General features: G+C 43.3%; 9 protein-coding genes, 3 long non-coding RNA genes and 2 pseudogenes across 14 annotated transcripts in view; 7 read left to right on the top strand and 7 right to left on the bottom strand.

Annotated features, from left to right (window-relative positions):
- LOC127775430 (uncharacterized) overlaps window positions 1-1,588 on the bottom strand; it is a 3,311-nt gene extending 1,723 nt beyond the window's left edge. The window contains exons 1-6 of the mRNA XM_052301672.1: window positions 1,400-1,588; window positions 1,215-1,276; window positions 616-735; window positions 433-532; window positions 233-313; window positions 24-73 (exon numbers count right to left, since the gene is read on the bottom strand). Coding sequence (XP_052157632.1) covers window positions 24-73; window positions 233-313; window positions 433-532; window positions 616-735; window positions 1,215-1,276; window positions 1,400-1,414 — 428 coding nt within the window. The 5' untranslated portion in view covers window positions 1,415-1,588. The remainder of the gene's footprint in view (window positions 1-23; window positions 74-232; window positions 314-432; window positions 533-615; window positions 736-1,214; window positions 1,277-1,399) is intronic.
- A 32,521-nt stretch (window positions 1,589-34,109) lies between these two features.
- Window positions 34,110-38,612, top strand: LOC127778098 (LRR receptor-like serine/threonine-protein kinase RGI5). Its single transcript, XM_052304754.1, has 2 exons — window positions 34,110-37,525; window positions 37,950-38,612. Exons 1-2 carry the CDS (start codon window positions 34,693-34,695, stop codon window positions 38,333-38,335), a joined length of 3,219 nt encoding a protein of 1,072 aa, XP_052160714.1. The 5' UTR covers window positions 34,110-34,692; the 3' UTR covers window positions 38,336-38,612.
- Window positions 38,613-45,041: 6,429 nt separating this feature from the next.
- LOC127776816 (uncharacterized) lies at window positions 45,042-49,844 on the top strand. 2 transcript variants are annotated; one of them, XM_052303366.1, is made up of 7 exons: window positions 45,042-45,512; window positions 46,311-47,086; window positions 47,192-47,269; window positions 47,365-47,454; window positions 47,685-47,936; window positions 48,416-48,634; window positions 49,334-49,844. In XM_052303366.1, exons 1-7 carry the CDS (start codon window positions 45,173-45,175, stop codon window positions 49,577-49,579), a joined length of 2,001 nt encoding a protein of 666 aa, XP_052159326.1. In that variant the 5' UTR covers window positions 45,042-45,172; the 3' UTR covers window positions 49,580-49,844. The 2 variants fall into 2 exon arrangements, with proteins under 2 accessions (XP_052159326.1, XP_052159327.1); XM_052303367.1 differs by lacking the exon at window positions 47,365-47,454.
- A 129-nt stretch (window positions 49,845-49,973) lies between these two features.
- LOC127776815 (probable LRR receptor-like serine/threonine-protein kinase At1g14390) lies at window positions 49,974-54,669 on the bottom strand. The gene is made up of 7 exons (XM_052303365.1): window positions 53,164-54,669; window positions 52,489-52,622; window positions 51,360-51,603; window positions 51,061-51,269; window positions 50,930-50,979; window positions 50,618-50,738; window positions 49,974-50,533 (listed from the first exon to the last, which is right to left on the bottom strand). Exons 1-7 carry the CDS (start codon window positions 54,440-54,442, stop codon window positions 50,288-50,290), a joined length of 2,283 nt encoding a protein of 760 aa, XP_052159325.1. The 5' UTR covers window positions 54,443-54,669; the 3' UTR covers window positions 49,974-50,287.
- A 9,941-nt stretch (window positions 54,670-64,610) lies between these two features.
- LOC127775414 (uncharacterized) lies at window positions 64,611-67,706 on the bottom strand. Of its 2 annotated transcripts, none has more exons than XM_052301658.1 (6): window positions 67,555-67,706; window positions 67,350-67,452; window positions 65,684-66,056; window positions 65,162-65,603; window positions 65,006-65,049; window positions 64,611-64,902 (listed from the first exon to the last, which is right to left on the bottom strand). In XM_052301658.1, the coding sequence occupies exons 1-6, from the start codon at window positions 67,583-67,585 to the stop codon at window positions 64,855-64,857; spliced, it is 1,041 nt and encodes a 346-aa protein (XP_052157618.1). In that variant the 5' UTR covers window positions 67,586-67,706; the 3' UTR covers window positions 64,611-64,854. The 2 variants fall into 2 exon arrangements, with proteins under 2 accessions (XP_052157618.1, XP_052157619.1); XM_052301659.1 differs by having other exon boundaries at window positions 65,684-66,041.
- Window positions 67,707-72,375: 4,669 nt separating this feature from the next.
- Window positions 72,376-80,207, top strand: LOC127775830 (ABC transporter A family member 8-like). Its single transcript, XM_052302135.1, has 18 exons — window positions 72,376-72,549; window positions 73,173-73,551; window positions 73,800-73,876; window positions 73,974-74,118; window positions 74,383-74,502; window positions 74,599-74,726; window positions 75,340-75,498; window positions 75,715-75,877; window positions 75,960-76,085; window positions 76,181-76,264; window positions 76,482-76,843; window positions 77,257-77,457; window positions 77,779-77,888; window positions 77,995-78,079; window positions 78,576-78,704; window positions 78,799-78,904; window positions 79,029-79,117; window positions 79,591-80,207. Exons 1-18 carry the CDS (start codon window positions 72,463-72,465, stop codon window positions 79,888-79,890), a joined length of 2,850 nt encoding a protein of 949 aa, XP_052158095.1. The 5' UTR covers window positions 72,376-72,462; the 3' UTR covers window positions 79,891-80,207.
- A 3,215-nt stretch (window positions 80,208-83,422) lies between these two features.
- LOC127777815 (protein RMD5 homolog) lies at window positions 83,423-86,734 on the top strand. Its single transcript, XM_052304435.1, has 2 exons — window positions 83,423-83,642; window positions 85,129-86,734. Exon 2 carries the CDS (start codon window positions 85,184-85,186, stop codon window positions 86,342-86,344), a length of 1,161 nt encoding a protein of 386 aa, XP_052160395.1. The 5' UTR covers window positions 83,423-83,642; window positions 85,129-85,183; the 3' UTR covers window positions 86,345-86,734.
- Window positions 86,735-87,619: 885 nt separating this feature from the next.
- LOC127777010 (putative receptor-like protein kinase At3g47110) lies at window positions 87,620-91,540 on the bottom strand. The gene is made up of 2 exons (XM_052303531.1): window positions 88,480-91,540; window positions 87,620-88,386 (listed from the first exon to the last, which is right to left on the bottom strand). Exons 1-2 carry the CDS (start codon window positions 91,538-91,540, stop codon window positions 88,034-88,036), a joined length of 3,414 nt encoding a protein of 1,137 aa, XP_052159491.1. The 3' UTR covers window positions 87,620-88,033.
- A 4,887-nt stretch (window positions 91,541-96,427) lies between these two features.
- LOC127777620 (uncharacterized) lies at window positions 96,428-98,751 on the top strand. The gene is made up of 2 exons (XM_052304218.1): window positions 96,428-96,731; window positions 98,297-98,751. Exons 1-2 carry the CDS (start codon window positions 96,473-96,475, stop codon window positions 98,548-98,550), a joined length of 513 nt encoding a protein of 170 aa, XP_052160178.1. The 5' UTR covers window positions 96,428-96,472; the 3' UTR covers window positions 98,551-98,751.
- A 3,498-nt stretch (window positions 98,752-102,249) lies between these two features.
- LOC127777903 (uncharacterized) lies at window positions 102,250-105,299 on the top strand. Its single transcript, XR_008018385.1, has 5 exons — window positions 102,250-102,356; window positions 102,494-102,580; window positions 104,078-104,382; window positions 104,485-104,646; window positions 104,757-105,299. It is a non-coding gene; the product is annotated as an uncharacterized LOC127777903 (long non-coding RNA).
- Window positions 105,300-107,850: 2,551 nt separating this feature from the next.
- Window positions 107,851-111,505, bottom strand: LOC127777009 (receptor kinase-like protein Xa21; annotated as a pseudogene).
- A 14,550-nt stretch (window positions 111,506-126,055) lies between these two features.
- Window positions 126,056-126,825, top strand: LOC127777609 (uncharacterized). Its single transcript, XR_008018357.1, has 2 exons — window positions 126,056-126,325; window positions 126,501-126,825. It is a non-coding gene; the product is annotated as an uncharacterized LOC127777609 (long non-coding RNA).
- Window positions 126,826-130,684: 3,859 nt separating this feature from the next.
- LOC127777008 (bidirectional sugar transporter SWEET15-like) lies at window positions 130,685-131,452 on the bottom strand (annotated as a pseudogene).
- A 4,319-nt stretch (window positions 131,453-135,771) lies between these two features.
- LOC127777610 (uncharacterized) lies at window positions 135,772-136,528 on the bottom strand. Its single transcript, XR_008018358.1, has 3 exons — window positions 136,192-136,528; window positions 136,061-136,114; window positions 135,772-135,971 (listed from the first exon to the last, which is right to left on the bottom strand). It is a non-coding gene; the product is annotated as an uncharacterized LOC127777610 (long non-coding RNA).
- Between the last annotated feature and the right edge of the window lie 6,047 nt (window positions 136,529-142,575).

The following is a 142,575-nucleotide window of genomic DNA, read 5'->3' as shown; positions in this document are numbered from 1 at the left end:
ATAAACAACAGAGTATCACGCACCCTTCTGGCGTAGTCACACGCTTGTGCTCTAGTAAACCAGCATTGTTAACCTAGAACAACAACCCATATGTTATAGCTGGTTATTCAAAACCATGATTAATGTAATTTACAAAAAAACTTTACTGAATTATATGGTTATAACATAAAAGAAGCAACAACCAGAGACAAGAAACACATATACGACATAATTTTGAAGAGGCAAAGCTCACCAGGACATGAAGTGGTTTATCTGTTGAAGAGAATTTTGTTGCAAATGATTTGACTTCACTGATAGATGAAAGGTCACAAATCTGCAACACAATACTATTGTTGTGTTAGAGACTTAGTTCAGGTATAGTTACTGTACAACATCACCAAGGTTTATTGCAAATTAGCATGCAGTAAAATTCGGTTCTGAAGCATCATGTACCTCCAGATGAACATTCATGTTGCCAGTTTTAGATCGTATTTGACTGAGAGCAGTCTCTCCTCTTTCCTTGTTACGGCAAAGCATATAAACAGTGGCACCACTGGAAGAATACAAAACATGTGATCACAAGAATTTTACATGTTCAGAACAAATCATCATAGTAGGAAAGGTATAGATCCATACCGTGATGCCAAGCCCTCGGCTGTAGCAAAACCTATGCCGGAATTAGCCCCAGTTACTAGGCAATTTTTCCCATCCAGCCGGATCTGCATATCCTCCTCTCTGAATTTCTTGGCATGTTCCCTGAATAAAAGAATCCTCGTTAGCATGGAACACAAAAATAATGCAGCCATGGTGTCAACAATTGCATCCTTTGACAGCTTTTCATTCAGTACCAAATTGTGTGAAAGTTGTTAACCTACTACACGCAAATAGATTCCTCAGAAAATCCTTCGATACTATTTGCTCCAGTGATAACTAAATAATTCCTGTACTTATTGATGGACAGGGGTTCCCTATCTTTGCACTACTTGGCATAATGGCATCGAACTACACATAATTCGCACAATGCAGCTATAATCACAGTTATTACATCACATCTCCAAAACGGGCCAGAGCAGTTGTATCCTAAAATTCGGGATTTTCCCTTCAAAAAAAAAATCAGGATTCCTACAGGGGATACAGACTATCGTTTCACAGCTAGAACACAACATCAATAAATTGGCAAAGCTATAGAAAACAAGGGGGAAATCAGCCAGGTGACTCGGTGAGATCACGCTTACACGAAGCCGGATTTGGTGAACTGCGTGAAGCCGTAGACCCCAAACGCCGCCGTCCTCCATGCCTGCGCGCCCTCACACACACACACACACACGCCCACACAACCAAATCCACCAAAATTAACCACGCATACAGGAGGACATCAGATTAATGGTGCGAGAGACTAGAGCTGGAGACATCTCCTCACCTTCTGGATGAACATCTTAATTCCTCGCTTCGCTCGCTCGCTCGTTCGTTCGTTCGACCGCAGCCGGCAGGGGGGAGGGGGGAATTTGTCGCGTCGTCGCGCGCTGCTTGATCTTCCTTGCGCGTTCTGGAAGGTTCAAAGGAGAAAAGCGCAAAGAGGAGCTCGGAAGTCAGGCAGTCAAGAGGCGGCCTCGCTGGCCGATTCTGCGCCGCGAGCCGTCGAGCCCAAGCGGAGATGGCCACGCCGCCTCCCGTCTCCGACACGGTGGCGCAAGGCGCCCCCGTTGGGCCGAACTGGACCGGGCCGTGACAGTCTGTCGAGCTTTTTCCAGGATTTTGGTTGGGCTTGGGCCAAACTTTTGGGGCAGCTAATTGGCGCGCGCCCCAGTAACAGCTGGCGCCCCCACGCGGCGCTTTCTGTCTTCTTTTTTTTCGCGTTTTATCTTTTTCGTTTTTCCTTTTTCCGCTTTCCCTCCCCTCGCGGTTTTTATTTTTGTTTCGTGTTTTTTCCTTTTTTTTAATAGTTAGCATACACGTTTTTAAAAATATTTGAGTCGAAAGTTTTTAAATCTTAATTTGAAAGTTTTTTAATTTGAAGAAAGTTTAAAATCTAGAGTTAAAAGTTTTCAAATCTGAGTTAAAAATTTTCAAATCTCGAGTTGAAAGTTTTTTAAAATTAAGATGAAAAGTTGAAAGTGACTGCAAAAAATTCATATTTCATGTATAGATTTATTTTTAATCTGCTATTTAAAAAAATATCCCTAAAAAGAAAAATCTTATCTTAATTATCGTCATTATCTAAAACTAATGTATTAGTTATGTTAGATGCACTCGTCTTGGCAAAAAAAGTTACGAAAAAAAGGAAATCCACCGTACTGCGTGCGCGTTGCCAGCGCGTACGCTCTAGTTAGCTTTTCAGCAAACTTTTGGGATAGGGCAAAGTGGATGGGAATATGTCTAGTTTATCTCCCTCATCCTCATTTTTTCTGTTGATAGAGTCCTTTCTCCCTCGACCGTAAAACCGGGTATAACCCTATAACACATCCTCCATTCTTAGAACCGGTGCAAATTTACTTCTTCTCTCACCACTTCACCAGAAAAGCACATAAAACTCACTGCGTACTCCTAGTATGCATTGCTACTGTACAGGATATTTTCAACACCTTTTCCTATGGCTATTAATTATTCATATATGCTTGAGCAATGATCCTACAAAAAATTGCATATGCTGCTCCTATATAGGGTTGGGAGACATCAGGATTGAAGCTTTCATTCTAATATTTAACCGGACAACTCCGGGGCTTCCTTGGGCAGGAATTGGAGATACAAAGCCAACATCATATTTCACCTTTGCAAGGGCAATCCCAACCAGAGTTGTGTGAAAGAGATGGTCGGCGCAACGCACCTAGTGAACAAGTTGGAAATCAACCAAGCTGCTCTCATTCTGCAACTTGAGACCAGGTTTCTTGTTTCCTTGGATTCACCACTCCATATTAGTACCCACAAGGCCACAACAACATAAACAACTCCAGTGTCAGTACATTTGCATCACTATACGGCCTGACCCTGCCGATTACACAAGCCAATGCAAAGCATATGCTTCTTGGAAGAGTTCTCATGCAAATTGTGACCGGTACAGTGTTAGTAGCACTTTCAGTCCAAACTTAATTAGTTTATAAGCATAAATCATTTAGAAGAAGGTGGGGCATATATGATTATATTTCTTAAAAATGTTGCATCTCATATATAGTAGACTTCCAATTGATGGGTATTTACCTACTATCTACTAGAAATCATGCATTCGGACCATATGGTAAGCCTTAATCAAGTTTGAGTTGGAGCTCTTGACTATATTTTTCTTCTCGAGTGTCGCGTGTTGAGTTAGATGAAATTTGAGGTAACGTAATATATACTCCCTCCGTCCCTAAAAAACTCAACTTCTGCTGTTTGAATTTTGTCCCACTAAAAGCCAACTTTTACCATCGTATCTACTCTCAGCACATAAATCGAGAAGTTTTATCCTTTCAATACCCTTTATCTACCTATCACCATTACTACTTTTTTCAATAATGAGGCATTTGTCATTTTCATTCTTTACTAATTTTACCTTGGAATGATAGGAATGGTTTTTTTTTTTACGGAGGGAGTATATCATTGTACACATTCCATTGAATGTTTGTGATTCACCATCGAATGATTTTTTTGTGACAATTGATAACATGATTTTCCGTTGTCGGTAACTCATTCAATAGTCATGTTAGCTTTCTGTATACTGCTAAACCCTTACTCTGTAGTTTGTACACCCCCTATCCCATAATATAAGGGATTGAAGAGATGTGACACATCATAATACTATGAATCTGGATAGACTCTTTATCCAGATTCGTAATATTGGGATGTGTCACATCCCTCCAAAACCCTTTATATTATGAGACGGAGAGGGTACTATTTAATAGTGAATGAAATACAACATGAAGCGACAGTTGAATTGAAGGATGCAAGTATAGTATAAGTACAAGAGAAATAAGGTTGGAAGTCAAAAGTGGGTGTGTCAATTGGAGAGTCACAACTCACAAGAGGTGGCTAGTATCAGCCACATGGAGAACATGTATCCATGTCCATATATTCTCAACACCAACGTGTGAGGATTCCACTTACAAGACATCTCAACTTATTTTCAACACCTTTCTGTGGTGATCATGTATGCTCTTGCATACACACCTTAGCAAACCAGCTTATGGTAAGGTTGAGAGGCATCAGAAGAGATGATCCCATCCCAATTATGGGATGGGAATCTCTCTTGTAAAGGTCTGCCACTTTTCTTAAGCAGAGCACGATGAGATTCACATAAAGTTGAGTTCATGTTGGTTCAACTTTGCAAATTGTACCGGCCCTAAACACTGTAGCCAATGAACTAAGCCCATTTTAATTATTTTCCTTCTCTTAATAAAATCTTGACTGCCAATCTATCACCAGCCTACCAAAAAAAAGAAAAAAGGATTATAAAAATACATATATATTATGTTTGTGGTGAGATGGCATAATCGCATACGGTCATAAGAAGTTAACATGTTTAGAACAAATTGCTATAGTAGAAAGGGCATAAATTCACATCATGGTGCCAAGCCCTTGGCTGTTGCAAAACCTATACCGGAATTTACCACGGTCACTATTTACTTTCTCTGTCCCAAAATATAACAATTTTTAATGGGAATAGCTATGCTTTGAACATTTGATCAAATGTAAAAATTATTGGACATCTACTTTCTTCTCCATAGCACGTGCGCATAACACTCCCATAGTGTTAGGAACGGGAACATGAGTCCCTGGTCCTCCGGGGTCTTTGGGGCATCCGAGGTTGTATGTTACGATAAGAGACGTACAAGATCTACATCTTCAAGAAATGCGCAGTGTCTACATCCCCAAGGTGCCAAGGAGAGGGTACATACCTACAAGATTTATGTTTCCAATATGCTAAGGAGGCAGACAGCTGCTTGGTGCTACTCCGTCGAAGGTGATCACTATGAACTCCTTCATCAGTAACATCTTCGAGAAGCTCATCCAAAATAACAAGAAAACCTATAAAGTAGGGAGAGATCCTCGGTGCCCCGGGCACGCAAGAAGCCCTAGGTTTGCGGCTGCCCCGAGGAGCAGAAGCTGCCCTAGAGCACAATACAAGTGACTAGGGGGCCCAGGTGGAGGCCCAAGTGCACCCCCACTGCCCCTAGCTCATTTTGGGGTTTTTCTCCGCCTCTCTAGGTGGGTCCGAAGGTTTAATTCCAAACTAACATCATGATTTATGTTGCAGGAGGGAGCCATTTGGAGAACTCATCCAGGTATATTTTAGAGATGTGGTGCCACATGTAGCCTCCTACACCCCCACGTCTACCGAAGGAATAGGAGGGGCGCGATGTATCACGCCCGCATCACTCCAGCGGAATTCTACCTTGTCACTTCTCAAGGGTTGACTGGTGGGCCCCACGGTGACCGGGGTGGAGATCACCTCGTCGCCAGCGCCACTTGTCAACCGGAGAGCGAAGCTGTCACATCTGGGCGCTGATTGCCATGGGGACATCGAAAAGACTAAGCATACCCAACTCTTTGGAGCGGGGTCCTCTCCTGTATTCATGCATTGGCATTGTGGACTCTTGTTTGCGTATAAAAGGAGGATCCATGCCAACAGATAGAGGGTTCGATTCTTTAGCAATTAGAGCTCACACAAGTCACGGATCTAATTGTAACTTTCCACATTGATAGTCCACATACACAGAGGAGTGGGTATTATTCATCTGTGTGGCCCGAACTTGTATACTCCTTTGCATCCATCTGTTCCCTGAGGGTGACTTATGCTTGACTTGTCCCTTAGCCGAATCTTCAAAGAGGGATCCTCATTTCCCCATTGTATTCAAGCTCTTGCACTAGATTTATATGCAAATTTTAAGCAACTTGACAAATCACTGTATAAATCCCATGGTCTGTTTGTGATTCACCATCCAATGGTATTTTATGACACATAACATGATTTTTCACTTGTCAGCAACTCACTCACTAGCACACTAGCTTTCTGCATCCTCCGAACTTAACTCTGTACTAGTGAATGAAATGCAACATACTGTAAAAGGCAACAATCGAACTGAAGCTTACCGGCCCGTATAGTACTATCGCAATAAGGTAGGATATTAAAAGTGGGTGCCAATTCAAGCTGTGACAACTCACACGATAAATGGCTAGTTATGAGTGACATGAAAGAATATCTTTTTCCTTTTAGAAAATAAGATAAACCCGGCCTCTACATTCAACCGAATGTGCACAGCCAAACATGAAGATTATGTATATCAATACTTTCTCCATGTCAACAAGTGTGAGAGGGTTCCACTCACACGTCGTCTTAACTTATTTTTTTCAACATCTTTTCTATAGCGATCATGTATGCTCTTGCATTAGCGGCTTAGCAAACCAGTTTATGCTAGGGTTGAGAGGCACCAGGAGAGAAGCTCCCTTCCCAATAGTGGGATGAGGATCTTCCTTGTGGACTTTAACTCCTGGTCCGATTGCATGGTTCAACTCTCCAAATTGCACCAGTACTGGCTAGCATAAAAGTTACTGGTTACTGGCCAATTAACTTTGACCGCCCAGTAGCTATTGCACTTAAGACATTGCCTACTGAAATTAGTGTGTCAAATTACGCAGTGTCATGCTGCAGCTACGAGCTCTCATGTAATATTTTTTTTCCTCATGCAACTTGTTGGTCCTAATAATCACCATGATCACCCAGTAACGTGCTATATTTTTTTCCCTCATGCAACTTTTTTTTGTCTACCGTAAAATTTATAATGGTATTTTTCATAGAAAAAGGAGTCAGCCATATTCGTTCGTAAGGTATAAGAATTTTTACACTAGTAAGAGAAACAAAATAAAATCTAGACCATTAATTTGGGTCTATGTAGAAATAAAATTTTAAATATAAAAAATTAAGACTACAAATAAATAATATTGAAAGTAGAGTCCATGTAAAAATATAATATAGAAAATATACGAAATTCAAATTAAAATAGTTCATGTAGAAATATAACATATTAATATTTGAAATTCGGATTTAAAATAACTAATGTTGAGAAAATAGTCCATCCAAAAATACAATACAATTTAGATATATTTGAAATTCGCATTAGTAATAAATAATATCCAGGTCGAGAAGAAGCCAAGTAAAGTACAGTTAAAGAGATCAATTCTAATTAGGAACAAAAGATAAAATAAAATCCAAATTTTGACACTACGCCAGATCCTCACACCTTTGACGGCATATTTGTGATGGGCATAAGTGTTGGTCAGTGATGAAAGTCACCTTTGACGAGTCCTACCAGATGCCGTCTTTAGTGAGCCATCCAGCTTTGACCCGTCACAGGTGACGGGCCAGAAGTGAAAACCGTCAAAGGTGAGGCTTACCTCACCTCTGACAGGTTCCATTTTCAACCCGTCATAGGTGACTAACTACCTGTGACGGGTCGCAACCGGATGGCTCGTCAGATTGCCAAATTTTAATTGCCAAATTTCAGATTGGGTTATACTCTCGGTTGCTTGTGTGGATTTGTAGTTTATTACTCAAAGTTGTGTGGATTTGTGATGTATATTACTTGTCTGGATGTGCTTCATGTGTCAACATGTCTGTCAATAAAATGCAAAGTTATTGTGTCATGAGGGATCTTGAGATGTTCTTCATGTCATGAGATATGGCTTGTGGGCGGCTGAGGCCTGAGAGCTGAGAGCTAAAGGCTGAGGGCTTTTAAATTTTTTTTTGGTTGATTTTCCACACTTGTGACGGGTGGTAAGTTGAAACCTATCAGAGGTGTTTATCACCTTTGACGGGCTGAAAAGATCCACTCGTCACAGGTGAGACTCACCTGTGACGGGTTATTTTGTTCGGTCCGTCAGAGGTGTCAATCATCATTGACGGGCTTTCACCCGTTTGAGATGAGGTGTAGTCATCAGTGACCACTAATGTAACCTAGACTAAATCCGTCAAAGGTGAGGGTTAGAGCCCGTCACAGATGACTAGGTCCGGTGTAGTGTGATTTCAATACAATATCCAAATCAATAAATATGTAAAAGAGCCCTTCCTAAATAGGAGTATGGCTAGGAAAATAATCCATAGAAAAGTAAATTTTATAAAAGTAAGAAATATTAGCCACTAAAATATTATTAAAAATCCATGTGAAATAAATTCTAAGAGTATTTTAATCAAAGCTATATAAAAGAAATCAAGAATATTTATGCTCAATTCAAATTCCACCATAAAATTCCTCGATCTAAAGTCTGAAATAATCATTAGAGTTCTCATCAAATATACCATCTCTAAAGTCTATAAAAACAAAACATGAACAGTAAAAAATAGGCAAATTTTGCTACAGGACATCGCATCGCAATTGTGTGTATTTAGCTCACGGACACCGTGAAACTGAACATTTGGGGGAAGACATCCCATAATCGTGGATATTTACCCACGGATACCGCGCCGTCTCCTCTCCACTTGACGTGCTGACGTGGCAGACGGGAGGTTGTTTTTTGGCCCGGTCGGACGCAAATACCCCTCGGCCTTATCTCCGATGGCGGCAGCGGCGGCGGCTCGGGTGCGGCGTGCGAACCCTCCTCCTCGCTGAAGCGATCGCGCGCAGGGGAAGACTCAGTGTAGGATGAATCTAGCGAGGCGCATAAGACCAGTGGTGGGGGAGTGGGCAGTGGCGGCGCCGGCCAGTCATCCTCCGCGGTTTCGTACGAGGAAGAAGGGGATGACGCCGCCGACCTGGGGTAGAACTCGACCGACGGCTCGGCGGGAGGATGGGGCGAAGGGGAGCTGGGCTGCCTCGTCGCTGCGGGTGCAGATGGTGCCGCCGAGCTACCCAGCTCTAGAAGCGAGGGGAAGAACGAAGGCTGCGTCGGCGGGCCCGCCGCACCGGGAGTCCCATCGATCGGAGGTTGCGGTTCTTCCACCCTGGGTCGCTCCTTGGTGGCCTGACCTGGAGACGGTGGCAAGATCGGGGTGGCGTGGTGGGGCTGCGGGGATGGCTTAGGTGGAGCGCCGGTTGGTAGGGAGTGGTCTCCTTGGAGAGGAGGAGGAGGAGAAGGGGAATGGGATGGTGGAGGTGAACCCATGTGTGTGCTTTCTGGTGGTACGGTTGTCTCTAGCGAGCTCGCCATGGGTGAGGGGGTGGCGCCGCGCGACGGCGGCGGTATACGCGAGTGGATATGAGGAGATAAGGCCGAGGGGTATTTGCGTCCGACCGGGCCAAAAAACAGCCTCCCGTCTGCCATGTCAGCACGTCAAGTGGAGAGGAGACGGTGCGGTGTCCGTGGGCAAATATCTACGATTATGGGATGTCTTCCCCCAAATGTTCACTTTCACGGTGTCCGTGAGCTAAATACACACAATTGCGATGTTCTGTAGCAAAATTTGCCTAAAAAATATCATTAATCAAATTTACCATCTACGAGCGAGTAAGTAATTCTTTTGAATCTCCGTTACCAAATATCGTGCCTCAGTGTCGTTATTAATGTTGGATCTGCTATAGCGTTTTTTCGCATTTAGCTAGTGATGCTGATTCTGAGGCTGGTTTTATAACATTAACTGCTCCATTTCAAACTGGCCGCAAAATTACAGGCAAGAATGTACATTTGGGTTTGGGGCTTCATGCTGTCCATGGCTAGATGTGTACCAATGATGGAGCTCTCGGGAAGTTTAGTGCCCGAGTTTAGTTATGCCTATTTCATTTGGATTAGGCTACCAATGGATCAGATATTCAACTCCAAGAAGGTTCAGAATGTGAGTCTGCAATCAAGTAGTAAATCAGCTAAAATATACTCTTTTTTTCAAGTTTATTATGTACTTTGTTAATTTTGTTGAACCAGAACTTATCAATCGTTACTTATATATCCACTCATGTCTATCCCTAGCGTTGAAGATTCAATTACACCTTTATTTTTCGATCCCACGTTCGTCGTGTTTTATGCATCTACCCACCATTGTACTTAGAATCCTTATACAATCTGAAAAAAACCATGCACGTACATCGATAATTTCCTGATTCTACCCATTTAAATCTAGTTAGCAATCGACACTCTGCCGTCAGTCCATCACACATGCAAACCAGAAGAGAACATCAAATTCAATATATATATTATCCTAGTTTTTCATTAATTTCCACCATGCGACATACCTCACATATTTTCAACACATTTCTGTGGCGATGCTTGAGCAGTGATCCCGATGTAAAACATTGCATGGTTCATAGGATTGGGAGGCATCAGGATGGAAGCTTCCACTGTGATGTTTGACCATGCAGACAGCTCAGGGACATGTTTCTTCAGGAATTGGAGATACAAAGCCAACTTCATGGTTCATCTTTGCAAGGACATAACGAACCATGCGTGTGTGAGAGAGCTCAGTCAGTGTAAAGCACCTGAGGAACAAGTGGGGAAACAAACCAAATTGTTTTGAATCAGCAACTTGTACCTTGGGTTCTTTTTTCCATGATCATTATGCTCAAACATGCTACCCACAACAGAAGAAAGTTCAGGGTCAGTAAATTTTGCACCTGTACCTGACCCAATTGCTTGTACTACACAAGTCAAAATGCTCAAGAGTGATAATGTGTTATTAGCATTTTTAGTCCAAACGTACTTGGTTTCTTAGATGTTACAATTGTATGGGATTTAAATTGATGTGCCTGGCCCCGTTATCTGCTAAAATAATGCATTCAGATCAGACGGTAAAGCATTTATCAAGTTGAGTTAGAGCTCCTTTAGTACATTTCATCGAGTGTGTCATATTATATTAGATGGAAATTTTAAGCAACTTGACAAATCGTTGTTTATACATTCCATGAAGTATCTGTGATTCACTACCCAATGGCATTTTGCGACAATACATAATATGATTTTCCTATGTCAGTTACTCATTCACCAGGCACATAAGCAGCATCAGTTTTCTCTATCCTGCCAAGCCCTTAACTCTGTACCAGAATGAAACACAACATGAAGCAATAACTGAGATTTGAAAATGTACCAGTATAGTACTAGAGTAATAAGGTAGGAAATCAAAAGTGGGTGCCAATTGAAATATCACAACTCACATGAGAAAGGCCTAGTATCAGCCACTAAGAAGAACAACCATGTCCATATATACCCAACATGTGAGATGATTCCACACTCACAATGTCATGGTCGGCATCACGTATGAGCGCAGACGGCGCGCGGCGAAGACGGACGAGCAGCGTGTCGGATGAGAAACAGTACCGCGTGAATTGCTAGCGATTAGTTTCAGTTTGTTTTGCTGTTTTGTTATCCCTTTCTTTTAGCAAGATTAGTTAAATGTAAGGCTATTTAGAGCCACGAATTTATGGTTAATCTAAGCAAGATTCAATCTACACTTCTCATCCCATTTTCTCTGTTCCCTTCCTCTGTTCCTCCCACTCACCGTCATGGGAAGGGTAAAGAGGCTGCCGAAGCCTCGCCCTCCAGTGACCCATTCATATCCAATCCGTTCCCTCGCCGGTGCTCGTAACAACTTGGTATCAGAGACCATGGCACCAGATCAATCCTTCTCCTCCACGCAGCCATCCACTGATGCCGATGCACTGGCAAAGCTTCAGGAATCCATGGCGACGGTGTTGAGCGGCATTTCGCTTTTGGCCTCCAAAAGTGACCTCGCCGATCTCAGCCGTTCTGTCGCTGTCGCGACCTCCCGCATCACCGCCTTGGAGCAGTCTTCCTCCACTTCCTCTGGTCCACGTCTGACCGGTGGTGGCCTCCTTAAATCACCACCACCACCACCCCCACCACCTCCCCCACCACCCCCACCACCACCTCTGCCGCCACATGCTAGACACGGCGCACATCACGACGCCAACTCCGGCAACGCAGTTCCTCGCTTTTACAAGCTCGAATTTCCCAAGTTCGATGGCTCCGACGATCCTCTCAATTGGCTTAATCACTGTGAACAGTTCTTTCGTGCACAGCGTTCGCCGGATGGGGATCGCGTTTGGTTGGCCATATACCATCTCACTGGTGCCGCTCAGGAGTGGTATTTCCACTACGAGTAACACAAAGGGCCGCCTGATTGGGACACGTTCAAGGAGCTATGCTACGCCCAATATGGTCCACCAATCTGCAACAACCCGCTGGGTGAACTCAAGCGCCTCTCACAGTCAACCACGGTGGCCACCTACCAGCAGCGCTTCCTCGCCTTGTCCAGCCGTGTGACGGATCTCCTCACCGAACGGCAGCAAGTCCAACTGTTCACGGCGGGCCTCCGCGATGACATCTGCATCGACGTGGAGCTCCATCAGCCTGAAGATCTTCAGGAAGCCATGGGGTTGGCACGTGCGTATGAACGCAAAGCCAACTTCAGCCCATCGCGCACCGTCAGCAAGCAGTTCGCGCGCACGGCTGCGTCGACTCCGGCCGCTAGCGCCTCCCCGGCTCCGACGGCAGTGGCCGCCGTGCCCGACGTGAACTCTCGCCAGTTTCATCGTCTGACACCAGCGGAACTTGCGGAGCGCCGCAAACAAGGGCTCTGCTACAACTGCGACGAGAAATTCGTCCGCGACCACCGGTGCGCACGGCTCTTCTACATCGAGTACGACGACACGGCGGATGATCCCGACGACGACTCGGCCGACAAAGATGAGGACACCCAGCCACACATATCGCTGAACGCAATCTCGGGTGTTGATGGCGCCAACACAATGCGCTTGGCAACCCGCCTCGCCGACGAACAGGTGGTGGCCCTCGACGACTCCGGCTCCACCCACAACTTCATCCACGCTGACCTTGCGTTCCGCCTCGGGATTCCGCTGTCGCTGGTCCGCGATGGTGTCCGTGTGGTGGTGGCAAACGGAGATCGCCTCACCAGCCCCGGCATTGCGCGTGGCCTGAACCTGCGTGTTGCCGACGAGGTATTCGACGTTGACTGCTACGCGCTCCACCTTGGATGCGTCGACATCATCCTGGGGACACAGTGGCTACGCACTCTCGGACCGATACTGTGGGACTTCGTCAACATGCGGATGGCAATTTGGTGCGGCTGCCGGGAGGTCACGCTATATGGCGTCCTTGACGAACGCCCCTCGTCCACATGCGCTGCGATCCACGCTGACGATCTCCTTCTGTCCCTATTGGCGGAATTCGACGACCTCTTCACGCTTCCAACCGGTTTGCCGCCGGCCCGGGCCGTTGACCACTGTATTCACCTCAAGACTGGTGTGTCCCCTGTCGCGGTTCGGTCGTACCGCTATCCCCAGCTACAGAAGGACGAGCTAGAGAAGCAATGTGCTGAGATGCTGGCCCAGGGCATCATTCGTCCCAGCACATCCCCGTTCTCGTCGCCAGTCCTACTCCTCCGCAAGCATGACGGTTCTTGGCGCTTCTGCGTGGACTACCGCGCGCTCAACACGGTCACCGCCAAGGACAAATTTCCCATTCCAGTCGTCGACGAGTTACTCGACGAGCTCCACGGCGCGCACTTCTTCTCCAAGTTGGACCTTCGTTCGGGGTACCATCAAGTCCGCATGCACGCCGATGACGTCCACAAGACGGCGTTCCGCACTCACCGGGGCCACTTCAAGTTCTTGGTCATGCCATTCGGCCTGATGAACACACCCGCGACGTTCCAGGCACTGATGAACACTGTCCTCGCGCCGTTCTTACGAAGGTTCGTCCTTGTGTTTTTCGTCGACATTCTAATTTACAGAAGGACATGGGCCGAACACCTTCAGCACATCCAAGCAGTGCTCACCGTCGTCCGCGCCAACAACCTCGTCCTCAAGCGCTCGAAGTGCCACTTCGGTGAACGCCAGATCAGCTACTTGGGTCACGTCGTCTCTACCGACGGAGTGGCCATGGACGCGCAGAAGGTTTGCACGGTGGCCGACTGGCCGCGTCCGCGTTCTGTTCGCGCCGTACGCGGGTTTCTCGGCCTCGCCGGGTACTACCGCAAATTCATCCGCAACTACGGCACGATCGCGGCTCCTCTGACAGCCCTCCTCAAGCGCGACGCATTCCAGTGGACGCCGGATGCAGCCCGCGCCTTCACCGAGCTCAAGCAGGCCCTATCGACGGCGCCCGTACTGCAACTGCCGGACTTCGCCTTGCCGTTCATTGTCGAATGCGACGCGTCGGGGTCTGGCATCGGCGCCGTTCTGCACCAGGGGAGGGTCCACTCACTTTCTTCAGCCGGGCACTTGCGCCACGCCACGCCGGACTCGCCGCCTACGAGCGGGAACTGATCGGCCTCGTCCAAGCGATCCGCCATTGGCGCGCGTACCTGTGGGGGAGGGCGTTCCTCGTTCGCACCGACCACTACAGCTTGAAATTTCTCCTGGATCAGCGCCTCTCGACAATTCCACAACATCGATGGGTAAGCAAGTTGATTGGCTTTGATTTCACTGTGGAATATCGCCCAGGGCGCACGAATGTTGTGGCCAACGCCCTGTCGCGTCGCACAGAAGACGCCGAAATCGCTGCCCTGGCGCTCTCCGGCCCAACATTCTCGGCATTCGACGACCTTCGGAATGAGGTGGCTACCGACGGCGACCTCATCAAGATCGCCGCCGACATCACCAGCGGCAAGCTGAGCGCGCCTTGGGCACTCCGCGATGGCCTCATCCTCCGGGACAACCGCGTCTACGTCTCGGCGTCTTCCCCGACACTGCCGGCATTGCTCGCTCATGCCCACACCGGCCACGAAGGAGTCGAACGCACACTCCACCGATTCCGGGCGGACTTCTTCACACCCCACGCCAAGCAAGCTGTCCAGGAGTTCGTACGCACATGCGCCACTTGCCAGCGGAACAAGACCGAACACCTGCACCCGGTGGGCCTACTCCAGTCGCTTCCGGTGCTGACGCAGGTCTGGGAAGACATCGCCATGGATTTTATCGAAGGTCTTCCTCGCGTGCACGGCAAGACAGTGATCTTCACCGTCGTCGACCGCCTCTCCAAGTATGCTCATTTCATTCCGCTCGGGCACCCCTACATAGCGACGACTATGGCGCGTGCCTTCATCGACGAGGTGGTCCGTCTCCACGGCATCCCAAGCTCAATCGTCAGCGATCGCGACCCGGGCTTCACCAGCTCATTCTGCACGGAGCTCTTCCACCTGGCGAATGTCAAGCTCAACTTGAGCTCAGCCTTCCACCCCCAGAGCGACGGCCAGTCTGAGGCAGCCAACCACGTCATCGGCATGTATCTATGGTGCTTGACTGGTGATCGTCCCCGGCATTGGCTACGTTGGCTGCCCTGGGCGGAATATTGCTTCAACACGGCATTCCAGAGTTCCCTGCGTTCGACGCCGTTCCAGGTTGTCTATGGCAGGCCGCCTCCAGTGCTGCGGGAATATGACCGAGGCTCGGCACGCGTCCGCGCAGTCGACCAAGCCCTCATCGAGCGGGATGAATTTTTGGGGGAAATCAGGGAGCGTCTACTCCAAGCACAAGACTACTCCAAGCTGTACTACGACGACAAGCATCGGGAACTTGCGTTCCAGGTTGGCGACTGGGCGTGGGTGCGCCTTCTTCACCGTCAGGCTGCGTCCCTGCCCGGGTTCCGTCGTGGCAAGCTGGCGCCAAAATATTACGGGTCGTACCAGGTCAGCGACCGCATAGGCGATGTGGCTTATCGTCTCAAGCTACCGGCCGGCGCACGGATCCACGACGTCTTCCACGTTGGCCTGCTCAAGGAATTCAAGGGTACACCGCCGGACCAACCGCCTACTCTGCCTGCATTGTCCAATGGCCGTGTTTTGCCAATGCTGGCGAAAGGTGTTCGTGCTCGTTTGGCACGCGGTGTGCGCCAGGTTCTCATCCAGCGGGAAGGCAAGCCGGCTGCAGACGCGACATGGGAAGACGAGACAGAATTCAGGCACATGTATCCTGCGTTCTATCTCGAGGACGAGCTGTTTGCGAAGGAGGGGAGAGATGTCATGGTCGGCATCACGTGTGAGCGCAGACGGCGCGCGGCGAAGACGGACGAGCAGCGTGTCGGATGAGAAACAGTACCACGCGGATTGCTAGCGATTAGTTTCAGTTTGTTTTGCTGTTTTGTTATCCCTTTCTTTTAGCAAGATTAGTTCAATGTAAGGCTATTTAGAGCCACGAATTTATGGTTAATCTAAGCAAGATTCAATCTACATTTCTCATCCCATTTTCTCTGTTCCCTTCCTCTGTTCCTCCCACTCGCCGTCATGGGCAGGGTAAAGAGGCTGCCGAAGCCTCGCCCTCTAGTGACCCATTCATATCCAATCCGTTCCCTCGCCGGTGCTCGTAACACACAAACCATCACAACACTTGTTTTTCAACACCTTTCTACAGCGACAATGTATTCTCATGCATCGGTTTTGCTTAGCGAACAAATTTATGCTAGGGTTGAGAGGAATCAGGAGAGAATTATAAGGATGTCTTCTGTACTGAAGGTCTGCACCTCATCCAGAACTTGTTCAGTTGATTGGTATATCACACGATATGCCAGTTGATTGGTATATCACATCTTCTGGTAAATGAATCTGATTGCCCTGTAGTTTTTTTACTTACTGTGTAGTGGAATTGCTCTCATATTATTTCTTCCACTCATGCGACTTGGATGTCCTACTCCTAACAATATTGTACAGTTTTAGTAGAAAAACCAAAGCTTCTTTCAAAAAGAAATGAAAGGCTTAACTTTAATGTGATGACTTAGCTTTGTCAACAAAATATTTCAAGCTATGTACTCATTAAAATTAACTCATCAGTTCTTTCTATATATTCCATTTAAAAAGTAAATCTTCTATTACAATCATTTTTGCTTGAAAGACAGGTGCCCAAAAGGCGTACTTTCTATGAGTTTTGGCGTTCCTTTGGTTCGAAACCTAAAATTTTGTTCTACACCATTATGTTGTCTAACATCAACAGCCAACATAACCAAACTTTTTTAATGCCGAAATCTGCCATTGTTAGCTAGAGCAAATTTAGTCACCAACTCTACTGGCCCATATTTCGTCTTGGCAGAAGGTACAAAACCGGGCCGAATTAGGAACCTATATGGGCCCAGCACATATATGGGCCTAATTCCCTGATACCCTCGTTGCATCAATCGACCTAGTACACCAAATTGCCTAAATTCTTGTCCTTAATCAGTTAATCTGATGATTTTTAGACTATACAATCCACTGAAGTGGAGTATATCTTTTTTGTGAAAGATCAATATTTGTGATCAATACTTCTCCATTTATTAGTGTGAAAGATCAATATTTGTGATCAATACTTCTCCATTAATTAGTGCGTGTACCCGGTTGCTGCTCCGGCCAGCGTGATTGTTTGTGAAATCGATGCATAAACTTCAGGAAAAGCAACCAAAATCTTGCCGGGGGATATGATGCTGCTCCGTTTCAAACTGGCTGCATAATTACAGGCAAGAACGTACATTTGGGTTTGGGGCTCCATGCTGTGTCCATGGCTAGATGTGTAACCAATGATGGAGCACTAGCTATCTATATTCTTGGCCATTTCTTAATCCACACAACCAAAGCTTAGCTTAATTAGCTAGCAAACTAGCTACACATGAAGCCAAGTGGATACTGGTAACTGATACTTTGCTAGCTTAGCTTAGAGAGCCCAATTAAGCAGCTCACTATATCTGCTTAGCATAATTAACCTAGCTTAACTATTACCACCAATTTACTAATGCTACTGTCCTGTATATTAATAGGGTTGGATTCTTGGTTTGCTCTCGCTGATGCCTCACGTACTCCCACTAATCATTTTTTTATGCTGCTGCTTTAGATAAGCAAAAAATCAATCAAACAATTAATTAATTGGCCATCGTTGGTTTCCTCCCAATCTGTATAGAAAAAACAGGCGCTGCCACGTCGGCACAGCACTGCGCCGGTATCGGGACACGAGGAGAAAGTGGAGTTAATTATTGTGCCAGCTTGCTAAACTCGCCGGATAATTACTGTTAGCACCGCTCGTTGGTGTTAACCCCTTGTATTTATGCACTAAGAGCAATTACAATAGCATACTATTAACCAGCTATAAACATATTTTAATAAGATAAAAAAATAAGAGAGAACGGAGGGTTGCAGATCTGTAGCTAGCTGCAGCACGGACTCTAAGACAAAATTTATATATATGATAGGTGGTACCATATGTTAATAGTATAGTAAGCAACTATTGTATAAATTAACTATTAGATTGGCTATAGATAAATTAGAGCTAGTAGTGGGCTATACTATTAAACTCGCTCTAATTAATCCTAATCCAGCGGTAATTAATTAGGAGTGATTCAGGTTTGGTAGGACTCCAACTCCTAATTTAAACTTTAGGAGTTAAGTTATAGAGTCGTCTAAACCCAGTTTCACATCTCTAGTTTATTTTATAAGAGCACTCAACCAGTTTCACTCTTATTTTTAGTGAAGCTAAGATCATCATTTGGTTAAACTCTAAGGAAAAATAAAACCGGGGCTGAAACTTAAGCTGTGTCAAAAAGACCCGCGAAGCTACCAACTTGTGCGTTTTGTAGGTGTGGACTTGGATTGATTCCTACCGTAGAAGAGGAGCGATGTGTTGCATTGGCTTACACCTGGCTGCGTCGTGGACTAACTGCACGGTGAACATATATATATATATATTGATTGCAATATTGCATTGTCCGGCACACAAACACAAGGGATCGAGGCAAATGCAGTTGCATTTGCATCGATCGACGAACGACTTAAGCTTGATTAATTAGCCGCGCCGAGATTTGTGCAGGGTAACAGGCTAGCCAGCTGCGGCATCCATGCTCCGTGTCCTGTTCATAGGTGCCACTCATTTCGCCGTGTTAACACGCCATGACATGGTACTGGTACAAATTGAAACAGCCTCTTATGTTCATACTTCTTCATGGATGACTATCTCAAATCCACAGTTCAGCATCATCTCTTGATGCTACTCCCTCCATTCTAAATTAATCTATATATAATATTTTTTAAGATTATTTCTAAATGATCTACATATTTATATTCATTCATTAAGTCTATTCGTTATTTTTATATTAGAGTAAATGGACATTGATACATGTATCCATGCACACGACTATTTATAACCCACATGCAATATTCTGATTTGTTATTGGCTAGAAAATAGTAGGGATGTTGCATACATTGAGTTTGTTGCTAGGTAAATATAGTACTCCCTCCGGGCTGGGTTTATTAGTCGTTTCGGACACGATTTTAAAAACCAAGAAGTCATATCCCTATTAAATATGGTTAGATGTAGCATGCAAGCAAGCAACAACTACTCTCTCAGTTGGTTTAGTGATTTCATGTTGGTGTCTTGGGACCTGAGTTCGCTTCCTGGTCTAGATACATACCTTTTTTTTCTGTCTTGGCGATTTTGCATGGCACCATGCATGCATGCATGCAGCCCATGCAGCTTGAGTACAGATAGCGCTCGAGGGCATGCGAAAATTAAATGAGATGGAAAAGAAGCGTTAAAAGGAGTAACAAGGAGATAATCTGGGAGCAATAACGCCATCAATGCACAAGGGCAATCTCGTCTCATGCGTGGCAAAAATGCTCCAATGACAAATTTTCTCATCCACAGCTAACCGAGCCAAAACGACTAATTTTATTAGCTTTTCTTGGTTTTGGTGTACCTATGAAATATGTAGATCAATTTAGAATGGTGGGAGTAATTGATTAATTACTGTGACAGCAGCTTGACCGAACCGTACCAGAAGTAGCATTAGAGGGTAATTAAGTACAAGTACGGGAAGGTTAATTAACCACGGAGGTCACGGTAAAAACTGCGTGAAATCTCGTGCTGGGAGGATGGGGGCGAGGCGCAGCTGTTCCTCTTTCGCTGGGCAAGAGCGCAGTAAGTAACAGTAACTAGCAGCTGCCGACGAGCAGGAGCACACGCGGGCCTCACGTGCGCCTCCGGATTTCCCAAGGCTTTCGCCGTACGACCATGGCCAAATGTTTAAAGCTCGTCGTCAGGATGCATGGCCGGCCGGGGATAGATTTGGGCTTCCATCGGCTGGGGTCACCGACAGCGTCTCTGCCTCGTCCAAGTATTGCCCAAATGAAAATTTCTCTGGGGTTCGTGGAGTTGTTGCCAATGCACCGTAGACTTTGAAGTCTGATGGGGCTTTTGATTGCCTGAGATTTATCAACGTGGTTGGGAAAATTGAAAAGGTTGCTGCTCTTGGAAACAAAAAAGTTTTGTGCTACTTCCTCCGTTTTATTTTAGCATTTTCCACATTTATATTGTTGTTAATGAATCTAGATAGATATATATATGTCTAGATTTATTAACATCAATATGAATGTGGGAAATTCATATTGTTGTTAATGAATCTAGATAGATATATATGTCTAGATTCAGATAGATATATATGTCTAGATTCATTAACATCAATATGAATATGAGAAATGCTAGAATGACTTACATTGTGAAACGGAGGGAGTATTTATCATTATCTGGTTCTTTTTTCTAATTGTTACTCCCTCCGTTTCATAATGTAAGACTTTCTAGCATTTTCCACATATATATAGATGTTAATGAATCTAAACACATACATATGTCTAGATTCATTAACATCTAAATAAATGTGAACAATGCTAGAAAGTCTTACATTGTGAAACGTAGGAAGTAAAAAAAAAACCTAATGATAGGAGCTCTACTGAATGAAAATATTAAGAAGAGTTAGTCCGATTTATAAGGGAGATTGGGTCGAAAAACCTTATTGCATGGTTAGAATACGGAATACCTAGCAAACCACCCGGAGAGCGAAAAAGAAAAAGCATGTGGCAACATAACATCTGAGGCATGGCAAAAGTCATCGTTACTAAGCTCATCACAGGCGAGCAGCTCCAAGGTTCGGCTTCCAGTTTGAACAACTCTCAAGACCACCTAGTGCAATCCCACCAAAGAGCAAGACTTTCTGGGCAAAGCCTTCAAGAAGGAAACAACATCCATAATGCTGCCAACGCATGTCCGAAACACCGGACATGTTTTTCATATGAAGAAAGAGAGAGCTACTTTAACAATGCCCCCAAGAGGGAAGACATTGCCCACAAGCGTCGACGTCACCAAGGCCAGTCGGAGATTGGATTTGGCTTTAGCCTTGGACACTCTCAATCGCCGATCATCTTTGTGAATTGGACGAAACATGTTGTGAGTTATCATTGCCAAGCTCCATAAGGCACCACCCCAGCTCTCAACTCGTCACCCGGCAGCAACTCTGTCGAAACAAGATTTCGGCAATAATAAAAGGGGGTGACTATTAAGCTGGAAAAGTGGATAGGTTTAGAGACAAGGAATTTTATACAGGTTCAGGCCTTCTTAATAAGAAGTAATACCCTACTCATGTCCGGGGATTAATCCGCCGAGTGTATTATTGATCGTATGATCTGGGAGAAAAAGTTGTGCCCCAAGAGGCACCCGGACCCCTCCTTATATAGGGGAAGGGGTCTGTATTACAAAGTACAGCCCATATCCCTAACGGAATAGGTAGTTATAGATAAGATACAATCGTAACTGACTAAAATCCTGGGTGCTTCCTTGATATACAAGTTTAGGAATTTAACCCGAAACCCTTTAAAGATATTCTATCTATACATGGTACCCCCCATACCTAGTCGGATATACATGCCGTGTGGGTATAGGGTATCCATAATCTTCACAGTAGCCCCTGAGACCTTTACAGTCGACAAAATAGTCTTTTCTCGTAATTCAAAACGATAATCCGAGTACTTTAACTTCTTCTGCATTGGTCTCCCGAGTACTGAAATCAAAGACTGTGAAGAGCTGAAAATAAAAAAAATCAGGTGCATCGACTAGATGCACCTAATTAGGTGTAGCCCCTGACTATGTGATTAGTTGAATAAAAACTAAACATATAGTCAAGGCACATTAAACATCTATCCGAGTGGTTCAAGGTACATTACAACCGAATCACTTTGGAAATTATATACTTAAGCTCAAGCAGCACTTGATAAAATACCCAGCTGACTGCTTTAGCCATAATACGCCAAAAAAGGCATAAAGAGACCCGAGTGAAAAGCACTCTGAAGATCTATAAATCAACATATATGACAAGAATCCGAGTAAAAAACCCTTTAAAGGATTCATCAACTGTTGTATAAAGAATGACAAATGACAAGTCAAAATAGCCTAAGCTGTGACTTATGTCAATATCAAAATAAGCATATAACATGCTGAGAGGATAGCCATCTGAAATTAGCCATCTCAACAAAACCCAAGCAGCTTTGCAACCTAAAAAGGTCAACAAAATTAGTATTACACTTTTCTGCCGGGCACCTTTTTATTTCGCATTGTAGCAATTCCGAAGAATTATCTAACTGCATCAAAAAGGATTTTAACGGCATTGGGCTATTCTGTTGTGAGCAATTTTTACCAAGGCAAAAATATATGCTTAAATCCCTAAGGAACACAACCAGCCACACCAATAGTGAAGTTGGGCTAAAAGCACTGTGCAGGCCTAGGCCCATTAGTACCTCCCGATACCCTAACAAAAAACGCTAACCAAGCGCCGCTTCGTCTTCCCCGCCGAGACCTCCGCCACTTTCCCTATTCTCTGCTACAGTACAAGACTGCACTAGCGAAAACTAGGGTTTGCCAATCCGCACCAATCCACCTTCTCAAGGCTTCGTGCTTTTGCAAAGATCTCCCGCGCAACCACCTCATCAGTTCCCTTTCCAATCACCACCACCCTCACGCTAGATTTCATCATCCATTTTGCATCCATGGCGGAGGAGAGAGAAAGCTTTGAGAGTCAATGGGCTCCTTCCGATGTCACGGAAGAAAACTTGAAGGAAATGGTGGCGCACGTCTCCACCACTCCATAGGCAAACAACACTACTCCATCCACTCCAAACCACGGTACCTGAACGTAAGCAGATAAAGGTTATCATTGCTGAGCTTGCCACCTGGCCAAGCAACTTCGACTCTACCCTAGCTCACAAATGCTTGCTAGCGTGGTGGATACTTCCAAACACCGCCACCTCCCTGCATGGAACCTAGCACAAGCCCTTTGTGCTGCAAACTTCAAGAGAGCATTGTCGATGCTGAAGGTCACTTATCCTCCACCAAGCAGGCACCAACTTGACCAAACCACCACCTTCCTTCGTGCCATGGGGCTCCCCACGGCCGAAGTCTAGAAGCAGACCATCCGGGAGAGGTGGATGAGATCCGAGGTGAGGGGAATCACCCAGCTACCCTAGGGGTTCTACTTGCTATCCTTCAAGCCACCACCAGCATATATTCCCACGCCAACCGTGATCTCACCACCAAGCCACCCAACAGCCTTGCGGTGAGCAGCATCTATAGTTTCAGGCCACCCCGTGCAGCCATCCCCCACACCAACTCCTGCAGTCTCCCTACACCAACACCGCCTAGCAACAGTGCCAGATGACTTGAGTGACAGCTTTTCAACTCAAACTCCGACTTGTGCACCATTAGAGACAGCTCCAACTTTACTTCTTGCACTAGCACACACAACCACTAGCCATCAAAGACAGCGCTGCTCATTACTATCCCCAAGCTGCTCCAGACGACACCACAACCTCACCCCAAGCTACTGTCACCAACAACCGCCAACCCCCTAGATTCCAACCACTCCAGGAGGGTGGCCAGATCCACTCGTCGCTACCAGGAAATTATTGTCTTCAATGTTTGCCTGACAAGCCGCAAGCCACAAACCACCACCATTGCTCACACACCTCCTGGGTCTCCCACACCTAAAACTCCTCGCTGCTGCCATCGTGGATCACTAGCTCACTTCGGTGGCAACGGGTTGGACAAAGCAAGGGAGGGGCAACGATATCTAGGGCCTAAAAGATCGGATCTTGCCTGGATCCAACCTAAAAGATCGGATCTTTCCTGGATCCAACCTTTCTTGCCACATCGAGCTGTCACCTCCACGTCCCTGGTTGCCCTTAGGATGCCTCCATGCCTTGGCCCAATCAGCAACCTCCAGCAGATCCGTCGTGCTTCTTGGATCCACGAAAAGGAGGGAATCACTATAGTCCCCATCCTTGCTGCCGCACGATTTTTGGTGGTCGGCTCCACTAATGGCAAGAGGGAGGGAGGGAGGAAGGAGGGGAGGGCCGGCGGAGGGCGTGGACATGATTCTGAGAAGCAGCTTGTAGGAATTCAACTAGTGAGAATATGTAGAAATTGGTCTCTAATTCATTTTCTGGATTTTATAACAGTAGCTTATTGTAATCTTTTAAAAAACCTTACTGTTTGGGAAGATTTTGATCCTAGAAGAATTTGTAGCTGCTAGAAGCTACTCCAAACACACTCATAATCAGTAAACTTAAATATGATTTTTGTCGAACAAAAGAGGAAGGGTTTTGCCAAATACGAAGGAGAAATTTTGAGTACAAATTAAGGACTACTCTACTCAATCACACCGACAATAGAAAGCTACTCCCCCTGTTCCAAAATATAAGAACCAAGAACTGGATGAGACATTTCTTAGTGTCTATTCAGATTCATAGTACTAGGAAACATTTCATCCAATTCTAGGTTCTTATATTTTGGGACGGATGGACCAATTCTAGGTTTTTATATTTTGGGACGAATGGAGTAGCTAAATATAATAAGTGAAGAGGTTAGATACTTATAAAACGGGATTGTGCTTTTTTTTGCTCTATATTGTGTCTATAATGGTTGAAGTAACACTAGTGTTTTTCTCTAATTGTATTATACTACTGCACAGAACAATTATATATATGTTTTCGTGATTAAGATTAAATGCTACCAATTATGGAATAACACAGCTTCCTACTTCTGTTGTGTACACTGCTCCTTCCGTTTCAGACACTACTACATATCATTTATTAATCGATTTTTGCATGCGGATGAGTGGCCCGCATGCACCCAGGGTATGTAAAAATAGGATTTTTGCATGCGGGTAGAGCAATCGCACGCGAAAATCTAAAATCCGATTTCGCAGGCGGGCGCTTAAGCTGCCCGCATGCAAAAATGAAAAATCGCCAAAAAATATAAAAATTCCGAAAATCAAAGCTCTAGCCCTCAATTCATCCCCAAAACCTAGCTCCCGAAGCCATCGTCGTCGCAGCCATCACTACAGTCGTCATCCTTGCAATGGCCATCGCCACCATCATCGTCGTCGTCGCCACCGCAAATCTGTCGCTTCCATGGGTGTCGCCGCTGTCCCAAGGCCACCGCCACCGCTCCTAAGAGCAAATCTGTCGCTTTCGTCAACTTCGGTGGTTGATCTACCCAGTCCGAGGCTGCCGCCGCCGCACCCAAGGGCGGGGATGTCGTATCCGCCCCAAGCTGGCGGCGGATCCGCCCCAAGGTCGTTGGATCCACGCGCCCCCCGAGCCAGCGGCCGTATCCACGCGCTAGCATTGCCTGCCCCAAGGACGCCGTCTCCATGCGCCCCCCGAGTCGAGACGGTCGTCTCCGCGCATCTGCGCCACCCACTCCCGAGCCACCGTCCCCGCCATGTGTAGGCCGGGAAATGGAGGAAGGAGGACGAGACCGGGGAAAATGTAGGAGAAGGAGAAGGAAAGTGGAGGAAGGAAGAGGTGGCCGGGGAAAGTGGAGGAGGAGGAGAAGGAAAGTTACCAAGAGAAAGAGGGAAGAGGAGGAAAAGGGGATGCGGACAAGCTTTAAGAGGATGGAATTTAGACATCTAAGCGGGCCTTAAGAGGTTTAGACATCTAAGCTTGCGAAAATATATTTTCACGTGCGGCCGCTTAAGAGGTTCGTTTGTGAAAATAACTAGATGAATCTCTTAAGGGGTTACATGCGAAAATGCATTATCTCGCATGCGACTCCTGAACTATTTCTTGGTGGAGCGATTCTTCATGCGCAAATAGTAGTGATATATAAGCGTCCAGATGGTCCGCATGGAACCTAAAAGGGTTCTCATACGGAAAAAAACGTTTGTGTGGCAGTGATATTTATCATCATATAAGTTTTTTTTACCAAGACCAAAAAAAACTTAACTTTCCTACATTTCATTTAATGTGTGTATGTGGTAGGGAAAAATCAAGAAACATGCACACTTTAACTCTCCCCATACACAAGAAACAAGAATTTTACTACCCAAAATACATACTCCCTTCTTCCTGTAAAAAACCAACCTAGAATGGGATATGACATTTTTATGGGACGAAGAGAGTACATATGCATGCAAACTCAATTTACATGCATAAATGCAATAATATTACACGTTAAACGAAGAGACCAGAATTATATGATGATCAATTTAGAATTTCTGGGTTTTGTTTATATGATACTCCCTCCGTCCCAAAATGTAAACATTTTTTGCTATGAATCTGGATAACCGTGTGTCCAGATTCATAGCTAAAAGTTGTTATATTTTGGGATGGAGGTAGTAATCAATATGGACGGAAGGAGTACTTCATCCGTCCCAGGATATAGCAACCTATGATTGGATGAGACGTATCCTAATATGATAAATCTGGATATAGACCTATCTAGATTTGTAGTATTACAATATGTCTTATTCTATTATAGTTTGTTATATTATGGGGCGTACTCACTCCACCAAAAAACGAATCTAGAACGGAATGTGACACATTTTACTACAATGAATCTGGATGGTCAATTGTACTGGAATTTGTAACATCTAGTTTTATGTTCGTCTTTTATAAGATCTAGTTTTATATTCGTCTTTTATAAGACGGAGAGAATGAGGGGAGTAAAAAAAAAAAAGCATTAACGGGTCGGGTCTTGTTCCATTAGAAACAACAATTCAGCCCAATAATCGGATGGACCGGAACTCATCCCGTGCCCCGGGATTTTGTCCCGTGCGGGTACAGTCAGAAAAAGTATAAAAACAACCTTAAAAAATGTCACTTCCAACTAAAATATTTCTCTCAGATGCCAGACACGCCGGGCTACGAGCTAGGTCCCGTCCAGAAATTAGTTTCTTTCAACGTCCATTCGATCTAAATTATTTTACCCTTCCCTATTTTCCCCCCATCATGTTCTTTTCTGGGAGTACATGTCCTCCATCTTATGGACATTATTGTGTTTGCTGAAACTACCGCTATTAGTAGTACCACCATTTGATTTGATTAAGGCCCACATGTCATATTCAATATATACTTATCGGCCCATCGATTCGTTTATTCGGGGAATAAGCGAAACGCTATATTTACAAACGAAAAATAGTTTATGATTAAAATTTTTATATACGTGTTATTAGCGATCTGAAAACAAAAACTGAAAAATAAACTTCGATGAAAAACCCTAAAATCAGCTCTAAATTTAAAGTTGAAAATTTAAATTTTAGCTAATAAGTATAAGCATAAGCGAAAAGATGATACCATACGTTTGACACGAAGTTTGGTAATAAAATTGCATACTCCCTCCGTCCCAAAAAAAAGGCAAACCCTGAGTTTCCGTGTCCAACTTTGACTATCCGTCTTATATGAAATTTTTTTATAATTCGTATTTTCATTGTTGTTAGATGATAAAACATGATTAATATTTTATGCGTGACTTGTCTTTTTAATTTTTTTTCATAATTTTTTCAAATAAGACGAACGGTCAAATGTTGGACACAGAAATTAGGGTTTGTCTTTTTTTGGACAGAGGGAGTAGTTTGTAACAAAATAATTCATTATGTGGTTCTTACCATGTTAAATATTGTTCCACTAGTCAATAACACTCTTGATATTCATCCAAGTTTTTCAAATTTTGCAGTTTTATGTTTTGGTGACTAAATATTCGTAAATTAAGTTGAACTATTAGTTTAGTCAATTAATCAGATAAGTATTTTGCAGATCATTTTTTTTCATAAATTAGCACCAACTTCACACACAGGCAACATGATGCAAGTACAAATTGCTGCATTTTTTTCTTTTCTTTAACCCAATTCCCCAAACCCACCCACCTCCACCCTCTTGGAAAGCTCACCCAGTTTTTTTTACCCCCATAGTCTCCTGCGCACAATTATCACTCTTCTCCTTTCACCCCTCTTCACACACACCACGGTAAAAAAAAAAGAAAAGAGAAAGAACAGAGTAAAAAAAAGGAAAGCACAGTAAATAAAAACAAAGGCATCCACCACAGCCCCATGTGTGACACTTTATACCAAATTAAACCAGTGGTGCTGTGCCTGATAACCCATGAGAGAGGGAGGGGTGTATTAGGAAAATTTTAATCACCGTTTAAGAATCCCAAAACTTAGAAATGGGCGCTTTGCTTGCCTCCCATCTCTCTCTCATTAACCTCTTTTACTTTAAACACACTCCCCCATGAGTTGAGCAGGCAGCAGCCAGCAGCCTGCTTGCTTGCCTAGCTCCCAATATCATCAAATTTTTGCCCTTCCCAAGGAATCTTACCCAAGATGCTCTGGATTGGCTACAATGCCCCAGGGCTTGGGTGGAGAGGTTGTGAACATGACCTAGGGTTTGGAGGGTAAATATGGTAACTAGTGGGTATTTAGGGATTTGCAAGGTTGGGATTAGCAATAAGCGGTTTCAGGTTATTGGTTGGGGGGTATGGGCTGTTTGCTGTCAATCCCAACGGGTACCCATGGGCTTTTGCTTGGTCCTTGGGTCCATTAACCCGAAAGCCCAATGCTGCTTCGTTTTTTCTCTTTCATCCTTTAAAAAGAAACTGGCGGGTTTTTTCATGTTCAGGATTGGATTTTATATACAATCGACATATTTTTCTTTTTCATAAATATGATTGTATTTTCTATCCAATAGATTTTAAAAGTATGATTAGATTTGATATATTTCTCTTAGCTTATGTTCCATACCTACAACTGTGTTTTATATATAATAGATTTTTTAAGTGGTGTTAGATTTGATACCTCTGTTTTAAATTACACGTCGTTTTAGGTTTATCCTAAATCAAATATTTTAGTCTTCGACCATCGATTTGTATAAACTCATATAGTTTAACATAATACAATTTATATTTTAGATTTATTATAATAAATAATTTTATAATATATACTTGTTGTTAAACTATAGGGAGTTTTAAAAATTAATTATCAAAGATAGATGTGTTTGACATAGGAACAAATAAAACGATAAGTAATTTCAAATGGACAGAGTACAATACTTGCCTTCTGTTTTAAATATACAATTATATTATATACAACTACATCGATTAATCTATATCATTAAAACATGGAGTTACCATGTGTAACGATCAAAATATTTCTCTTTTTCTTATAATCCAAGAATTTATATCCCATACATATATGTGAAGTTGGTCCCTCCTTTTCGAGCTATCGTTATAATATATAATAGATAGATTATCAAGAAATTCAATTGGTGTTTAAGTATATTGTTCAATCATGTGCATTGCGTCAGAATGATCATTGTTTCTTGCTGACAATAACGGCATCTTTTAAGATCATTTCTCCATGTTATATTAAATAATAACATAATTATATTTTAAACTCGAGAGCTGTAATCCTTACTTCCTACATTTAATTCTATGGGGGGTATTTTAATGCAATGTGGTCTTCAAAATTACTCCCACTATCTAAAATAAGTTATTTTCTAGATACAAATCTAAACAAGTGCGTCAAGATTGGAAATAAGAAATTAACTTATTTTAGGACGCGATACGTAGAACATACTCCCTCCGTTACAAAATTAGTTCGTTTTCCAGTTTTCCCTATTCCACACATACCAAACATACCAATAAAGAAAACTAACATACCCCTAATTTATCAAATCAGAATACAATTATTCCTCACTTTATATACTTCTTTCATACTTTCACAAACTTCCATGTAATAATTACTTAAAAATAAATTTGTTTTGGAATAAATTAAGGGAGCGAAAAATAAACTTATTACAAGAAGTTTAATAGTATAGCCAACTACCAACTCCAAATCATATATAGTCAATCCAATAGCTAATTCATACAATAGTTATTTATAAATATATATTACACCATTAATATTTGGTATACCTCTAAGATATACAAAACATCTTAGAATCAGTGTTGTAGCTGGTTACAAATATATAGCGTGCTTCTCTTCTCTCTCCTTTCTTATCTTCTTGATATGTGTTTATAGTCGGCTTGTAGTGCACTATTGTACTTGCTCTTATTAAATGGAGTAGCTAATTTCTCTTGCAAATCTTTGTCGAATATGCCTGGACAACTAACAAAGAGTGAACCATCCTTCCAAATATACTTATACTCTCTCCGTCCCAAAAAAAAGCTTACTCTAAGAGTGGATGTGACCAATGTGACCCATTTCTAGTACAATGAATCTAAACACATTCTCTTCTAAGGCCGAGTTTAGTTCCAAACTTTTTCTTCAAACTTCTAACTTTTTCATCACATCAAAACTTTCCTACACACATAAACTTTCAACTTTTCCATCACATCATTCCAATTTCAACCAAACTTTTAATTTTGTCGTGAACTAAACACACCATAAGTTAAGTTTTTTAGGACGGAGGGAATATATTGTCTAGCTAGTGTGCCTAGGTTCGTACTAGTGGTATGTCGTTTATAGCCATTGGAGGACACATTTATTACTTTGGAGGATATATCGACCGTCCTGATTTACAATTTCGTAGGATACCACTATGCTACTCCATACTCTCTCTGTTCCATTAAGAATCTAATTTTAAAGATAAATTTGGACTACTCCCTCCGTCCTATCAAAAACAACCTAGTACTGGATGTGTCATATCCTAGTACTACGAATTTAGACATATCGGTGTCCAAATTTATTGTAATATGATATTGTCATATCCAGTCCTAGATTTGTTTTTTTTGGACGGAGGGAGTATTCTTTAGGATTATGTTTTCTTTTGGACGGAGAGAATACTCCATACTTTTGCTAGTTGATCGAATTTTGCAAACTTTGATCTTTTTATATATGATCACACCTTACAAAATTTGGCTAACCGAATATCTTTTTAGCCTACAAACAATTGCAGTTTGTAATGATAATTATTAAAAGCAATCTAGAGAAAGCGTGCTGCTTAATTAGCAGATGCAACCCCTATTTTCCGGGGCTTTCTCGGCTACAATACTACCCGTAAAAGGTGAACGTTTTTTTATAAGATGAATAGAGTTTAGAAGACAGTATTAGTAGGACCCCATGTTTTCTACTTTTCTTTCATCAAACAATCGCCAATAATCACTCATTCACTCGTGATATCTAAGCAACGTACCCCAGTTTGACCTATGCTCGCTAGTGATTGGCCGGCCATGAATAGAATGGGGAGGAGTCTAGTATGACCAAACAAGAAGCTTTTCTCTTCTTTTTATTATGCGAAACTGAAACTTTCCTCAATGCCTAAACAGAACAGGAAAGACATTTTTTTTCGATTAGGGAGATTATCGTAGAGACGCTGACTTGTGGGCCCTACTGTTGGAGAATGGACAACGGAGTGCGGCTAACCCCCAGTCACATGGCACGGCTGACGGCTCTCCTAGGTTTGCTCGAGTAAGATTTTATCCCGGATACAATCCCCCAATGCCTTTTGTCACTGGTGCGGTTTTCACATGCTTATCGTTAGGGGTGAAAACGGTACGGAAATGGACGGAAACAACCTTTATCGTTTTTATTTTCATATTTTTTTAGAATCGGAATCGGAATTGGAAACCCTGGAAACGAAAACAGAAACGAATATTATCGAAACCGAAAACGGAGTGAAAACGAACCGGCGCGGATACGGTAACGAAAATTTATCAGAATACAAAAACCCCTCAAACTGAGCTTCAAACTTTTGTCAAGTCCAATTCTCAAGTCTCAACAGTCAACAATTCATCATAAAACACAATTATATGAAATCGTCTCAACAGTAAAATATATTCTTCTATAACTTCATATAATTTGCATAACAAATATTTAAAAAAAATTACAGCAAAACACCCTTGTATAAGATATATAGTATACACTATTATTCAGTGCTATACTGCTAATCTGCTATGAGCTACTGCTAATCTGCTATGAGCTATCACTCCATCATCAGTACATAGTTTATCAATTGTTTCGGTCATCACACAACAGCAGCACACATCAATCCATCAGTACAGTACTTGGATCAATCACAAAACAGCTACTTGCATTTGATGATTCCATCATAAATCTACAGCACAAAATAAATCAAATCAATGGTTTAGGCTCGTCGGCTCGTCGCTGGGCTGCTGGCTGCTGCCGCTGGCTGTTGGCTACTGTCGCTGGGCTGCTGGCTGCTGCGACTGCGAGGCGAGGCGTCGTCGGCTCTTTGGTGTGGCTGTGGCGTCGTCGTCAGTGGTGGTAGCGGCGGCGAAACGGCGGGACGGCGCTGCGGCTGCGAAACGGCGCTGCGAAACCGCGGGACAGCGTCGCGAGATGGCGGCGGTACGAGACGGCGAAGACGGTGGGGGCGAGGTCGCGAGGAACCGAGGACGGCGGACCAGCGGTGGCGCGGGCGTCGGGCGGTGGGCGCTAGCGGTGGGCGGAGCGCGATGCTCCGCCGCCGGCTCGTGGTCTCGCAAAGTTGCGATGCCGTGTGGCTGTCTCTCTTCTCTAGGGTTATCCACTATTTGGGTAGATGCCGCGATTTGGGTTGGGCTTAAAATTTGGGGACGAGTTATAGACTATTGATTCTATGGGCCTTTTTAACTTCGGAAATTCCGATAATTTTTCCGGAATTTTTCCGACCGATTCCGAGTTCCGACGGAAACTGCTATTATCATATTCGATTCCGTTTCCGAGAAAATAACTCCATTTTCGATTCCGTTTCCGAGAAATTCTGAAAAAATTCCGACCGGCTGATTCCGTTTCCGAAAACAGGCCCGGAATCCAGAAAGTTTCCGTACCGTTTTCACCCCTACTTGTCGTGATGATCTCACTATTCTTTTGTGTAAACTACAATTACAAGGTCTATATCATATTTACGGGATAATTCTCTCCGATATATGTAATTCATTATTGCTAGTTTTAGGAAAGGTTTAGTAAGAAAAAAGGAAAAAAAATGAGAACGAACTAGAGGTATCTTTGATACCTCTTGAAGCCTAAGTGTTTATATTGAAACAAGATGAACATTTCAAACATGCGGGGAACGATACGTAGGCCTATCGGCTTGTCTAGGTCAACAGGGCCATCCATGAGACCTATTGAGTTTCTGTAAGACAAGAAGTTCCGTCATAAGCACCTATCGACCTTGCCATATGTTAACAAGGCTTTCAATAGGCACCGCGGATGCAAAGGGGCCAACCCGCGGGGTAACCCGTAGATTGACTCACGGGTTACCTACTGATTCAATCTGTAAATGAGTTTATGGGTCGACCCGCTTGCATCTCTAGGTGCGGTAAATAGGGCCATGACGCGAAAACCCATGGTTTACCACTTATTTGACATATAAGAAGCTAGGTTTGTAAGTCGGTCCGCTTGCATCCCCGCAGTGATCATCCCGTCGTAGATTGGCACGGCTCGTCACATCATTACTAGCTAGATGCTCTGAAATCATGCATCGTTATGATGGTTTATCGTTATTGTTACCATGCATTGTTATGAAGAAAAAATATAAGAAAATTTTGGGAGAATTTTTAAACAAGAAGTCTCCATAATCCATCTCATAAATCTTCTCGATGGTATATTCTCCCTACATACACCAACATCAGTCGTACTCCTACTAGGTCTAAATTGCTTATATACATAGGCTACCCATTGTGTATCGAGCTACGTCTTTTTATCCGTAGGCAATAACTTGCACCTTTATGGACTTTTGTCTTTACAAAACATATTCGATGACCTAAAACTTTTGTCTTCACAAAACCTAAGGATACTTTAAGCATTACGAAAACCTGAAATTCTCTGTAATCCTCATTCCAAGATGTATCTTGTGCTATATTTTCTCATAACATGAATACCACATTCTCCCAAAAATACCAACCGTAGTCATATTGCTCGAGGGAAACTCCGTGATCACCACATTTTATTCTAGCGAGCATGTGACTTCTAAATGATAAAATCACTCTTCGTTATGAACATGAAAAAACCCTCTCAACTGCATGCATATCCTTTTTCCTGAATTTTTATTACCTTTTAAACTCTTTTTATTCAAATTTAAAAAAAAATCGCAACTGCTAAAGAAAAACACTGGCAGTAAAAAAAAAAAACCACAACCTTCATCTGAAGTTTTTCATCCTCATTTTGCTGACGCCTTTATAAATCCATCCAAACCACACTCACGAGGGTGGCTTGGCTTACTTGTTCTCGCAAGAAAAGAAAAGAAAACTCACACAGTGGCAGTAAAAGTCCAAGCAGCAAGTGACCAAGACCCCAACTATTAAACAACAAGTGAACACTAAACACACTCATCCCATCAGCAGCAGTAGCAAATTAGCAATAGCCCCCCGACCTAGCTTGAGACGACCTCTCATATCATAAGTTCATAGGCTCCATTAAATATACTCCTCCTCCAACCCCCGAGACGCGCAGATAAGACCAAATCGACCGAGGTTTTAACCCTAATCAACCGGGGTTTTAGCCAAAAACACATTAATACCACTACTACCGGAGAGTGAGCGAGTGTGTAGCAGCGGCGACAGTGGCAGCAGCAACGCCTCCGCTCGCTCGATCGATCGATCGATCCATCTCCTCGTCTAGCTCCATATGCGAGCTGGGGTGCGGCTTAAGCAACTCCAGCTCAAAGTAATCTTCTCACTAGCAAGCAAGCTCTCTCTCATGTCGTGAGGTGTAGATTAGGGGGGAGATTTGTTCTTCTTTTTTGGTCTGGTTTTTTTTGTGGTTTCTTGATCGTTTTGGGGGGTAATGGCGCACCGGGGCGACCGGTTCTTGGTGGTGGTGGTGGTGGTGGTGGTGTTGGGGGTGGTGGTGCGGCCGGCGGCGGCGCTGTCCGCGGACGGGAAGGCGCTGCTGTCGCTGCTGCCGGCGGCGGCGCCGTCGCCGGTGCTGCCGTCGTGGGACCCCACCGCCGCGACGCCGTGCTCGTGGCAGGGGGTGACGTGCTCGCCGCAGAGCCGGGTGGTGTCGCTGTCGCTGCCGAACACCTTCCTCAACCTGTCGTCGCTGCCGCCGCAGCTCGCGTCGCTGTCGTCGCTCCAGCTGCTCAACCTCTCCACCTGCAACATCTCCGGCGCCATCCCGCCGGCGTACGCGTCGCTCGCCGCGCTCCGCGTGCTGGACCTCTCGTCGAACGCGCTCTACGGCGACATCCCGGCGTCGCTCGGCGCGCTGTCGGGGCTCCAGTACCTGCTCCTCAACTCCAACCGCCTCACCGGCGCCATCCCGCGCTCCCTCGCCAGCCTCGCCGCGCTCCAGGTGCTCTGCGTCCAGGACAACCTCCTCAACGGCACCATCCCGGCGTCGCTCGGCGCGCTCACCGCGCTCCAGCAGTTCCGCGTCGGCGGCAACCCGGGGCTGTCGGGTCCCATCCCGGCCTCCCTCGGCGCGCTCTCCAACCTCACCGTCTTCGGCGCCGCCGCCACCGCGCTGTCCGGCGCCATCCCGGAGGAGCTCGGCAACCTCGCCAACCTCCAGACGCTGGCATTGTACGACACCGGCGTGTCCGGCCCGATCCCCGCCGCGCTCGGCGGCTGCGCCGAGCTGCGCAACCTGTACCTCCACATGAACAAGCTCACCGGCCCGATACCGCCGGAGCTCGGGCGGCTGCAGAAGCTCACCAGCCTGCTGCTCTGGGGCAACGCCCTGTCCGGGAGGATCCCGCCGGAGCTCTCCAACTGCTCGGCGCTCGTCGTGCTCGACCTCTCCGGCAACCGGCTCGCCGGCGAGGTGCCCGGGGCGCTCGGCCGCCTCGCCGCGCTCGAGCAGCTGCATCTGTCGGACAACCAGCTCGCGGGGCGCATCCCGGCGGAGCTGAGCAACTGCAGCAGCCTCACGGCGCTCCAGCTCGACAAGAACGGCCTCACCGGCGCCATCCCGCCGCAGCTCGGCGAGCTCAGGGCGCTGCAGGTGCTGTTCCTCTGGGGCAACGCGCTCTCCGGCGCGATACCGCCGTCGCTCGGCAACTGCACCGAGCTGTACGCGCTCGACCTGTCCAGGAATCGCCTCGCCGGCGGCATCCCCGACGAGGTGTTCGCGCTGCAGAAGCTCAGCAAGCTGCTCCTCCTCGGGAACGCGCTCTCCGGGAGGCTCCCGCCGAGCGTCGCCGACTGCTCGTCGCTGGTGCGCCTCCGGCTCGGCGAGAACCAGCTCGCCGGCGAGATACCCAGGGAGATCGGCAAGCTGCCGAACCTGGTGTTCCTGGACCTCTACTCCAACAAGTTCACCGGCGCGCTCCCCGGCGAGCTCGCCAACATCACGGTGCTCGAGCTGCTCGACGTCCACAACAACAGCTTCACGGGTGCCATCCCGCCGCAGTTCGGCGAGCTCATGAACCTGGAGCAGCTTGACCTGAGCATGAACAAGCTCACCGGCGAGATACCGGCGAGCTTCGGCAACTTCAGCTACCTCAACAAGCTCATCCTCAGCGGCAACATGCTCTCCGGGACATTGCCCAAGTCGATTCGCAACCTGCAGAAGCTGACCATGCTGGAGCTGAGCAACAACAGCTTCTCCGGTCCGATACCGCCGGAGATTGGCGCGCTGTCGAGCCTGAGCATTAGCCTTGACCTCAGCTCGAACAGGTTCACCGGCGAGCTGCCGGATGAGATGTCCAGCTTGACGCAGCTGCAGTCGCTGGACCTCTCCAGCAATGGCTTGTATGGCAGCATCTCGGTGTTGAGTGGGCTCACCAGCTTGACATCTCTCAACATTTCGTACAACAATTTCTCCGGCGCGATCCCGGTGACGCCGTTCTTCAAGACATTGTCATCGAGCTCCTACATCAACAATCCCAACCTCTGCGAGTCCTACGACGGGCACACTTGTGCATCAGACATGGTTCGCAGGACGGCACTGAAGACCGTCAAGACCGTGATCCTTGTCTGTGCTGTTCTGGGCTCAATCACTCTGTTGCTTGTTGTGGTCTGGATCCTGATCAACAGAAGCAGAACACTCGCGGGCAAGAAGGCGATGAGCATGTCGGTTGCGGGTGGCGATGACTTCTCGCACCCGTGGACGTTCACGCCGTTCCAGAAGCTGAACTTCTGCGTCGATAACATCTTGGAGTGCCTGAGAGATGAGAATGTGATCGGCAAAGGTTGCTCAGGTGTTGTGTACAGAGCTGAGATGCCGAATGGGGAGATCATCGCCGTGAAGAAGCTGTGGAAGACATCGAAGGAGGAGCCGATCGACGCGTTCGCTGCTGAGATTCAGATATTGGGGCACATCAGGCACCGGAACATCGTCAAGCTGCTTGGTTACTGCTCAAACAAGTCTGTTAAGCTCTTGCTCTACAACTACATCCCCAATGGCAATCTGCAACAGCTCCTGAAGGATAACAGGAGCCTGGACTGGGATACCCGGTACAAGATCGCCGTCGGCGCAGCACAAGGGCTGGCCTATCTGCACCATGACTGCGTGCCGGCGATACTCCACCGCGATGTCAAGTGCAATAATATACTGCTTGATACGAAGTATGAGGCATACTTGGCTGACTTTGGGCTGGCCAAGCTGATGAACTCCCCCAACTATCATCATGCTATGTCACGCATCGCCGGTTCTTATGGATACATTGCTCCAGGCAAGTGATTCCTACTTCAAGTATTTATCTGCATGCTATTTTTTCTTCAAAATCTAGAAATATAGTAGTAGAATGTAGTGTACAAGACCAGCAACAGTTAATGCCATAGGTTAATGACTCTTTGGGTAATGCTGTTATCTAAGAAAGAATCTTTGACCTGCAGTTGCTTCTAGTAATCTTAACCTTGCTCTGATTCCATGACCATGACCATGACTAGTTGATTGCTTTTAGCTTAAGCAGGTGAAACCGATCAGTCTGGCTATCTATTAACTGCCATTGCACAAGTTTCTGAAATCACAAGCATCAATGTCCATTGAAGCTTGTTGACTTATATACTGTTTGTTGAAATGCCTGGCCCAAGATTATGTTGATATGCTTAAAACATCCAAGAAATTTATCCTGACATACATTTCCTCATTTTCAGAGTACGGCTACACCACGAAGATCACCGAGAAGAGCGACGTGTACAGCTACGGGGTGGTGCTCCTGGAGATCCTGAGCGGGCGGAGCGCGGTGGAGGCAGTGGTGGGCGACTCCCTCCACATCGTGGAGTGGGCGAAGAAGAAGATGGGGAGCTACGAGCCGGCGGTGAACATCTTGGACCCGAAGCTGCGCGGCATGCCGGACCAGCTGGTCCAGGAGATGCTCCAGACGCTGGGGATCGCCATCTTCTGCGTGAACCCGGCGCCCGCGGAGCGGCCCACCATGAAGGAGGTGGTGGCCTTCCTCAAGGAGGTGAAGTGCTCTCCCGAGGAGTGGGGGAAGATCTCCCAGCAGCCGCTCATCAAGCCCGGGAGCCAGCAAGGTTGACATGAACATCATGAACATGGAACATGGAAAACATTTGCTGCTGGTGTAGCAGTGGATTCAGTGGCTCAGCAAGGAGTAGGATTTTGATAAGATGCAGCCTAGCTTAGCTTGGGTTAGGGGGGGTGGAAAAAAAATTTCTTGTACAGCTCCAAATGGCGTTGCGTTGCAGCTCATTTTGGTGAACTTTGAATGGGGAAAAATTTCGCGGTTATTTTGTCTGCTCCTGCAATACATCAGAAAATCTCAAATCTATCTTGGGTATGATGAATATGATGCAAAGAATTAACATCAGAATCTGATCACTTCAGCCTACAGAGTACAATACAGATTGCTGTGAGCCTGTGACTGTGAGAAGAACAGTTGCAACAGTAGCTGGAAGGCGGATAGAGGTGGAAAGTAGAGAGAGTACAGACAAGGCCCATCGCCCATGCATGACCCGGTGCTCCCTCGACGCCGGCATCTACGGATCGAGCCGGAAGCGGGGACGCGCCAAACTCTCGCCGTTGGCTGGGCTGGGCCCCTCTCGTCGAGCGCGGTTGGTGGCTTGGCATGCCCATACTGCTGTCATTCGACCTGTCACTCGCTGAATTGCTCGGTACTGTAGCGGCCGAATAGGCGCGTGTTGCATCTGCGGGTGGCGGCGGCCATGGTGAGTTGGTGACAACTACCTCCATCATAAAAACCTAATATGGCATGAGATATTTCCTACTATAAATCTGAAGATATTGTTTGATCAGATTTGTAGTATTAGAAAGTGTCTAATTTAGTTTTAGATTCTTATATTTTGGGACGGAGGAAGTAGCTGTCTGGAGTTGCGTGGGTTGGTTACTTGGTCGGTTGTTGACTTAATGGGCTGGATGGGCCTAAGGCCTACTGTGTTATGGGCTGTACCAAGGGACTTGAATTTACAGCACCCGTGACGGCCCTGTAGATATTGACAGCGGCCACGGCCCACGGGCCGTGAAGAAAGGGGGCTACAAATTTACATTCAAGCAACAGTGGAGCAACTTTTTTTTTTCATGCAACAGTGGAGCGGTTTTGACTTGAGTTTACACACGTGGCGCCTATGTGGCAATCCAGTCAGCAAATAAAAATAAAAATGCCTCCATTGGGCCCACCTGTCATGCCCCTTTCTTTCCCCGGTCGCTCTCTCTCTCTCTCTCCCGTGTGCACGTGCAAGCAGGCAACGGAGGCAATGGCGGCCAACGATGGAAGCAGAGGCTGACTAGGCGCCGGCACGGTCCCGTGCGCGCGACTGCCTCCTTGCGGACCACTCGCGCATCGGCTCGCTGCCGCGGCTCCCGATGGTGGGGAGGTGGTTGCAGGAGTCGTAGAAGGTGTCGCGTCGGCGCCACGGCACGCGCGGTGAGGAGAGAACAAAGGAGAGGAGAGAGAGGAGAGCAGAGGAGAGGAGAGAGCACCGGCGCGCCTCCGTCTCCATGGAGCTCGTCATGAGATCGAGGCCGCCCCGGCAGCCCCATCTTCTCCGACCGGACGAGGTCCGCCTCCGCCGCCTGCTGCCGGTCCGCCTCCGCCGCCGGCCGCCTGGACGAGGTCCGCCTTCGCCGCCGGCCGCCCGGATGAGGTCCGCCTCCGTCGTTTGCTGCCGGTCCGCCTCCGCCGCTAGCCACCCGGACGAGGTCCGCCTCCGCCGCCTGCTGCCGATCGGGCGAGGTCCGCCACCGGCCGCCTGGACGAATTCCGCCCCCGCTGCCGGCCGCCAGGATGAGGTCCGCCTCCACCGCCTGCTGCTGCCGGTCCGTCTCTGCCGCCTACTGCCGGTCCGCCTCCACCGCTGGCTGCCCGGACGAGGTCGGCCCGCCGCTGGCTGCCAGTCCGAGAGCATGCGCAAGAGAGGGGGGATTGAGGGATAACTCTGACAAGTGGGCCCAGGGAGTTATTTTATTTTGTTTTGCTGACTGGATTGCCACGTTGGCGTCACGTGTGTGATTTCTAGTCAAAACCGCTCAAAACAGTGTTTAGGGGAGTTATTTGTCCGGTTTCAATAATTGAGGGTGTAAAATGTCCGGTTTTCGAGTTTAGGGGTGTAATTCGGTCGACCGCAATTGTTTAGGAGGGTAATTCATACTTTTTTAAAAAAAACTCAGATTTTCTAGAAAAATATATATCCATCTCTATCTCTACTATTATAAAAATTGAAGATGTTTTTACCGGTTCTTCGATACGTCATCCGTGTATGAGTCGGTTTTTTAAAAAAAAACTCACATGCTAACTTGACATGATTTTCTGAAAAATATATATCCAATGAAATTCTCACAGTGAATTTCACATTGAATAATAATAAGATTAAAATAGCGTTCACCCATTGTAATGCATGGGTATTTTTTCTAGTTACCTAGACGAGTATATAACTCATACAACAAATCAAATCTAGATAGAGAGTCGCTTAAATTCATTATAGTAGGATGTGTTATATTCCCGCCTAGGTTAAGTATTTTGGGATAGAGAAAGTACACAGAACTCCTTACTTACGCTCCAAAAATCATATTTTAATCTTGAACTCTTGATAAAATCATAGTGAAACACCCACACGTGCGTGTAATATTTAGGAACACTAATTTTGGCCTTAGAGTGTGTTTAGATCCATGGGTGTAAAGTTTTAGCGTGTCACATCGGGTATTATATATAGTGTCGTATGGGGTGTTTGGGCCCTAATAAAAAACTAATTACAGAATCCGTCAGTAAACCGCGAGGCGAATTTATTAAGCCTAATTAATCCATCATTAGCAAATGTCTACTGTAGCACCACATTGTTAAATCATGGAGCGATTAGGCTTAAAAGATTCGTCTCACAAATTAGTCGTAATCTGTGCAATTAGTTATTTTTTTAGCCTATATTTAATATTTTATGCAAGTGTTGGGGTGAAAAATTTTGGGGTGAAACCTAAACAGGGCCTTAATGAATAGAGTCACATACCCACTGTGTCTCCCTAGGGAAGTGGGATGGTTAAGATTTCAGAATATCGGTGGCATCTCGTTAGCGATGAACTCCATGACTGGAGGTTCCAGATCTTGATCACGCGAGGAGAAATCGTAGTACAAGCATACTCCATTGATATGATGTTGTTGTTTCTTTTTTCGTTTCGTTTGCCGAGATTTTTCTTTGCATAATTGCTTACACGATCAAATATTTCTCTTTTTTTTTTGAGGACTCGCGATCAAAGATTTCTATGTTTGCAGCTACTTCTTCCCTGTCCTTGTTCTCTTTGCTTGCTTACAGTCTTATTACACAGCCTGATGATTGATGAATGCCTAGTGGGTTTGCACAGACAGGACAAGCTTCCGTTGCAAAATTATGGAGCACTTTCACCAGGCCGGAGCCAGCCGCGCGCCTGCGACTTCTACAACTCCCGGGCGACGCTTCTCGGCGACCTCGCGCCCCGCCCACCACCGCGCGTGATTCCATCTCCAAGATCAGCTACTACGGTGCAAGAGCTCGCCATGCCACCGCCGATGCACTGCCACGTGCTCGTCGGGGAGGACGACCATATGCCACAAACGTTATTCCTCGTGTGGCCATGCATGCGCCACCGGAGGCGCCGGCGCACCATGGTGTGCGTCACGGCGAACGGCCGCGGCCCAGTTCAGGTGCAAGCTTTGGGCGGAGGTCTCAACCAACAACGATAACATGGTCATGATGGCGTCGATGGTGGGGAGTATTTCTGGGGCAACACTCCTTCTCGATCCAGCATAACTAAAGCATATCAGAGTTACGATGATCGTCGGTCGGACATTGTCGATAGCTGTTTTCTCTCACCTATGCTAACTCTGATAACTAGATAACAGATGTCATTACCAAATAGCGAAATAAAATTAACTCACCATACATAAAGAGAATAATTTCTTTCTTCCATCTTATGAACCGAGCAAACAATATAACATCCATGATTTTCCGCATCCGACTAAACCTATGATACTTTGAGAAATTTCACCATTGTCTTGAATGATCACCAAAAAAATTACGATAATAGCGGTTGTATTTTCTCTTCAGTGACATAGATTTTATACATCCCATCATACAAACCCGTAGATCTGGGATTTATCTTGTACCGCCAAATAGCTCCATTAACACCATGAACAAATTCGACCCACTGTTGTATAGGTAAGATTACTCGGATGACAGACTACTACTCCTTGAAATGGACGCAACTACTGCGTAAATAATTTTTGCAGACGGTCAAAACTTATTCTTATAGATGGATAAAGCACCCGCCAGACTTTAGATATCTGTAAAAATCAGTATTTTAACATACGAGGCTGCCGTCACTCAAACTCACTGCAACGTTGCCTGAATCCCACCGTCACCGCTCGGATAGGTGAGAAGCTGAGGGCAGTCGAGAGTGGGAGAGAGAGAGGAGAGGGGAAGCGGGAGTGAAGAAAGTGGGAAGGAGGAGAGAAAAAAAAGTACGGGTGGAGGAGCTGAGAAGGGAGAAAAAAAAAGGAGAGGAGCAAGGTAATATGATGGATGCGACTAGGGAGCGGCCGCTCACTGGTTTGTTTTAATCAACGACCACTTTATCCACGTATAAATCTCTCTTTAACTAAAAAACTACAATGGTGCATTTCGTTTTTAACCTCTCTAATGACTTATATCTTTTAAATAACATATTATTTTTAAGATCTATTTGCACCATTATACTTTGCTCAAAATATGTGACAAAATGAGATCCGTGTTGAATATATATGTAAAACATTTTATTAATTTAAAAGTAATTTATAAGTAACTTAGCTATGTAATGGATGTAACTCTTTATAGCATAACAAGTAATTACATTATAACTGAGTTGAAATAAGAAATTATGTGGAGTAAATTCCACAAGCAAAGAGTAGATAAGATTTTCAAGTAAATATATTTATGAAAGTAAATTCAATTACATAAATCATAAAAGTAACTTAGCATAAAAGAAAGTAAATTATTACAACATTAGAATTAAATTCATTGTAGGGAGAAAAATATGGTCTATCTAAAAATTAAATTTAAAGTCCATAAATTATAGAATTGACTAAAAATAATAATAAAAACAATCAACTCAGAGCATTATGAATGTATAAAAAGTAATTTAGTTAAATATAAAAGTAATTTATATATATATGATAAAAGTAACTTACGTATATAATAAAAATAATTTATAGATAAAAATATTTTTTCATCATAATATAATCCTGTAAGATCTTGTTATGAAGATTTTAATTGCAACGAACACAATGATATAATCGGATTGTAGATCGGATAATTAATTTGAGAGAAAACTTTATAAGAAGGGGAAAAAGACATGCATGTCTAATAGAAAAAATGCATGTGTGCGTAGTATACTTCTCCACCGCTCACATGATCGAACAGCTATGACACAACATGCGCGATCGAACAAATCTAAGTGGTGTCGCGCGATAAGATAATAACGAGAGGCTTCGCCGATTAGTTTTTGCGTAATATGATTGATACACAAACTAGAGATCGATAGAGGAGAGAAACCACCGCTTTTAAAAATCAAGACCTGTTTAAAAAATGGTATAATTCATAGGGCACTTCTGCATGCACTAAATTTTTCTTACTAAATTTTTACTAACAATCATCTTAACTGTTTGATTTAGGTAGATATATAAAAGTTAAAAAAAATCTAGATGCACTCAGCATGAACATCAGTGTTATTAGTATTCAAGAATCTACTAAGAAAAAGTTAGTCCTTATAGCCTTTTGCTAGTTCAAAATAACACCAATCTATAAAGCAGAATAGCGTGTTTCGGAGAGAAAACGACACACGATTTGTAAATTCTACACTCATCTGTAGGGGTGAAAATGGGGCGGGTATTTTCCGCCCGTGCGCCCAGCCACGTTATTTCGGGACAAATTAGGGTCAAAAATTCGGGTACCGGGACTTTTCACGGATATCGGGTCCGAATACGGATCTTTTTTTTCGGATACGAGATTGGGTTCTGGAACATAGTATGCGACGGATACGGATTATCCGGTAAAAAATTCGGGTATTACCCGGATATTACACATATTATGTTTTTTGAAGCACATTTTTTACTATGTATTGGTTCTACTATGATGTATTGTACCATGTTTATTTCCTAAGGTCCTAATGGCCTAATATAATCGTATTACAGATATATGGGAATTGTTAAATGGTTATTGTCTATGTGATATACAAGATTGTTGCTTCGACTTAATATCCGAATAAATATCCGTAACCAATACATATCCGTTTTGATACTTATTCGTTCCGTATTTTTGTCCGACATTATCCGAGTTTGAATCCGTATTCGATACTATCCGTTTTCAACCCAATTCCGATTATAAAATATGAGTTAGGATATAGGAAAAGTAAGATCCGACCAAACCTGACCCGTTTTCATCCCTTACTCGTCTGAGGCGTCTCATCTTGATTCTCTGAAACGACTCCGGGAAACAAACGAGAGCGGAACACGAAATAACTGCACCCCGCCTCCGCACCGCACCCGAACCCGTCCCCCGAACCATGCAAGGCATGCGCCCGGTTAGCCCAAAAAAAAAAAAAGAAACAACCGGAGTCCTGGTGTCTCACTGATACCTGGGCCCCACCTGCCTCCGTACGCGGTCGTACCGGATTACCGACTCTGACACTGAGCCGTGGGCCCACCTACCACTCCGCCGCCGATATATATAAACCGGCGGCGAGGCTCTGCAACCCCCCAGAAAAATCCCCACCCGGGGTGAAAAGAAAATAAAGAAAAAAAATAGGGAGAGAAGAGCGTCGTAACGGAAGAAGTCGGCGACGCGTCGGACCAAACCCTAGACCCGCGCCGCCACCGCCGATCCGCGGGTCCTTCGCAATGGCGATCCCCACGCCTTCGTCATCGGTTGTAGATCAGCCGTCTCCTCCCGCGCCTGCTTCCGCCGCGGCGGCGTCTCAGCCGCTAGCCGGCGATCCGGCTCCCGAGGCGGCGGCGGCGGCGGAGGGGGCGGGGGGTGATCAGACGGCCCCGGCGGCCGCCGCCGCCACCGGCGCGTCGCTGTACGTGGGAGACCTGGAGGCGAGCGTCGGGGAGGACCAGCTCGTGGCGCTCTTCTCCCAGGTGGCGCCCGTCGCGTCCGCCTATGTGTGCCGCGACATCGCCGGCGGCAGCAAGTCCTTGGGATATGGCTACGTCAACTTCATGTCGCGTGAAGACGGTTAGTGTTTCCTCATGTGCTTCGAGGTTCAGAATTCTGATCAGACAGGGTTTAGTGATCGATCGGCTTTAACTTTAAGATTTATTTTCCTGATGATGAAGTTTTGGGTTTACGTGATCACTTCGTATGGTCGATCTATTGTTGATTATGGAGGTTTATCGCTTTGTTTAGCTTACGGATCGGCCTATCTCTTTGGTTATTATTACTAGTTTGTATGTATAGTCGATCTGCTATTGTACCTATTTATTATTTGTGCGCGAAATGTTGTTAATTTTGTTTGTTTATAATCAGTTCGTATGGAGTAGCATACTTACTACTGTTATGATAATATTGTAAGTTTAATTAATATGTTATATTTATTTTAATTTTTTAATGGGGTGATCACTTTTGAGTGTTGGGCTGTTGGCTACGATATATTATATAGTTGAGTACAATGGTTCCATGTTACTCCTTCCGTTTTACAATGTAAGTCATTCTAGCATTTCCCATATTCATATTGATGTTAATGAATCTAGACATATATAATATCTAGATTTATTAACATGAATATAAATATGGAAAATGCTAAAATGACTTACATTGTGAAACGGAGGAAGTAATTGTGAGTATTGGTTTTTTCTTATGAAACTATATGTTGTGGTACCTTAATTCGAAAAGAAGGGAAATTTTATTTTGTTGAGTTTTATACTATGCATCTTTGTTTTTTTTCATTGTATTTTGTATTTTGAGAGTTTGACACCACTAATTGCACCTTATTAATTTATTAGGATCTCTTTAATTTAGTTTGATTGATTGCAGCTACCCGTGCCATGGAAAATCTAAACTTCACCGTTGTCAATGGGAAACCAATCAGAGTCATGTTTTCGAATAGAGATCCAACTCTGCGAAAAAGTGGACTTGCCAATGTGTTTATAAAAAATCTTGAACCGAATATTGACAACAAGAGTTTGTATGAAATGTTTTTGTCTTTTGGCGCAATCCTCTCCAGCAAGGTTGCCACAGATTTCAATGGAAAGTCAAAGGGTTATGGATTTATACAATTTGAGAGCGAGTCGTCTGCTAAGGATGCTATCAATGGCCTAAATGGTATGTTGGCTAATGGCCAAAAAATATTTGTTGGATTGTTCATGCGTAGGCAGGAGAGAGAACACACTGGAGACGCCAACAACTTTACTAATGTATATGTGAAAAATTTACCAAAACATTTTAGTGATGACGATTTGCTAAATGAGTTTTCATCATTTGGTGCAATTACTAGTGCTATTGTCATGAGAGATGCAAATGGATTGTCGAGATGCTTTGGGTTTGTAAACTTTGAGAAATCAGAATGTGCTAGAAATGCAGTTAGAAATCTCAATGGGAAGTCCATTGGTGATATGGTGTTATATGTTGGAAGGGCTCAGAAAAAATCAGAAAGACAAGCTGAGTTAAAAGCGAAATTTGAGCATGACAAAAATCAGAAATTTGAGAAGCTTCAAACAGTCAATCTATACTTGAAGAATTTGGATGATGACATCAATGATGAACATCTTAGGAAGTTGTTTGAATGTTTTGGTGAGGTAGCATCATGCAAGGTATGTTCTCTATTTGTTTTACTTTGTTTGATGTTATGCTTACTGTTAGTGAGTTGTCATTTGTTTTACGCTTCCATATATAATGCCATGTTACAATTGTTGTAGGTCATGCTTGATTCGCATGGAAGGAGCAAGGGTTGTGGATTTGTATCTTTTGCAACTGTTGAAGACGCTAACAATGCTGTATGTTAAAAAATGATTCTTTTGTTGCTATCCTCATACTCCCAATTCCATAGTTCTAAATTATTATGCAATTAATATTTTTAAAAATATTACAGATTTTAAAAATGAACGGGAAAATGGTTGGGAAAAAGCCATTATATGTTGCCGTAGCTCAACGGAAGGAGGAGAGAAAGGCATTTTTAGCAGTATGTACTAACTCTATTACATTTGAATTTGATTTTTAGGGTAGGTTTTGTACATCTTGTTATCTTCGGCTTGTGAGTTTTGTAATTAATGAAAAAATCAACTGAAAGTACATTTTTTTTCTTAACATTGACACTTAATACTAAGTTTGCTATGCTAACATAGAACTTTTCCATGTTACAAAGGTCGTTTGTTAAGCTTGATATTCTTATATATCTTCTTTGTTTGCTAGGCACATTTTGCTCGTGTTAGAGCCCTAGCAACAATGGCACCTACATTAGGACCAAACATTTCTCCCCATCACTTCAATTTTGGCCATGGTGTGCCTGCCTTGTTCCCACCACCACCACCACCTGCAGGCTTTGGGTTCCAACCAAATTTTGTTCCAAACATGATGGTGCCATATAACATGCAAAGGCACCCTGGCCAGAGGAGTGGTCCTCCGCATGGAGGAATGCCTAGACAGATGCATAATCCTCACCAGGTATTCCTGTTGGCTAAAAATCATTGTCATATTTTTTTTCTTTTTTAACACAATAGATCCAGCACCTAATTGTATCCACTTATTATATCTACTTATTTTGCTAATGTTGTCAAGCCCCAACTTCAGCTACTCCCCCGTTTAAAATTGATTATCATTCTAGGTTTGTCTCTAAGCTACTCCCCCGTTTAAAATTGATTATCATTCTAGGTTTCTCTAAGTTAAACATGTTTATTTTTTACCATTATTTTTTAAAAAACAGTGTAGTTTAACAAGAAAATTTTATATTATGAAGGTATTGAATCTAAATTCACGAATCTTATGATGTCAAACTATACGAGTTTATAAAAAATGATTGTCAAAAACTAAAATGTTTGACTTAGGATAAGTCTAGAAAGAGATGTACTAATTTAAAATGGAGGGAGCAATTAATAATTAACTAGGATTCACTTCACTTAACATCGTTGCTTGTTACTTTGTAGATGTTTCATCAAAATGCCAACCAGGGCTTCAGACACATGCCAAATCGTAGGAATGGTGTGGCCAACCCAGCAATGCTGCATCAGCACCATCGCTTCTCTAGCCCAATGCAGCCAATGCAACAAGCTGTCAAGCATGTGGTGCCTGTGGGGGAATTGCAAGCTCCAAGCAATAACCTTCAGACTTCCTTAGCTTCTGCGAACCCGGAACAACAACGAGAGGTATGGATGTTTATGCTCTGCTTTCTGTACATGCTTGAACAATTTCATAGATTATAAACTACTTGGTCATCAACATGTGGAACAGCATTGCGAAATAATTCTTATGGTCAAACTTCAATTTTTGAAAAATTATATAAGTCAAATCAACCATGTTATGAAAGATTGAATAGATCTGGAGCATGTTTTGTTTTACGTTTTGATACATGTTTTCTTACGCAATTATTGTTACAAAAGCATCTGTAGCGAATCCTAGATTGTTTTTCAGTTTAGTCTTTTATTGATGTATATATATCAGTTAGAAATCCTTGCTATGAGGATTTTTTCTCACCTTAAAATTATACTAAATTTCACTTCTCGACTATGTACAGACCAAGCTTGATTCTTGCCAATGTAGGATATACAATTATTGATAATGTGGCAATTTCTAGACTACAATGATTCCTTTTACATCCCAGAACTAAAGTGGTGGTTTAAAGAGAGCATTCAATTAGTATAAACCATGACTTGTTATGAGTTAAAAAAGAACTTTTGGTACACGACAAATCATTATTTTGAATTGTTATTACCTTACTCCAATTTCTATTCTAGTCATGAAATTCTTGCACATTTCTGATGGTTGGACATAGCATTTTTGTTTTCTTATTGACAGTTAGACTACAACTTCACCAATGCTTAAATTTTCCCATTTCTGATGTACAGATTCTTGGCGACATGTTGTTCCCGCTCGTCGAAGAGCTGGTGAACGAGAAAGCTTATAAGGTGACTGGGATGCTGCTTGAGCTGGACAAGACTGAAGTTCTGAACCTCGTAGAGTCTCCAGATACTCTCCGGGACAAGGTTGCTGAGGCCATGAAGGTGCTGGAGTTGGAGGCTACCGCCACCGCCGCCGCTTCAGGCTCCGGCGACGGCGACGCCGCCGCGCCGTCCTTCTCCAGCGCCGCCTGAGCGGTGTTGGTGGCCGGATGAATTATCATAATAAGAAGAACTTTTGAAGTCGTGTTTTGGACTTGTGAACTGTTTAGATGACTGTTCAGTTTATGACTTTAGCAGCTTGCGTTTGCAGATTATTTGAAGTGTTGGTTATGGTTGTGTACTCTTTATGTTTATTTTTTTTCTTTTTCATGTGATGGTACACTGTGTGGATGGTTAATTAGGATTTTTGTTGAAATGGATCCTTATTTCAGACTCAAAAGGTTTGGTTTCTTTTAAATGTTTTGCTCGTTATTTGTCAAATATTCTGAAGGTAATTTGTGATGAAACATAGGTAATTAGGTACTGTACTGTTTTGTATGCAAAATCCTGTAACTTATGTGGGTTCCTGTGGAATTCATGTGTCCTCTTTCGTTTGGTGGAGATGTAAATGCTGTCCCCAGATCACCATAAGTAATATTGGTCCAATAATTTTGGTCTTAATTGCTCTAGCTGGATGGAAAGTTACAACTTTGAGCAACAAGGGAAAAAAAAAAAAAGAGAACTTCTATACACGAGGAAAAGGACGAACACACACACCTTTCCCACAGCAAAATCGCAGGAAAAGGAACGAAACAGAACAACACACCCACCCTTTTACAGCAAAATCGCAACCAATCTGAAAGTGAAATTGCATCTTTTTGCTTGACTCGGAGAAGTGAAATTGCCTCTTTTTTTGCTTACTCACCCCTGTGATCTGGTGCTCATGCTCAGGCTCTCGCTGCTTGCCCATCCGTCCTGCACCTGCATGGAGTACTGCAGGTTCCAGAGGACGTCCTCAATGGAGGGCCGGCTGCTTGTGTCACTGGCAGTGCAGTTGAGTGCTATCTCGGCCACCGTGCTCAGCGACTCGACGGCAAACGTTCCGCGGATCGTCGGGTCCGCCATGTCTTTCAATAAATCTGGGTCTTCAGCTATAGCTTCACTTATCTAGTTTTGAGAAGGAGTAAAAAGGTTAGGTATTTGCTGGTGTGAGGTGTTTTTCACTCTGATGTGAAACCATTCTCAATTTACCTGAGTTTTCAGGGAGTCCAGGTCTTTTGGGGACTCTGTTGGCTTGCCTGTGATTACTTCCAGAAGAATTAGGCCGAACTGGTAAATGTCATCCTTGTCCCCTTGTTCTGTGCTTGGCACGCTATGAGAAGAAACAATCATAATCATTTAGTTCACAAGTTGAGAAGATTAATCAGATTGTCATTCATTCTGAAAGGTATGTCAGGTGGCATCTCTGAGTTTCAACAACCAATCATTTAGGTTCAGAAAAACTGTCAACTGTTATAGTTTAGCAAGTGGGAGTGTCATTTTCCATCTAAAAGGACACCGTACCTGCCGAGATCATTGTCTTCAGATGTGGCAAAGGGGGATTCTGAGAATATCTGAAAGATAAACATGGTTACAACTTAGCTATCAGGTTAGCAAGTTAGGAGCTTCCCCAATAATTTAAAATTCGAACTTACCTTGCCATTCTTGCTAGTTGATATCAACGGGAGATTAAAGTTGCTGATTTTGGAAGTGAGTGTCTTGTCCAGAAGAATATTTTCGATGCTTAGATCATTGTGTACAATGCCCGGAGCAGTCACATCATGCAAAAATTGGATCCCTCTGGCGACACCAATGGCAGCAGAAACACGTTGGGGCCATTTTAGCATCTCACGCTTCCTCCACTCTGCACAGCCAGTAAAAGGATAAATTCACATACTTGAAGATATCTAGTTATAGTGTGGTATATATGCATGATGTTGTAAAATATAATTACCGGTTAGATGACTTCTTAGGGATCCATTTGTTACGCATTCAGAAAGGAGGCATAATGAACTAGCAATATTAGGATTCTCTTGATCTTCAACAATGCAGTGACCGATGATGCTAACCAAATGGCGGTGTCGAAGTTTAGAAATAATTTCCATGTATTGGGTCAGGCTCTGAGGGGAATACTTGGGTTTCAGCTTCAGGCATCTCAGTGACACTCTAGAACCATCTTGAAGCTGACCGTTGTAATTCTATCAGCAAAAAAGGACGATAAGCCACACATGAAAAACAAAATTTTCTAGCAGAAAACTTGTACAAATATGGCCAAGGTCAATAAATGACAAAAATTGGAGTGGCAAAGCACTTAAGAACAAATAAACAGAACAGGCATAAATAGCTAAAGTTGCATAAACCAGTTGAAAAGGAAGCTTGAAGGTAATGTGAGCTGGTCCATGTGTTTTTTCCTCTTCCTTTCTTTTGCAAAAATAGCACATGTATAACGTACAATAAGACAATACACTTCAACATATACTATAAGCAAAATGATACTTGACGCAAGTGCACTTATATAATTTTTTTTTTGTAAATACTGGTGAAGAAAATAATATTATTGATCCTAATTACAATGCCTCAAATTACATACTTTCAAATACTTATCTTAATTAGGAAGTTAAAAGTAATCAGGGGCGTCAAGGTTCTTAGTTGCAGGTTAATTCCAATAAAAATGTATTCTTTTTATATATTTTTTTTACGAGAGTATTCTTTTATATTCACCCAGAGACTTTTATTCATCAAATTTATTAAGTGCGACAGAAAAAATACAAAAGATATTGTAGTCCAAAGTGTACTCTAGTCCATTATGACTTGAGATGCAGAGGTCTGCAATGGATTATTTGGAAAGATGGAGATGGATTTCTAAAATTTACATTTGAGTTTGCTAGCAGGTATACATGTTCAAAATATACTCCACACGAAAATAACGTAAGAAAAATGTGCATGGCACATAGCAATCTACTTTTGAAAATTGCAATGCACATTATTCTTCAAATGGCTAATATGAGTGGAGTATCATTTGTATGTGAATTTATTACTTTGATTTTTCGCTTGAAGCTCAAAATGATTTCACTTCTACATACCTTAACAACAGGAGAATTCTTGATCAAGTTGGATGAACCAAAGTTGTTGGTTGCTTCTTGGAGCTCCTCAAGTGTATAGACCCGGTAGGCTGGTACTTCTAGTGTATTCACCCTTGCAGCTTGTGATGCATGCCCTATGACAATGGACATCATGTTACCCAACCAAAAAAGAATAAAAATGACCATCCTGCAAATTGTTTAGTGGTCACTAAGCCATTGATCCTTCTTGTTTTTTGTGTCCCTTTTTTCTGGTTTGATGATTGACTTTGCTGCTTTTACTTTCTCAAAGTCTTCTTTGAAGCAAGGAATAAAGATCCAGCCCATGCTTCAGAACTCATAGTCTAAGCAAGATCCACACTAGCTAGATCACGCAAAGCTTCCTAATTATATCTCACATTTCACTAAAGTGAGTAGACTTTATTCACACCAGAAACAATGCAATACAAAACTAATCGTAATTGCTTCTAAGTACTACCACTTCACTTCTTTGTGTTGCCCCTTTCTCTATCACAAATCATATATACTCCCTTTCAATGAAGCCCATGCATAATATTGTGTCCCCTTTTCATAATTAATTCAACTAAGACTAAGTGCATTGTACCAATTGAAGTGCAGAAAAACAAAAAATAAACAAATTAAGCAAAACAAAATAAACAACTGGAGTAAAACTCTTACTCTTTTCAGCAGGAGTAACAATCCTCTGTGTCACCTTGGCCGGCGCCTTGCCGCCGTCCGCCGCCGCCTTCTTCTTCGCCGGCGGCAGCGACTTGGGCAAGACGCTCACCTCCGGATTCTGCCTCCTCGCCCTCCTCAGCACGGCCATCATGACCAGCGCAATCAGCGCCGCGCCGGCCACGACGCCGCCGACGATGCCAAGGGCCATCCCCACCTGGCCGCCCTTCCCGCCCGACCCCTGCTCGCCGCCGGTCCCCTGCGCCGGCGGCAGCACGGCGGCCAGCGCGCCGGGGTTGCAGTACGTGCTCGGCCGCTGCGACCTGGCGTCGCGGAAGCAGTTGCCCGCGTCGAGCACCGTGCGCGCCGACGAGTTGCCGCGCATGCACGCCGGGCGCGCCCCGGCGAGCAGGTTGTCCGAGACGTCGACGAACGCCAGCGCGTCGGCGCACGCCGTGCTCGCCGGCAGCTGCCCGGCGAGCTGGTTGCGCGACAGGTCGATGTGCCGCAGCGCCGGGAGCGCGAAGATGGAGGAAGGGATCCACCCCTGCAGCCGGTTGCCGGACACGTCCAAGAACTGGAGCTGGCCCAGCGAGCTCACCTCCGCCGGAATCTTGCCGGTGAAGTTGTTGTCGGCGAGGACCAGCCGCACCACCGCGTTCCCCACCTCCGGGAACGCCGGGCCGAGCCTGTTGTGGCCGAGGTCGAGCTCGTCGAGGAACGCGAGCCCGGAGAGCTTGGGCACGGTGCCATTGAGCCTGTTCCGCGACAGCACGAGGCTCTGCAGCGAGTACATCCGCGAGAGATGCTCGGGGACGGCGCCGTAGAGGCAGTTGCCGGTGAGGTTGAGCACCCGCAGCGCCTGGAGGCGGTGGAGCTTGGCGCCCGGGAGCTCGCCCCAGACGCCGAGCGACGCGAGCGTGAGGCGCGACAGCGCCGGGAGCCGCGTGAGCGTGGTGAAGAGCGCGTCGGCGGAGAAGTTGGCCGGCAGCGCGGCGTCGGGCGCGCGGCCGCCGAGCACGGAGAGCTCGGTGACCTGCCCGCCCGCGCACGCCACGGTGAGCGACGGCGTGGGCGGCAGCGCGCACGCGTCGGGCGCCCCCGCCAGCGCGTCGAGCGCCGGGGGGAAACCCAGCAGGCGGCGCACCCAGAGCAGCGTCTTCGCCTGCGACGACACCAGCGGCTGCGCGGCCACCAGCGTGGAGACGTCGACGCAGAGGACGACGACGACGAGGACGAACACCACACCGACGCGCTCGCCGCGCGACGAACGGGAAGCCATTTCCGCCGCGACGTCGGCGATTAACTCAGCAATCGAAAGCTTGCAGCTCCGTTCAGCAATGGCGAATCAAGGGAGAGCGTGCGCTTAGTTGGCCATTGGTGGGAGGAGGAAGAAAGGCGAGAGGCAAGTGGTGGCCATGGCCATGGACGACGCGCGAGCGAGTGCTTGCCAGCCAAACTAGTACTACAACTACTACTCCACTGCCGACTCTGCTAGCGTAGCACACACTGTGCGTCACTGTCCCCTCCCGCGATCTGGACCAGATATTGCCATGACACGTGGGCCCCACCCCAGGTGGGCCAGCCATGTCAGTGTCCCCGTACGGGTCAATGGAGGCTGGTTTCGCTGACGGGTGGGGGGCCGGGGGTCCGACGTGTCCGGGTTCTGCACGCCAGGTGTGACTGAAAACTGGGTGGGTGTGGGGCCAGGGCAGGGCGCGCAGGCCGGAGTTAACTGCCCTGGAGCGTAGTAGGGGGTGGTTGGGGTCGGAGAGATGAGATGGGGCATGGCATGTGCGAGGCGTGCGGGCGTGCGTGAGCGTCGTGGTGCGACGGCGACGTATGCGGTTAAGCGGTGCGCGCCAGGGCCCAGGTGCGTCGCGGAACTTTTTTTTTTCAAAAAAATATAATTTTAAAAATAAATCTACGCCAATTTGGCCAATGTTAGCAAGAAAAATTGAATTATTTCGCTTCACAATCCTAAATAATTCGCTTAAGAGCCAGCACATAAAGATTTAATTTCATTTATTTAGTTTGTTTTCCTCTTCTTGGTAAGAGTTATTTACAAGATCAGAACTTTTTAACCACTCCAGCCCATGTTGATCAACCAAATCATGTCTGACGTGGGAGGACAAAGCCATCACACTAAATACAGGTGATGTGATATTATTATTTTACTATGCTAAACGGACTTAGCGTGCTCAAAAGATTTATATTTAGAAAATAAGTTTTTAGAATGGTTTGTTTATAAAATAAAAAATAAAAAAGGTTAAAACAAATAAAAGAAAACTCTTACGGAAGATCACGTCTACTAATGCCCTCTCCACCTTCGTTAGATTAATATTTTCTTCTCTTTCTCTTTTTTTTTAGCAAGAAACAAAATCCTACCTCCATAACAAATACCCAAATATGTTAGAATTAATAGATGGGCTAAGGCCCACTCGAAGATTAATTCTTTGGAAAATCACAAAAGCCCACCTCATGAGATGGCATGCATGTGGAATTTAGTACCACCTTGCTTATTCTAGGAGAGGGGGACCTCCTTAAAAGGGAGGATGCCCTCAGGGCAGGGTAGGCGGGGCGCGTGCACGATGTACGCGTCGAATGGTCCGCAAAATTGGCTCCTCACCCTTGCTGCAGATGCAGCCTCCTTTTGCAGACGGTGCGTGGAGTCCGGGTAAGTTACGCGACTCGGTTCGGTTACGCGGGGTGGAGATCGTGCGGGCACCCTGATCAAGCGACCTATCTCTATATAAACCAAGCCGTCGTCTTCACGCAACACACGCGAAATCAATCTATTGCAGACGGTGCGTGGAGTCCGAGTAAGTTACGCGACTTATCCAGTTCGGTTACGCGGGGTGGAGATCGTGCGGGCGCCCTGATCAAGTGACCTATCTCTATATAAACCGAGCCGCCGTCTTCACGCAACACACGCGAACTCTGTGCTGCAACCGAGCCGCCGTCTTCACGCAACACACGCGAAATCAATCTAGGGTTTGTCTCCTACTCTGTGCTGCATCGTCGCTCGTAGACCACTCCATCCTGCTCGCTGGCGTGCACCGGCGATTAGGAGAGTAGGTCTCTGGAACCTCTGCCTTCGACGTCCTGCACCGGGAGAAGGCGGCAATAAGGTTTTTGGGAAGCGCTTCGCGCGACTGCTCTCTGTTCGTCCGCGACAGCTCGCCTTTCTCTCCGCTCACATGCTACGCGCCTTCGTCGACGCCCGCAACCACGAGTAGTTCCTGCCGAGCAACCGTTCTTTCCGCCACCTCGGTACGTGTTTGACATGTTGCGCATATTTGATATGTTCATGTTTTATTGCTTAGTTTACATGTGTAGATCTAATGATGCGTTCATACTAGTTTACATCTGCAATGTCATGATTTATTTATGGAATAAATTAAATCATTATGTGCTTATAATTTCAACACAATACACATAGATATCAAGTCGAGTCGTAGGAAGTTAGCGTAGCTTAACTGGTTAGGTTTCTTATGGTGGAATCAGTTCACACGTTGATAGCAATATGCCAGCCCAGTCTATAGGGGTAGAGTGTGTGTGCGCGTTTATAGTGGTGATTCAAAATAAAAAGATATCAAGTCGAGTCACACAAATACAGGGTATGCGTGTGTGCGTCTGTAGAGGTGAGTAAAAAAGAAATCAAGTTAAGTGGGTGTGTTTATAGGAGTGAGTCGGACAAATACATATCGTTCTAACGATATCCATCGCAAGTATTAAAATCTCTTATATCGACAGTGATATTTTGTTTGTCACCCGGTCCGTCTCTAATCTTGTTCGATCCACGTGAAATTTTTCCACACGTCGAATGGGGAAATTTTTGTTTTCTAACAGTAAACTGAAAAACGGGCCAGGTTTCCCGATCGCGGCATGATGGGGAAGAACGCTAATAAGTCATCGGCTTGGAGTGTACCTAACTTGCATGCTACGAGTCAATCGAGTGGCTTGGGCTTTCAACTTTCAACTTTGAACACCATCACGTACTACGTTTCCCACCTTTCCCTCGAAAAAGTTAGGCTAGTGCGCCCGTCGTTGCATACCGCATGCGCAATACTGGGGTCGTCAAACCAGTTGCGCCGCTTCCGTCATTTTTTTTCAGGCTTTGGGCTTGTTACTGTCCACGTTCATTTCTACTTCATTGTCTCAAAATAAATTTATTTTTCACATATCTCATACTATCTCCATTCCATAAAATTTATTTTTTTAGGAAATTAAGGACAGATAGGAGGATAGACAAATAACCTTAGTAACATTATTTAATACACGCAGTACATATACATATTTCATATATAAACTGGACTAAAACTAAGGTTGAGACAAATGGTTAGATATGAGATGGAAGGAAGAGAAATTACGAGGAAACATATTTTTAATGTAATCAATTTGCCATGTCCCACTTTAATAGAAATATATTTTATATGAGACAAAGGTTCAAAGATAGAAATTCATTTCTTATAGGACAGGGGTAGTACATAAAAACATACCAATACAACAACAAAAAGCTAAAATACCCCTATTTTATTGAATATCAATGTAATTATTTTCCACTTTATCTACTCCCAAACATTCATCCCCTATTTTCACAAAGTCCGATACAGTGATTACTAAAAACAAATTTATTTTGAAATAAATAGGAAAGGCCAAAAATGATCTTATTATAAGACGGAGGGCTTACCGCCTTAGAAGCGAGCCATCCTCCTTCCATTCTCTTCACCCATCACGTACAGCATGTCTGTACGATCCAACTGAGTAACTACCGGATCAAATGTTTTATCTCTGGAACGTACGATATGTACACAAGTTTTCTCGTGTAGACATGTACACACCGTACACATCAACTAAAAGGTATTTTTTTTCAAAGAAGAATTGTATATATTTTTACTAGTGTTGTATTTTTGCGTAAAGTCTCATCTCCAATCACCTTGTAGCACATTCTTAAATCTGTGGATCTGGTTAGTTACAGTATGGACATGCTACTTAATCTAAACACACTCTTTTGAGGTCAGATGTAGCCCTTGCTAAACCGGATCAATCAGGCTAATTAAGCAGCAACAGGGCACATTTCGTTTGGCTGTAAAGAGTGAAAGACAAGTGAATTGAAAGTTGAGTGGATTTGGTGAGATGCCATCCGATGCATGTGTCGGTTACGCATCGATCGGGGGATATATGGAGGAAAATCATTAGAGAAACGGACGGATTAGGCTTGATCCGTTTGGCTGTATCTCTTGTGGAAAGCTAGCTAGTGGTATATACTGCCAAGTGACCAATGGTATTAATTTGTGTACATAATTTGGTGTGAATATTACGGCCTCTGGTTTGAACTATTACGCAACCCTCCTGTTACACGAAGTAGTTCAAGAGGATCCCGTAATTCTACAAAAATGGAGACACAAGATATGAGGGTGTGGCATCCTTTCTCATTCATCCATTGCATTCTCTAGTGTACAATCCTCCTCTCTACTCCTCTATTTATAGCCATTCCCTCTTCCACCTTCCATGTTTAATGTTGGGCCCAATTAGTGAGTAACCGGGCTGGGTCTTTGTAGGCCGGCGGTTTCCTAACATGAACTATTCATATGCATCACCCACTGATTTTTTTTTCTTTGGAAATGAAGATGCACAGTTTTATTTTACCAGGACAAAGTTGTACAATTCCAGCCTTGCTTGTTAACCAATTTGTATTGAATTTGTTCTGCATTAAATTAGCGGGCAAGCGTAAAAATGCTCTTTCTGAAGTGTACTTCACAATTTCATTGTTGGAGCTTCTTTTAAGGGAATGGAATCAAATTCATTATGGTACTTTGTGACTACAGTTGAAATTACATGTGAAAGTAGTCGTTACCAAATGTACTTTGACTAATTACTAAAAGAACTACTGAAATTAAGATTGAGCGGCTGCAAACATACCAATGAACATGCCCCTGCAGTTTCAGGCCGTACTGGTTGCAATTTTAAAATGCTCGATCGCTGTGCGTTCAAGAATCAAAGAGTATCAGAAACTAACTCAGTCAACCAATCTGTATTTAATACCCATCATTATTTATTTTTTGAACTAACACTACTACTCCTGATTGTTTAATACTGTACGCCTGCACCGTGTTTGAACCCGTGAGTCTCTGCCTTAAAAAAACTTCTGAACCCAAGCATAAAGAACAGCTGACTCTGCCTCAACCATTACTGCTAATCAGCTTGATAAATGCGCTACAGGAACTTTGTGGTATGGTTGTTTTGGACTGTTGGTGTGTAGTAATATGATCGAGTATGTTTGGTTGCCATTGCCATGAAGGAGCTGATTGACTACACGACCATGAATGATGATGGGTTGTTTCGTTCGTGTACAGCGCCAGCAACATATCAGCCGCTAAGGGCACCCGCAATAGTTATCTATAAGCTCTCTACAAGAGATCCACGTCAGTATATTTTCCTACTTGGAAGAGATTAAATGAAGAGAGAGAGAGCAAAGCTATCTACTAACCTGGAGATAGTCTATAGAGAAAAACGAGGCAATGGATTAGAGAGCTATAGATACCCATGTAGACATACCATTGAAGTGGTTTACTATTAATCTAGTCTATTGCTGAGATGTACATGTTTTATAGATAGTACCTTAATTTACCATTGCGGGTGCTCTAATAACACTATTTTCAGGCAAGTTAACTATCAAAAGGTTTGGCTAACTGGTCATGCATGTAAAACTTTTATCCGTTAGGGTTTAAAACCGATGTCTATAACTATTACACAAATACGAATAGGCTCTCAAATTTAATAAAACTATTGATTTCCCCATAGTCGTCTCTCTAGGGATGTGTGACCCGTGCGATCACAAATAGCCTCAGAATTCTTATGGCCTTAACATAGGCTGTGTATGCAGGGGCAGAGATAGAGTATGGGACGGGGGTGTCCAGGAACCCGATCAATAAAGTTTTTTAAGCTAAACCTCACATCTTTTCATCATGTGTGCACGCCCATCTCAATATAAAATTAGGCACCTGTATTAGTTTAAACTTGATCTAAAATAGAGTAAATTAAACAAGTAGCCACCCTCCTCTATTTCGTTTAGCTCCATCCCTGTATGTACGATCGAAATTACTATTTAGCATAGTTGTGTTACTAGCGTGTACTAAAATTGTTTTAGTTTTCATAAACGTGCATATGTATGTTCCGTTAATAAAATCAAGGGTTAATTTTCTGTTCAACAAACAGTGTCATATCTAATAACAACAAAAAAAAATACACAAAGTCAACACATTGTTTTTCAGTATTCATTCGCACCATCCATCATTAAAATCCATTCATACTAATGGACCCACGTATCATACTCCTACACCTCTATCGGTCCATACCCAACTCTCCACTCGAGAGTGCCTGAGGTTCTTATGGGTTGCTTACGATTTATTTTAACTCGTAACGTAACGGTTTACTAGCGATTAAAAAAATAATCCATGGGTAAAACTTTTACATATGTTCTTAGCGACTTAAAAACCAAAACTGAAAAAAAAATATCAATTGACTTAGCGATTTTAAAAGTCAAAACTGAAAAAAATACTATGTTGAAAAAACATGAAAATCAATTTTAAAATTTAAATTTTATCTTTGACTCCGAGATCGGGGAGATCGACCATCCCTCATGGAATCGTGGTCCGGCTCAATCATCAAGGCCCAAAAGCTGGAGCTTCTTTTGGTGCGTGTGTCGGTGCTGACGTGGACTGTTCCCTTCTTCGGATACTCGTGCCGTGGGGCCCGCATCCACAGTGACACGCGCATGCATCTGTAGATCGATCGAGATGAGCATCATCAATCGTCGTGGTCATGGCTTTAGCTGGTAGGGCGACTGGAAATTCGGGGGATCATGTATTCATGTGGATGTGTACACTTTCTTCTCGTCTCATGGGTTCAAGGCTTCAGGTAATGGTGATGTTGATGTGGCATGAGTCATCCTATCACATTTGCTTGCTACTATGATAATGCTGGTTTTTTTTTTGGTCTCTATGATGCCTATCTGTACACTGAGCTGTGTGGTTTACCCATGGGTAATTTGGACTGATATCTGTACATTACGAGTGGTACTAGGCTATGCTAGCTAGAGAGGTAACGGAGTACTCCCTTTATCCGAATATATAAGTACACCTAATACAGAATGTAAATTCATAGTCTAAAATATATCACATCATGTGCTAGATGTATTTATATTGAGATGGAGGGAGCATGTGGTTCTTAGGTTTATCTGACTCAGATTGGTCGGTCATCTGCAACTGAGAAAAGGCCCGGTTTAATTCCAAAAAAAAAAATCACATTGTGCTATCGAATGTTCGGACACATGCATGGAATATTAAATGTAGAAAAAAATCAATTACACAGATTGCATGTAAATTACGAGACGAATCTTTTAAGCCTAACTATGTCATGATTTGACAATGTGGTGCTACAATAAACATTTTCTAATGACAGATTAATTAGGCTTAATAAATTCGTCTCGCAGTTTCCAGGCGGTTTTGTTATTAGACTATGTTTAATACATTAACTTCAAATGTATATCCGTATATTCGATGTGACAACTAAACCTAAAAATATTCCCCAACTAAACAAGGCCAAATTACCATGGCAATGTGCATGCTAGTGATTCTCAGGATCCAGGTGAAGAATAGTTAAAGGACAGACTTGAGGATAACCGGGCAATGTGGCATGTCATTTTCCAGGCTTGAAGCGATCGGCAAAAGCTCCCAGGCCAGTGCCATCAATTGGTTCCCCCATCATGCAGTGGAGTACTAATACGTCTGCCTTCATGCACTGCGCCTGCAACATCAGCATGGTGGGCTCCAAGCACTGACGGATGCACAATCTGCAGCTATGCTGTTCTGCACTAGTGCAGCTGTGCAGAAGCAGGGACAAAGACAAACTATGAACAAACCAACGGATGAATGAACAAATCACAAATGAACATACTACTAATCTCGTTTCAGAAATAAATGAACAAACACTCTTCAAGGAAAGATAATAATGAACAAATAAATAGAGGGGGAAAGAACAAAAAGAAGCAGTGAAGAACACCAGAATTCCAGAGCAAAGGGTGCAGGAACCTAACCCGTTCCTTTCCCTTAATGGCTTTTTGCCGCTGTCTGAAGTGATGTTCTTGCTCCTGCACCTAACTTGTTTGTTTTCTTGCTCAACGTTGCGTTGTTGCATCTGTTTTTTGCGCGACCACCAATTATGATCAATGTCATTTTGTGCAGCAGCGAAGGTACATACTCCCCTGTCTTTGCCTGTCTTGCGCAATTGTCAGAATCTTATACAACCTGTATTAGTAGCTTCTATAGCGGTACGCTTAAAACACGTCACTAGTGCCAGCTCCACGTTTTATTTAGATTATTGAGTGAATTATTACCATAAATTATCTGCTTGACAGAATTGACAAATTAAACGTTTTAAATAATAAACTCAATAAATAACTTAAAACAAGCGGTCTAAGCAATGCGGTAGAAGAAAATTTTTTTTGGAGTGAATTGCATCATGGGCCAAGTATTATTATCTAATTTCCATCTTGGACCAGGCCATATGCAATATTTTCACTTTAGGCAAGGGTTTGTTACCATCTAGTTGCACATTGGGCCACCATTCTGTCAATCTGTCAGTCTATCTGTTTCCATCTGCTAGTCGACTGCCACCACTACTGCACTACGCAAGCGGCAAGCCGTTGCTTCTTCATGCATTCACCAACTCTGGCAATGCATCCGAGAGAGAGAGAGAGCGCGCGCGCTAGGAAGGAGGTACGGTCGAGTGCGAGGCTTCGAGCACGTGCATAGGGCCAGTTCGCGTAGAGATAGCTTCAGCCTTCAGCTGAGCTCGAGTTAATCGGCCAGAGCAGGCGAAGAACGGCTGGAGCTCATGTGCCGACCAGCTCTAAGCTTCTGTTGATCAATTTTGAGGAAGCCACCCATGCTCGATGGCAGCTCGATTGTACAAACTGAAAGGGAGGGGATGAGTGGACAGAGGCCAGCAACAATCGTACGGAAGCCCTCACGGCACCTTGGCATCCTCACAGTGGTGGCGCACACACCAACAGTAGCAGCAGGCTGTTGGAGTTGGAGATGGTGGTCAAGGGTGGTCCAAAGTGAAAAAAATGGTAAAGTTATATGGTCTAAAGTGAAATCTTTGTATTATGGGTGGTCTAAGCTGAAACTCTGGTAAATTTATATGGCCCCATATGCAATTCACTCTTTTTTTTAGAGAATATATATTCCGATGCATAGAGCAAATAATCAGGTGAATAATCTAAAAGGAGCGGGTATTGAGAAAGGAAAAAGATGACAGCAAACAACGTTTTTTCCTATTTAGGAACCGGCACGCCCTTTTGCAAACGAAGCTCATTCTGTGTAAACACCTTTGAAGTAGTACTAAATTTTCGTGTAGGCACTTCGTTCCCACGACAGTTCAAGAAGAAAAAAAAAAGAGAGAGAGAAGATAGTATAGTTTTAGGGCCCTTTTGAATAATAGGAATGGAAAAACAAAGGAATAGGAAAAAAATAGAATTTTGGTAAGAATTCATCAGTAAAACAGAAGATTGCAAAATGCATGGAAAGCACAGGAATAACTGTTTGACTAAACCGTGGAAAAAAAACACAAAAATCATATTAGAAAGATCGACTCAAAAGGAAATTTTTTCAAAGAGGTTAAAGTTATTGTTAAGTTTTCTCCAAAATCTCTACAGGATTATCCATTCCATAGGATTTTTCAAAGGATAGGATATGATTCAATCATTTGTTTCAAGTGTCCTCATAGGAATTTTTCTACAAGATTAAAATCTTCTAAAATTCGTATGTTTTCATGCAAATCAAAAGGGTCCTTGGCACGTTGTTATGACAAGAAACAAGGATAAGCTGTTTCTTGTACTATTTCTAGATATAGCCGGTCCTATTTCTGTGATTGGAATGATCTCACAAGTCGCAGGTCTATTCTGTAGTAGGTGCAGTGATGTTGCAACTACTACTAATTGCGATGTAGATGGGCGTCTAGACAGCATCTTTTGTTGTTGGAACGCATTAATCATTTCAGAATGGTAAATGAAAATGCCAACAATTACAGATAAAAACTGGATGCAGCAGATAAAGGAACAAATCGAGTCAAGCTTGCAAAGTTGCAAACCAAGATCCCAGGCAAAAATAAATGTTGCTTATAACCTACAGTTAACCAAAACTGTGCGTGTGCTCTGGATTCTATGACAGATCCAATAATACAAGCAGACCCATGTGCGCATGGAACGTGCGCACACATGGATAGAATTCATTCCCTGATTGCAATTTGCATATATGCAATCAACTCGATAACACACGCAATGGAAGATTATACCATGCTCTGACACACGGTCAGTATAATACGAGAAAACTTCAGACACCAGCAGGGAATTTCTGCCCAGAAGTAGGAGTATATCACACAAATAAAGAATTCAATTATATTCAGATGCATGACTGGACAAATTCAGAATTGCAAACTTAACAAAGGGATAATAAAGCAAACATCCACCCTGCAAACCATACTACACACTTAAAGACCTCTTTATGGTTTTGATAATAAGGCAAGCTCCAGCGATATATGAACAAATGAGGGGAAAAAACAAGCACCACACACTCTACTTCATATCCAGCGATAAAAAGATTTGAATCTGAAGTCGGTTTGGCTGTTCTAGATTTCTTGGGCTATGCCAACATCCATTGGCATTTCACTGTCCCCCTACAAGTACAAATGAACTGATTAGCAAGACAAGAAATATAATGAGATTTTCCAGAAAATGTATTGTTTATCTCAATTGTTGTTACATCATTGCCACCCTTACCATATTCTCCTTATCTTCATTTGTCACCTCCTTCACCACATCAACTGAAATATAAATTCACCACACCAACGATTGACAACAATTCAGTAATTGTGGAGTTATAACAGGTGTGATATACTGATAATTACAATATCTGAAATACATGATGGCACTTACCAGGTTCTTGCTCTGTACCAACTGGCAAAGCCTCGCTGCCTCCATTGCAATCTTCCTTCTGCCCCTTGACCTGCTTCTTGGCTTTCTTACCAGTATTTTTGGAGATGGCTTCTTTTGCAGGATTCCGGTTGTAGGAGCCTCTAACCTTTGCATCAGGCTTCTTCTGAATGTTGTCTTTTTTAGCTGCTTCCTTACTTTGAGCTGCATCAGAATTCAGCGATCTTGGCTTCAGATTACCCTTTGGTGACACATTGGTGGCACTATGAGCAGCCTTGTCAGACTTTTTCGGCTGTTCTGAAGAGTTCACAGTGATCTTTAGCTTCTCAAAATCCTCCACGATATTGTAAACCTGAAGAATATCCTTCACTGGTTCCTCCAACTCTGTTGCAAGGCCATGCCGGACAACATAAGCCTTTAGCTCATCTCTCATACGATCCAGAGGCTGTGGAAAAGCGCACTTATTATAATATGATGATCAATGAAAGAAACTGAACTGCTCATAAATGATCACTTGATGCTCACCTCGCATTCTGATTCAAGTGCAAGCTTAAAGAAACCCAACGATATAGAGTGCTTGGAAGCAGCCTCTGCAAGCCTGATTTGTGTCATCCAATATGAGGTTGAGGACAGAGTGCTGAACTTGCGCCTTGCTGTGGACATGGAAACTTCTGATATCGGGGTTTCAAACTTCCCTTGACTATCGGACCTCCTTGAACGAACCAATGACACAGGAGTGATAGTTCCTGTAGGAGTTGGCCTGGGGCTAACACCTGGCTTGGTCTGTATTGAGTGCCTCCGTGGAGGTTTGGCTGAATTATCCTTCACCGATGAAAGATCAAGACCACAAACGCTCTTGCTGACATCCAATGATGGTTTTGGTCTGCAAGGAATAAAACTACAAATGGTATCAAAGACAGAGCTAGTATCCAGCAAATTTTATAGTTGGCATCTAAGTAAGAGGCATTAAGTTGCTAGTCTATTTTGCTTGACATAGCACCAAACCATGAGATGCTTAGTTTCTAAGTAATACACATGTGTATGCTGGCCTATTGTTTTCCCATAAGCTTGCAGAAATATTGAGATAATGCAGCCTTGTGATAGCTAAACCTCTTAACCTCTGGAACAAACTAGTTAGGACTACCAAATCTTATCTGAGATGTAAACACAAAGATGATATGACCTAACGACCAGTATTATAGAACTTAAGAAATGAAGAGCAGACCCTGCATTCAAGTCAAGATGGTTTTTGTTTACTTTGTTTTGAATTCAAAAATATTATGCCCATGTCCTTATGAATACGCTGAGTTTTGATGTACTTAGGAGTATTTCATTATTTGGACTAATCATACTCCATAGATGGTTCAACAAGAAGTAATACAGAAACTCTATTGGTTAACCTTTCTAAATCAGCTTGTTTACATGCACTTTCAATATAGAGCATCGGTCTACCAGCCTCTTAACAAACAAAACTTGCATTACACTATGGCAAGTGGGTTGACAAGTCCTTAGAAAGTTTTTGTGACATTTGTTCTTGTTTTGCATGTTTTACTTCTTTGACAGTGAGTGCAACTCACAAATCAGATTTATGTAGTATCCAATATTGATATTAGTAGTAAAGTCCTTGCTTGATATTACTAAAAGTTAAGAACCGGAGTGAGCTGGTTGGTGCACAACCTCTGTAGATGGCACCAACTACTTTTTTTTTTCACATGGCAACTGATTTTAACTGCAGGTCTGCAGCATGAACAGTATGACATAAAGTCCTATAAGATTCATGTACACAGTACACTCCATTCGATACTTTGTTGTTCTTGCAATAAATGTTTCGTTTACCAAACTATTTTCAGATCAATCAGCCACTTGACAACGTAAATACCCATCTAATTGCTAACTATACACGTCTGTGCTACATATTCTGGAAACAAACAAATCATTTGCACAACACGTTGATGTAGGAAACAAAGATTTCAACGCTAATCCGGAGCAGCAAAATTCAGTTTCGCAGCAGATGTGGTTTAAATTAGATGAGAACTTCTCGTGATAAACGCCGGCATCTAACATGTCCTTGTAACTAAATAAGCGAAGGCAAATCACTGAAAATTCCAACCGACAAAAGTATATTCCACAAACCAACATGCCAGATTTCACTCGCATATAGAAATTGCAGCTTCGAATAGGAGAGACAGACCTCCTCGCCACGGAGCCGCTCGTCGGAGGAGCATCGGCGGCGCCCTTCCCCCGGCTCGCCGACCGGAGCGGGTACCTCAGCTTCGACGCCCTCGCCGCGGAACCTGCACGACCAAAACCGGCACATCACACCCACCGACCAAACCACACGCATCTCCCGCCTAAACCCCAATCAATCAAACAAACAGAAAAAAAAAATCCAATACCCGCCGACTGATCGCCGGAAGCCGTCGCCATGAGCCCGATCGAACCCAACGAATCAGCCGCCGCCTTCTCAACCTCCCAACTCCTCCTCAACCTTCTCAAACCCCAAATTCGAAAACCGCCGGCGCCGATCGATGCGGACGAGACGGGAAACAAGTTCTGCGTTTTGGAATGGCTAGTGCTACACGTTGTATATAAATAAAACTCCCACGCGGGGCTGGGAAACCCTACACGCGAGGAGGAGATGTGTCTCGCCGACGTGCGGGCCCGGGGGTGGTGCCGTTGGTCCGTGGGCCCACGTGTCAGTGAGATGGGGTAGGGGAGGGTCGCGTGGCGTGGGGTTTGAGGGGAGCGCCGGAGCGGGGGGAGGGGCCCACGGGAAGGGCGTTTGAATCGCGTGGCGGGCGGGAAGGAGGCGTGCGCTCGGCGGAATCGGGAAATTTTCGAACGAGGGGGGGAGGCGTGGGGTGCGTGGGGGCGTAAATGGCGTTGTTAAGGGGCCGTGGGCCTGTTTGGTTAGCTGGTACCCTGGGCCCATGTGCTCTACCTAGTAATGGAAGTTACAGTTGTGTATGTGGTATACAACGGAATTCTGTTGGGACGGAATGAAAACCGTTAGGTATCAGATCCTGATACTTTTGAGATATCAGACGATATTTGCAAGGTATCAAACGATTTCTATTACGTATCAGGTGATACCTGTTAGATATTAGGCGATTCATATCACGTATTAGATGATACTTGCAAGGTATTAGGAGCCGGGCACCAAAGCATCATCACCGGTGGTCCCACCGTCCACGCCACATCGGAGCTCGTCGTTGGCGGCCGCGTCCTCCGTCATCCACGCCTCACATCGGAGCTCGTCGTTGGCGGCCGCGCCCTCCGTCATCCACGCCAAGTCGGAGCTCGTCGATGCCGGCTACGTCCTCCGTCATCCACGCCCCATGCCAGAGAGAGCCCCTTCCCCTTCTCCGGCGATGTGCTCCCTGATGGCGAGGTGAGGCGAAACAAGATAGAGAGGCGATGTGCTCCTCTCTCTCTCTCTCTCTCCTTCCTCCGCCAGAAAGCCCCCTTCTTTCTTTGTTGCCACATGCCGCTGTTGCGCTGCTCTGTTGCCACGCTTAGTGCTATGGGACGAGGAGCAAGACGATTCCGTCGCGGGCACTGTGAACGGTATTCCCTCATTTAGCATTTCCTTTTAATTTTGTTACTGATTTTTAGGATGGAGTCATTGGCTCCATATCCATCATTGCAAACTATACAAGATCACTCGTATAATTAAAAAATGGAGTTTGGGCTCATTCTCTATAGGAGGAATCTTGTATAAATGAAAAATTGTCTGGTTTACAATGATGGATATGGCGATGACTTATATTAATACTCAAGCAACGGAGATGGCGAGCTCGGTGACTAGCGGAGCAAAATTGGCGCGCCCATCGACGGAGCGCGTACCAGACAGAGCAAGTGAGGCAGCGATTGCCTGACGAGTCAGTGGCGGAGCCACGTTCAACTCAGTTGGTGCACAGGAACACCACCCCCCTCCCCTCCAAAATTCTTATGCAAGAATACTAAAATGTGCAGTGATGCATTGATTTTTTTTTAGGCTTTCAATGGTTGTGCACCACCTCTGTTTGGACGCTAGCTCCGCCCCAGTGACGAGCTCATACGCTGGCACACGCCAAGAGCGAGTTGCCGCCATAGATGATGGCGAATCGGGACGGCGGAGCCCGAACAGCCGGCGGCAGGCCGTCGCAAGCTCGAGCGGCTGGCAACCTTGGTTGCTTCTGCTTCTTCTTGCTTGTTTGAATTGGATTGCTTCTTACTCATGTCCTCCATAGTTCTTGCTCTGCTTGTGTTCGTAAAAAGGTTCTTTCTCGATAGCATCTGCTTGATTGCCTCGATGTTATCCCAAGGAAAACGTAAATGAGGTTGGAGTAAATTGAATTTTTCCTGTGTGTTTTCCCGTGAAATCAGCAGCAAAGGAATCTTTTCCTCAAATTTCGTACGAGTGGTTTGCGTGATCCGAATGATAGGAAGGAAAAAAAAATCCCTGTGAACAATATTTTCCTAAAATTCCCATGAAAAACATGTAATCCGAAGTTGATATAGCTTTAGACTAGCATGCGGTTGAAGCACAAACCATATGTTACCTGCTGCACTGAAAATGTTAGTATTTCCTTTGTTTTTGAATATAGGTCGTTGACTTTTTACATTATATCTGAATGTTCATTTTATTAAAAATATTTACTTATTTTTTCTTTTGTTGTGGATTGATTTATTACTATAGTAACATTAAGCATTACTTGAAATTTTTAAGATTTGCACAAAAGTTATAACGAAAGTCAACAATATCATATATTAAAAAACAGAGGGAGTAATAAACAAGTTCTTCACAGCTGTGCTGTTGTTTCAGTAGGGAAAATAAACCTACTGCATGGTGACAAGTGCAAGGAGTTAATTTACCACCAATTTTTTTGACTTCAACACGGGAAACCCACTGCATTCCACGGGTAAAAGAACCCTGTGCAGATCTCACCTGGACCAGACTCAGACAGGTCAAGGAGACGACTGTCTACCGGTGAAGTCAAAAGGAACTGATTAGTTGTATTGAAGCCTACTGATGGGCTACTCGGTTGCTTCTTGCTTCATCACAAAGCAAAATCATATCCCTGCCCTAATTTAATGGCAGCATGATCGCAGCTAATCTGGAGCACGTAGTAATAATAATAATACTTAGTGCGCAGCGTTTTGACAATTTGGCATCTTCGATCAGATCCAACACTATTAATTATTAATTAATGTCTGTAATTGGAGAATGGAAGAACGATGATACTTCCTGGAAACAATATGTTAACACTCTGTGCCACATGGACGTCATACTCATACCTGTAGGAACTTGTGTTAAGATGTAAACGCAGATAATTACAGAACTAGGGATTGAAGGTATTATAGGCCAGCATTTGTTAGGAATTACCAGCTCATCTAGCGGAGAATTCTCGTACGAAGGAATACTCATGCATTGCTTGAAGAAACCACACTCGGTCATGTCATATTTTGAACATCCACGGAGCCAAAAGGATACTCCCCTCCCTAAATAAGTCTATTTTTATATATGAATATATCCATATTCACGTATAAAAGTAGACTTAATTATTTTAAGTAACAAAGAAAATATCAACACCTATTTTAAGTATTTAGCTTGGACAAACCATATCAAAATCCTAAAACAAGTAATCTAAATAAGTAGACCAATTATCGCAAGAGGGAATAGTGAATGTTTGATTATTAAGATTATTGTCGCGGATCATCTATTTAATTATAGAGATAAATTAAATATGTTAAGAAAAAAATTAAAGAAGATAGCTTAAAATAAGACAGCCAAACAATATGCAGTAGATAAACGTATATTGAGAAAACATATCTTCTGAAAATTAGAGCGTATAATTCGTTTGAATAAGCTAAAAAGAACATGGCAAAATCGAAAGTGAGTGTGGGCAGCAAATATGGCAGCTTTACAGCTTCACAGCAAAGTGGGTGTGTTTATTTCACGTCAAAATTGAAAGTTTGATTGGAATTGCAATGATGTGACGGAAAAGTTGAAAGTTTGTGTGTAGGAAAGTTTTGATGTGATAAAAAAGTTGAAAGTTTGTTGAAAAAGTTGGGAACTAAATCAAGCCCAAGCTTCGATCAATTTCCAAGTAACAAATTTTTTTGAACCTTGAAAACAGGGACACCTTATAATATCCAGGAAGTGTGTAAATTAAATAATATGCAGTCAAATACTCGAATGCAGTTTCATATGGGTCATTGTCAGTCAGCACGAGTATTTGCCAGGTAAGTATATATGGTTCGGATACCACGCGAATAAGATATTCCCGGTGCATTCGTCCTACCCATATTTTTTTAAAAAAAAAATCATCAACTTTGATTTGATCCATGTGTATTCAGAGTAAACGTTAGAGAGATGATGTGCGATATTTGAATGTTTGACTTCGCGGCTTGCATGAATTGTTTTGTCCTTTTTGTGTTTAAGTTATTTGCAGAGGATTCATCTGGAAATTTCCTACACATCTATTAACGCGGTTAATTGATTTTTCAGACAGCACAGAATACACGTGCACACCGCTGAGTTTTTTTTTCCCCCGTTTGCTTATTACAGATTTGTCTACCTTCTTCTTGCAAAAAACATCATTAATTGTGCTGCCAGTAGATACAAAACCACGGTGACGGTGCACAGCAACTAACAAATACTTATTATTTTTAAGAAAATAAAATTCTACATGTACCTAAAATCTTCCTCCAACTATTTACTGTACCTAAAATCTTCCTCCAACTATTTACAAAATTTCAAATTCATGTACATTATAAAAAAGCAGGGAAAAAAAAGAAAGAACTAATATATACTTCCTCTTTTAACTGCTTGAACATAATGACTTTGAATTAAAATTCTTTTTTCAATTCCTTGGAAGATATATGCATACACCGCACTCACATGCTCGCGAGTATGCCTCTTTTAACACATGATGCAATGCTGACACCATTATGATATATCTATACCAAAGTCTCTGACAGTACCTATCAATATGGTACCATAGGTACTGGATTTGGTACATAAGATATTGTGCTGATATAAGCACAAATAAATTAATATTTTGTTGGAATGGTATAGCGCTCCATAATAACCCTCGTATATAACGGTATATATGCAAAAGAAAATAAAGAAAACATATAATGGCGGGAAACATATCTAGTCCACCCCTCCCGTTGCTCCTATAAAACCCCCTTCCCCACAGATCTTAACGGCTAATAAACTCCCTCTCTTTCTTCCCTTCCTCCAACTCCCAACCAGTCAACCACCAGAAGCGAGAGAAAGAAAACCGAAATCACGCGAACCGCCGCCGCGTGACGCGATGGAGCCCTCGGCGGCCGCCGCGTCGAGGCCACCGAGCTTCACCGCGCAGACGAATGCCCTCCTCCGCAAGAATCTCATCTTCCAGGTTCGAATTCCCCTTCCATCCAGCCATTTCTTTCCTCTCCGCCTTAACTGCTATGATTTGTTTGGTACTCGGATGAGTCTTCTTTGTTGTTCTGATGATATGCCTTAGGGAAAAGAGGAAACTGCAAGATGGTCAGTACAAAATTTCGCTTGTTGTTTTTTTTTTCAAAAAAAGGAACAGCAAAATTTCGGCTTAATTTGCTAGTTTTCGTTGTTCTTGAAGTGTAGGCGTCAACTTGTTCTGGTGAAGTCGTGGGCTTGAGTTATGTTTATTCAGAATATTCTCTTGTCGTCGTTGTTGACTTTTTGGCATGGCCGTCGTCCCTTGATTTTATATTGATGTCAAAATGGAAAGAATTTGGGACCAATACGCATCCATCAGCATAGGTGAATTTCCTTGATCGTTTGAATTATAGATGTTTGGAACGCGAGGAGGCGCACTGAAATCCCTTTTGTTTTTGTGCTTCATATTTCACTTTGATGGCTGTTTCTGTAGGCTATTAATGTCAACTGTCAAGCTTCTTTTACATTTCACACGATTGCACTTCGTTTTTTAATTGCACAAACTGGTCGTTGAGTCAAGCTAATTAAGAAGTGGCATCCATGTTTGATCGTTTCTTGCAGAAACGAAACAGGAAAGGAACCATTCGGCTAATCATAGTTCCGATATACCTCTGCCTCTTGCTCACCATTCTTCAGAGAGTCATCAACAGCGTTCTTGACAAGCCCAAGTTCAGATGTGGTTGCAAGTGTGTTGACGTCAACGGCACAGGCTCTTGCCAAAATGTGTGTGGAATTCAGTACTCTACATTGGATCAGGCTGGCAGTTGCCCCATACCGAATCCCCCGGAATGGCCTGCTCTCTTGCAGTTACCGCGCCCTGAGTATCGCGCCATGCAGGAATCCTCCTTGTATACAGGTTTTCCAGATGCATCATGCAGAAAATCACAATCTTGCGCAGCTACTATACCCTTCACAGGAGCAAATGAGACCCTATCTAACAGTAAGTAATCTGTAGTTCTGTACCATCTACTTCTTTTAACCTGCCTCAAATCCGCTTAGGACCCCTTTAGAAAAATGCTTAGGGCTTGTTGGATGAAGAAGTGAGGCATGATTCTCTTATTATTTGTTTGTTTTCAGTAATGATGAAATAATGATTATATGACTTATCTGAGAGAAGGAAAATCTGTTAAGCTGTAGTGTGTTCACCATATTCCATAATCCACTAATTTTTGCCCATTTGTTTGGCAGTTGTCATGCAAAATTTGTTCACAAGCTCACCGCTTTCAAATCTTTCTGATAATGCGAGCATATCCAGTCTTCTCCTTGTAAGTTGAAACTCAACAACCATATTATTACTTGTATGGCTACTTTTTTTTAAGGGTGAACATCAAAGAACTTACTCTATTATCATGTAACTTCCAGGGGACAGATGTACCGGGTACTTATACAGGCTTCATTGAACCCGCTTTTGTCTCAGATCGACCCATATATGTTCTTAGACCTCAATGCAAAGCCAGTGATTCAGTTACAGTCCCCATTACGTTTGGTGATATTAATATTCGGAAAGGTAAAATTCTTATTATGTATCGCTTCTACTGTTTCTGAGTAGATTAATCTGAAATAACAATGTTGGCAAACTGATGAGGTTGTCAGATTATTAACCTGATACCATGACAGACTTGTGATTGTCATTGTTTGCCATAAGAACCATCAACCTCTGTGCACTCCTTCAATGACATTCTGCATATTACCGTTTATGTGCCTCTTGTTTTGTCGAATGTTTTTGGTTGAAAATGACTTAATATCTGAACTTCAAATTCTGTTTTAGCAGAGATGTTATGTATTCAAGGTTTACCCTTGTGGAGGAATAGTTCAGCAATAATAAATGAGGAAACCTTCAACGGCTACAGGAAAGGGAAAACTCAGGAAGGGATAAATGAGATTCCAATGGGTATGCAGGCATTTCTTACCTATGCCATTAGTTTATTATTGCATCATATGCTGGCATTAAAGGTGCAAATAACTCTAATTACTTCTGTTATTACAGCCTATGATTTCCAAGACTCAAACGAGAAGCATTTCAGCGTGTTAGCTTTATATAACTCAACTTATCAGAATGTGTCTTATGTTCCAATGCCATTTGGACTTCTGCATATCTCACGCTCCTTGAACGCGGTGGGTCTCACTTCATAAAATTGACCTTTTATTAGGGACAACCATATGGACTAGTGGTAGATCATAGTTGAGATAATGGGTTCAAGTTACCACTCTTCTTGAAATCAAATATATCTGTTTAATTTGTAAAGTGGATCTCTCATTCTTATTTTTCTTGTCTGCCAACCCACTAAAAAGTTTGAAACATTTTTATATTTCATTCTGCAATCATTTATGGTTCATAACAAATTGACAAGAAGATCCAAGGAAACATGACATCTGATGTGAACCAGAATATTCATAATACTAGAAAACTGTAGGCTGTAATAATCCAGGTGGGTTTAAAAACTTATGAGCACGCATAATCATGTGTTTTCGGCTTGTTCTCTAGTAAGTACAGTAGCACATTATGAATTTATTAGGGACAATACCTTTCTTGTCCTTTTTACACTATAGTTTTGAAATTTTCTACTCTGTTTAGAATATTGAAGGATCAAAACTGATCCCATTATCATTATAGTCATATCATACTTCTGAAAAATATCTCTAACTTGGCAATACTATTATGCAAAGCAGTCAGGAAGCTATACAACTCATTTCTACCAATAACATATGTTTCTGGGCATTTGTGTAGGTCTCAAATGCATATCTCCAGTTTCTTCGAGGATCAGGTGTAAAAATGTTGCTTGCATTCACAAAAGAAATGCCTAAGCAAGAGACTCGTTTGAGATTTGATTTTTCTTCTGTTATCGGCCCTCTCTTTTTTGAATGGGTTGTTGCCTTGCTTTTCCCGGTAAGTGGCAACAAATTGATAGTAGTCTTCCCTTTTGATATAGTAGCTATGAATTTGACTTGTTAACTAGTCCCTCTCAGGGTTTCTTAATAGTTAATAGTAAGTAAAATATTGATCCTCATATTAGATATATTGAAGTGGAGAAAAGTAGAGAACTGTTAGAACAAATCATGATCAGTTTTATAATTCATGATGAAAATTTGAGATTTAATGCAGGTTATGTTGACATACCTTGTATATGAGAAGCAACATAAGCTCCGAACAATGATGAAAATGCATGGACTTGGGGATGGCCCTTACTGGATTATCTACTATGCATATTTCCTTATTTTGTCCATGGTGTATTTGGTTCTATTTGTCATTTTTGGATCCGTTATAGGTAGGAAGCTATTCCCAACGGTTATTTTCAACAATCATTACTTGATTTGACCCATTTTATCTAACTCAGTTGTAATTTGCAGGTCTAAACTTTTTCAAGATAAATGACTACAGTATCCAATTTGTTTTCTTTTTTAGTTTCATGAACCTGCAGATTGTACTAGCCTTCCTAACTGCAACCTTCTTTTCTAAAGTCAACACTGCTCAAGGTACAACAAACCTATACCATTTATCTCCATATCCGTGACCTATTCTGTGCTGCAAAATATATGATGTTTCTTGTTTCTTATGTTCTTTCCACCAGCAATTGCATACCTGTACATATTTGGATCGGGGTTGATTGCAGGGTCTCTTATTCGCAATTTTATTGAAGGTGGCAAGTTCCCAAGTAAGTTTAGCAAATATTACCAAATGGATGTTTTTAACAATCACATTACCTTCATTTGAATATTACATCACAGTTTTCACTATGCCATAGCAAGGCAGCAACAGTTTTTAAACAGAAGTAAACTAGCCATATGGGATGCCTTTCCTGCTGCTAGCAATTTATTTTGATAAATGGGGCTGAAATAGTTGCACAAAATTTTCCTGTTGTGTTACTGCAGAGCACTGGATTACAGTTCTCGAGATAATACCTGCATTTTCTTTGTATCGAGGACTATATGAGCTTGGCCAATATGCTATTAGGGCTTCTGAAGCTGGAAGTCATGGCATGAGATGGAGTGATCTAAATGACCATGCAAATGGGATGAGAGATGCGCTGATTATTATTATTCTAGAATGGTTGGTTTTGCTTCCTGTTGCGTACTATTTGGACCATTCTGCTTCAGTTGGACACAAATCTAGTTTCCTTTCCCTACTAAAAAATCTGCTGAAGAAGAACCCCACTTGGAGAAGGGTATCTATTAACGAAGTAGTTAACGACGCTGTTCATGTAGAAATGGTGAAGCAAGATATTATTAAAGAAGTAAGTTTCTTATATTGGACTCGTCAGTCTTTCAGACAGTTCAATCTCCCACCTCAATGCGGTTTTTTTTTTTTTTTTTTTTTTTTTTTTTTTTTTTTTGAGGAGAAACACTACTAGACTTACCCAGTAGCTATAAATTTTATAAATAAAAAAGTCCATATTTACATGAAACAGAGAGGAGGGAAAGGAAAAGAAACACACAGCAAAGTTCTATAAGGTCTGTAAATGCATTGCACTTTCAGGATTACCTATAAGTCTGCAATATTTTTCAACAAACTATTCTACATAATTATGTATATCATCCAGTACTAATTTACTATATTCATTTCTTGGGAATCACATAAATCTGCATGTCAGATGTTACCTACTACTTGATATCTAGTGGTTGCTAATTTTTTATGATTGGATTACAGAGGGAAACTGTTGATCAAGTACTACAACAACAGAGTAGCGGCTATGCAGTTGTCTGTGATGATCTCAAGAAAGTATATCATGGAAAGGATGGTAATCCTGATAAGTTTGCTGTTCGGGGTCTATCACTTGCTTTGCCTTATGGAGAGTGCCTGGGCATTCTTGGTCCTAATGGAGCTGGCAAGAGCTCTTTCATTAGCATGGTTTGTAATTTGATCCCTCACACGACATACTTGATCCGAACAATTGCCTAGTCATTTTCTCTTTCTTCTGCTTAAACACATTAATTATAATTGTAGGATTTCTTGTCCATGACGATTATTTTTTTCTTTATAGTATTCTCTTTTATCTGTTAATGTTTTATATATTTCTGTAGAATTAATTATGCTTTATTGACCATATTTCTAGAACCACTGAATGTCCTTTTTAAAATCCCGAAATTTATAGCTTTTGCGCTTTAGTTTTCTAAATCCTATTCGGTGTTCTGTAATAATCTCTGTTTCCTTCCAACTGTTGCCTTACAGATGATCGGGCTTACAAGGCCAACATCCGGAAATGCATTCGTACGGGAGTTCAGCATACAGACTGACATGGAAAAGATATATAACAGCATGGGGGTTTGTCCACAGAATGAGTAGGATATGCAACCTACTATTGCAGATCTGTTGTGTGCATTAGCACTTGTTCATGTAAAAACACCTTCGAATTATCACCTTTTGTTTTTGCTATGTTGAATGCAGTATGCTCTGGGAAATGCTGACCGGCAGAGAACATCTCCAGTTTTATGGGCGGCTGAAGAGCCTCAATGGCTCTGATTTGGACACTGTAAGTTATATCAAGTATACCAGGTCCCTTATTTCTTCTTCTGATAGCATAATTTTTAAGGTGAAGCTAGCATATCTTAATATCAATGTACTGTCTTTCAATACTTATGCCCGTAGATGTGCTTTATTATATGGATTTTTATACTCCAAAGAAACCTTATAGGATTTGAATTAAGAACAAATGAGTGGATGCTCGAAAGCACTGAACCATGTATTAAGAATGGAAGAGTGTTTGAAGCATAAAGTGTCAAGTGCATGGGTTTTCATGGAGCAAAATACTTCTCTGAACTGAAAAAATGGATATAATCTAGATAGTCTTCCCTGATTTTCTCCATCATCCTTTTTTCATTTTCATTTGTCTTGAAATATTTTCAGTATGTGTTTTTTGACACAGTACTTCTAAATTTACTAGTATAATATACTGAATAGGACGCGTTCCTACTATTTCTATTTAGAAGCCTTGCAGAGTTATTTACTGAAATGAAAATGATTTGCAGGCTGTTAACGAATCTTTAAGAAGTGTAAATTTACTTCATGGTGGTGCTCCTGATAAGCAAGTCAGGAAGTACAGTGGTGGCATGAAGAGGCGTCTCAGTGTAGCCATCTCGCTGATTGGAGATGCTAAAGTACACCTTTCTAGCTACAGCACTTACCAACATCTTCTTGCGTTGTGACTCATCGATAATTCCCTGCTTATGCACATTCATAAAATGACCTCAGGTTGTCTACATGGATGAGCCCAGTACAGGATTAGACCCGGCTTCGAGGAAGAGTCTATGGGACGCTGTGAAGCAAGCGAAGCGAGACAGAGCGATCGTTCTTACTAGTAATGTTCAAACTACATACCAATTTTGAATATGATACACTACCTACCTTGTGTTTGGACATAATTGCTCTTCCATGATTGAATTAACACGCTTCCTTTTGTTCCTGTGACACATCTTTTGCAGCCCATTCCATGGAAGAAGCTGAAGTTCTCTGTGACAGGTTGTGCATCATGGTAGATGGCAGCCTCCAGTGCATTGGGACACCCAAAGAGGTTTAACCATCTCACAAACCTACTTCATAATCCAACAAAAATAACTATTGGAAGCATTGTTCCTCGAGAAATTTTATAGTATTTAAGAAAGTATATCTAGGTATCAAAATTTTACACTAAATTTTACATTATATCTAAAAGTACCAAGTTTTACATTAGAAAAAGTGGTACTCCCTTCTTTTTTAATGTATGACGCCGTTGACTTTTTAATTAACGTCTGACCATTCATCTTATTTAAAATTTCTGAGCAAATATAAAAATATTTAAATCATCCTGAAAGAACATTTGATGATAGATCAAGTCATAATAAAATAAATAATAATTACATAATCCTTTTGAATAAGACGAATGGTCAAACGTATCTCAAAAAATCAATAGCGTTATACATTAAAAAGGGAACTTCTCAAGAATGGTAAAACTATCTTTGTTCCTTGCTTCATCTAAAGATTTAACACAAAAATTTTCAATGACAGCTCATAGCGCGATACGGAGGGTACTACGTGCTGACAATGACAACATCCCCGGAGTTTGAGCAAGAGGTCGAGAATCTGGCGCGAAAGCTCTCACCGAACGCGAGGAAAGTATACCATCTGTCTGGGACACAGAAGTACGAGCTGCCGAAGCAGCAGGTGAGGATCGCGGATGTGTTCATGGCCGTGGAGAATTTCAAGAGGAGGACGGAGGTCCAGGCGTGGGGGCTCGCGGACACCACCATGGAAGACGTGTTCGTCAAGGTCGCCAAAGGGGCGCAGTCGAGCGAAGAACTCTCATGATGATCTGGTGCAAAAATAATGTTTTGTTTGTGCTGTTCTGATGTACTTTGTACAGAAAGTAGGATAAATCTTTTGTCAGGCATTAGTTTGCTTATTTTTCTGTACATAAGGATCCTATGGCGTGTTGTTTTTGTTCAATCTTCTTTTGGTCTTTTGTAGATAAGGTTTGTGTTATTGTGTATGTTATAGAAAAAAAGATGGTGTGTGTAGGCGTATATTGGTGATTGTGTTTTATATATGTTTGTCAACTTGTTGCTGCACGTATATGTCTCTGCAAAGAATCATAAACCTTTGACCAGAAGCCTTTGAATTGATCATATTCTTTGTGTAATATAATGGGCAATTATTTTTCCGTCGTCTTGGTGACATCGCTCTCCTGGTTGTTGCACCGTTGCTTTCATTTGTACTTCAGTAGGCTGTAGCGATGCTTTTTCGTTGGGCCTGCAGCATCTGAAGTTACTGGTGTATATTTGTTCTAATCATTTTGAGACCTAAAGCGTTGTTTCCTATAGATGTGTTCAACATTCTTTTTCTAGCAAACGCACACGCGTAGCACATTAGGATTAAATTTAGATTTTCTATAATCCCCATCTAGTCAAATCAAACAATTGATAATTTTGTTGGTAAGAATTTTATAAGTATGTTGTTAAAGTGAAGGTGCACATAAGACTTGTTTACGTGAATCGTAAAACACTCCCTCGCGTCGCTCTCATGCGGGCGGCCCGGGGGAAAAACCCTAGCCGCCCACCCCGACACCTCCCTCCCCCCTTCTAACCGCTGGAAGCAAGCGGTCGGCTGGGAAGGTGGCGGCGGAGCTTCTCCTCAGCGTGGGAGGTGGAGCGCGCGTTTCTGACAGGAGGCGGCAGCCGGAGTGGGCATCGGGCAGAAATGCTCCCCCTACGGCCAGATTAGGAGAGGGCAAGCTCGCGGTGCCGTGGTGGCGCGATTCGGGAGGCACGGTCCGGTGGAGGCTTGCGGCATCGCGACAGCTGTGGCCGATGGTCCTCGCTGCGAGGACGTGCAGCTCCGACACCTGGTGGCGCTGGCGTATCGCTGTGTTCCTTGACGACGTTGGCGGCGAAGGCTGGTAGGCGCGCGCGTGGAGGCACGATCGACGGCGGTGGAGGCCAGCTGCGGCAGTGGCCAGTGTAGAGGGAGGCGAGGCCGGTGGAGGCGGAGGCCCGACGCGACTGGTGGGGCCGGGGGGGAAGGTGGGGCGCCGTTGCAGTGGTGCAGCTATGGATAGGCAGGTGGTTGGTGAAAACCTAGCCTGGCCTTGGCTGGGCCGGCAATAATGGCGCTCAAGCGTCACTCCCTCTCCTGAGGGCGTTGTCGTGTCGTCTCGGCCTCTAGTGGGGCTACCGGGTGAAAAACCTAGTCGCGACTCTTTTTGAGACCTTGACGGACGGTGGCGGCGGTCTTTCGTCACTTCTCTCCCTAGAGACGTTGTCTAGGCAACCCCCTTGCTGAAGCCTCCCAAACAACTCGTGCAAGCTCATTCTAGATTCATGTCCTCTTGTGTCGACGCACTAGTTTATGCAAGTTGGCCACGTCGGAGGGCCTATGGGGGAGAGCGGTTCCATTTTTCTCTCTCACCCTCTCTTCCTCAATCCCAATGATGTAGATAGAGCGGGGGTTCCTGTCGGTTGCAAGGGTTTGGTTTTTGGGTGATCTTGACTATAGTTCCTTTGTTGGCTTAGCGGCGGCCGGTCACGCTTAGTGCTAGCCGACGCAGTGCTAGCCTTCTTCTGGGTCTGTGCGTTGGTGTTGTCGGTGTGTGGGTGGTGGTATTCTTTTTTCTTTTTCCTGGTTACGACCTTCCGGGATTATAATCTTGTAATTTTTTCATGCTCTATCAATATGAACTTCACACTGTCTAATGCGAGTCATTCAAAAATATATATATATAAGTATGTTGTTGATAAGAATTTTATAAGTATGTGTAGCATTGCTCGCAATTTTAAGCGTTCGCTCTTGAAACTTCAAAAATACCTTATGTTACTCCATTAATGCTATTTCACGCATATGTGCCTGCAGCGCATGCTCTTGGCCCATAAGGCTTGGGAAGCGAAGAGACTACCGATTCCTCTTCTCTCGTCCACCCCCTCCTATTTCTCTTTCCTTCCATTCTCATTCGACACTGTCAAAGTGGCTTGTTGTGACCTGTTGATCTGCTCCACCAGCTCCCAATAATCCCCGTCTCCGGTTGCTTCCATCCTTCCTCATCTTACTGACATCCAACATTCCCTATCCGTTGTCTCCAACCACCCTCTATTCTTCCCTATCTGTTTTTCTCGGGCCATCAAGTGGGCACCCCTAGGTCCTTTGACCCTAGCACCGCTAGGGGCTGTGATGTCAACCATCAACCACTGCTCCCTGCTACAAGGACTCTATCTCTTCGTTCTCTCTGTCACAGCCAGGGCTGCATCATGCTCGTGTCGGCCTCTCCGAAATAGGAGGCGACCTTTGCGATAGCGCCCAGGAAGGCAACGATGGTTGTGGCTGTAGGAGCCGTGGGATTTTTTTATTTAGATGGAAGTTTTGGATTTTTTAGGTGAATCTTTTTATATGGAAGTTTTAGTTTTAAATCTTTTTGTATGTTGTGTGGAAAGTTTCACATCTTCAATTGGAAGTTTTGTGATTTTGATATGGAAGTTCGGGATTGGAAGTTTATGATTTGAGATGAAAGTTTCATATTTTAGAATTTCTTTTTTTGATTTGAGGTGAAAGTTTGCAACACCAATGGAAGCTTCAAAGATCAGAGTTTGACTTGATGTGAAAAGGAGGCGTAGTGTGAAGCAAAATCACTGATGTATGTGATGCGAAAAGGAGGCGTGTGACTTGTTGCTAGCGTAGTTGGTCTAGTTAATTCTAGGAAAACTCCTATATTACCGTCTCAACTATAACCCGATTTTCTCCCTAAAATCACAACCAGATAATGGCCCTGTTTGGGGGAGTTTCTAGCAGCCCCAAACAATTCAGATTTTTATCTAGATTCTGAGAATCCATAGTTGTATAATGGAGAAAATGAACTATAGGATATAAGCTGAGTTTTTTTCTAGATTTTCACAAGCTGTTTCTCATAATCTTAATGGTCTGTTTGGTACAGCTCCAACTCTTAAATATAACTCCAGGAGTTGAGTCTGGAGTGGAGTTGTGGAGCTGCCTAAACCCAGCTCCACAACTCTAGTACATTTTGTGAGAGAGCTCCACCCAACTCCACTTCCAGTTTTGGTAGAGCTGAAATTGATTGGCTGAGCTCCAGCTCCAGGAGGGGTGGAGTTGGAGCTGGAGATGTGGCAAACAGGCCCTAAGTTCCAAAAAGACCCAATGTATTCTTTAACAGTAAAACCCTAAATCAATTTATCTGTTGGCCCAAGCCCGGCCCGTGAGCCCCCGAACCCATTCATCATCCCACTAGCGTTAGCGTAGGCGGAATAGCATCCTAGGGCGCACGCGTCACGCCCCGTCCCTCCTCCCCCATCTCTCCTCTCTCGAGGAACTCAATCACGCACAAAAATTACCAGATTACCCCCAACCCCATCATCTCCGATCTCTCTCTCCTCCACCGCGGCGTCTCTCTCTCTCTCTCTCTCCTCCCCCACCCCCAACCACCACTTCCTCCATCACCAAAGCGCCGCTCCCTCGCCGTCGCCGCCACCTCCGCCGCCGCCGCCGGTGCCGGTCGTCGAGGCGGGAGGACTCCTCCCCGCGCGCCGCGCTCGATCCGTCCGCTCCCCAGTACGCCCGAGGTGAGGCCCGTCCCCTTCGATTGGTTCCTTCCTTCGCTCTCACTTTTCCCTTCCCCCCAGTCTGGAATCCCGGCGACTGACCCCCCCTGTTTCGATCTCCGTGCGCGGGGGAGCGGTCGATCCGGTCGGTGAATGCGGCCGGGGTTAGCTTTGGGTCGCCCCGCTGCTGGTGGCTTGTCGAGAGTGGATAGGCCCTAGGGTTCATGTCCGTAGGAGAAGCCGCTGGGTGGAGAGCTGGGAGGGAGGCCTCGTTCTAGATCGAACTCGCTGCTGCGGAGGCGAGCGTGCAGTCTACTGATCGCGTGCTCCGGTTTGTGACTTTTTGCGGCGCGCCAATCCGTAGTAAGCATGAACACACTGATAGGTTCTCTCTTTTTTTTTTGCGAAGTTTGTTGAGATTTAGAAGAGAGTTTAGGTTACAAATACGACATTAATCCCGCAAGCAGCTGCCCCGGGGTAAAAGATTACTAGCATCCCGTCCAGGACGAGCCTGACTACCCCACTGATAGGTTCAACCGGCGTATGGAACCTCGAGGATAGGTTCTCTTTGTGTATAGAACACACTGATAGGTTCTCTTCGTGTATGGATTATCCAACGGGGGATGGATTGAGCCTTCCATTGGACGTTTGACTCTGTGTGCTAGTTGCTAGATTGGATTTAGAATATGAGAGTCATGAATCGTGTTGCATTATTATACTAGTGAAATGGATTGTTTCTTCACTGAGCTATGTGTTTCCTACAGCGATGCATCTTCTATAAGCTATCGCGATTGTTTCTTTAACAGATTAAGCGTGGTAGTTGCTATGTTATGTATCAAGAGAGAAGGAAACCTTCACGCATATATGTGGTTTTAATGGTTAATGTTTGCAATGTCCTTGAGGCATACAGTTCGTACACATGGAGATTCTTTACCGATTGTTTAGAACAACCGAGTTAGTTCAAGCAATGCATATATAAAGCTTGAAATGGACCTTTTATGTTCTGCTCTGTAGTGGGAACACATGCACTGTGAGTGATCTTGGATTCTGGGATCAGGCTTACATGATCATTTCGTTTCCTCCCATTCTTTTGATTTCAGTGTCAGGAGGATATGACTATGTTAGGTCATTTTGGCGTGTTCTAATGTTGTTATTATGCAGAATAGAACTCTGCAACTTGTCGTTCAGCATTTTCTTGTCCCAAACATATTTCACTTACCTGTAGCATCTAGACAATGTTCTAATCTTTTGATGTTTTTATCTCAGAAACAAGGAGAAAAGTTAAATACCTACCATTGTATGGTTTACCATTGTACTCTTTCTGTAGCTTCTTGATCACTAAATATTTACATTTACAGTTTCTGAACCTGTGTTATGCTTGCTGCAATTCAACGCAGACTGATTTAATAGCAGTTAGACTCTATCATACATCTTTCAAAAAAAATTTCTTTCTGGAAGTTTTCTCAATGAACTACTTACATATCTGTGGTTTTTTGACTTGGTACAGGGCAGTGATACTCTGCTGCTTAGTTGGGTGCAGTGTGCACTACAAGTCTACAACAATGGAGCTTGACAGTCTAAGAGAGGCGTTTGACCGAGTTATTGAAAAACGTGCTTCCTCTTCTGCTAAAGCTCAGGAAGTTATTGATCAGATAGTGAGTGAAGTTGAGCAGGCAATCACGAAGATGCAGATGATGAATACAGATTCCATGGGTAGTGCTGACCATTCATCCATCCTGGCAGAATTGAAAGCCAAGTTGAATGAATTGGCGCCACTAAATCAACTAGAAGGTTGTCAAAAGGAATTGAATGTTGCACTTAGCAAATATCTCAAGCTGCTCGAGAAGTCTTTCAGTCCAGACATATCGAAAGCATATCGAAATGTGGATTTTGAGGCCAGTACTATAAACAGCATAATAGCAAATCATTTCTACCGCCAGGGCCTTTTTGATCTTGGAGACTCATTTGTCCGTGAGTGTGGTGAATCAGATGGGGCACACTTGAAACTACAATTCCAAGAGATGTATTCAATTCTTGAAGCAATGCAAGTTAGAAACCTCCAACCTGCTCTCAGTTGGGCTGCCAAGAACCATGATCAGCTTTTGCAGAATGGTTCAATGCTTGAGTTGAAACTTCATCAGCTTCAGTTTGTTGAGATACTAACAAAAGGAAGTAGAGATGAGGCTTTAAAGTATGCAAGAACTCACTTAGTGCCCTTTGCATCCTTGCACAAGGCAGAGATCCAAAAGCTAATGGCCTGCCTTCTCTGGGCTGATAGGCTTGATCAGTCCCCTTATGCCGAATTCATGTCATCGACTCATTGGGAGAAGCTAGCGGAGGAGCTTACCCATCAATTCTGCAGTCTTTTGGGGCAATCTAGTGAGAGCCCACTTGGTGTGGCAGTATCAGCTGGCTTTCAAGGACTTCCAACCTTGCTGAAGCTAACGACAGTGATGGCTGCCAAAAAACAGGAGTGGCAGGCGATGAAACAACTGCCAGTACCCATAGATATCGGACCAGAATTCCAGTACCACTCTGTCTTTGTATGTCCGGTGCTCAGAGAGCAGTCGAGTGATGAAAACCCTCCAATGCTGATGCCCTGCGGACACGTTGTGTCGAAACAATCGATAATGAAGCTATCAAAGAGCAGCTCCAGACCCTTCAAATGCCCATACTGTCCCTCAGAGGCTGTTGCTTCTCAGTGCAAGCAGCTCCATTTCTGAATGTTCTTTCCCTGCTCAGATATGTTTATACACGTGTTAATTTATGTTCCTGTGGCACCCATCCAATAACTACCTTGTAATATAATCCTGTATGTTAATGAACATTCTAGTGCTGTCTCTGGATGTTAATCTGTACAGTTGCAAATTCCTGTTCGTTTTATCAAATTATATCTCTGGGATGACTGAACAGAAAATAAGTGCTACTAGTCACTCTGGCAGTCTTAGGGCTTATGATTGTGTATTGGTTTTACAGCCATGTAGATCGGTCAAATCATGTGTAAAATTGGCAGTGAGCCTTTCTGTTTAAGTTTCCTGCTAAACATGGTAATGAACATTTATCTGGCCAATTGATACCGAATAGATTGCTGCTATTAGCTTATCTTTTTATAAGCATTTTGTGTTGTTAGTAACTTAGCATGTCTTTTGTTAGCAATTAGGGTTCGATCCATATGCTTGTCTGCTAATACTTTGTAAATTCATTAAAAAATAAAATACTACTTCTGTTTTAAAATATAAACGATGTTGTTGACTTTTAGACATTTGTCTATTTGTCTTATTAAAAAAATAGAAAAAAATACATAATTATGGAGTATATTTATTTTGTTATGAGTTGTTTTATCTCATTTTGTTATGAGTTATTTTTATCACTATAAATATTTTAAGTATAATTTATATTTTACGTATTTAAAAAATTAAACAATATAAATGGTTAAACGTGTGCTCAAAAGCTAATGGCTTTATTTATCGAAAAACGGAGGGGCATGAAGATCGAACAAATCATACTGGTTAATCGCTTAACAAATTCTTGGCTCCGCGCCGTGTAATGTACCAATTCTCTGTTATTAGTAACAGTACGCAGGTCATCCATCTAGAAAAATGAAAATGACAAAAAAAAAAAAAGGTAAAAGAAAGTAGTAATAAGGATCTTTCAAAGAGAAAAAAAAGAAAAAAAGAAGAAGAAAAAGCTCGCTGTGCCCCGTCACCGTCTTTTTTACCTCCGTGTCTACTTGTGCTTGATTGGCGGTTGTGATTTTTTTAAAAAAAAAGAAAAAAAAAGCTCGCTGTGGTCCGTCCATCCACCGCACGGCCGGCGACACCGGCGATTGCCAGGGCTCGTCGGCGAGCGGCGGTGCCGGCCGAGGTGCTGGGCTGCTAGCGCGAGACGAAGCGGAACGAGCTGTGGCGGCGAAACGCGGCCGCCGAGGCCCAACTGTCCAAGCAGCGGCAGCACGCGGGCGGCGCCACAACCAGGGCTTCCGCGACCATGAGGTACACGCTCATTCACTCATCCGTCTGTCTGATTGATTTGTGGTTGGGATTTTGGGCTGGATTAGGCTGCGCTAGCTAGATCGATCTGAATGTGCATCCATCTACACTCTGCTCTACTTCTGATTGGGCGAATTTCGCGCTTGATTCATGCCCGAATCGGATGTCTCGGTCCCAATCTGACACAAAATCAGCCTCTAGAACATCCAGTTGGCTTCAATCTGATGCTAGTTGTGCTAATCGATTTAGCTCTGGTTGCTTGAACTGCGCTTGTAGTTATTCAATTTGAAGAGTTAAAAGGAATGTGGCACGAATGCTAATGCCACTAATTATGTTGGTTCAAAAAAAAAAGGGAAAAGAAAAGCTACTAATATGTTACATTACTATTCTTCTATACATGAAATTGCCAAATCTTAATTTGCCTCATCTGACACCCATGTTTGAGGCTGCATGTTTGATTCTAAGAATCATGGTAGAAACCTGCCCCATTTCTGGCCGCTCTCTAGGCAATGCCATTGAACATGAGAGTCCTATTTTAACCAATGGAACGAAACACCTCTCCATCATATCGGCTACACTGATATCATCTTGTAGCATTGTGGGATCAACAACCTCGTGAGTATTATCGGGCAATGCTCTATCAACAAAATCATGCAGGGTTGTGCCACCATTAAAATTTTCATCGGTAGGACTGCTACCTGTTACCATTTCTAAGAGAAGGATTCCAAAGCTGTAGACATCACCCTTGGTTGAGATATCTTCGTTCATACCATACTCTGCATTCAGATTTATAGAAATCATAAAATTAGAAACCAGACACCATGTGTACCATAAATAGAATGAACAACTTACAAATTAGCTTATCTCACCCGGTGGAATATATCCAATAGATCCTTTTAGACAAGCCAAGCTTGTTGATATATCTTTATGTGCATTCGATCTTGTGTATACAAATCTTGCTAGGCCAAAGTCACTGACGTGTGCAACCATGTCACTATCCAACAGAATATTGCTTGGCTTCAAATCACAATGTACTAATGGCAATTCACACTGGTTATGAAGATAATCCAAAGCAAATGCTACATCCAAGGCGATATTAATTCTCTGTCTTAAAGTCAGAACCTTTGTTTGACTACTATGTTCATGGGATTTTGGATGTAACCACATATCTAGATTCCCATTTGGAAAATATGGGAACACTATAGCCTTGAAGTCTGCCCCAGTTGAATCCACAGAAGAACATAGAGTAATAATTTTCACGAGATTTCGGTGGCGGACATTTTGTAGGGTTTCACACTCGGCAACAAAGCTCTTATTAGATCCATGGATATCAAGGTTAAAAATCTTGATGGCGATATGTTCTTCCTGAAGATGCAGATTGCCCTTTTCTTTGAAAGGAAAATGCAGATTGCCCTTATAAACTGTTCCAAATGATCCTGAGCCAAGTAAGTTAGTTGAAGAGAATCTATTTGTGGCCTTTAGAACATCTTCATATGTTATGTTCCTGTGCTCATTCAGCTGTTGTACATGTGGCTCTTCTTGCATTCTCTTCATACAAATAATTTTTGCAAGGCATAATAAAGTGAAAGTGATAGCAACAATTGGTATTACTATCGTTAGGACTAGAACCAATGACCTACTATGGTTCCTTTTCTTGTCAACCAATTTTGAACAAAGAGGCATACCTGTCGTTGGAGTTTCTGTGCACAGATGGTCATTTCCTTCAATTGACACCACACTAGCATTGGCAAAAATACCACTGCTTGGCACCACTCCATGAAAATTATTGAATGATAAGTTGAGAACTTGCAAAGAACGCAACAACGTTAGAAACTGTGGAATTTCTCCCGATAAGTTGTTATGAGATATATCCATCACCTTGATGCCTAACATGTTCACAAATGTTTGCGGAATGCTTCCTACAAAGAAGTTGCTTTGCATCTCAAGATACTCTAGAACCACGCATTGACTAAGAGTGGATGGGATATCTCCAGACAATCTGTTGTATGAAATGATAAGCTTATTCAGATTGACAAGGTTGCCTACTTCATCTGATATGCTTCCGGACAAGTAATTGTATGACAAGTCTAACACCATTGAAAGTGAAGAAATTTTAAAGATTGTCTCTGGTATTGTTCCATTTAGTGAATTGTGAGCAAGGTTGAGTATTTCGAGTTGAGTACAATACCCTATACTCAGAGGTATGCTTCCACTCAAGTTGTTCCTATCCAAATTTAGATAATTCAGCTGAACAAGTTTCCCAATGTTGTCTGGGATTTGACCAGAGAGTCTGTTTTGAGCAAAGGACAGAATGCCTAATTTGTGCAAATTTCCGATTGTTAGAGGTATATTTCCAGTCAATTGATTGTAATCCATGTACAACTCAGTGAGGCTCTTAAGATTGCCTATCTCTTGTGGTATAGGTCCGGAAATTTTATTATTTCTTAGCCACAACCGTTGGAGACTACTAGATAGATTGCCAACAGAACTTGGCAGGTTTCCTTGAAGATTGTTCCCATCCAACATCAGCTTAGTCAATCTTGTGCAATTTGAAAGTGACGAGATAAAGCCCCAGTCGCCTGCTTCTAGCATGTTGTATGCCACATCAAGGTCCTCCAAGTTTGTCAGTGATCCAAAGGATGGCATGATCCCAGTTAACTTGTTGTCAGCTAGGTAAAGCATTTGTAGATGGGTTGAATTGAGAAGAGAGGTTGGAATTGAGCCCTTAAACTTGTTTGCTAATAGAATCAAGCCTTCAATGTTTGGGAGTGTATAGCCGATCTCTAAAGGTAATCTTCCGGTGAGTGAGTTATTTGCCACAGTAAGAAATGTCAGGGATGACATATTGAAGAGGGGTGGTGGAATCGTCCCAGAGAAATTGTTCAAATTCAACAGCAACGTCTGTAGCGTTGGAATATGTCCTAAGCTCTCTGGTATGCTCCCATCTAAACAATTCTGTGAAAGTCGAAGTTGAAGTAGGGAGGAAAGGTTCCCCAGAGAGGAAGGTATTGTTCCGGTGAGATGATTTTCTCCTAAATCGAGATATTGAACTTGTGGAGAGATGGTTGTAACAGGTGGTATAGAACCGATAAAGCTATTCTGGTTGAGGTAAATGCCGATAAGTGACAATGTGTTGAGTAGAGCCTTTGGGAGTTCTCCACTGAGACTATTTCTATTGAGAATGAGTTGTTGGAGAGAGGAACTATTTAACATGGGCTTTGGGATCCCTCCGGTGAGAGCATTGTTCCCAAGATCGACGTATGTGAGTGTAAGGCTGCTACCCAAAGAGGGTGGTATGTCACCTGAAAGTCTGTTGTTAGCCAGGAAAAGTACACGCAGTTTTGGAAGGTCCCCAAAAGCAGAGGGGATGCTCCCTTGGAGCTTGTTGTTGCCAAGGAGAATTTGTTGAAGATGCACACATTGACTTAGACTAGGTGGAATCTCACCTTGCAGGGAATTGTTCTGCAGATCTAGGATCTGAAGTTGTGAACAAGAAGAGAGTTCTGATGGTATGTTACCTTCCAGAGAGTTCATGCTGAGGTCGAGGTTCTGGAGTTCGTTCAGGAAGCCAAGCTCAGACGGTATGCCGCCATGGAAGCTATTGTTTGATAGTTGCAGCCTTGTAAGAGAGGTGATGTTGGCAATACAAGGTGATATTGAGCCTATGATGCCTTCGGATGGGAGATCAATGGCGATAACACGGCGAGGAGCTCTCCTGCTGCATGTGACTCCATGCCAGTTGCAGGGTAACAAGGATGCATTGTTCCATGAGGCTAGAACTCCAGTTGGACCTGAGAGCTGCGACTTGAAGCAAAGGAGAGCGTCTCGATCAGTCTCAGTTTCATCACTGATGGCTAATGGCTGGAAGAAAAGGAAATGAAATATAAGATGGCAAATGACGCCTGTAGAGAAGACTCTCAAAGCAGCCATTGCTGTTCGTTTTTGAGAGAATGGTGGGAACTTGGAGGATGGCATGATGCACGCTTTTGTAGAAGTTGGAACTGAACATGCTTCAATTATCCCAGTAAAAAAAGTTACTTTTTTTAAGGAAGTCTAAAAAGTGGCTTGAATTGTTTGGGAGTAATTGGAGTAAACGCTTGTACAAGTCACTGTGAGGGTACAAAGTCTGAGCTAAATTATTTGGAAGGTTAACAAAAAAGGGTCGATAATCACTTCCACATCCGTGATCCATCGACGATTCGGCACACCAATACGTGTGAGAGTTGAAATTTACTGTAACTCATCTTTCCAAATAATTGTTATTGTACACCATTAATCTTCAAACTTTTGACAACTCATTTTCTTTAAAGGTTTTCTAAATACTTAATTAAAATTACCATATTATTAATAAAGCATATTAAATTCTAAACATATTCATTAAACTCTACTTTATATTATTATAACTATTTAAGAGCTATCAGTACTCGAAGTTGAAACGAAGGAAGCACAAATTGTTCATATTACGTATTGGATCGTTGAACCAGATTATTTGTCCCATACTTTAAAAGTACATTATTTTAAAAATAATATCTTTTACTGTTTTGTCTAGATCACTTTAAGTTAGTTGTTAAGTTTATTTATTAAAATATTTACTTTATCACTATACTTAAATAGATAATCCGTGACAACAATCTATCCAATAATTTATTTCAAACTGAGCCACTAGTCTTTTCCTTTTGGTCCTATGATCCTTACTGAAGTGGAGTAGGAGTACTACTCAGTATACTATACTAAGTAAGTACTGCTAGTACTCCCTCCATTTAAAAAATATAAAGGGCCTCATCTTTTCGCTTATGCTTATGTTTATCAGCCAAAATTTGAATTTTCAACCTTAAATTTGGAACTGATTTTGGGGTTTTTTTCATCGAAGTTTATTTTTCAGCCTTTGCTTTTAGATCGCTAAGAACACATATTAAAAGTTTATTCACAATTTACTTTTTAGTCTACAAATATGCCGTTTGGCTTATTCCACAAATAAGCGAAACAATGGGGCTGAAAGAGTTTTGGTTGGATGAGATACATCAGTTTGTCCAGATTCGTAATAGTAGGATATGTCCTAACCAAAACTCTTTATATTTTGGCAGTGGCGAACCCAAAGGGTAGTCCATGTAGGCCCAGGACTACCCTAGAATTTGGCCTAGAAAAGACTAGATATTCATTTTTCTTGGCCCATCAAAAAAGTATGGCCTAACAAAAAAAACCCTAACTCTCCAGTCCTGGCCTCTCATTCTCTGTCTCTCCCTGTATCCTAGTCCACTCCCGACGGCGCCACTGCGCTAGCACGGCAGTCGGCAGCGACGCCATCGCTCCGGCGCTCCCGTGTGGTCACGTCCCGCGAGGCTACGACGGTGCAGTGGCACTCCGCCTCTCACCGGCGCGCCCCGGCCTGGGCCTGCTCGCCTTCCGTCGTGACTCGCGCCGTGGCGCCGCGTCTAGCCGGCGACCTCCCGCCCGACGTGCGCGCCCCGCCATGGCGCCGCTGGCTTCGCGCGCTCGCGCCCTCTCCGCCCCTCGCCGGCGCGCCCTAGCCTTGGCGGCTAGGCCTGCCCACCTTAGCGCCTTCCCGTCGCGACTCGCGCCGCCGCGCTATGTCCCGCATGGCCGTGTCCAGCTGGCGGCCTTCCGCCCGACGCGCGTGCCCACCGTGGCGCTGCTAGCGCCCGGCGTCACTCCCTCTTCGATGAGCAGTGAGCACTTCCTCAGCCCCTCCCCCCCATTCTAGAGTTCTAGTAGTAGTAGACGACCAGTACTATCCCCTTCAATAATCAAGTTTTAGATTTCTAGTCGTATGCCATATCAATAGATTACCACAAAATTGTGTGCAACAATAAAAATCATATGACATTTTTACATGGTTTGATGGTTGTCAGGAGATTGAGGCATATGGATAAGAAAGCATTGCGTTACTTTTTCAGAAGCATGAAGCAAAAAAAGTTGCATCTTGTGATCTACCAATCCCACCAGTGGATGAAGGGTCGTCTGTTCCTGCTGTAGTTGATGCTCCAATTGATGAAGACACAATTTACATTGTCATTTAGGTAAGATTTAAACTTATTTGTTATTTTCTATTTGTATTGAACCATTTAAAGTTATATACCGTATCGTTTATCAGATTTTATGTCGAATCATATTGTATTGTATTTGGATTTTATTTTTTGCTAGGTCTACCCTAGATTCAAATTCTGGGTCCGCCAATTTTGGGATGGAGGGATTACTGAATAACAAACTAATCTAGGATTGACTTGGCGAAATTTGTTAGTCAATGCTAATGCCACTCGATGGAACATGCGCCAAATTATTTTGCAGCCATCGTCCAGGGCTTCAAACATTGATAACGAGATGCCAATCACATTTAACCTGATTGATTTTTCTCCCGAAAAGAAGACTTTGACTGACCGTACTAATTGACCGTTCTCACGATCTAAACGCGTGGTTTCTAGTACTCCATCCAATTCGTTACTTCTCATTTAATGTCGTAAGTAAACTTTTTTTTTATCTTTATCCATTAATTTCATTCGAAAAGACCTACACTTAAATATTTTTAATTTTTATCACTATTTGCATAGGTTTTAAGATTTATTTAAATATCAAGGTTTTAAATTTCAAGCAAAAAATCATGAATTTTTTTTAAATATTTTAAAAGTTTGATAATGGTATCATGTATGGCTTTTAAAAAAAAGCTCAACTTAAAATACGACTCATGTAAAGAGAAATAAAGAAGAGTAATGTGTGGTGGGGATTTTTTTTTTTTTGGGGGGGGTGGTGTTGTTAAAATGAGAACATAGTAGTAGTTTAGAGCGCTTAATTAAGTGATAAAATGAAACAGTTCAGAAGGAGTAAAATAGATTTAGTATTTCTCATGGTGAATCTAAAGAAACACATGATAAACTATATAAGTTATTGAAAGCATATGATAAATGGTAAAGATATAAATATTTTGACTAAGACAAATAAGGTTGTGTTCGGTAGCTACGATTGGATATCTTTCCCCTGCTGATGAAAAATTCGCATCCGGCCGATGGTGCCAAATCTGCGTTTACGTGAACTATGTGGAAACACATGAAGGCCTGAGAGATTTGCTTAGCTCTAGTGCAGGTCCTAAATTTTGATGAGATGCGGACATGCCAGTTAGTTTGATCCTGTAACTGACAAGATATATAAATTGATGATCAAAGAGCCGATCAGCTAACAAACTGATGTAACGATGCTAGCAGATATCGATAGGGGTCGGAGATATTGATTCTGACACTTGGATAAATGATGATATAAATACAATGGAAAAACTTGAGCAATCAACCAATCAACCAATGATAATATAAGAGTAAATTTTGGAAAACTACAACTCTAGTGACAAAACTATCAGTTTGCTGCAACATTAGTGACATGTTTCAGTTTGCTGCAATAATAGCGTGGGAAATTATTAAAAAACTGCAACAGTTATATGCTGCTACAGTTGTCACCTAGTATATATATTGATATGTGGAGATAGATTACAGGGACCCCGAATATACATATTTATACCCATCGGTAGATATTAGTCCTTATTGGACAAGACACAAACTTTCCTATAGATAAAATAAAAAATACAAGTCATGATCGGGCTCTAAATAATCTTTCCTGAAAATAAAAGGAAATAAGTAACTCTACCTAATTAATAGATAAACTGTCATGTCGCATCGTCCTTGAACTCAGTCTCTTTTAGATAAGTTTCTTTTAATTGATTAATTTTCTGAACCGAATCCATCGAGAATCTAACTGTTGGTGACTCATGTTTCCATCGACCTATTCCAGAACTCTGAAGCGAATATTGACTCTAGGTTGATGATAATTTTCGGGGCATACCAAATTTTGGCGTTGACACCCTCCTAGCATGTAAAAACGGAGCAACCAAGGGGGCTGCTATATAACGGAATCCTGTTGGGACGGGATGATATCTAACCGGTATCAGGCGATACTTGCGAGGTATCAGGTGATACCTACAAGGTATCAGACGATTCCTATCATGTATCATGTGATACTTGCGAAGTATCAGGTGATACCTGCCAGGTATCATGCGATTCTTATCATGTAGAAGGTGATACTTGCGAGGTATCAGGCGATACCTACCAGATATCAGGTGATTTCTACTGGGTATTAGAAGCCGACGACCACTACCGCCCTCCCTCCCTTGGCTCCAGCCACCACCATCGCTCCCTTTCCCGGCTCGAGCCATCGCCGTCTCTCCCTCCCTGGGGTCCAGCCACCGCTGTCGCCGCCCCTCCCTCCCCTGGCTCCGGCCACCGCTGCCCCTCCTCTCTTTGTCGATGTCTCCCCCGCCGCTGGCTTGGCCGCGATGCGCCGCTGCCTCGACACGACGCAGACGAGGTCCTCGATGCCGCGGGAGCTCAATGCGCGGGGCTCATCGCCGATGGCCGTGTCCTCATCTCGTCGAGCGGGTCCTCTTCCCCAGCCCTCGCCGGCAGCCACCTCCTCCTCACGGCTAAGGCGCTTAGCTCTCTCTCCTCTTTGATAGGCAAGGGGGTGAAAGGGATCCCGTCCCGTCCTGATGGAATCATAGCATGTAGATTTTTATAGAAACTTTTTTATTTTTAGAAAAAACACGTATTTTAAGGATAACATGGTCTAACTAGTGAAGGTACTACTATGAGAGACGACTTGACTGAAGTCGTTGACGATTGAACGTCTGATACACGGCAAAAGGGATTACGAGAGACGACTTAAGCTTGTCTGATGGCGTTGACGACTGACACGTCTGATACGGCAAAGTTCCATCTATAATTAATGCTCCATCACGAGGCTCGTCTCAAACTGAAAGCACCAGTCGTACCCACTCGGACCAAGGACAACAACAGGCCGCAATTAATGGCACCAGTTAACAGCTGCGCCGCCTATCCGCCGCCTGCTCCTGCTCCTGCTCGTCGGCCCACCGAGCGCCCAGCCGCTGCTACTGATAGTAGCAGCGGCTCTCCATCCGCAGCTCAGCCTCCAGCTGCCGCTGTAAGCTCTCCTAGAGCAGTCCAGCCAGCTTCCGCCGTCGCCGTCGCCGCTGCCGCTGCCGTCGGCGATCCTCCTCCTCCGGTTGCTCTATCCTCCCGTGACAGTGATTCACATGCTCTACAGGGTAGGCTGGATTACCTTTTTGTTTTTTAAAATGTACAATGTCGTTAATATTTTAATAATGCTTGATTATTTGTTTTATGTAAAATATTAATATAAATATGTAAAAGTATAAATTAAGATTATATTTTATTTGATGATAAAATATAAGTTATAACAAAATAAATTATATTTATATTTTTTTAATAGGGCGAATGGTTCAACGTTATAGAAAATCAATGCTAATATATATTTTGAGATGGATGGGATATATATATTTATAAATATATGATCGATGTCACTCTTAATGTCTTTATAACTATAAGAAGTCATCATGAGAAGTCATATAATACAATTTTGCATGCCACCTTCCCGTGGCATCAGGGTGCGGTCTAGTAAATTTATATAGTTAGTGCCTTCGTCCTAGAGTATAAATACTTTTGCACTGTCTCCGATATACTATTTTGACTGATAATATTTATAAAAATATATTATTTTAAATAAATAGAGTAATATATTTATGTTGTTTGTTTAGTGATAATTCTAGTAACATCATTCTCACATGATTGATCTTTTTTATATTTTTTTATATTTTTGTTATTAATAGTTAAAGTTAAAAATATTTGACTTAACATCATCTTAAAGTTACTTTATATTTTGGAATGAAGAGATTATGTAGGTACTCCTTCTGGATGTTCAGTACTGTAACTGGATTTTTTTTCTCTTCACCATTGGAGGAAATAATTAACTATTTGCCACTCTTTTTACAAGCAAGGTTGTTAGGATCGGGATACCAGGTAGTATCGTTTTACTGAAAGTAGTATCGTATCGTAGTATCGGGATATTATGAGATTTTCTTTTTTTAAGTTTAATTAATATTTATATTAGTTATATATAGCCAATCTATATAAAAAAATGTAGTAATGATATATGTCATGCAAATAGAGATATTTATCAAGAGAAACCACGTTGGTTTTGATATATTTAACTGATTTTTATACAAATTTGAGTATATTTATTTACATTATTTTTAAACCATGTTATTTTAAATAATATTTTATAGTATCGTAGGGATCGTAGAATTAGGATACCACCTAAGATTTCTTAGGATCGTGTAGTAATGAATAGTAGGATCGAGATACTATGAAAATTAGGATACTAGGTGGAATCGGTATCGTTTCGGCTTGGTAGAATCGTTGTATCGTAAGATACTACGATACGAATCGGGATACTGACAACCCTTACAAGTGGTGAAAAAGGATTTACTACTGGACCCACATGTTATGGACAGCGAGTGACAAATTCTTAATTATCGCATCTTAAAAAGTGACAAATACTTATATGTCCCCTTTGGAGCTCTAATATGATATCCCACATGAGCGTCCGTATATATATATATATATATATATATATATATATATATATATATATATATATATATATATATATATATATATATAGATATATATATATATATATATATATATATATATATATATATATATATATATATATATATATATATATATATATATTTATTTACTTCTTTTGTTGATTTCATGTTTAATCAGTGAATCCTTGGTGTTGCAGTTGCATCGGATGGTCAACACGGGGTTTCCCCTTCTGGAGAGCCCATTCACGAAGGTCCTGAGAAACCCATTGAGCCCCCAGGCCCGCCCTCGCACAATCTCCACGCCGCTGTGACAGAGAATGAAGGCATCGCCGGCGACGTACATGACAAAGTCACCAGCTCTAAGGACGATCCTTCTCATACTCGTCCGGTAGAAGAGGATGGAAGCTCCGGTCGTGGTCTATCTGCTTCATCCAAGAAGGAGCTCCCGTGATTTATGCCATTTACACTGTAAACCTTGCAGGCCCTGGAAAAAAGTATGGTGGCCCGCGTAATTATATCACCTGATACAAAATTATCTATCTATTTAGACATCATTTTCTTTAAAATGTATTAAATAGTCAACTCGTTGTCACATCATTCAAAAAATTGGACCTTATCATAATTATGTTTATAATTTTGTAGTTTTTAAGAAGTCACACCAACCATTGCTACTCCACTGCTTGTCTGGCTCGCCACCATTTCTATTTATTGTTCTTGTGACCTTAAAAATCAAACATTTCCTCTCTCTTGTTTCGTCTTATAGTTTCTAGAAATTCCGTCAATTGACACTGCCCTACTACTTTACAATCAGCTTGTCGTCTCTCCTTTTTATTATCATTAGAATAAATTGAACCTGATTCTCGTTAGGGTTTACGTTTTTATAGTTTTTATAAGTTGCGTCAACCACCGCCGCCCATGGTCCATATCTTCATTTTCATTGGAATTTAAAAAATCGAACCTGATCATCATTGGAGTTCGTTTTTAAAGTTTTTGGAAGTCACCTCAACTTATGCCACGCTATTCCTTTACAGCCCACCTGTCACCCCTACTCTTTATTATCATTAGAATTTTTAAAATCAAACTTTATTATCGTTGTAGTTCTGTTTTCATAGGTTTGTATTTGTTGCCGGCCGATTGAGCTCGTTTCCTGGCGAGGTTGAGTTGTGACCATGTTGTTAGCTTTACTTTCTTCACCTAACGTGTTTACTTGATTGCCTCTGTTTGAACTTCTCAGATAGTCATGTATGCATATATAAAATTTACATCACCATGCATGACCCCTAGTAAAATATTCGATAAATCTAAATAACTCTAGATTCGTCCCCAAAAAATAATTGTTGAATTCATTACTTTTGGAGACTAAGGCCTCCTAGATGGCTAGGTGTCGCCGGTGAGCACCCAAGGTTGTGGTGTACCACAAAAACATTGTGAAGGTTTCGATTCCACCTTTGCAATGGAAGAAATCAAAAGTGAAGTCTAGGAGTGTAAAATTTGAAAGAGACCTAGCCTTTATGGCCCTCAACAAAAACGTAGGATTAGTAGATCCGAACATCAGGAAATAAATCACATGTCTTCTCTTTTGGTTTGCTCTTTCTTGCCTTTACTAATATTATGCTTAAGCTTATTTTTGCACGGTCTATTTGTATTCTTATTTGATCTAGTTGGTAGCCATATATCTTATTTAGATACCTTGTTTGTCACCTTTTGTTTCATATACATATTGTCTATTTGAGCTACATAGATAATGTTTTATCCATCGAACATTTTGGTTGAGACCAGAACTTCTGATCCCATACCGAAAGTTCTGATTTGAACCAAAATTTTTGTTTATTCTAATATGCTATGAAGTTATAATATTTTTAGGAACACCTATTCATCCTCTCCCTCTCTAGGCCACATCAAGGCCCTTCCACCTCCCTCTCTCATTTTCCTACTCGCGCTCGAGCTCCCCGTGCCTATAACCTTCTCCTCACCACGTCATGTGAGCTTCGCCGCATCCAGCTGCCTCTTGCAGCTGTGACTAGCCGTGCCACGCCGTAGGCTGGTGTCCCCTGCTTCGAAGTCAGAGGCCACCGGAATGCCTCTTTCTCCATGAGCCCGAGTTACCACTGTCGATTGCCGCCTCCAGCCATCTACCGCTAGCGATTAGAGCCATGTCAGGCTGCTCTGCCTGCTCTGCTGGCTTCGAAAGCTCTCCAAGTACCTCGGTGCCTCTTTGCCTTTGCCAAATACAATCGAAACTCCATCCTCTTTGAGCAAGGTGAGCACCGCCCTCGGTACCGGCCCCCGGTCGTCCTTCTCCGCAGTTTCTACCCACCCCAAGATCCCCTAACCCCTCTTCTTGTGCCCAGCATGAAGAGGCACCCAACTACTACTCCTCGCTCGCAGACTAGAACCGTACCGCTACCATTGTCGCCAACCCGAGGGCCCTCGCCATCAGCGTGCTCCCTTCGTCCTATCTACCTCGCATGCGCTCGGTAAGCACTCCTTCTCCCTCCCTAGCTTCCTTCGCCGCATCCCACTCTCGTGTTGGATGGTCGTCGTCGGCGACCATCAGGCTTCATGTGCCGCCACCTCTTGGTTGGAATGGCCAGTGGGGACTTTCCTTGCTGTGGCCGTCTGATCCCTTTGGATTGATCTGGAATGTCCACGTGGCGATCGGGCGCCGCACTTATGACGCATTAATCTTTCTTTTCCTTCACAATAATATATATATGTATGTGTGTGTGTGGAGAGTATCATATTGATTACAATGGGGAGCAAGTTAGCTATTCTAACCTGCCAACTAGGATACGTCGAGTATGTCTCGATGAGTAGATGTCAATGATTAGGGCTTGTCTTCCTCCTGGCTGTATCTTAATGTGGGTCTAGTTAAGGTTGTGATTCGATGCTCTCTCCTCCTAGGAGGTGGTATATTTATATGGTCGGGCGTCTTCTTCTCCAAGTAGAACTTGAAGAACCATATTAGGATACGGGCTGAGGAGACCTTTCCTTTTCCGAGTCAGACTTTTAGGCCGAGGAGACCTTGCCTTTTCCGAGTCAGACTTTTAAGTCTTCTATTCCCATGAAAGTAGTTTCCTTTTTGACTCGTTTTATTTCCATATTTGAATATACTTTTCCGTATAATATTAGGTATGTAGTATCTCCGTACACTATAAATCCACGTAAAGGAGATATGTCTTATCCGTAACACTGTTAAACATTACAATTGTACTTAATACTTAAGATATTCCGTATTAAGCTGGCCATAAGATAGTGCAGGATCAATGGATGTCAATGCATGCATGCATCCCTCTCTTCTACGTTATCTCCCTTCCTTTGCATCGTCACAACTTTTCTTTTCAGCTTATTCACTGGATTATTTTTTTAAATTACACAGTACAACACAGATACTAACAACACAAGCGCACTCACTCCTATAAACACGCGCACACAAACCCTATCTCTATATGCATCTTCGAACACTGGGCCGACAAATCCTTGAGATTGACGAAGTTACCACAGACGACAGCGTTGACGAAGTTACCACAGACGCCTCGCTGTCGACGGGTACAACGCCTAAATCCTATAAGCCCTTTCGCTTATTCACTGGATTATTTACTTCACGCTTTAAAAAATATGTTTTCTCCAAAATTCATAAGTAAAAATTATATATACATATTTTGAAAAAAATACGTTAAAAATATCCTTAAATTAATTTTAAATTTAAATTTTTAAAAATTCTTATTGGCTTAATTTTTTTTTAAAAAAATGTTCCCATTGTCAGCCACTTAGCTAGTTGGCCTGGTTTATAAGAGGCATGTTAGAGCCATGAAAGGGATAGGAAGGGAGTAACAGCTCCCCGAACTTCTATAATTTTCCTTGCTATAGTCTATATACCCACATATATTCTTTAAAGCAAATGCTGGAATTTTTTCCATTATCTAAAAAATATACACACATATATAAATATATTAGTCAATTAAGGACAGTTTGTTTTCTTTCGTGAACAACTTTTCTTTCGAAGGAAAGATACATATTCTTTCTTAAAACACCTTCCATGTAAAAAAGATACACGACAATTATTCCTCACAACACCGGTGCTTGTTGCACCTATATATACAGATCGAAAGCCTCGAATCATACTACGACCACCTATTATTATTGACCACCGAGATGGCCATAGTTCTCTTCGTCGGCGTTCTTCTGACCTGCTTCCTGCTTCTTTCCTCTGCATTTGGCAATGGAAGCGGCCGGGTCTTCTCGACGAGCCAAGCGGTACGTTTGGTACACTACAATTAACATTAATTTGCTGATTTGCTTTTGGTTTTTTGAGCTGCACGGCTTGCAAGCAGTATCGATCTGTTTATATTTCTATCTACAAATCATATATACTCTTGGGATTGGTTCATCAGGGCAAATGTGTTGGTGCAATGGGAGGAACAGCGGTCTGCAAAGAGCTCGTTAACGGATACTACATCATTCATGAGAAGGGTAATGAGGTCAGTTCTTTACTTGAAACGAACCCGTTTGCATGGATCAAGACTAATATTTATTTTTGCAAATAGTATTATTGCATTGGACATACATATCACGTTTTGCTATAGACATAATTGTAGTTTGGATATAATTGCATTAATTGATCAAACCCATTATAATCTGATCCCATTATAATTAGCTACGTGTATCTATTTTTATATTAATGTAGTAATATTTATGCTCACTAGGAAAATGGCCCGTGTGTTGCTATATGGTTAAAGATAATTTTTAAAATTTATTAAATTATGTTCGTTGATGTCCCTGGTTGCTTTCCCGAGCATATTTCCACGACGTCTTGCGGAACATGTTTCTTACCAGCTGTTCCATTTTCATACTTGGTTGATAACCGCAATGAAGATTGATACACGCAGCAGAACCCTTCTTGAAGGATCTTCGGTTAGATGTTGTGCGTCGCGAGGATAAGAACATGAGACTGAATAGGATAGGGCGTCGCATGAGATGGAGGAACCTAAGATTTGAGGATGATGCAGATGGACAGCTTATGGGCTTGATCGCTTGCGGCCTGTTGCGTGGTGTATGTGCCACGGAAACTGACTGCGCTAGGAAGACAGGGGAAGACGCTTGCATGACACGGACATATGGATGTGACGATCAGAAAGTTGCGAATTTTTTAAGTAGTTATGAAAGAGCGTATATGGTGGTTCATTTTAGTCATCTCTTTCTAGTGTTATACTAGTAAATAGATTGATATACAAGAATTAATATTGCCTGCCATACGGTGTTATATTTGAGAAAATTCTTTGTGTGCCATGAAATCTTTGCGCTGTTCTGTCCGTACCCCTAAGTTTTATCATCTCCTTTATATGCCTATACTTATGAGTTTTCGTTTTGATCTACTCTATCCCCATTCCATTAGTTGTCGTTAGATTTTTTTAATGACTACCTCCTTACATAGAGGCTAACTTGAAAGGTATACTTCTCAAGGCAAAAAAAATTTTAGATTAAAAACAAAGGAGATAATTATATTACTGCAAATTTTAATTTTGAAATTATTTTTAAAATTGATAAAATTTTAAATGGTATTTGACCATCTCTCGCTATGGAGATATATTAAAATTTTGGTTGAAGTTGTTTTAAAAGTAGAAATTTCTGGTTTCTAAGTAGAAGAAACATAGGAAAAGCAAATTATTATTTGTTGAATTTTTGCTCTTTGAAATTTCATTAAATTTGATTGTGATTCTTTTAAAATTTTTATCTTCGATTTGTAAAACGACTCTCATTCAATTAACTATGACTGAAGCTTTCGCCTTAGTAATTATTTTATAAGAAGCTTTTCAACTAACTGAATGGATAGAGTGGTTCAAAATGAGAACTCCAGGGCATACAAGAGAGATGACAAAACTCAAAAGCATGAAAGGGATAGGGAAAAGTTTAGAGGAAAAATAATTTTCTTGTTATTTTTACTTATTTATGTAACTAACTTGTTGTTTATTTCCCAGAGGACTGGGTACATAACAAACACATATGAAGTCCGCTATGGATTTATAGCAACGATGGATGTTTATGGCTTCTCGTTAACCCCAGGCCAATTGGTCAGTTATTGTTCAGTTTGGATCATAACTGATAATGGTGATGCCCCAGCATCCAGTTTAGAAGTATTTCAGATTGGTTGGAGGGAAGGTTTCTTAGTTCTTGTCCCTATTTTTCTCTTAAAGATCATAGCATCAGTTTCTAGTTGATCGTTTAACTATCCTCGTAGGTCAAACCAGGTGATGAACGCCCTGTTTTTGACCTCTATTGCAAGGTAGGTGGTTTTATTTACACATCCATAATATTCGACCTTTTGTATTCTGTTTAGTGATACTCTTGCTGCTACTAAAAATAATCATTTATCTCTTTAAAAAAGACGTCGGATCCTAGCTCTCCGTTAACAGATCCCTCCCATATGGACGAAGACTGCCCTGGTTTTCGACCCGAGAGGGGCGCATACATACGTTCTGGCGACCCTATCCCTGATATCTCACAACCAAATGGAGCCAAGCAATACATCACACTTAAAGTATTCAAGGTTGGTTTTCATCAATCCATAAATTAATCCTGTTTATCAGTAGATGATACTCCTACGCGAGAACAAGAAAAAAAAGTTTAATCTATTTTCTCTTTGATAATGATGTGCAGGATATGGCATCAGGGGATTGGTTGGTGCACTATGGGTTTAATAACAAGCATCCTGAACTCGTCGGGCGCATCCCTTTGTCATTCTTCAAAAGTCTATCTTACTCTACCATCAATATGTGGTTTGGAGGCATTGTAGTTACTAATGTAACTTTTCAACCAACACCTCTTCCACCTCCTATGGGCAATGGTTACATGGCAGTTGACGGTGGCAATATGGCAGCATCCATGAAAAACCTTCAGTTCATTGATGAGCAAGGACGAGCTTGGTCGGCAGAGAATGATTTGATTGGCTTCTCCACCAATGAGAATGTCTACACCTTCACATCTATTGTTGGTGACCAGCTTTTGTACGGTGGCCCCTTTCGGCAGGCTAGCTTGGGAGCCATATTGCGCACTCATGTCCTTTACTCCTTTTTGCTAATGTTTTTCTTTTACTATCTTTTCTCGTAGCCACCTTTGGCTTATGCTAAATAATGATTTAGATCACAACTATTGGAATGAATTCGCTATGATATAGTAAAATATTTGTTTGAGTTATTTGTATTAATTTCATGTAATTATTCTATAGTTAACATTAGAACTATACTTGCAATATTATGCTCTTTGTAAAACAATACGGAGATCAAGCGATCATTTGTGCATCCATCCCCTTTATGTTATCTTTCCCTTCTTCGCATCATCATAAATGCTATGTGATGAAATCTCTCTGTCAACCGCCGTATGTAGTAGCCTTCAGTGGTGTACCTATGTACACTTTTCTGATTCACTGTACCTAGTACCTAGGGCAGATTATATAAGTCTAGCTAATTTATATCATTAGTATATCAATTTATAATAAGGCCTGGTTTAGTTCCTAACTTTTTCTTCAAACTTTCAGTTTTTCCATGACATCAAAACTTTCCTACACATACAAACTTTTAACTTTTCTGTCTCATCGTTCCAATTTCAATTAAACTTTCAATTTTGACGTGAATAAACACACCCTAATTTTTATTAGGAAAAAGTACGAATTACACCCCTGAACTATCGAGGTCGACCGAATTATACCCCCGAACTCAAAAATCGGACATTCTACACCCCCAACTATTAAAACCGGACAAATTACCCCTGGCTCAATCCGGAGCGGTTTTAATCCTACGTGTCGCACACGTGGCACTGCCTCCACATGTCAGCCTCCACCTCATCCTCCCTCTCTTAAAAAAAAATTAGTGGGACCCACTGTCAGATCCCCCACCCCTCTCTCTCTCTACCCAATGTCTCCCCCTCTCTCTCTTCTCCCTCTCCTCACCATCTCACTAGCGCCAGCTGAGACGAAGGCGGAGGGGGCGACCGGTGGCTGAGGCGGAGCTCCCCGAGCGGCGGGTGGTAGAGGCGGAGGTAGAGCGGGCGGCCGGCGGCGGAGCTCCCCGGGCGGCAAGTGGCGAAGGGGAACCAGTCGGCGGCGAGCGGCAGAGGCAGAGCACGCGGCCAGCGGCGGAGGGGAACTGGTCGGCAGCGAGCGGCGGAGGGCGCGGATGGGAGGGTGCTCCAGGCAGCTGCGGGAGCGGCTCGGAGGGGGCGTGGCGGAGAGGAAGCTTCGGATGGTGGGCCGTCGGTCGGCGCGGAGGGGGCGCGGCGGAGAGGAAGCTTCGAACGGCGAGCGGCGGAGGGCGCGGAGGGGACGGGGGAGAGGCGGGCACCGGCGGCCATGGCGGATAGGTGGGCCGTCGTGGCGCCGGCCGCCGCCGCGGGCGAGGTCCGCGAGGAGGCAGTCGCGCGACGGTCTCCGCCTTCGTCGCCGCCCGCTCAGTCCGTCTCCGCCTCGGCCACCTCGAGCTCTGCCTCAGCCGACCGCCGCCCGGGCGAGCTCCGCTTCCGTGCGACCAGACGTCTCCGCGGGACTCTCTCGAAGGAGCATCGTCGTCGTCCCCTTGCTCGCCGTCGTGACCGCCTTCGCCAACGGCAGAGAGCTTGCGCTCGTGCTCCGCCTGTACCACCGCCGCCACGGCCTCATGCTGTCGTCCTCAAGATGCTGCCGGCCGGCGCCACGACGGCCCGCCTCTCCGCGATGGACGCCAGCGCCCGCCTCTCCCCCATCCCCTCCACCTCCCCGCGCGCCGCCGTTCGCGCCGACCGCTGGCCTGCCCCCGCGCGCCGCTGCCCATCGCATCCTCTCGCCGACGCTTCCGCCGGCGCTCGCCTCTCCGCCATGGCGTGCCGGCGTGTGCGGCGCTGCCCGCTGCTGACCGACGAAGAGAGAGGAAGGGAGATGGAGGAAGAGAGAAAGAGTGTATGACATGTGGGTTCCCCCATTTAAAAAAAATAAAATGCTGACTGGACTGCCACCCATACGCCACGTAGATCAAAACCACCGCTGATTAGATCGAAGGGGGGTAATTCGTCCGGTTTTAATAGTTGGGGGTGCAGAATATCCGATTTTTAAGTTCGGGGGTGTAATTCGGTCGACCTCGATAGTTCAAGGGAGTAATTCCTACTTTTTTTTCTTTTTTATTATGGATTCGTTACCGATAGCCTACAGTTGTTGATGCCCTTCCAGTCCATTCCACCACAAACGATGTGGCTTTCTTGGCCTTACGGCAAATGGGCCCTTGGCTGCAGAAAGATGATGATTTACTCCTGTGGTCCGCCAAATCCGGCACCCCGCCGCGCACCCCGCCGGCGACACCGGCAATCGTCAGGGCTCGTCGGCGAATCGTCGCCCATGGTGAAAGCGCGGCGACCGGTTACCGGCGCGGTGCCAGCCGAGTGCTGGGGCTGCTGGGACGAGATGAAGTGCGAAAAGCGGTTGCCGAGGTCCATAATAAGGCGGCAGAAAGCGGGCGGCGCTTGGGATTGGGAGGAAGCGGTCCGTCGCGGCAACTAGGGCTTCCGCGGCTAGGAGGTACGTGCTCATTCACCCGCCTTTCTGATTGGTTTATTGTGGGATTTTGGGCTGGATTAGGCTGCGCGAGATCAATCTGTGTGCATCCCCTCTCCACCCTGCTCTTGATTGGGCGAATTTTGCCCTGGATTGGATTCACGCCCGATTTGGTACTAACTGACACAAAATCCACTTGGTTTGGTCTGATGCTAGTTGTGCAAATCGACTGAGCTCTGGTGGCTTCAACTGTGCTTGTTGAAATATTCAATCTGAAGAATTAAGAGGAATGTGGCACGAATGCTAATGCCACTAACTACATTGATTGGATTAGAAAACGAAACAAAAGCTACAAATATGTTACATTATATTATTCTTCCATACATGAAACTGCCAAATCTTAATTTGCCTCATTTGACGCTCATGTTTGAGGCTGCATGCTTGATTCGAAGAATCATGGTAGAAACTTGCCCCATTTCTGGCCGCTCTCTAGGCAATGTCATTGAACATGAGAGTCCTATTTTAATCAATGGAATGACACACCTCTCCATCACATCGGCTACACTGACATCATCTTGTAGCATTGTGGGATCAACAACCTCTTGAATGTTATTGGACAATGCTGCATCAACAAATTCATGCAGGGTAGTTCTACCATTAAATTTTTCATCAATAGGACTACTACCTGTTACCATTTCTAAGAGAAGGATTCCAAAGCTGTAGACATCACCCATGGTTGAGATATGTTCGCTCATGCCATACTCTGCATTTAGATTTACAGAAGTCTAAAATTAGACAATAGGCACCACATTTATCATTACATGGAAGAAACAACTTACAAAGTAACTTATCTTACCAGGTGGGATGTATCCGATGGATCCTTTTAGACTAGCCAAGCTTTTTGATGTATCTTCCTGTTGTGCATTTGATCTAGTGTATACAAATCTTGCTAGGCCAAAGTCACTAACATATGCAACCATATCAAGATCCAAAAGTATATTGCTTGGCTTCAAGTCACAGTGTATTAGTGGCAATGCACATTGATTATGAAGATAATCCAAAGCAAATGCTACATCTAGGGCTATATTAATTCTTTGGCTCAAAGTAAGAACTTTTGTTTGACTATGATCATGGGTCTTTGGATGTAGCCACATATCTAGGTTGCCATTTGGAAAATATGGGAACACCAAGGCCTTGAAGTCTTCCCCATTGGAATCCACTGAAGAGCATAAAGTAATGATTTTCACAAGATTTCTGTGGCGGACATTTCGTAGGGTTTCGCACTCTGCAACGAAGCTCTTATGTGCTCCATATATATCAAGGTTAAAAATCTTGATGGTGACTTGATCTCCATGATGCTCTAGATCGCCCTTATAAACCATTCCAAAAGACCCTGAGCCAATTAAGTTAGCTAAAGAGAATCTATTTGTGGCTTTTACAACATCTTCATATGTTATCTGCAGGTGCTCTTTCATCTGGTTTACAAGTGGCTTTTCTTGAACTTTTTTCCTCAGAAGAGTTTTTGCAAGGCATAGCAAAGTGAAAATGACAGTGACACTTGGTATTACTATCTTTAGGACTAGAACCAAGGACTTGTGCCACTTTTTCTTGTCAATCAATGCTGAACAAAGAGGGAAACCATCTGTTGGTGTATCTATGCACAATCGATCATTTCCTTCCATTGATACCACTCCAACATTGCCAAAAATACCGCCACTTGGAACTACTCCCTCTAGATTGTTGAATGATAAATTTAGATTATTTAGAGAACCTAATGATGTGAGAAACTGTGGGATTTTTCCTGACAAACTATTTTGAGAAATATCCATTACCTTGATACTCGCCAAGTTCACAAAAGATTGCGGAATGTTCCCTACAAAGAAGTTGCTTTGCATTTCAAGATATTCTAGAGCAACACAGTGGCCGAGATTGGATGGGATGTTTCCAGATAACCTGTTGTTTGAAATTCTGAGCTTAGTCAGCCTGAAAAGGTTCCCTACTTCCTCTGGTATGCTTCCAGACAAGTAATTGTGCGATAGGTCTAGCTCTTGAGATAGTGAAGAAATTCTTAAGATTTGTTCTGGTATGCCTCCATCTAGTGAGTTGTGAGCAAGGTTGAGTATCAGAAGTTGTGTACAGTGTGCGATACTCGCAGGTATGCTTCCACTCAAGTTGTTCCGATCCAATTTCAGAGCATTCAGCTGAACAAGATTACCAATATTATCTGGGATTTGACCAGAGAGTTTGTTTTGTGCAAAGGATAGAATGCCCAATTCGCTTAAATTTCCAAAACTTAGTGGTATATTACCTGTCAAATGATTGTAATCCATATACAGTTCAGCGAGGCTCTTAAGATTGCCTATCTCCGATGGTATAGGCCCTGAAATTTTATTCTCTCTTAGCCACAACAACTTGAGGCTACTGGAAAGATTGCCAACAGAATTTGGCAGGCTGCCTTGGAAATTGTTCCCATCCAGCATTAGCTTAGTCAATCTCAAGCAATTCGAGAGTGACGAGACAAAGCCCCAGTCTCCTGCTTCTAACATGTTGTATGCCACATCAAGAACCTCCAACTTTGTTAATGACCCGAAGAATGGCATGATCCCATTTAGCTTGTTATCAGCTAGGGAAAGGTATTTTAGCTGGGTTGCATTGAGAAGAGAAGACGGGATTGAGCCCTCAAACTTGTTAGCTATGAGCATTAAGGTCTCAATATTTGGCAGTGTATGGCCGATATCAGGAGGAACCTTTCCAGTTAGTGAGTTATTTATTACCCCAAGATATTTCAGGGATGACATGTTGAAGAGAGATGGTGGAACTGCTCCGGACAAGTTGTTTACATTCAGGGCCAATGTCTGTAGTGTTGGAATGTGGCTTAAGCTCTCTGGAATGCTCCCATGTAAATCATTTTCTGTAAGACGGAGATAAATTAAGGAGGACAGGTTCCCTAGAGAGGAAGGTATTGTCCCTGTGAGATTGTTATACCCTAAATCAAGATATTTAACTCGTGGGGAGATTGCAGTAACAGGAGGTATAGAACCAACAAGACTATTATATTGGAAGTAAATGGTAGTAAGTGACAAAGTGTTGATCAGAGCCTCTGGGAGTTCTCCACTGAGATTGTTCCTGTCAAGCCAAAGTTCTTGAAGAGATGAACTATTTAGCAAAGGCTTTGGGATCACCCCCGTGAGAGCATTTCTCCCGAGATCAACAGTTGTGAGGGAATGGCTGCTACCTAGAGACGGTGGTATACTACCTGAAAGCCTATTGTTAGCAAGGAGAAGCTTACGTAGCTCAGGAAGATTCCCAAAAGCAGAAGGGATGCTCCCTTGGAGCTTGTTGCTACCAAGGTTAATCTTTTGAAGATGTATGCATTGACTCAGGCTAGGTGGAATCTCACCATCGAGGGAATTGCCCTGCAGAGTTAGGCTCTGAAGTTGTGAACATGAAGAGAGTTCTGATGGAATGTTACCTTCTAGAGAGTTCATGCTGAGGCTGAGATTTCTGAGTTGACTCAGGAGGTCAGGAGGCCAAGCTCGGAAGGTATGCTGCCATGGAAGCTATTGTTTGACAATTCAAGCCTCGTAAGAGGGGTGATGTTGGCAATGCAAGGTGAGATGGGGCCTGTGATGCCTTTGGATGCGAGATCTATGGCAATAACACGGCGAGGGGGCTGTGTGCTGCATGTGACCCCATGCCAGTTGCAGGAATCCAATGATGTGTTGCTCCATGAAGCTAAAACTTCTGTTGGACCTGAAATCTGGGACTTGAAGCAAAGGAGAGCCTGTCGATCAGTTTCAGTTTCGTCAGTAATGGCTAATGGTAGACAGCAAAAGAAGGCGAACAGATAAAGGCAAACAACGTGTGTAGAGAAGACACTCAAAGAAGCCATTACTACTTTAAAAGCTACAAAGATCTCCTTTTAAAGAGGATGGTTTTGCACGGTATAACACCTAAGAGCTGGTCTGAATCGTCAAGCGTACATGTACTTAAGATATGGTGGTACAAGGGGGTATGTAGGAACGCATGGTTTTGTACAAGTTGGAACAAAAAAGTTGAATTATTTGGAAGTTGTAGAGTCGTCCACGCTTGTACTAGTTGTTGCCTGGCAATGGAGAGCTGTTGGGAGAGTTTCAGACAGAGCTAACGAGATGCCAATGCCTGGACAGGATTTTGCCTAGCAATTGAGAGTTGGTTGAAAGTCTCCTGGGGCACTTCAATGGTCAGAGTTTTAAGACAGAGGTATTGAGATGTCGCCGTGTCGGACAGTCAAGAGTATGAAGGAGCAGTATGAAGGCCAGCAAGCAGCAGTATGAAGGAGCTATCATATTCACTCTGAAGTTTGAAGGTCCAGAAGTTCTTGATATGTCCAAACTATAATTGGTAGAATTATCGATATAGTTGTCTATACTACCTTAAAAGAAATCAATGATATGCGGTGGTTATGCAAGCCACCACTATTGATAGAGGGGCCCACATCTTCTTTGCCTTCTTTCTCACCTCGCATGAGTTCATACTAATCGACTTTACTGTGCCATAATGTGAACTTATTTTTTTATTTGTAAGAAAATATGTGATGAAACACATCGCCCTACCAAATAGCATATTTGCAAACGAAAAATAATTTGTGAATTAAACTTTTCTATACGTGTTCTTAACGATCTAAGGTGGCGTTTGAATCTCCTAAAGATAAAGATGAAGATAAAAATTAAGTGTTTCATGCAAAACGAGGTGGTAATAACGTTTGATTAATTGAGTTTTAATTATTACAAACTTGAAAAATGGATTAATCTGATATTTTAGAACAACTTTCATATAGAAAGTTTTTGCACGAAACGCACCGTTTAGTAGTTTGAAAAGCGTGCCACGAGTATCCAAAATTTGGTCCAACTCTTGTTGGAGAACTGAACAGGACCTAATCAAAAGCTAAAAAATAAACTTCGATGAAAAAAAAACTCTAAATCAACTCTAAATTTAAAATTAAAATTCAAATTTTGACTGATAAGCATAAGCATAAAAAAAGGTTTAGGCCAACGGGCTTTTTCTAGTATATATAAAAATGCTATTGTATTTAGGGAAAAACATTGATCAATATAATTTCATACAAAATGCAATTAAATCTATGGAAACAAAGAGTTGTATATCAATTTGATTTCTAAATAATGAAATCTAGCTCTGTGTGAAATTGCGCAGGAGAATCTTCTAAGTTTGACTGAAGCGAGATCGATCGATCTCAATTTTTAGGAGTCAACTATGGTATGGCATGTTATTCCTCGTATTGATGCGTGCTTTCCCTAAAATAAAATACCAGGTACGAACGCATGCTTTTTGGGCGTTTACCAAGTCATCAACCAGCGACCTGACTGGAGGCAGTGTGCATGTTTGTTACGACAAAACTCACAATATATAATGCTCCTACAAGGCTACAAGGGACTGGCCTGGAGGCAAACGTCGTCTCCTCTCTCATCACTCGTCAGAGCATAGTACACACTGCATTACTGCATAGCTAACTAGCTAATGGCACCTGTTAACAGCTGCGCCGCAAATCCGCCGCCTCCAGTTCTGTGCAGGTGCAGCGATCCTCCGGCTCCTCACGCCCACAAGCGTCCGGCTTCAGCAGGCAGCTCTTCTCCGGTTGCTCCGGCAGGCGGCTCCTCCGGATGCCCCGCGCCAGTTCCAGCTGGTGATACAGGTAGGTTGGACCCATATATTCATAATATGTAGCGTTAGGGGTGGATAACGAACCAGCTCGGCTCACCAAGGCTTGGTTTGTTTGAGTTTATTATCTTAACGAGTTAGTTTGGCTCGGCTTGTTAAGGTTAATGAGCTAAAAGTCTAGCTTGGTTCGGCTCGCGAGCTGACTCGTTAGACTCGTTAACGCATTTATATTACCTCTATAATTTTCAATTTACTATTACATCGTATATAAACTTATTAACAAATACTAACTAATGGAGAATTCACTAGATACAAATAGTTTGGATGCAATTAAAGGATTAATCAATAGTTAATAAGACTAAGTACAATAAGATATGGTGATCTGGTGTATAACGAGCTAAACACCTAGTTTGGCTCGACTTTTTAAGACTACGAGTTCGAGTTGATTTGAGCCAAATTTGTTACGAGCCGATCCGAGCCACGAGTTTCGAGCTTTCGTCCACCTCTATATATTGCTATGTTTGTGCTCACTCCCCTCTCAAACATACTCAGTGTCCCATAATTCAACTAATTCTCGGTGTCTATTACTCCCTCCGTTTTATATATTATAAGACGTTTGGCCTTTTCATCTCTCGCCTAGATTCACTACCATGCATATGAATTTAGATACATATATGGAGCACATACATATATTCATGCATGAATATATTCAAATCCTAAAATATCTTATAATATAAAACAAAGGAAGTACTACTTAACACTGAATGACTTAACCGGGTTAATTTCCCCCTTCCGAATATGCTTTTTTTTTTTGTTTTTCCTCAGTTGATTTTCTATCTGATTAATATCTCACTATTGCCTCTGTTGAACCCGTTGCTCTAGGCATATCCATTTTGGGGGATCCAATACACACTGGTAAGGATCCTATTGATCATGGTAGTAGGCCGTCAGATGCTCCAGGCATATTCATTTTAGAAGATCCAATACATTGGCTCGGAGTTGATTCTATGGGTCCTGAAAACAAGTCCTCGGTTACTCTAGACATATCCATCTTAGGAAGTCCACAATACACTGGTACGGATCCTAAAGATCCTGTTAATAGGCCCACATTTGCTCCAGGCATATCCATCTTAGGAGATCCACAGCACACTGATACGGATCCTACTGATCATGGTAATAGGCTGACAGATGCTCCAGGCATATCCATTTTAGAAGATCCAATACATCGGCCCAGAGTTGATTCTATGGGTCCTGAAAACAAGTGCCCGGTTACTCCAGACATATCCATCTTAGGAAGTACACAACACACTGGTATGGATCCTAATGATCCTGTTAATAGGCCCACATTTGCTCCAGGCATATCCATCTTAGGAGTTCCACAACACACTGGTACGGATCCTAAGGTTCCTGATAATAGACTCAGTTGCTCCAGACATATTCATTTTGGAAGATTCACATCACACCAGGACAGATACTAATGCTGCTGGCAGGCCTACAATTGATCCATGCGTGCCAATTTTAGAAGATCCAAAACACAACACAGCAGCTCCAGACATGTGCATTTTGGAAGAAGGCACAAAACACACGGGTAAAGAAACTTGTGACGATGTTAGGCTGACAAGTGGACCCCATGCCGCTGTCGCACGCAAGGAATACATCGCCAGCGGCCACGCAGAAGGCAAAATGACCCATGGCGGCCATGGTAAAGATCATCATCCTCTTCCGGTGTGTGCCAGTCATGTACACGCTTCGCGTAAGAATGAATCCCATGATGTATGCCATGTGGATCCTGTAAATTTGTAATCTTGGCCCCGTGCACTGTGGTGTTGACATGCTGCGAGTGTTGTTGTTTGGCAGGAACTTCGAGTTTAAATTCAAATAGATTAATTCGGTATGGTTTGTGTTTGTTTGAATGCAATCTAGTATGTGCGCGTTTGCACAAGCGTTTGCTCAAAGAAATCTAGTATGCCAGATTGCCAGTTGCAGGGTTCCTATGACGTTTATTTGCTCCATGAAGCTAATGTCCCGTTTGGTATAGCTCCAACTTTTAAATTTAACTTTAGGAGTTGGGTCTAGAGTGGAGTTGTGGAGTTACCCAAACCCAGCTCCAATTTGTGAGAGAGCTCCACCCAGTTCCACTCCCATTTTAGGTGGAGCTGAAATTGTTTGGCTGAGCTCTAGCTCCAGGAGAGGTGGAGCTGGAGCTGGTGCTGTGCCAAACAGACCCAAACTTCCGTCAAACCTGGGATCTGGGACTTGAAGCAAAGGAGAGCCTGCCGATCCGTTTCAGTTTCATCAATAATGGCTCATGGTATTTACCTATTTGCCACTCTTATAAATGGTAATTAAGGATTTGCTACTGGATTCATATATCATAAACACATGGGAACTCACATGTCAGACACATGAGGATCCACAAGTCAAGTACTGTGAGTGGCAAATTCTTAATTACCACATCTTAAAAATTAAAAAAGTTTAAAGCCCCCTTTTATGGATGAAACTGCCAAAACAAAACTAACTACATTGATTGGATTAGAAAACAAAACAAAAGCTACAAAATATGTTACATTATATTATTCTTCCATACGTGAAACTGCCAAATCTTAATTTGCCTTATTTGACGCTTATTTTTGAGGCTGCATGCTTGATTCGAAGAATCATGGTAGAAACTTGCCCCATTTCTGGCCGCTCTCTAGGCAATGTCATTGAACATGAGAGGCCTATTTTAACCAATGGAATGACACACCTCTCCATCACATCGGCTACACTGACATCATCTTGTAGCGTTGTGGGATCAACAACCTCGTGAATGTTATTGGACAATGCTGCATCAACAAATTCATGCAGTGTAGTTCTACCATTAAATTTTTCATCACTAGGACTGCTACCTGTTACCATTTCTAAGAGAAGGATTCCAAACCTGTAGACATCACCTTTGTTTGAGATATGTTCGCTCATGCTATACTCTGCAATTATTGCATGTGGGCCCTTATGTGCGCTGCCTGCAAAGACGATTTTTGCAGACGGCGCCTTATGTGGTCCACCTGCGAAAACCAATCTTCGCAGGCGGACGACAAACTCCTCCCCGGTATGGAGTTTCGTTGGCTGGGTTTTGACTCTGATGACCATACCCGCCTGTGAAAAAATGTAGCTCATATCGGCGAAAATGCTTTTTCTAGTAGTGAACGGCGTACGTGTGCAGCGACAACCGGCGTATGCCAGGTAACGGGCAAGCTATAGCAAGGAATTTAGGCAAGGGCAGGTGATTGTTGATTAAAGATGGTCCACAGGCGATGGAAGCAGGTCCCACGTGTTAGCCAAAACAGTGGCTGACACGTGGATTGCGCGCGTCCAAGCGGGCAAAATGCACGGCCACACCAGCAAGTAAAGATGCAGGTGGGGTGGGTTGCGTTTGCCCGCCTCACGTCCACATTGTCTGCCAAATAGCAAATGTGGTTGCCCACTAGCCCGCATGCATGCCCGTTGGGTTTTTGTATTTTCCACCGAAACCCACCAGCTAGCCCGCAAAACGTGAACGCCACCCGGCGCCCTGATCAGCCTACGGTCATCCTATTCCACAACTTCGCCGCCTCGCCGTCGCTCTTCATCCGATTGAGCACCACTGCTAGACATGGAGAAGCTTCACCGCCGAGAAGCCCGGCACGACGGTGAATATCTTCCATGAATCCATGGCACCTCACCGTGAACAAGATCGATCGGCTTCGCCATGAACTGCATTGAGACGCTTTGACACGATGCCCATGACGATGATGAACACCTGCTTCACATACTAGCAGCCGGCGAACGGCCGGCTTGTCCTCTCTACCTCCGGCCACGCCGCCGCCGCCGCCGTCCACCTGCTCCTCCGATGTCGTACCTCTTATCGTGGCCATTGTAGGCATCCGCGGCATAGTTGTTGGCCAGCTTTGGGACGAGCAACCCGAGTAGGCTCCATACTTTGAGTACTTCCATATGCATGCATCCAGATGGCATCGTCGTCAGCGCCAGCGGCCGCCTGAGCCGCAGCGGATAGGATGATCAGGGCGCAGGAGCGAGCGACCCTACCAGGGTTTTGCGGTAGAGTGGGCACTCCGGTGGCCTTGGGTTTAGAGGAGGTGGTGGCCGAGATATCGCATGACGTGGCGAAAGCGATGGAATCAATGATGCGGCAGTAGGTGGCCACGTCCGATAGCGATGGCGTGATGCACATCTGTAGCGTGGCGGTGAGTGGCATACAAGGCGCTACGGTACAATAGGAGTTCGGGGTGTGGCGAGCTCTGGAAGGAGGGGGAAAAGAGGGAGGGGGATCGGTGCAGGGGCGGAGTTAGCATCAAAATAAGGGTGGTGCACTACCATTGAAAATCTAGAAAATTTCTATGCAAAACAGTATATTCTAGTGTTTTTAAGTGAAAAGTTATAAGATTAGGGGGGTTCCTGTGCACCACCTAAACACAATGTGGCTCCGCCACTGGATCGGTGTGAGGAATCACGATGAGGACTCAGTGAGGTGGCAACGGTTGTCGGCGGTGAGGGAGAGAGGAGGTGTTGAGACTTGAGAGCAGAGTGGGCTTGACCATGGCGGATTTCATGGGGGAAGTGGGAAGAGAAGGTGGGAAAGGTAGAGGCGACTTGGTCCAACACGCGGATATGGACTCAATAGCGTCATGGAAAGCAACGTCTCCGACAGTTCGGGGCGGTTTGTGATTAGGAAAGGAGTTGATAGGTGGTTCTCGGCCCCACCTATCAGCAAGATGAGGCTGTGGGCATGTGGGGCCAACACGGTAGGAATTAGGCCTCTTACTGGGCACGAGAGAGGCGGGCCGCGCTGGGAGGAGGAGCAGGCTGAGCCGGGAGAGTGTAGGCCTATAGAGTGAGGACGGGCCATGCGGAGTAGCTGAGCCGTGTAGGAGTGGCAGCCTGAGTAGGAAAAAGTACACTGAAGGTCCCTCAACTTGTCATCGGGATACAAAAACGTCCTCGAACCACAAAACCAGATATGTGGGGCCCCTTAACTATATAAAACCGCTCACTCGAGGTCCTTCGGTGGTTTTGACCCCGGTTTTGGTCTACGTGGCGGCTGATTCAGCGAGGAACCCACGTGGCCCCACATGTCAGGTGTCCATGTCATCCTCCTCTCCCTCTTTCCCCTCTTCTCTCCCTTCCTCGTCTCTCTCTCTCACTTCTCTGCAACTGCAAGCTGGCCGGGGCGAGGTGGGAGGGCGGCGCCGCGACGGCCGGCGGTGGTGGCTTCTCCGCTTTCTCCACCTCCTCGTCCCACTCGGCCGACGTGGGCGCCGCCTCCGCCGGCGGCCATCGCGGCGCCGCCCTCCTGCCTTGCCCTAGCCAGCTTGCAGAGAAGTGAGAGAGAGATGAGGAAGGGAGAGAAGAGAGGAAAGAGAGAGGGTGACGTGGACACCTGACATGTGGGGGCCACGTGGGTCCCACGCTGAGTCAGCCGCCACATAGACTAAAACCGGGGTCAAAACACCGAAGGGACTCCGCATATCTGGTTTTGCGGTTCGAGGATGTTTTTGTATCCCAACGACAAGTTGAGGGACCTTCGGTGTATATTTTCCGCCTGAGTAAGAGGGAGGGAGGGAGCAGGCCGGCACGGAGAGGAGGGAAAATGGGCCGAATTTGGCCTATAAAGGAGTTTTTTTTTATTTTTCAATTTAAGTAATTGCTGAAATGAAATTTGTACTATTAAAATTAGATATTGAGCTCTAAAAATTCAGAGAGTATTTTAGGGCATGAAAATCTAAGAAAAATCACTCCAGCTATGATTTAGTAAAGGATTTTTTTCCATGTTAACTTCACTTGTAAATTGATTTACACTTTAATATAAACTCTGGAAATAAATTATGAAATGACTTTTAGATCGCTGAAAGAAAATCAGAGGGTGAAACATGATCTAAGCCAGCGGCAAATCCTTTTTCTTTTCCCCTAAGAGTAGTCTAATGCCCAGCGGGCAAGCCGACGGGTCAGCAATCCTGCTAAGCCTCAACTGCAGAGGTGAAAATGACACGGGTATTACTGGCCTGCCCGCTCGACCTGAGGTTCGTGGGAAATATATTATATATGGAAGAAATAAATAGATATCCAGTATTACCCCAGTTTGAATAATATGAACCCGTAAAAAATATGGGTTAGAATAGAAAATAGTCATACACATGTATGTCCCATATTGTCAAATATATATAAAAATATATTGTAATTCAACTATAAGCATTATAAAAGACTGGTTATTCACTATTTAAATAGCTCATAAGTAACATTTCATAATTTTTTTCTTGATTTATCTTTTTCTAACCCATTAATTACCTTCTTTGGTTTAATATTTATGAATTAGAGATACCAATAGATATTCGTTCCCAAACCTGACTCCGACAGAAAAAAGTAATTTCAAAAAATATGAGTTACAATCAGTCCGATCTTAGCCGACCCGATTTCACGTACCCCTGCTCAATCGAGCACCGCCGCCTATCAACATCATTCCGCCATCGCGAGCTGAACGGCTAAAACCCAAATGAGAACCAGTAGTAGATCGTGTGGCTCTCTTCTTTCTCCACCGAACCTGCAGATCAAACAACAGCCAGTTATACGCCATATATCCAGTCAAAGTCTACGGAGTCAATAATAGAATGCAAGTATATATGCTGCCAGCATTGAAAATCAACATTCGGCTCCCTTAAAAAGGCAGCATCTGACCCTTTTCAGTAGCTTTGGTGGATGGGAGGGAGCCATGGGAGCTAACCGTACTGGAGCTTTGGTGCTGGCCATCCTCTCCGCTTTGCTTTGCCAGGAACTGCTGATCACCAGCTCGCACGCTAGGGAAGCTCCGCACGCTCCGGGCGCAGATCATCTTCCCGGCGTCGACGATCCTCCAGCTACACCACGCCGTGAGGCCGCTTCGAAAATTCCAAGTTAGTGTGGGGCATATAACACTACTAATGTTTTCTGGATTGTGCATGCCATTTACTTTCATTTCCTTCTATTTGAACGAACTCTCTCGTGTCTTTTCCCTCATCTTTCAACTGATCTCGGTTTGGCCTCTTGTTTCTGTGTTTCGCCTGCCCGGCGCCCGGGCAACCTTGAAGCTTCAGACGTGCGGAGATACCCCGATACCCCAGGAGGGTCATATGACAACCCCCCAGTATGCTGCAAATGACACCAATATTTCATAACCTGCTGTCTTATATAGCATTTTATATAATAATCCATACTATGGTTTGTACTGCCTGTAGACTTAAATAATTAATATGAATCCACTAAATGGACAATATGTTATATGAGCTATTCTAAATTACCGAAATAAGCCATTTGTTTGCACCCAAATTTAGCACCTAGAATTGAAATAGAAAAAATCGTCAAAATTTAGAGTTCTGCCGGTTTCCTCCAGAAAGGGCCGGTTAGACCGCTGCCTGAGGGCCGGTCAGACCGCCAGTGTGTGGCCGGTCTGATCGGCAGAGTCCGAGCCCGAGTCTGTTTTCGTTAAGTCTCGGGTTTCCTTATTCAGGAAGGCATGTTTCGGGTTTCTATTGGTTTCTACCCCCGAGTTGGACATGGAGGAGGGTCTGTAGAGGGTAAGACAACCCCTATATAAGGGACAAGGCCAGGTCAAACAATGTATCAAACAACGATCAATCAATAGAATCGTTTTTTCAATATTGCTTTCTACTTTTCAATTAGTTCCACTTTAATTCGTCCATCTTTGTCGATTTGCGCCGTAAATCATCTGCCTTCGTTGCGAGAGTGCGAAATCCTTTGTAGGTTTGTCTCGAAAACCTTCCGTTTGCCCACAAGACGGGTAGTTATCCATCGTTCTATTTAAGTCGGCTCCGCTAGCCGGTTTAATCTATCAAAACCCATCTTGGCCTATCGTTTGCTGGGTTGGGGTGGTTGGTGACCATACAAATCACTGCAAGACGTTTAGGTATTGCGATCGTTCTTGTCTACTTGTCAAAAAAAGTTACCAATACCATGTACGTTTTCTAGTCTTATCAGTTTTGGGCCTTGGTGGCCTTGGAACTAGCCCTGCTAGAAGGGAACCAATCCAGTCAGCTTCCACAAATCTTTTAGAAACAGCCCTGCTAGAAGTGGTGGTGAACGTCCTTTAGAAACAGCTGACTAGTCACATCCAACCCACTTCACCACCTCTAAAATCCAATTGAATCAATCCCTACAAGATTTCAGACCAATTAAACCAACCCAATCCATTCTTCTCAGATGGACTCAATCTATATATAGGTTGAAACTAAATTACATACATGTTTTTCAGCTAGGGGTGGATAACGAGCCAGCTCTGCTCATTAATTAAGGCTTAGCTCGTTTGAGCTTGTTATCTTAACGAGGTAACTTGACTCGGCTTATTAATCTTAGCAAGCTAAAAGCTTACCTCGGCTTGGCACGCGAACTGGTTTGTTAACACATTTACACCACCTTTATAATTTTAAATTTACTATTTTATCATATGTAAATATCATAATAAACATTAACAAATAAATAATTCATTAAATACAACTAGTTTGGATGTAATTAAGTGACTAATCACTACTTAAGAAGCTATAAGTACGTGAAAATATGATGGTATCTATAATAATGAGCTAAACGAGCAACTCACGAGCTCTCTATACTAACGAGCTAAACGAGCAACTCCTAAAACCTAACTTGATTCGACACAATAAGACAACAAGTTCAAGCCAATCCGATCCGATCTTGCTATGAGCCGATCTTGAGTCACGAGTTTCGAGCCTTTTGTCCACCCCTATTGCCAGCCTCAGGCTCTCAAGCCGCAGTATCTGCTTCCTGCAGGCATCTCCCCACTGGCCATGGCCAGCTACAACCGGAGCAGGGAACTCCTCTACCCCTATAACGATTGAAGCTAATACTCCACAATCCTTAGCCTTGAGATGGAAAAATTAGAGACAAATAAGAATCGGAACAGCAGAAGTTCATGAAATCCAACAATAGGGTCTTCAGAATTTACCCTATCTTATGGATCTCCAGAGCAGAACGTATCGTTAGCCTTTTGAGTTACACTACAAATACATAGGAACGAATTAAGAATGGTTGAGCTAACAAAATGAGTTATTCTCAGTCTTATCTCACGCATCGATCAAATCAACCAAAGAATAAATAAAATCAGTAGCTAAATTCTCAGCACCACAATACTCCTAGAAGGGAACCAATCCAGTCAGCCTCCACAAAGAAAAAATTACCAATCCAGCAGAGACGGCCGGACTGGACGTGAGGCGGTGGCGGCGATGGCGGCACGTGATGCGCTGGCGCCGAGCAGGAGGAGGCGGGGAGGAGGAGCAAGTTGCCGGCTGCACGCGACATCAGGCTAGCCATCGGACGTCGCTAGGCATCGGTCGCCGGTGGGCGGCGGCTAGGCGTCGTCGTCGCGTGCACTGCACCGGTGGCTTGTGTGGCGGTTCGGGTCGGTGGTAGCGAGACACAGACATGCACGGCGTGCGAAGTCGCAGAGACAAAGAGTTGATGGCAACGATACCATGCGTCGTGCGTGCGGGTAGCGAGAAGGCGAACCGGTGACTCCATAATCTCCTGAAAATTCTAAATTGGACACCTAGGCTTCTTATTTATGGGCGAATTTGTGAATAGAATGTGGTGGTAGGTGGCCTAAGGGGGTATGGGGGGCGGTGGGGCGACGCGGGCCTTAGTTGGGCTGGTCGCCCCATGCCGCCCAATGGGGATGATGAAATCCATTACTTTCACCTTCTTTGCTGATTCTTCTTAGGATTTCATTACAAGAGACTAGAGAGAAATCATGAAATTGTCCGTTCTCACCAAGCACCATGAGCCGGAAGAGTTGATCCACAGTTCGTAGAAGAACAACGATGGATCTGGTGGTAGAGGAAATCGGGAGGAGGAAGGTAGAGGTGGACAGCTGGCAGAGGAGACAAGGACGAGAGAGGGAGGAAGGGAACCGGTGCGGATACGTGAGCCACAACCACCATGGTTTTGCTGCGTTGAGCATTCGCAAGTGGGGATTAACCTACATACGCACACTCTGTCTCTATAAACACCTCCAAAAAATTAGACCAGTATATCTTTAGATTAACAAAATTAATTACCACAAACGTCTCATTGTCGATTGTACCCTACTTATCACTATAAGTAATGAGAGATTGAGACCTGGGAGACGATGGATTGGAGGGGATCCATGGATTGAACCCATTTCAACCCAAAATTTCTCTGCCCATTCCAACCCCCATCCAACCTACCATCTTAGAGCAAGTTTAATAGTATAGCCAACTACTAACTCCAATTCATCTATAGCCAATCTAATAGCTCATTCGTATAATAGTTACATACTACATTATTAATATCTGGTCCCACTTGTCATACACACACCGTGTCTTAGAGTCCATGCTACAGCTGGCTACAAATCTGTAGCCCGCTGCTCTTCTCTCTCCTTATTTATCTTTTTAAAATATATTTACAGCTGGCTTATAGTCTGCTATTGTACTTGCTCTTAGAGTGCGTAGGCTGCAAAAGTTAACACGTCGTAGCTATGCTGAGATGGGGAAAGAGAGTGTTAGGAGAGAGAAAAATGAGTGCTTCATTTATCGCTGGCGGTGAGCCGGTGACACCAGCTCCTATGCAAACTTGTGGATTTGATGATGAGACAACCAATCAACAAATGCTGCTCTGTAAATATTTTAAAAAAAAACTCTTTCGATAACCGTGCAAAGTAATACTGTCTACTTTCTCCGTTTTACATTATAAGTCATTTTAATTTTGATTAAAGTCAAACTATTTAAAGTTTAACTTTGTAGATAAATATATTAATATTTACAATATTAAGTTAGTTTCATTAAATCAATAATTGAATATTTTTTCATGATATAACTTTCTTGGTTGAATATGACTACTTTTTTCATTAAATTTGGTTAAACTTAGAGCATATTGACTTTAACCAACTCAAAACGACTTGTAATATGAATCGGACAGTATTATATATCCTATCCTAGTGCCTCTTGCTGACCTGACCTTTTAGAAGCTAGCGGCCGCTGAGTAGGGGTGTGCAGAATAAGACTGAACCGAACAGACCGAGACTGAGAAATTCAGTTAATAGTTCGGTCTCAGCCATCGAAAGACTGAATTTTTTCGGGTAATTCGGTTTTAGGCTTCAGTTAACCGAATTAATCGAGAAAACCGAATTGTGGCCCAATAAACCTAGGAAGCCCAATAAGCCCAGTAACAACAAACCCTAGAGGAGAGAAGCTGAGTAAAGTCACGCACGCCCTCACTGCCTCACATCCATCGCGCCGCCTCCAAACCAATCCCCACCCACGCGCGCCGTCACGCCTCCGCCTCCGCCTCCATCGCGCGTCACCTCTGGCCTCCGCCTCGTGTCTCCTCCGCCCCCCGCCTCGTGTCGCCTTCGCCCTCGGCCTCTAGCGCCAGCAACGTCTTCGCCACAGCGCCACGCCGCCGCCTCCACCCTCCGCCTCCAACACTGGTGCTGCCTCCATCACGCCTTTTATTTGTGACTTGTGAGTTATAGTGTTGTACCGTGGTTGTTGTGAAGTTTAGACTTGAGACATTTTTTCATTTCAAACTTATCTCCTAAAAATTCGGTCAGACCGAGACCGAGACCGAATTTACAGGTCCTGAGTTTTTTTGGATGAAATTCGGTCCTGAGTTTTTTTGGATGAAATTTGGTCTTGAGTTTTTTTGATGAAAGACCGAACTAACCAAAAAACCGAAGACCGAGACCGAAATTTTCTGTCTTACCGAACGCCCACCCCTACCGCCGAGACCTTGCTCTCAGGAACGCAATCCAACCCAACGTGTCAGTCACTAGAACTCATTTCCATCCACCCAAACCAGGTCGGGGGGGAGGGTGTTTGATCTAGGGGTGTAAAGTTTTGGCACGTCACATCGGATATTATATATGGTGTCGTTTGGGGTGTTTGGGCACTAATAAAAAAGCTATTTATAGAATCCGTCAGTAAATCGCAAGATAAATTTATTAAGCCTAATTAATCCGTCATTAGCAAATGTTTACTGTAGCACCACATTATCAAATCATGGAGAAATTAGGTTTAAAAGGTTCGTCTCACAAATTAGTCGCAATATGTGAATTATCATGTCTCTGTCCCAAAATAAGACAAATATTTCTGTCTCTGTCTCAAAATAAGACAAATATTTCTTTATAACGTTTGGGATTCATAATAACGCTAAGTCTTGTCTCTGTCCCAAAATATTTCTCTAATAACGCTAAGTCACATATTAAAAAATATTCACAGGGCTAACTACTCAAAACTCAGTAGTTAGTCCTGTCTTGTCTCAAAATATTTGTCGTTTTGAGTTTTTCTTTATAACGTTAGATCATTCTTCTTATTTAAAAGATTATAAAATTATTATTTATTTTATTTATGACTTGTTTTTATTATCAAAAGTACTTTAAGTTCTTATCTTTTTATATTTGTATTAATTTTTCAAACAAGACAAATAATTAAAAGTTGCAAGCCAAAAAGTCATAGCGACATCTATTATTATGGGACGGACATACTCCCTCCATCACATAGAAAGATACTATATCCAGATTTATTGTACTAGAATGTATCACATTCAGTATAAGATTTATTTATTTTTGGACGAAGAGGGTAGAAGATAAGAACCAGCAGTCAGTAGAACGTGTGGCTCTCTTCATTATCCGCCTAACCTGCCTAGAAAACTACCAGTGTACCCTATCCAGTCAAAGTCTACGGATCGTCAATAATAGAATGCAAGTATATATGCCGCCAGCATTGAAAATCAACATTCGGCTAATCGATCGGCTCCCTTAAAATATGGCAGCAGACCGTGCTGCCTGGTGGATTATTGTGAGCCGTGCTTTGAGTAGCTTGGTGGATTATTGTAGCCATGGGAGCTAACCGTACTGTAGCTTTGGTGCTGGCCATCGTCCTCTCCGCTTTACTTTGCCAGGCACTTCTGACCAGCTCACACGCTAGGGAAGCTCCGCACGCTCCAGGAGCAGACAGTTATCATCTTCCCGGCGACGATCCTCCGTCTACACTACGCGGTGAGGCTGCTTCGAAAATTCCTAGTTAATATTAGTGGGATATAGTATAACATATTGTGCATGCCATCTACTTTCATTTTCCATCTATTTTTGAACGAACTCTTTCGTGTCTGTTCCCTCAACTTTTCAACTGATCTCGGTTTGGTCTCTTGTTTCTGTTTCGCTCGCCCGGCAGGAGGCAAGTACCGCAGGTATCCGGATCCCCCAGGAGGACGTCTCGACCCCCCAAACTGCTGCAAATGACACCAATATTTTGTAATCTGCAGTCTTATATACGTTTAGTTCACGTTAAAATTGAAAGTTTGTTTGAAATTGGAAGGATGTGACGGAAAAGTTGAAAGTTTGTGTGTGTAGGAAAGTTTTGATGTGATAGAAAAGTTGGAAGTTTGAAGAGAAAGTTGGGAACTATAGATTTTCACACTTAGGTTGGGAACTATAGGTTTTATACAGGGTATATGCGAGATTGAAGTTTTCACACTATAGATGTTTTGATTTTTGAATATATTTTTGTATGGATCAGTGTCTGTGCTTCATAAATGCGTACATATTTATATAGATGATGTTAGTGAACCAAAAGAAGAGGTGGACAGGCCAAAACGTCTTATAACGTGGAGCAGAAAGAGTATTCTATATAACCTATACCAGCATCTATATTGCCTATATGGTTATGGATACAACATACCCAAGTAATCGACTAAACTCGGCGGGGCCTACCATATACCAAGTCTTATACGGAATCGTACCTCGTATATAAAAAGAGTTCTGTATAAAGAAGGACAAGCATAATTCTATATAGAAACGACAAGGACTACTCGGATTATATCCATATTGGTCTCCCTAGTTCTTCTTGGACAAGGGGATATCTATGGATATAAATACAAGCCCCATAGGAGGAGAGGGGGACAAACACAGATCAACATACAAGCCAGAACAAACCAATACGCCGCCAAACATCGACATCAGATATAAGCCTAGACAAACCCAATCTGGTGCCTGCGGAGGCCGACAAAAGGGATCTAACATTATCTCTGATCTCAACGAGTTCGTACTCGAGAAGGAAGACCACCCTGTCGTTGACTACGTGTTGGTGATCCATGCCTCCATGTCGACGATAGTTAGATAGGTTATCCTAAATATTATACTTGTGTGATTCAAATGAATAGAAGCAACACCGGCTTCAACCAACATGAGTAGGGCTATTATATGCCAGATAAGGAGCCCGAACCTGTATAAAAGTCCTTGTCTCCATCTCTTTCACCTCAATCTCACATATACCTTGGTACCGACGATCTCCATATCATGCAAATACCGTAGTCGTGATATCAAACGTCAAGAGTGGCGCGCCAGGTAGGTGATTCTGGTGTTTTAAGGTTTCGACGAGATAGGTTCGAGAGATGGATTTTCCGACAACAAACTACTCGACCACTTTGGCTGTAGGGGGATTCGACCCGAACGAAGTGTGTCCTCTGATGGATCGGGACTTTCGTTATCTCAAGTTTCATCAAGCCATCGCCAACAATTTGATCTGTTGAGATCGCTCAAGTTTCAAGACATCGCTGCCACAAGCAACAATGGTCCATTATTGTTGACCGAGGGACTTCGGCCAGATCGACTCCTTCCGAGCCGCTCAACGAATCTGATTCCATCATGGCCGGCACCCCTTATTTCTATCAATTTGCCTTCTATTTGTCTTAGCTGGGCCAGCCGCCCCATGCCGCCCAACGGGAATGATGAAATCCATTGCTTTCTTCTTTGTTGAGTTCTTCTTAGGATTTGATTAGAAGAGACAAGAGAGAAATCAAGAAATCGTCCCTTCTCACCAAGCTCCACGAGCCAGAAGAGCTGATCCACAGTTAAACTGCCGTATAGAAATATTTGATCCCACAGTCCATATAACCTTGATGTATTTTCTTAATTCAAGAAATGTTTATTGCATGTTCACTGTTGAACATATTACATCCATCATATCCTCAATTCAGTTTGTATTATTTGACAGATTTTTAGCTTACTACTGACAAGAAGTTATTTATTCTATCTCCTCAGGATTATATTATTTCCATCAAACTTGGATGTAAACTGGGACTCTTCTGTGTTTATCATTTCTTGGTCAGCCCATACACTATTCTGGGCATACATAAAAAATGCATTGATATATTATATTTAGAATTTAGTTACCATATTGTCTCTAAGAATAACCTATAAGGCATCATCCTATATTAATATGCAGGGACCCTATGTCAAAGCTTTCAAAGTGACACAGCACACATTTACATTTTGTTGTTGTGTTTGTATCGATAACTTGCAAATGTAATTACTTATTACATCTCTCTTGCTAAAGATGTAAATATCCCGAAACAACACTCTGGGTACCATCTAGTTTTATGGATAAGAAAACTTTACAATGATGACTTGTTGATATAACCCATTAACTCTCTACATACAAAAAATCTTTTAGAGTGTGATAGAATGTTTTTTATTTATAATTTTTTGCATCTTGTATTTACAAATTGTTTGCATGTAATTTCAGAGGTATTCCCTTCAAACCTAGAAGTGGGTTTTTTTTTTTTTGGACTGAGGGAGTAAGGTTTGTCAATCCTCTTCATGCCGCCTTGATAATTCATGATGAGATGGCAGTGGTACTTTGGTTGGTGTGATTTCGATACATGGTTTTGTGTTTGGTAAGTGAACCTATGATTGTATTTAGACGTGGCTGGGTTGGCACATATGTATTTTGACATGTGACTATGTGTTCATTGACTTGCTGGTTTTGGTTAGTGATGTACTGAACCTGATTATGTGCTGATGTATTTTGTTTTGGCTAGTTAACCTGTAATATATTCATGGTCAGTGAACCTGTGATTGTATTTGAACATGTGGCTGGGTTGGCCCATATGTATTTGCACCGTATTAGATGACCATTGGATTTTTATTGGCTATTATAAGGGCTGTAATTTTTTTGTGCTATATGATTTATTGGGCTTGTAAAGTCTTTTGAAATGGGCTTGGCCCACTCGGTATTTAGTACTGCTAGTTTGCTACAAATGGATTAACAAACTGGGCTGAAATAGTGTATAAACTACTACGTAATAGGATTTGGCCCATAAATGGGTTGCTTATGACATTGCCCTAAACAGGCTAATAGTGTGTAAATTGCTATATTTTAGATGTAGATGGGCTAGGACTAAAGCTAACAAGATTTACAATTGGAATAAGTTCACTTTAGGTCCCTCATCTTCACATCGAGTTTGAATCACATCCCTAAACCGTAAAACGGATATAACGCGTCCTTCATTTTCCAAAACCAGTGCAAATGCAGTCCTAAAGCAGTATTGAAGGCGGTTTTGGGCAATGTGGTGCTAACGTGGCACAAGAAGAAAAGTAAAAAATAAATAAAAAACCACGTGAGACCCATATTGATAAGGATAAGGACACAACTAGCTCGGATATAACTATGACTACCTTATGTATTAATCAACCAAAGGTGCATATGTTCTACATTAGATTCTTGTTATATATTTGAACAAACGTTGCTACACAATGAGTTTTGTGTGTTTTCGTTTGCAGAGGTACTTGCTTGGGCAAAAGAAAAGAGACCGAGCGTAAGGAATGCATGGATGATTGAATAAGTTGACTGGGGACTAAACCAAGACCTTCTCTAAGTCTTCTTTCATCTCACCACATCACTTTTGTTCCATAGAAGACAAGAGATAAAGTTCCACACGTTTTGGATTCGGATTCGGGCCTCCTAACAGCACCAACTTCAAACGGACCTAACCGCTGATCTAGAAGGAATTTCGGGGCCCATGAGTACTTGTTGGAAAGTTATGGAGTCTACTTTCAGATGGTTTTAGTCCCACGTCAAAATTCCTACTGAGCTGCCAGGAATTTGCAAAATAAGATACGTACCTCATCCAGTCCAATTCTGATTTGTGTTTTGGGCCTTATAATTGTGTTGTGGGCTTAGCCCAAGGGGGTGTGTGCCCTAGGGCAACCCTAGGACGTCCCTAATCATACTAAATCAGTAGTCCTCATCGTTTAGAGTCGGATTTTGCTTAGATTATTCTGTCGATAACAGTTTCGCCGCTAGATTGGTTTGTAAGACCCCAACTTGTGAGCTTAATCATTCATCTGCAATTTTGGTTGTATTCTATCTCGTTCTTGTTTGTGTTCTTCGATTGGCAAACAGGGATTAGCCTTCTCGATGAGGTCGTCCGTATTTCGACACAGGTGATAACCAGATGAGGTGTGGTGCTGCAATTGCTGGGTTCAAGAGCGTGCGTGTTCAATAAGCTGGATCAATTTGTGTCGCGACTCCGCCCAATTCGTTGTTTATCAGAACCTTTCGGAAGATCGGAAATCCTAGTGCACACCACATATGAAAGTGAAACAATTAATGATCCGCTCCAGCCTGAGCATGGCGTGACCGCATCACCGGCCATGTCGACATCCACACCACCCATATGGTTTGCCTCGTCATCCGCCTTCACCTCCACCACCTCCGGGGAAGCACGTTGTCGATGGTGTACACCTCTGCGTGGCAGTTGGCCTTGTGCCCTCCGGCGCTGCCGCGACGGCCTTGCGGATGACCTGCACCTCCTTGACGTGCTCCAGCAGCTTGGTCTCTAGCCCGGCCGCCGCCGGGACGACAACGCCGCCGGTGGCTTCTTGCTCCGGTACACGCCATCAGCGCCACGCCGAACACGAAGCCAAGCACATTGGGCAGCGCCATAAACACGTCCTTCTTGAGCAACCCGTACACGAACCAGATCGCCGCGTTGAGCACAGCAAGAAAAAGGACAACGAGAACGGCATAAACTCCACGCTCATCGTCTGGATCACCAGTCACTGCAAAACACTAATAAAAAACATGTCAGCTTGTTGATCGATCGAGTCACTAGCTAATTAGCAATCAAGACGCATTAATTCGTTGCTTACGAGGATGCTCATTTTTGCTCAGGGGGCGGTGAAGACGCTGAACGAGACGGCGACGCGGATCCAGCCGAGGGTGTGGATGCGGAGCTCGACCCAAGACCATGAGAGCAGCAGCACGTGACGAGGACGATGACGCTGTAACAGTCCGACGTTGAGGCCGAGCAGTATCTCGCTGTGAGTATCCTCTACGCTCATGCTATGCGTAGTTGTTGCCGCGGTGGGCTTCGGAAATACGGACACATATTTAAATTATTAAACACAGTTTAATAACAAAAAAAAATTACAGAATCCTCCTGTAAATTGCGAGACGAATTTATTAAGCCTAATTAATCCATCATTAGTAAATGTTTACTATAGCACCACATTGTCAGATCATGGAGCAATTAGGCTTAAAAGATTCGTCAAACAATTTACACGCAATGTGTGTAATTAGTTATTTTTTTAGTTTATATTTAATACTCCATTTATGTGTCCAAACATTTGATGTGACAGGGTGAAAAATTTTGCCAGGGGATCTAAACAGGGCCTAAATAACAATCCAGCCAATTATGGCTCTGTTTATTAGTTCCCACGCAAAAAACTTTTCACCCTGTCACATCGAATGTTTGGACACATGTATGGAGTATTAAATATAGAAAAAAATTAATTACACAGATTGCGTGTAAATTGCGAGACAAATCTTTTAAGCCTAATTGCTCCATGATTTGATAACCTGGTGCTACAGTAAACATTTGCTAATGACGGGTTAATTAGACTTAATAAATTTGTCTCGTAGCTTATAGGCGGAATCTGCAATTTACTTTATTAATAGTCTACGTTTAGTACTTCAAATCTGTATCCGTATATCTGATGTGACACACCAAAACTTTTAACCCCTCAAACTAGACAAGGCCCATATTTCCATTTGAATCCGCTCCAAAAGCAGGCCTTGGTCGATGTAGGCCGCACGGCAGAGTAGTGTGTAGTACCCAGCCGGCAAGCTGACGCAATCCAGGCATCCAGCCAAGCCTCAACCGAGCGGCGCCACCTATCAATCTCTTTCCGCCGTCGTGTAGTACTTACTACTAGTAGATAAGAACCAGTAATCAGTAGAACGTGTGGCTCCCTTCATTGTCCGCCTAATCTGCCAAGAAACAACTACCAGTTTACCCTATCTAGTCAAAGTCTACGGATCGTCAATAATAGAATGCAAGGTATACATGCCGCCAGCATTAGTTGAAAATCAACATTCGGCTAATCGGCTCCCTTAAAATGGGAGCAGACCGTGCTGCCTGGTATAGCAAGAGCCGTGCTTTGAGTAGCTTGGTGGATTATTGTAGCCATGGGAGCTAACCGTACTGGAGCTTTGGTGCTGGCCATCGTCCTCTCCGCTTTACTTTACCAGGCACTGCTGATCAGTTCCCACGCTAGGGAAGATCCGGACGCTCCGGGCGCAGACGGTAATCATCTTCCCGGCGACGATCCTCCGACTACACCACGCGGTGAGGCTTTACTTTCATTAATTCCAAGTTAATTAGTGGGATATATAACATATTGTGCATGCCATTTACTTTCATTTTCCTTTTATTTTTGAACGAACTCTTTCGTGTCTGTTCCCACAACTTTCAACTGATATCGGTTTGGTCTCTTTGTTTCTGTTTCGCTCGCCCAGTAGACCGGAGGTATCCGGATCCCCATGGAGGACGTGATCACAACTCCTCCCCCACACTGCTGCAAATGACACCAATATTTTATAATCTGCAGTCTTATATAGTGCTTCTCTGTTTCACACTATAGATGTTCTGATTTTTGAATATATTCATGTATGGATCTATGTGTGTGCTTCATATATGTGTACATATTGGAAAGTGATTTCGTTCCTCAAGGGAATATTCATATAGATGATGTTAGCGAACCAAAACATCTTATAACGTGAAATGGAGGGAGTATTATATATAAACCTATACCGGCATCTATATTGCCTATAGTCTTAAATTATTAATTACGAAATCCGCTAAATGGACAACATATTATACGAGTTAGTTTTATATTATTTATCTAAGTACCACGTAAAAAAATATGCAAACAATAGATGTATAAGCTAGTATTTACACAGTTAGACTCTTGGTTATCTTTGTTTGAAATATAAGTATATGTAGGTTTAATTTATTTATTTAACTATAACATTAAACATGTAAACTAATAAAACTATCTCATATGAACATGATCTAGCTAGATGTATGTGTATGTGTATGTATGTATGTATGTATGTATGTATGTATGTATGTATGTATACTAGCAAAAGTACCCATGCGATGCACCGGGTGATTACGGAGTGTGTATATTCACCCAAAGTGTTGTTTGGTTTAGTAAAAATGCCCGTGTGTTGCAACGGAAAGCGTACAGAGTAGAAAAATATGCAATTAATTAAAATACAAATTCGCTGAAGTATTTGGTATTTTTAAGTAGGTATGTGTACAATTAAATAAATTTACAAGTAAAGCAAGTGTGAGAAATAAAATGACATGGTTAAGTTTAATTTTTTTAAATTCTCCATGATTAGTTACGCTCTTTAAAATTTTATTGGAATTTTTAGAGCTTAATTGCTAATTTTAATAATACAAACATCATTTAACGATTACTTAATTTAAAAAAAGAAAGAAACTACTTCCTTTTAGGGTATGCTTCGAATTAAACATACTTACTTCGAAAAAATGAAATACCAAAAATGAACTTCTTCTATTTTTCTTCGGCCCGAGGGATCTAAAATAGACTTATTTCCATCCCTTACCGGTCGGCCCACGGCCTTATCAAAACCCTAACCCTAACCCTCCCCTACCCCCTCCCCCTCCCCACCAGCCACTCGGCCGCCTCCCGCATTCCCGACGCTGCCTCTCCCCCTCCCCCTCTCCCCACCGGCGCCGCTTCCCCTCCCCTCCCTCCGGCGGCACCGCTCCCTCTCCCCATCTCCCGCCTCTCCCCCTCCCCCTAGCCGGCCGCCTCTCCCACCACCGGTGCCGCTTCCCTTCCCTTCTCCCTCCCTTCTCGCCGGCACCGCGCGGCGACGACGGGCTGCGGCGGCGGCGGCGGCGCCGCCCTTCAATTCCCCCATGCTAGCGGCGGCGGCGCCCTTCCCCACGGTAGCGGCGGTGGCTCTCCTTCCCGTCTTGCCGGCACGGGCAGCGACGGCGGGGTGCGGCGGAGACGGCGGTGACGGCCGTCCCTCCTCCTCTCCCTCTCCCTATCCCTCTCCCTCTCCCCGTCAGCGTCGACGGCGACGGCGATGACGACGTCGGTATTGTCCGAGGGTGGATCCGTCGGCGGTGGCGGCCATAGCAGGCGGTTCCGGCAGCGGCGCTCCCTCCGCCGCCTCTCTTCTCCTCTGGCAGCGGTGGTTTTTTTTTTGCAATTTTTTCTATTGTTATTCCTAACCGAATAGGATTATGTATGGACGAAAAACGGACGAAAATTTGATGTGACGACTGGAAAAATACGAATCTTTATATTAGTTATAGATATATATGTATGTATGTATGTGTGTGCGCGCGCGCGTGTATATATATATATATATATATATATATATATATATATATATATATATATATATATATATATATATATATACACGCGCGCGCGCACACACATACATACATATATATATATCTATAACTAATATAAAGATTCGTATATCTATATACACACATATATATACATATACGCGCACGATACATACTCCCACTTCCATATTGGATCATCTAATAGGATCCAATTAGGACCTGCTTAGCCGGTGGGAATTTTTTTTGAAATTCCTATTTTTCAGCCTAACAGGGAATAAGCCAAGTAAAAAAAAATTAAAAATTTAACTTGAAAAATATCCTTGCATGTCGGCATGGGATTGGTTGCACGAATTTGAAATGTAGTATTTGTGCACCTTGCTGTAGCATGGAAATTCGTGACTTATATACTGTTTTATTTTACATTAGGTATATACTTATTTTTTAGGAACCAGTATATACTATATCTCTGTTTGGAAGAGTATATACTTTTTATTTGAGGATCCAGTATTATACTAAGAGCTGGTTTGAGAAGTATATACTACTTAATTTAAGACTATCAGTATATACCGTTATCTCTAGAGTCTATTAGTATATGTAAAGGTAGTACCAGTAAATACTTTTTTTGAAGTTAGTAACAGTACATATTTTTTCTATTTATTAGTAGTAGCAGTACATACTGTCTTTTATCGTAGTGGTAGTATATACTGTTATTTGATCAGTACATACTATTTTTGTTGGTTTAGTAGCATTATATACTGTTTTCAGTTTAGTAGCGGTATATACTGTTATTTGGTTAGCGTTAAGTACATACTATTTTTGTTAGTTTAGTAGCAGTATATACTGTTTTTCAGTTTAGCATAGCAGTATATACTGTTTCTTTTAGTTAGTATAGTAAAGTAGTAATACATGTACTTACTTTTTGTGTACCGAGAAGTGGTATTATCAAATAAATGGGCATATATATGCTCACCGATTCATTCTTTGTATAAGCGTACAAGATTAATTCTTAAGAAAAGTGAGTAGTATATTGCCCAATTCTGAGTGTCGTGCAACAGGTAGATCTGCCGGAGCCCCGGTGTAGAAGATGAATAATCGCACTGAGCGCAGCGGCCGCGCACCCCTTTGCGATCGAGGCCATGCATGCCTGGCCTGGAACGTTGACCATTGCTCTCCATGCCCTTGATACATTCATAAGAATGAAGGAATCGATCTAAACAGAAAAAAAAAAATCAAAGGGAATCTTTTCGATCTGCAATGAAGTACTTACCAGCTCCATCAAAGGTTCTGGACAGGACGACTCGATGGATCAAAAAGGATGGTACTGAATCATCATCGATCAAAAAATGGAGTTAGCAGAATCATCGATCAAAAAATGGAGTTAGCCGATGCATCACATACGCGTAGAAGGCCGGACGCTGGCGTTGACATATTCCAACCGCCGCCACCCCTGGTAACGAGGAAGTCACGGTGAGCGGACAACACACATCGCCTGGTGAAGCGTGCCGACTGGACAAACGAAGGAACACGATGTCGTGCCACCATGTATGTTTCTCCGACGAGGTGGATCGATCTGTCAGCAGCAAAATCTCGCCTGGGCCGGGAAACGTCGGGGGAGATCGAGCAAGTCGCCGCAATTGGCCGCCGCGGTTGAAACAAGATTTATATATGTGAGCAGATCAGCATTGGCCAGATCCGATCATTAAGGGATAATTAACACTGGTGGAGAAACCCTTTGTAGTCTCGGTTTGTAACCCTCCTTTAGTCCCGGGTGAAATAACTGGGACTAAAGATCGAGCTGACCTTTTTTTTTTTTTCATGGCCCTGTTGCTGCATGGTTTATATATATATATAAACCATGCATATATATGTTTCAATACATATATATGCATACATATATATATATATTATATTATATTATATGTATATATGGTTCAGTACATATGTACATGCATAATATATATGTGGGAGCGTATCCTATGCACACAGGCCCTTGCGTGTACACACCGTGTACACCAACTAAAAATTATCACAAAAAATTCTAGTAAAATTCATACATGTACTTTCAATAGTATTACATCTACGTGCAAAGTTGCATCTTCAAATTCATTCTACATAGAGAATAACAAAAAAGATAAAATTCTGACAAAATTGCAACCTTAAAACTGTCAGATTTTTTGTTTTTTTTGTTACGGCTAAAATATAATGAATTTGACGTTAAGATTTTAACCCTAGGTGTAATACAATTGAAAGTATGTGTATGATTTTTTCTAGATTTTTTGGTGACATTTTTTAGTTGGTGTGCACGTGTGTACACGTGAGGGCCTGTGTGCATAGGATATGTTGCCTATATATGTATTTATACATATATATATATATATGTTATGCAAATGCATATGTGTGTGTATATATATATATATATATATATATATATATGACCAAAATATATTTACATTATAGAAAATGTGTACACATGCATATAGAAACATATGTAGTCATATATTAATTATAATCCATTATATGTCCTAGCTAGCTACGATTTCGACGTAGTAGTAGTACTCGCTGCTAGCTCAGAAGCTAAGGACCGGTGAATTGTGTTTCCGTCATAGTAGAATTCACCCTTGGGATCAAGGATTTCTTCGTTGATGAATCCCATGAGTTGTTCTCGAACCGCCGCGATAAATTCCTTGTGTGTGGTCAGGTTATCCCTCATGCGAATAAACTATATGAATGTATGAAATTGATTAGTAATTAAACAAGAAATCGTTACGTAATGAAATTTTGAATTTATTTGTACGTACATCGAGCTCTCTTGTGGCGATGATTTGGTCTGCAAGGCAGTGGCAATACTCGCACACGTAGTAGCCGCACAAGTTAGTTCCCTGCTTTTGCTTTGCGCACTACAAATAAATGAAAAATTAACGGCGTGAGATCTAATTAATATACACTTGTATGTATTAATTTGAATCGGAGAAATATAAATGTAGAGCATGTGTACTCACAGGAAATTTGAACCTCCGCCTAAGTCTTTCTCTCCAGTTGCCGCGGACCAAATGACGGAACCGATACCAAGCCCTACATGGAGTTTAAAGATATGATTTGTAGTAGAAATAATTAACATCACAAGAATTTCTTAATTAACAGAGGAACTTATGCCAGTACCTGTCTATAAGTTCGAAAACCTTGTCAAACATAGACTCTTTTTTATCCATTGAATCATATACGTTGACGGTGCAGGCCGACAGGTCGAAAAGTAAAAGCACCCAGTGGAATCTGCAATGTGCGTGGGATGCATTACATATGAAACACTTAGCAAGTTCGTACGGGAATGAAATTTGGTATGTAGGAAGACAGTAAAATTAAACTAACTCTGTGTTGTACGGCAACAGTATGAACGTCTTGTAATGCTGCGTCTTCAGGAGATGGATGAGATTGTCCTCTGTTTCTTGCGGATATTGGTCGAGCATTGCGACGTTTACTCTCCGAGGGTCGATGAATCCAGTATCGAAAATCCTCCGCCGTCGGGCCCTTTGAATCTTCATTCTACAACGATAAAAGGGAGCATTTTATTTTATATAGTTTACTTATATACAAGGACCTAATTAATTAAAGGAGACGTAGTAATTAAGAAATATAACTGAACGATATACTTACAAAACCCAGCAACTCATAATAGAGACGTCGAGGGCGTCCAGCTGGTATACTTCGTAGATTTCCTTGAAATTGATCCAGAGAATATCATCTCCTTGCAAGAAGTCCGGGTCCCTGATCCTCGCTCCGATCATCTCTCTACCGGTGGCGCTCATCTCCATGTACAGCTGATGGAACTTGTACATTTATGTGGGTAGGGACTGCACCAGCTCGGGCTTGACAAGTGGTTTACCGAGTTCGTACATGTATTTCAATTCCGCCTTTTCTATTGGTTCAACTCCTAGCAATTGATCCGTAGTTAGACCGGTGTCAATAATAAATTCTTTTATCGTCATGTCTTCCCCGGTCACCAACGGCTCGATCTCCTGGTTTGGTTGCTCTCCAAGCTGAGGGACTGGTTTGGACTTTCTAGAAGATGCTTTCTTCAGCGTTCGCTCATAGTCCGATAGCTTGATGGCCTCCTTGACAGGTGCAGACATACCCCTGAAGAAGTTCCTGACACTGGGGTCTATAGGAATCTTCTTTTCTGGACTTCAAGGCTTGAATTGTCTCTTGACTTCTGATGCAACATAAGCGTCAAGCTCCTCTTGCGTGCAATCATACCCCGGGTCCTTGTTCTTGGCGGTGTCAACTTTCGCCTTCTTCGTTGCCCTTGTGTGGGCAGGCGGTGGAGCTGGGGGGCCCTTGACTTTGAAGGTGCCGGAAGAGGAGCTTGCGGAGGAGTAGGTGTAGGAGCCCAAGGAGGAGTCGGTGCAGGATCCTGAGGAGGAGTCGTTGCTGGAGCCTGAGGTGGAGACGGTGCTGGCGGAGCATGAGGAGGAGACGGTGCAGGATCCTGAGGAGGAGATGGCGGAGCCGGAGGAGATGGTGCACGAGACGCTGCTTGTCGCCCAAGGAGGATGATGTACCGCCTGCGCCATAGAATAATGGCATGGCTTGTGTCTCGTAGATGCGTCTCACCGTCTCCTCCAGGGTAATCCAGCTCGAGGTCCTCGTACGCGCCTTCGACCAACTCAACTTCGACCTTCGAGTATCCTGCTGGAATCGGCCTGCAGTGGTAAGTACCTGAAGGGTCCGTTGGGATGGCCATGCCCGACGCCACCTTCATGTTGTGAGAGATTATTTATTAGTAATCAACATATATAAGCAGCAACTAGCGGAATGGCTAAATCTAAAATATATAAACTACGAGCTTACCTTTATTGATAAGTTCTTGAAAGGAATATGCAGCTCACATGGTGTCCGCTGAGTGATGTCATCAACGGGACAGGTCGATTCGTCCTGTGTTTGCATGGCGTCCATGCTCTGTGATCTTACCTGCCCCGTTGAGGCGTAGCTGCTACAGTTTCCTGACGGGCTCACCATTGCAGGAGGAATGGTCGGTTGGGGATCATGGGATCGATGTGCGGCTATGCATTCATCAACCTTCCTTGCCACCTCCTCTTGCATGCTGAGTTCGTAGCTCGATACCCAGAACTCTAGATCTACAATCTTCGCCTCGGTATCTCTCTTGCTCCTCATCCGACTCCTCTACGTGTGGATGTCCTCCTTAAAACCAATCTTCCAAGGAATCACCCCTTTCCCTCGTGTTCGTCCTGGATGCTCTAGAGTCTGCAGGGCGAGTGTCAGCTCGTCCCTATCTCTGTCCAATCGGAACGTGCCCTGAGAGGAGGCTTCCATTGCATTTGTTAGTCGTCGCGCAGCCTCTCGTATCTAATCACCGAAGACCAGTGAGCCATCAGCTGGGTTGAGCGTTCCACCGTGAGCATAGTACCAGAACTTCGATCGTTCCGGCCAATTGGCGGTTGCCGGTTCGATACCCCTCTCAATCAAGCTAGCCTCCATCTCCTCCCACTTCGGCATCGTGACGCTATAGCCTCCTGACCCCAAGTGGTGATGGTACTTCTTTTTGGTGGCATTTTCTTTGTTTCTTTCCATCATCGCCTGCCCTTGTTCACCTGTCTTATATGCAACGAACTCGTCCCAGTGATCCCTTAGCTTTGGGAATGTGTCGAAGTTCGGTGTCTGCCCCTTCAGGATATACTTCTGGTACAGATCTCCCTTGAAGCTCTGAAACTGTTCTGCCATTTTCTTCAGACTCCACCTTTTCACTTTGTCCTCTGTACCCGCAGGAAGGGTGAATGTCTCGAGCATTGTGGTCCACAGCATCTCTTTCTCCGAATCTGGGACAAAGCTCTCATGATCTCCGCGTGCCCTTGTTCTTCGCCAGTACACCGTACTGACAGGCACGTTATCCCGCACAACCCAACCGCTGTGACGTACATAGTTCTTGGCGGCTTCGGCCAGGGCACTAGGACGTCCATCTTCTTCCACTTCCGTTATAATGTGCTGACCCTCAAGCTTCTTCGCTGCACCTCGTTGCCCGCGTGCCCACTTCTGTCCAACGGAGGGTTGACTACCACTAGCCTCCTCCTCCTGGTTCCTCTCCACATCCCTTTCCACGTGCCCCTGCTTGTTCCCCTCCGCATCCCTCTCCACGTTCCCTTCCTCGTTCAAGTACTGGTTTGGATCCTCGTTCCCCTCTTCTTCATTCCAGTACTGGCTGCTTCCCTCCGCGATTGTATCGTACAATATCTGTTCCTCATCGCGGTTAGCCATCTGTTGATACAAGAAACATCTGCTAAGTCACGAGACATTTATGTTTTAACAATCTAAGTCATGTATGCTAAGTGTAAATGTCGTACATTAGAACCCTACACAACCTTACGTGCTAAGTCTAATTACAAATCGTGATATAAGCTAAGTCTAGGTGACGTATATTATACAGCCCTAGCTAGTAAATAATTATATACTAAGTCTAATTACAAATAAAATAATCTTATATTAAAACTCAAATAATATTACATGCTAAGACTAAAATAGTCATGTATATGCTAAGTGTTTCGTGCGTATATGCTAAGTCTAATTAAGACTACAATAGTCAATTGCTAGGAGTCACACCAATTCCGTAGTCAATAATTACATACTAAGTCTAATTACAAATAAAGTAATCTTATATTAAAACTCAAATAATATTACATGCTAAGACTGAAAGAGTCATGTATGCTAAGTCTAATTAAGACTAAAATTGTCAATTGCTAGGAGTCGCACCAATTCCATAGTCAATAATTATATAGTAAGTCTAATTACAAATAAAATAATCTTATATTAAAACTCAAATAATATTACATGCTAAGACTAAAATAGTCATGTATGCTAAGTGTTTCGTGCGTATATGCTAAGTCTAATTAAGACTACAATAGTCAATTGCTAGGAGTCGCACCAATTCCGTAGTCAATAATTACATACTAAGTCTAATTTGCAATAAAATAATCTTATATTAAAACTCAAATAATATTAGAACACTACACAATCTTATATGCTAAGTCTAATTACAAGTCTAATAATCTTAATTGCATTACAAATATAACAATCATTTATATTATTACGTCACTTGCCTGCACGAATTCCTTCTAGGGCTAGCTCTTCCACTCCGGCTTGAGGGACGACTCCGACAACACGTCTTTTCTGTAAGATACAAAAAGATGTATTAGGATAAATGCGAAGTAACATATATATATATATATATATATATATATATATATATATATATATATATATATATATATATATATATATATTGCATTTCACGTTCATGTTCGTTCGCTCGTTCACGTTCGTTCGCTCGTTCTCATTCACGTTCGTTCGCTTGTTCTCATTCACGTTCATTCCCTCATTCTCGCTTGTCTTCATTCGATCGTTCACATTCACGTTCGTTCCCTCGTTCTCGTTAATTCGCTCGTTCGCGTTCAAGTTAGTTCGTTCACTCGTTCACGTTCTCGTTCACGTTCGTTCTCGTTCACGTTCGTTGTCGTTCTCGTTCACATTAATTCGTTCGATCGTTCTCGTTCTCGCTCTCGTTCATTCGATCGTTCTCGTTCTCGTTCTCGTTCACGTTCTCGCGGCAACGTACGTTGACGTGTTCGTTCTCGCTCTCGTTCGTTCGATCGTTCTCGTTCTCGTTCACGTTCTCGCGGCAACGTACGTTGACGTGTTCGTTCTCGTTCACGTGTTCGTTAACGGCGGTGTGGCGGCATCGGGCCGGCGCTTGGCGCGGCGGCGTGGCGGCGGTGG

This window comes from Oryza glaberrima, chromosome 6 (genome assembly GCF_000147395.1).
Source record: "Oryza glaberrima chromosome 6, OglaRS2, whole genome shotgun sequence".
Taxonomy (NCBI): domain Eukaryota; kingdom Viridiplantae; phylum Streptophyta; class Magnoliopsida; order Poales; family Poaceae; genus Oryza; species Oryza glaberrima.
The sequence above is the reverse complement of the archived record's forward strand: the minus strand, read 5'-3'. Positions and strand labels throughout refer to the sequence as shown.

Excerpts from the sequence above, each read along its gene's own strand:
- LOC127778098 (XM_052304754.1), top strand. The coding sequence starts at position 34,693 with ATGGCGCACCGGGGCGACCGGTTCTTGGTGGTGGTGGTGGTGGTGGTG. Across the intron at positions 37,526-37,949 it reads TTATGGATACATTGCTCCAG|AGTACGGCTACACCACGAAG; the intron begins GCAAGTGATTCC and ends CCTCATTTTCAG.
- LOC127776815 (XM_052303365.1), bottom strand. The coding sequence starts at position 54,442 with ATGGCTTCCCGTTCGTCGCGCGGCGAGCGCGTCGGTGTGGTGTTCGTC. Across the intron at positions 51,270-51,359 it reads CCTAAGAAGTCATCTAACCG|AGTGGAGGAAGCGTGAGATG; the intron begins GTAATTATATTT and ends CTGGCTGTGCAG. Across the intron at positions 50,739-50,929 it reads GAAGACAATGATCTCGGCAG|CGTGCCAAGCACAGAACAAG; the intron begins GTACGGTGTCCT and ends TTCTTCTCATAG.
- LOC127775830 (XM_052302135.1), top strand. The coding sequence starts at position 72,463 with ATGGAGCCCTCGGCGGCCGCCGCGTCGAGGCCACCGAGCTTCACCGCG. Across the intron at positions 77,458-77,778 it reads AGAGCTCTTTCATTAGCATG|ATGATCGGGCTTACAAGGCC; the intron begins GTTTGTAATTTG and ends GTTGCCTTACAG. Across the intron at positions 79,118-79,590 it reads GCATTGGGACACCCAAAGAG|CTCATAGCGCGATACGGAGG; the intron begins GTTTAACCATCT and ends TTTCAATGACAG.
- LOC127777010 (XM_052303531.1), bottom strand. The coding sequence starts at position 91,540 with ATGGCTGCTTTGAGAGTCTTCTCTACAGGCGTCATTTGCCATCTTATA. Across the intron at positions 88,387-88,479 it reads TATTGGATATATTCCACCGG|AGTATGGTATGAACGAAGAT; the intron begins GTGAGATAAGCT and ends ATCTGAATGCAG.
- LOC127777815 (XM_052304435.1), top strand. The coding sequence starts at position 85,184 with ATGGAGCTTGACAGTCTAAGAGAGGCGTTTGACCGAGTTATTGAAAAA.
- LOC127775414 (XM_052301658.1), bottom strand. The coding sequence starts at position 67,585 with ATGGCGACGGCTTCCGGCGATCAGTCGGCGG. Across the intron at positions 66,057-67,349 it reads AGCGGCTCCGTGGCGAGGAG|TTTTATTCCTTGCAGACCAA; the intron begins GTCTGTCTCTCC and ends TACCATTTGTAG. Across the intron at positions 65,604-65,683 it reads CACTTGAATCAGAATGCGAG|CCTCTGGATCGTATGAGAGA; the intron begins GTGAGCATCAAG and ends GCTTTTCCACAG.
- LOC127776816 (XM_052303366.1), top strand. The coding sequence starts at position 45,173 with ATGGCGATCCCCACGCCTTCGTCATCGGTTGTAGATCAGCCGTCTCCT. Across the intron at positions 47,270-47,364 it reads TTGAAGACGCTAACAATGCT|ATTTTAAAAATGAACGGGAA; the intron begins GTATGTTAAAAA and ends AAAATATTACAG. Across the intron at positions 48,635-49,333 it reads ACCCGGAACAACAACGAGAG|ATTCTTGGCGACATGTTGTT; the intron begins GTATGGATGTTT and ends TCTGATGTACAG.
- LOC127777620 (XM_052304218.1), top strand. The coding sequence starts at position 96,473 with ATGGCACCAGTTAACAGCTGCGCCGCCTATCCGCCGCCTGCTCCTGCT. Across the intron at positions 96,732-98,296 it reads TGATTCACATGCTCTACAGG|TTGCATCGGATGGTCAACAC; the intron begins GTAGGCTGGATT and ends TTGGTGTTGCAG.